The sequence below is a fragment of the Boleophthalmus pectinirostris genome, unplaced genomic scaffold (assembly GCF_026225935.1).
Source record: "Boleophthalmus pectinirostris isolate CB_2022bp ecotype Guang Dong unplaced genomic scaffold, ASM2622593v1 HiC_scaffold_17, whole genome shotgun sequence".
Classification (NCBI taxonomy): domain Eukaryota; kingdom Metazoa; phylum Chordata; class Actinopteri; order Gobiiformes; family Gobiidae; genus Boleophthalmus; species Boleophthalmus pectinirostris.
In genome coordinates, this window is record NW_026571115.1 from 21,304,023 (window position 1) to 21,442,903 (window position 138,881).

General features: G+C 38.6%; 5 protein-coding genes and 1 long non-coding RNA gene across 6 annotated transcripts in view; 4 read left to right on the forward strand and 2 right to left on the reverse strand.

The window, feature by feature from the left end:
- The first annotated feature begins 20,740 nt into the window (after positions 1 to 20,740).
- On the forward strand, positions 20,741 to 34,643 carry nsfa (N-ethylmaleimide-sensitive factor a). Its single transcript, XM_020936920.2, has 20 exons — positions 20,741 to 20,801; positions 21,883 to 21,991; positions 22,832 to 22,931; positions 23,010 to 23,049; positions 23,264 to 23,430; positions 23,516 to 23,626; positions 23,991 to 24,066; positions 24,399 to 24,554; positions 25,382 to 25,581; positions 25,655 to 25,820; positions 26,640 to 26,714; positions 27,461 to 27,648; positions 28,999 to 29,094; positions 29,172 to 29,328; positions 29,806 to 29,939; positions 30,051 to 30,197; positions 31,144 to 31,278; positions 31,370 to 31,483; positions 31,857 to 31,912; positions 34,494 to 34,643. The coding sequence occupies exons 1-20, from the start codon at positions 20,741 to 20,743 to the stop codon at positions 34,513 to 34,515; spliced, it is 2,310 nt and encodes a 769-aa protein (XP_020792579.2). The 3' UTR covers positions 34,516 to 34,643.
- A 2,278-nt stretch (positions 34,644 to 36,921) lies between these two features.
- LOC110171234 (thyroid hormone receptor alpha-like) lies at positions 36,922 to 102,250 on the forward strand. Its single transcript, XM_055153034.1, has 12 exons — positions 36,922 to 37,093; positions 37,168 to 37,253; positions 46,998 to 47,086; positions 57,998 to 58,884; positions 78,183 to 78,411; positions 89,016 to 89,077; positions 90,562 to 90,662; positions 94,363 to 94,510; positions 95,418 to 95,620; positions 98,184 to 98,330; positions 99,970 to 100,228; positions 101,654 to 102,250. The coding sequence occupies exons 5-12, from the start codon at positions 78,365 to 78,367 to the stop codon at positions 101,902 to 101,904; spliced, it is 1,218 nt and encodes a 405-aa protein (XP_055009009.1). The 5' UTR covers positions 36,922 to 37,093; positions 37,168 to 37,253; positions 46,998 to 47,086; positions 57,998 to 58,884; positions 78,183 to 78,364; the 3' UTR covers positions 101,905 to 102,250.
- A 12,024-nt stretch (positions 102,251 to 114,274) lies between these two features.
- Positions 114,275 to 116,739, reverse strand: LOC110171247 (dual specificity protein phosphatase 3-like). Its single transcript, XM_020936939.1, has 3 exons — positions 116,621 to 116,739; positions 114,922 to 115,154; positions 114,275 to 114,483 (listed from the first exon to the last, which is right to left on the reverse strand). The coding sequence occupies exons 1-3, from the start codon at positions 116,737 to 116,739 to the stop codon at positions 114,275 to 114,277; spliced, it is 561 nt and encodes a 186-aa protein (XP_020792598.1).
- Positions 116,740 to 119,012: 2,273 nt separating this feature from the next.
- On the reverse strand, positions 119,013 to 121,642 carry prl (prolactin). Its single transcript, XM_020937499.2, has 5 exons — positions 121,596 to 121,642; positions 120,642 to 120,754; positions 120,105 to 120,212; positions 119,377 to 119,559; positions 119,013 to 119,289 (listed from the first exon to the last, which is right to left on the reverse strand). Exons 1-5 carry the CDS (start codon positions 121,630 to 121,632, stop codon positions 119,098 to 119,100), a joined length of 633 nt encoding a protein of 210 aa, XP_020793158.1. The 5' UTR covers positions 121,633 to 121,642; the 3' UTR covers positions 119,013 to 119,097.
- A 1,784-nt stretch (positions 121,643 to 123,426) lies between these two features.
- On the forward strand, positions 123,427 to 130,441 carry LOC110171736 (uncharacterized). The gene is made up of 4 exons (XR_002319102.2): positions 123,427 to 123,552; positions 124,953 to 125,096; positions 129,865 to 129,975; positions 130,149 to 130,441. It is a non-coding gene; the product is annotated as an uncharacterized LOC110171736 (long non-coding RNA).
- A 3,582-nt stretch (positions 130,442 to 134,023) lies between these two features.
- Positions 134,024 to 138,881, forward strand: part of cpt1a2b (carnitine palmitoyltransferase 1A2b) — a 16,926-nt gene continuing 12,068 nt past the window's right edge. The window contains 6 exon segments of the mRNA XM_055153076.1: positions 134,024 to 134,360; positions 135,051 to 135,145; positions 137,133 to 137,218; positions 137,375 to 137,515; positions 137,660 to 137,776; positions 138,808 to 138,841. Coding sequence (XP_055009051.1) covers positions 134,273 to 134,360; positions 135,051 to 135,145; positions 137,133 to 137,218; positions 137,375 to 137,515; positions 137,660 to 137,776; positions 138,808 to 138,841 — 561 coding nt within the window. The 5' untranslated portion in view covers positions 134,024 to 134,272.

The following is a 138,881-nucleotide window of genomic DNA, read 5'->3' on the forward strand; positions in this document are numbered from 1 at the left end:
ATTCAAGTCAATAAATATAGGCATCCTTTATCAAAGCATTCTTGTAAACACCACAGATATGTATACCTGCTTCCTGCTCATCTCTATCTATCAGGTTTTGGTTTCATGTTTTGCTTTGTTTTTCTGGAAATGAACTCAGATAATGTGCAGTGTATACAAAGGGTCACAACATGCTAGCAGGCTACTGGAGTGTTCATTGAGATTATATAAGAAACCAGCTAAGGCCATGGAGACACTAAAGAGATGTGTGCAAGCATCCATCTTAGCTTCAAAATGGAAGCCTTGAAAACACCCCTCCACACCGCTCCATGAGGCTGAAGGATCTTATGTGGACAGCTTATGATCTTATTCTGCAAAGAACCTTACCAATGAGAAGACATGAGGGTTTTTACTGGTATTTTACCAATTTCAAGGCCATTACACTATAAAAGAGGGCAAGAACTCTATGTTGACATAAGTGTTTAAATTAACTGCAAGTACACACAGTACATATTCTTGTATTGGCCAGGATACTATATTAAATTAATTAAGATTCGATTTGTTGTCTTACCGTGTAGCTATCAACCTCTTCTTGTTGACGCCATGAATCACACCTTCACCCCCACCCGTTGCTGCGGAGATGGGGTGGCAATGCGACGGCTTCTCTTCCTTAACCGGCCCAGAAAAGCCCACTGCCCCCCTAAAAACCTTACGGGTTATAGCTGGCACACAGGATGCCCGCTTTGATAGATACCGTGCGGGTGAGCACGCTTATCTGATGTCACTGGGTCGTCGTTAAAAACGAAAATAATACAAAGCAAACGAGAAATATGTTCCTCTCCTTCGGTCGCCTCGAGAGGGAAGATGTCTTCCATTGAGAAAAATCAAAGCGGTCTCTGTTACGAATCCTCACTGCCAAAGGTTGAAACCCTAAAAGCATTAACTTCAGAAACAGGTCAAGGAGGAAAATAAAAGCTTCGCAAAAACGATAAAAAATGGCGACTTCAGCTTCCAAAAATAGATAGCAGCTTATGCCCTCCTCTGTGAGAGGGCTTTGATGCGGGCATCTGCAGTTATTCGGGTTGGATGTTGGAGGAAAATGCTGGCCTGTGATTGGCTGCTGCAGAGATGCTCGCACTCCTGTGGTCTGTGCTGTCGGTGCTGTTCAATACAGGGACGGAGGCCATTGGCAGCCGCGCGCGCACCGCAGCCAATGAGAGAGGAGCTGTCCGTGGTGCTGAAGCTAACAGCGGCAGATGTGGACCGGACCGGAGCGACCGCGAGAACAACAACGTAAAAGACACTTTGCACTCTGTGTTCTGAGAGTTCACCCGCTTCTAACACGTAACATTGAAAGAGACCCTATAGTTTTTCCTACGAAGTAATGTCTGGCAACGAGATGGTGTTCTTGCTAAAGGAGTAGATACTTTAGTTATATTGGTATAATTAAGCTATTGGACATTTTATTTGCCTCCCTTTTCAAATTATAACATGGTGTTTGTTTAGGATAGCCTACTCTCTTAGTTTAGTTTTAAATGTTTTTAATGTTTTTAATGTAACAACAGCTGGTGTGAAATTGCTGGTGTGATTAAAAAATGTAAACCTGGTGTTGTCGCCACGGGGGGGCGTTGCTGATGTCCAAAGCTCATTTGAACAGAACTCATTCACAGTAAAAGTGCCTCCACCACAAATCTGGATCATCATGCCGAACTGAGAGCCCTCACTGACCTGTAATGTTACAGCTGTCACAAATGTGTTTTGATGAAACCGTATTATTTTAGTCTACTTGAAGAAAGTACTACTAGAAGAAAGTTCTGTTGTGTAAAAAAAAAAAAAGTATCTCTCTTGATGATAAATAATTAAATAATAAATAATCCATTTGCGGAGTCCGACGATTTTTTAATGTATTTAAGTGTATTTTATTTATTTATTTACTTACTTATTTTAAGGTTGTTTAACAAACGGATGTGTTAGATGTGTCGCCCTCCCATACAAATCATTATGTGTTTAGCCACTTGGATGCAGCACAAAATTTATTGTTTAATTATTTATTTATTTTTAATTTGACAACAGTGAATGTTTCCAGGTCTATATATATATATATATATATATATATATATATATATATATATATATATATATATATATATATATATATATATATATATATATATATATATATATATAAGGAAGAATGGAGAGATGGAAATAAAGGCATAGTGGTGCCTGTGGTATCGGAGCACTCGGGGCTGTAACCCCCAAACATCTCAATATATATATATATAATAAAAAAAATACCATTCAGACTGAAGTAGATTTGCTTATGCATGTTTATGTTTGCTTCTTTTAGATTGGCTGATTGCTGGCCTAATCAGAAGTCAGAATGAGGCCTAGTGCTCTCGCCTACAATTAGTCCTATAGTCACCTAGGTCGCGTGCGTAAGCATCTTGATGCAAACTAGCAGCCCTTGCTATAATGTTTTTGTGTGCTATCCAAGCACTTTCGCTGTCCGTGCTGCTACCGTGCCCTGTGTGCTCAATTAGCATATGAGAGCAGTCCGCAGCCTCACGTCATTCATTGAACACCGTGAGCACGTGGCCACGTGAGTCTTTCTATCGCTGGAGCTTCACAGTAGTGGGGTGAGCCCATAGGGTGAGCCTCTGCAGCGAACTCCACGCTCAGCCTCTGCCTACCGCACGTTTCCGCTCGGAGCAGCCAATCAGAGTCCGATGCGCCGCAGCTTATAAAGCCGACTGCAGGCGAGCCTTTCCGCTGTCCTCACTGTCCTGAGAATCACTGAGCCCATCTGCATCGACGAGCTCCCAACCGTGAAGATGGCGACCCGGGTAAGGAATATACTCTCCTCTGTTGACTACTGTCATGGCTTATGTGTTTCTGTAAAGCGTTGGAAGAAACACAGAGCCTCGACGCAAAATGTCGGGCGATATGTTTCAAGAGAATAGTAGCAAGCATTGGTGATCGCGTCTCCGCCTGAATGTCACAACAGCTACACTAAACAAGCTGTTTATGCACCGTATGCGTGCTCTAAGCTTGGCATATAAGATATTTCATTACCAATAGGATGGCATAGTCGTAGCAGCCCCCTGACTGGGTCTACAGGACTGCTCGACGGCTGCCTGTGGCTCTTAATCCTGGGCTCAGCTTGTCCTTGAGCCGCTGCGATGCACCCGCGGAAAATAACGGTCAAGAACGAACGTGTCAGTCCATATCTATGCCACAGTGTGGTCAACATGCTCTGCACAGCTCCAGACTACAATGTTCTGCTTATATGAGCAGCCTGGTGCGCGCTTGTGGATACTGGTGAGATGTAATGTAGCTGTCCGGAGGTGGACAACACCTGCTCCTCTTGTGGAGAGAGGGTAGGGCTGAGTTCAGCAAACACATTGACCTACCTCATCCCAGTGTCCCATGGTTATGAATTCATTTGCAATATCGTCCCTGTGTATAAACATGTATTTTGTTCTGAAAAGTAAGTGTAGGTAAATAATAAACATTACACAGCTTACAGTTGTTTGCAATTTTCTGTCTATTCAAAGTTAATTAGTCCTTAGAAATAACAACTTTTTACACTGATTGTTCATATCATCCAGGCTGCAAGCAGGTACTCGCAAACCTACTTTTAGAAACCTAAATTATAAGATGCTAGACAGGAGAGGGTAGAAGCCACAATAATTCATTTAAGAGGCTATATTCAGTAGTGTTTTCAGAACATATGCATTTTTGTGAATTTTATTTATTTATTTAATTATTTTTTAATCGAAGGGCATTTTGAATTCGAGCACAGTTTTGGTGTTATGATCCATGTTTTGGTTCGTAATCTGATGTTGGCAGACTGCTATTTTTTCTCAGCCATACACAGCCATTTGAACAGCTTTAATCCAGTGCAGTGGGCGGAGTTGATCTTACGAAATCAAATTATGAATTTATAAACAGGGACCCCAGGTGATACCACCTATCTCTGAGTAACCTGCCGAGTCATGGTGCTGAGTGCTGGAGCATTACTCAGCACAGCCTTTCAGTCCAGTCTGCTGCAGCACCTCTGTTGTGATTTGGTGACAGTAAAGCTGATGAATATCCTCTGAGTTGTATCAGATCGGCCAGGAGTGTTTATCACCGCAGAAAGCTAGCACATTAAGGCTGGAGAGTGTAGTTTAGAAAAAAAAAAAGAGGCATTCAGATATATATTTCTGAGGGAAATGTGAAGCCACTCTGTCATCGTATAGTTATTGTGCTGTGGACATTATACTTCACCCCCCTTGCCTGTAGTGAGGCTGTTATTGGTGTAGGTCATAAACACAGAACATAGCCACGAATCAGACAGGCAAGACCTGGAATACCTAATAAAAGAGTTATTAATAAAACTTAAATCTGTAAAACAGGGTTCTGAAAGCACATTTACATGGCCATTAGACATTAGAGATAATAGACATCATATTTGAAGCCTTAATGTTTGCCCAAACTCAGATGAGTTGTAATTGATTTCCTAATGCTTATGCTATCTGGTATTTCGATATGGAAAAGTTAAATAATCTTCAAGGCATTATGCAAACTCTATTTATCACCGTTTTGCTGTGAAACTGTTTGCTAAATGTGAGGTCTGCAAAGTTGACATCAATTAGTCTAGCAATTTTATACCTCTCTTCGCATAACATCGCCATGACAACAGCAGTAGCCATTGTATCCTCTACAAAATGCCACTCTTTAGCAAATTAAACCATTTTCTAATCGGTGGCAGGCAGCCACACAATAATATCTACCACAGCATGCAAAAGAGACAGCAGTTGTAGTCTCCTTGCACCAATAAACAGGTGCTGTAAAATAATAAAGGTTGCTGTGATATTTGCATTTCATTTTGAATGTATTGTATTCAATGAAACGCCTAAACCTAAGCAGAGGCCTGTGCTGCACTGAGGCCTGTGCAGCTGTTCAAATGATTTGTGCAAGAGAGAAGCCATGGAGCAATTGTAGTAACACAAATGACTTTGAGCATCTGTATCAGGGTTATATCAAAGAGAGGCTTCAGGGTTGTTAGAAGGCAAGGCACAGGGCTGCAAATGTGCTGAAAGAAGAGACTGGTATATAAGTGCATTTTGTGACACAGTCTGAGCCTGAGGTAAATGTACATTTCTCCTTTATTGGTAGACTGGCCAATTGCCTTTTGTTGTTGTTAAAATCCTAGATCATTCACCCCATGAATTTTCTTTCAATTTGGTGTCCTCGGTTAAAGTTTTCAGTCAAATTGTTTTGTAAGGTTTGCATCATCCAAGTGACAGATGGCAGATACTGTATGATTTCTTCACTGACGCATAAGATGTCTTAAAAATGTTTTATCTTTACTATTTCATAAAAACTGAGACAGAAAATAACAATGTAGCAAACAAGACTGTAGCTTGATATCTGCTACCTGTACCATCTTGTGTTGAACATGAACCAAAATCTTTAATATCTTGATTGTTTATTAAAGAGCTAGAGCATATTAGGCTATTTTCTGATCTATGTTGTTGTCTCCTCATCAAAAACATACCTGGAGTTGTGTTTTGTTTCTTTCACACATATTTAACACATAAACAAAGCATATTTAAACTGTATTCTTCTCTCAAATGGAAAACTCTTTGTTCCACCTTGTGATGCCATGTGATAATAGAGGAAGTACTTCAGTGTGTTTTTAAGATCCATACCCACACTAGAATAATTTGGATCAGCCCTGGAATTGCTCATTTCTACTGAACAAATGGTAAAAGGTAGTGGTTAACTTGAAAACTACCACTTCACAACATCATAAGGTGGAACAGACCATTTTGAGTTTTGGAAATTAGTTTTGGACAGACTAATAATAAAGGATAACTCAAACTTTTGAATGAAACAAAACACAACTCGAAGTATGTTTTTTGAGGAGGTAATAGCATTGTAACATGGCTTAAGGCTAATATATCACAATAAATTCAAAATCACAATTATGGCTGCTGTTATTTTGATATGACCTTTGCAAAAAACTAAGTATCCTGATTTTGTATAGGAAAATCCTATCCTGTAGTTTACAAACTTTACAAACATGTTCATATTTCAGTCTAGTCTCAAATGTCAGTACTCCTGGAGTTGTTTACAATGTACACTTTGAACAGAATCCTTCTTTTTAAACATACATTTTTAATCTAATTGCAGTCACAGTACTTCCTCATGATCAAAGTTTTTGGAGAAACTTGACCTGTGCTTAAGGAGAAAGTGAGATTGTGTTTCCCATCTGTTTCCTCCAGTGGTTTCCAGTCAGACATCTGTTGTGTTCACTCCTAGTTCACAAATGTAGCATATCTATCCACTACAATTGTGTATTAGCTGTGCGTGACATTGCATCCCTCGAGACAATGATATTTCCATTTAAATTTAACATGGTGAAGATGAAAAGAATGAAGGACTCTAATCAGTTCCCTGTGTGGGCGTAGTGTGGTTTCAGAAAGGCTGTGACCTTATAGATGGGTTTGACTTTGTAATAGAACAGATGATTTGCACAGAGCAAGTCCCCTTGTACAGGTCACAGTGATGACTCAGTCATGTCCAGTAGCGCACTCCCTGTGTGACATTTACCCAGCACACTGCTTCTGTTGCTGGGCATACTCAGGGTGTCCACTGGTTAAACAGATCATGGATGTTCCATTTAACTGATTTTGTCCAGCGACTTTTGTATTTGCTCTAAGTATTATGTGCTGATGTTCTGTCATATTACTAGGCTAAAAGCTTAGTGTTGTGTACTGTCTCATAGCAAAGGCAAACAAGACTACACACTTTTCCTGTGGTTTACAAAGGCATGTAAATCCCAAAGAGGATTTTATTCATGATTTGTCAGACTAACTGTCACATACCATACAAGTCTATAATTGTACCTTAAATTAATTAGAACTTAAACATTATAACAATTTGTAAAAAGGCATAATAACTTGAGCAATAATCTAAACAATAGACTTTTGACCATCCATATTCTATTCTTTTCTGCAAACATTTAAATTAATCTTGCTTAAATTGATCCACAAGTAAAATTGATATGACAAAGTAATATGATAAATATTAAATAAATGCACCTATCTGTAAATTCAAAGGTTCTCCAAATATGAAAACTATAGAGTTCTAAAATGCAGAATAACAAGGATTGATTTCTGTTGTTTTATTTATTGTATATTGGTTGTGTGTCTTGAGTCAAAGATTTAAGGAATGCCTATATTTCAACCCATATGTTGTAACGAAGCTACATTTGCATAATCTAAATTACTGTACTCTACGTAGGCGTTGTGTGTACCCTGAGGCAGATGACAGTGTTTCTTGAGGAAGAAATAGACCCCTTAAGTGTAAGATTACTTGAAAGCCTCCATCACTGTTTGTCTTCATGTAAAAAGCAGCAAATCCTTATATTTAAAATAATATAGCAAAAAACATTATGTAACATCTACTTTAGCTTTAGTCAAGAGAAACACATGAAATGATTCCAGGCATTTTGGCTTTTTTTCCTTTTTCTGATTAAATTACAGCTGACAATTTCTCCCTCCAGGCGAGATGGTCGTAGCCTGTCAGGGTTATTAATACATTTTTCATGAATTGTGACGACCCTGTGAGTGCAACATGGAGATGGGAGATGTCTGCTTATATTTACATGTATTACAGACAGCTGATGTGGTAGCTATGACTTGGATGCACTGAGGAATGCTTGTTCCTGTGCAGTTTGAAAGATGTGTTTTATGTGGTGAAGACAATTAGAAAACCAACATACCACAGGGAACGGAGTGTTTCAAAAATGGGGCGTTTAAGGGACTATTAATATTTCATTAAAACACTCTCTGTTATTGCTGATGTCCACAACAATTAGAGATGGACAGATACAAAACTAGAATCGAACATTGGTGCCAATATTGAAAAATTAGATTGGACATCGGCTTTCAAATACTGGTTCAGACGATATCCGTATTGTACATATACTGTTGAAGTAATAAGATTATTTATTGGTCATAGTTGGCCCAGAAACTTTCATTAAATTTTAACTTTTATTTATCCAAAGTTCTGTAGTTAAATAACAGCTACATAACACTACATAACACATTTTGGCCAGTTTTGTTTTAAGGAAATAAATACTGTTCAGTCTCTGCACTGGCATTCTTTTTGGGTTGCTTTTATCTGCCACAAACTTCTTCTCCATTTTTAGGTCTGCACAAGGAGTCTTCATGTTGACACTTTTGGCTGTGTCTCTAGCTTAGCGTTAATTAGAGTTCCTGAGAGACCCCGTGTTAGCCATGGCCAATTCCAGTGTCACTTATGTTTCCCTCATTGCACACTTCCACTTCCACCTTTGATTTTAAGCTTGCAGAATTTTTTACTTTAATTATCATGTAAAATACATCATGGCCTATACTATTTGCTCGGTAGAATCCCTTTTTCTGATAAAGATGTTTAAAGGTCCTGTATTAACTGAAACTGACTCTTGTGCCATGTTCTCCCAAGTTAGCCTGCCTTTCCCTGTGCACATAGTCGCTCATTCGCGCTGTGTTTTACATCAAGTGACTGGTGGAGGTGTGGAACGCTGTGGGTCAGTGAGACTTTTGTCCAGGCCCCACACTGTCAGAGGGTGACCTGTTAACCTGTGTGTGCGCTGGGCCATCTGGACCTCTGATAAACCCTGGATTAGTGCTACCAACTCACCTGCAGTCCATAATAAAGCAGGAGTAAACAAATCAAACTTTGTTTTGCAGTTTTAAGGGTTTACTACCTGCTTGTCGCCATGGAGATGTTATTAGTTTGCCTGGAATGTTCCACTGTACAGCATTAACATTATTATTTTATGTTTATTGCATTTATTGAATTGAGGATGATACTGCAATGTGTACTGTGTGTGGGCTCTTGTCTCCACAGAGATTACAGTAATAACTTTATTGTGATATTATAAAACATTCCAGGCAAAGAGATACCACCTTTATAAAGACATGCAAGTAGAAAAGTTACATATTACTCCTTTAATTTGCTCTGAGATCCCACAAGCTCAGAATACTACTCTGTTTATTTGTGCAGAAATATACTGAAAATCAAATCATGTGTGTTTTAATGCACCCAGCTGAAGGCTAAAGATTTGTACCTCATCAAAAACATACCTGGAGTTGTGTTTTGTTTCATTCTCACATGTTTGAGTAATCCTTTATTTTTAGTCTGTCTGCATTTCCAAAGCTCAAAATGCTCTGTCATGTAGCAATAATTTTTAAGTGAACAGATTCCTTTTACCTTTGGTTCAGTAGAAATGGGGCAAATCCAGGACTGAAATTATCCAAATAATTTTAGTGAAGGTGTATGGAATTTAAAAACATAATGGAGCACTTCCTGAATTATCACATGACATCACAAGGTGGAACAGTGTTTTCTGTCTGAGAGAAAAACTCAACCTAAATATGGAGGAGTTGTGTGTTAATGAAGCAAAATACAATCCCTGGTATGTTTGTGATGAGGAAACAACATAATAACAGATCAGAAAATAATATGGGACCTTTAATAATTGATGACTTGATGGGTTTCTTTATTCTATACTTACTTAATGTATTGCACTAGAATCCATTTATTCGTTATTGCTCAGTAGCAGCCAGCAGGACGAAGGATCATCTCATTTCTCAGGAGAAGTGTCCCATTTTAACTTGAGTTATTGACATCACTGCATATCCAACGGTTTCTTTTCATTACGGGATTTTGTTACATGCTAATTGGACATAGCACAGTAGCAGCCCAAAGCAGTACTTCCCTGTGTGTTGTGGGAGAACTGAGTGGGCTTGTTGTCAAAGATGGCACCTCTCCTACTTCTTATGCTTCTTCTAGATCTTGTTTTCTTCCAGTGCAGCAGCTCTATGTGTGTCATGTTCCTCTCAGATGTACTTGCACGCAATTTTACAAGTCTGTCTGGGCCACAGTGTCTAAATGTAAATGGGCTCACGGAGGCAGTAGTATTTCATTAGTGTTTTGTGTTTGAAATACCTGCAATGCTATTTGAATAGAGACAACGAGGTCTGAATTCCTTGTGCAGAATGCTCTCAGTGATGCATTGGAAATGGGCAAACTGGTCTTCTATCATTTTGAACAGATTAAAAGTAGTTCACAGTGTTTCTAAGTCATTGTTTATCTGGTCTTTTATTTGCAGGAATGACTGTGTATACATCATAACTAGTGCCTGTGTTGCCTGTTGTGTCGTGTGGCACAACATTGCGTGTGTAGAGAATGTTGGAAGCTTTAGCACATAATGCTAATGGCATAATGTGTTTGCCCTAGGCCATCTGTCCTCATGAACAATGACAGTGGATCAAGATTTATATTTGAATTAGATTGTCGGGCAATGGACTGAATGTTTTGTAGATAAGTATTTGATATTATTAAAATCTAATTAAATTCATACTATTATGGTTACCAGGAACCAGTCACTAACAAAGAGGATCTTTCAGTTAGGATATTTATTTTAGGGATGCGCCAATCCAGCGTTTTACTTCCAGTACTGATATTAATACTAGCATAATGTTGTAAAGACTTTCGGATCAAATGAGGCAAAAAAACAAAAAGTCAAAAAATTTACAGGATCTATTAATAACAAAAATGTGCAGGTTGCTGGGAGCTGGGTCAGAGGCTGGGGTGAGAGTCCAAGGAGGCAGAGTGCAAATCTAAGAACTGGGAAACTTGAGAGACAAAAACTAGAGCCAAAAGGTGTACTGCGTGGGATAAGATGTTGATCTGGCGAGTTGTGGATGCTTGAACAGGTCTTAAATACTGCAGAGGAGTAGGTTGATTGGCGAATGAGCTGCAAGTGAATGGTAGGTGGAACCAGAGGTGAAGGTGATGCTGGATTCTCCGTCCAGCTCCAGACACACAAGACACAAAGGGGAGAGGAAGACAGAACAAGGAGGAAAAAACAGGAATCCTGACACATAAGGACTGAAAAAATAACATGGTTAACTAACTACAAAACTGGTCCAATTGTATTATCCAGCAAGTAACTGTTGAACAGCTTTATATGAGTAAAAGTTAATAGATTTTGAAGCATTCTAGGCCAACAGTTGCTGTCTTGTTGCATCCAATAAATGCCACAACCGGAATATCAGCTGAACCAATATCAGCAGAACTGATATCATGGAAGCGATACCTGATCTAGCAAAATTTCCTGATATTCAATACTAATATCAGTACTGGTGCATCCCTTTCATTTATGTGTTCTTAAATAATGTTGAAATTGTGTAGAAATGTCTGATGTCACAGTGGGCTTCTTCTAGGTCAGGGGTGTCAAACTCATTTTGGTCCGGGGGCCATATCCAACCTACTTTGATCCCAAAGGGGCCGGATCAGAAAACTCATGGATTATATACCTCAAAAATAACAATAAGTTCAAATATTTGTGCAGAGGAACGCAAATCTATTACAGAAATCTTTTTAAATTGATGAACTCTTTCTTTTACAAAATATATTTATTATTATTTATTATGAAGAACCTGAAACTTTAAGAAAAATGTAATTTCAACACAATATTTTAACATGAACTTGTATGCAAATAGGAATAAGTACATTTTTCTTGGAAAATCCTGCACTTGGCATCCACTTTTCTCATTTTTGACATTTTTCTGATGAGGGTGTCATGGTCAACAGTCAAAACGATCGTCCTTTAAGAGCATTTGGAAAGAGACAAGTCTTCATTTGTGCTGCTCTGGTGGGAGGGGCCACGTACAGAGGCGCTGGAGACGCTGCTGTGATAAACACCTCAGAAAATTACCAATATTTAAATTGAAATATTTAAGTTGAAAATCACCCAAGGGCCAGATTAAAGGTCCTGGAGGGCCGGATCTGGCCCCTGGGCCTTATGTTTGACACCTGTGTTCTAGATGAACTTCTGTGTCATGTTGTCGCCAGTTTTAGTTGTCTTGTCTGCTTGTCTGATTTAACCAAGCTAAATGTGATTGTACTTTGCCTAACTAGCCCATTAGCTTCCATTTGCACACACTCTCTGTTTGAATGAAACCGTGTAATGTGATTCTCCAATATCATGATGAACTCCGGGGAGATCGAAGAGCAGTAGTGGCTGTATGTACCTTCTTCCTCCGTGTGCCCTGATGAAGCTAAATATAGACATGAAGTGTGTGCTATGGGCTCTCCCAAACAACACTGCCGTCAGAGCTGAGAAACGGATGCTGGTTTACAAGGCACAACAGAAAAGCAGAGAAGTTATAGTTTAAGATATAGTTGTAAACAACACTGAAATGAACATAATTGGAATTCATATGGTCAAGATGGTCAAGAAGACTGAAACTACATGTCTGAGAAGGATAGAGCGTGTGAAAACAGGGAGGAGATTCAGTATGTCTAACACAGGAGAAGTTTATTTTAAGTATACACCAATACTGATTGAATATCTGCGCTGATAATGAAAAAACGAGCTGGACCAGGTATCGGTTCCACAGTATCGGTTGAGCTATGATGTGAAGGTTAACAGTTACATAACACAATTGATGATCTCTTGTGCATTAACTGTGTTTTAAGGAAATAAGTGCCATTTTCTGTCCCCACACTGGTATTGATTAATATTAGTAGATGCTTAAAGTCAAAGTATCGGTATCAGTATCCCGACTGAAAAAGCTGGAACGGTGCATCCCTAGTTTATTTATCATCAGTATAAGAGACTTAGAGACATGAACACTTGAAACATTCTGGTGGTATTGTACACTCAACTCTGGTCTTGCTTCTGTTGTAAGGAGTATTATACCTCTGATAGGTCCTGTAGGTACCTGTGTAGGTCAGATGAAGCTACTAGAAAGAAAATATCAACAAAGACCAAGCTGGTGGTGTCCTTGGTACAGCAGTGTAAGTTTCCCATCACAAAGATACTTATCACTTGTAGTTTCAATTGACTTACTGACTTATTGTTTTGATCCTATCCATCCGTAGCGTCATGTATCATGTTTGACTTTAAAGATGTGCTGCTGTTTGCTCTTCTCACCTTTGCTAAACAAGGTCATTACATCTCTATTGATGGGAAAGCCCTCACAAACCTGTGTAAACCTGTGTTCCATCACAGCATGACAGCTCAGGCCTGGCATATCACTACATAGTATTCTGTTTAATGTCTTATCGTGTAGCTTGTTAGCATGTATCCTAGGGAGCTTTTCAGTATAGGCTACATGTATAATCGTCATTTTGTATAGGCTACCATTGTTTCCCAAAGACTGGGTCGCAAGAGATTTTTTGGGGGGTCATCTTTTCATGATCTGTATGTAGGTTGAAATGTTAAGACATGTTTTGTATAATTTCTAATCTTTTTGTGATTATTTTATTGACTAGTTTGTTCCAATATTGCTGGTTCAATTGAATGTTGAAAAGAAAAAGGGCTGCATTTAATTTCCAAATACGCGACTTATGGATCCTTTTATTGCTGGTTCAGTTACTGTTTTTCATTGTTAAAAAACTTGAGTAATACTAATTATTCAGAGAGACACAATCACTCAGTCAACAATAAAATGTCCTCATTAATGTTCAATAGTCATCAAATCCACCTTTATCCTGTGATTTACAAATAATGTCTGTTTATTTGGGTCTCGAAGGTTTGTGACTTTTAAAATATGGGTCCCCAGAAAAAACTTTCTTAAACACTGGACTAGACAATAGGTTATGTCTTTCTTCTGTTGGCAGCTATAAAAATGGCATCGGGACAACTTGGACTGAATGACTGATATAAAATTGGGACAAAGCAATGGTTTTGGATACATCCACTGAGCTCAAAAGTGGGACTGTCTGATCACCCTATTCTTAAGACAGACATTCTCTCTGAAGCAATCCATCTTGGCTTCTCTACATTTTCGCTACGAGCCCATGAAAGTGGTTTACAATTTGCACTTCCCTCACAGTAACTGATTGTCACTGTATTTGCCCTGAAAGCTTTATGATTCAATTCTGAAGATCTATGCCCAAATGGGAGTTTTAGTTGGTTGGTTGATTGAGTCCAGGAAATCATAACAGGGAGAAGTTGTAAACAAATGTCTTTTATCCGTTTCTGATGTGCTGATGTTATGAATCAAAGTAATTTTAATATCATTTTGTGAGAATGCTCAAGGATGTTAGCCTGTGGGGTTTGATAATGTCGCAGTCATTGAAGGCAGGCTCCAGTGGGCACAAATAGAATTAGAAAACATAACCAATTGAGTTGACATTCATTCTATGAAGAGAAAGATAAATAACAGTTTTTATGTGTTCTGTCTGCAGCAACAAAACTCTTCATACAATTTTACACAGCTAGATATATCCAGCATGTGTACAGTTTCAATTAATCAATTCATTATATGTGCAAATGCTAATATAGAAGCTCTCCTTTATCTCGACATGACATGTTCGCATTAGTCTATGTTATTATTTCTATTTATTATTTTATGTGTTTCCTTATTTATTTTGGACAAGTAAACATTTTGTGTTTTACAGTGGAACATAGCATCATCCAGTTAAACACAACAGACTGCAGGCACTCCAAAAAAGTAAAAATCGCACGAGGAAAAATATAGTTAAAAGGCCTTTATTTAAATGGCCAATGACCAAAATGTTTCAACCAAACTGGTCTTCATCAGAGCTCAGTAGCATCATCCATATTGACATCAGTGCAATCATACCAACAGAAACAAGAACAACAACAAAAATTGCCCAAAATGGAGTGGTAAGAAGAACCCCCCCCCATATTATGAGCTTTCTTGTGCATTCTTTGCAACATTTTACATCAAACCATGTGGACTATTTCTACGTGAGGACAATGTGTAACTGTTATATCGTGGTAATTTAAGTATCATCATCAAGTAGTAGTCTATATATAGCCTGCTGTGTGCGTCCTGTCAGTGATGGTTTGGTGGAGCGTGACTGTCTCTGCTGACACAGGTGAAGCGGGGGTGTGATATAGGAGCACTTTGAGAGCACCCTACCGTGTACGCCCTGTTTTCAGCAGTGCCTGGAGCCTTCACCATCGATCGTCAGTGCAGACTTTTGGGTGCACAAACCTCTGTGCTACTGCCCAATGAATAATTAAACAACATGCCTGGAATAGAAGAATATCACTGCAGCCAGAGACGAGGTAACCACTTTATGATCCAGGCGAGAGCGGCTGGCTTTAGTGATACGATGGAGACAAATATAGATCTTCACAATTTTATATTAACTGCACCTTAATAGTTTACTAAGAGTGATACAGGCTTAGTAATTGTCTGTCAGTCTGTCACCTGCTTGTCTTCGTGTAGATTTTACTGATTAAACCTATCTATCTTAAGGGAGACAACTATAGGCTACATTACGGGTCACATCTCAGGAGCGGGAACTCTATTCACAGAGAGAATTACTGTATTTTTGAGCAGTAGAATCACCTGTAATTAATAAATGAACAAATGCTAGATAAATAAATTTACTGTCATACCATGGAACATTACAGGCAAAGCAATGACTTCTCCATGGAGACAGGCAGGTGACGGACCCTTCACTAGAAAAGTTGCACAATCCACCTTTAAAGTGGAACAAAACACTAATTCCACCTTTATCCACTACTTAACTGTGTTATCCTGTGATCCTAGACATTTTTTGGCAACTTTAGTGAAAACTAGGTCAATTGGGTGGTTTCTGTTCAAAAATGCCTAAATCTTGGTGTAGTTATAATGCTCTCGATTTATGCGAGTTCATGTAAAGGAAAACTTTTTTGAAAACGATGCTGTGTACGTGGTGTTATTTGGAAAATGGGGGGAGGGAAATATTTCTTTCTCAACATACCCGGCTATGTGTAAATGTAGCCTATGACAAACATCTGGCTGCATGGGCGGAGTTTGAAGTGTGGATTTCTGTTAGACCAATCACGCTGTTACTTACACCTGTAGACCCCGCCCCTTCCTCTCATTCACTCTCCCCTATAGTCCTCCAGGTAGTGCCCAGTTTAGCAGCTCTATTTGAAATGTGGTTGTGGGCGGAGTTTATGTTTTGCCATGTGGTATTTTTATAGAAAATTGTTCTGTTGAGGTGCTGTTCTTGCTAGCAAACTATGGATGGATACATATGTTACACTCTGCCGGAAATAGTGTGAAGTGAAGCTTGTTGAGTGGCCAGTTATAGCAGCATAGTGATAAGTTTTGTAATCATCAAAACAAATCCCTGTTTATTATTCCAATTCACCATAAAGAATCAAACAAACAGAACCATGTTATGTATTGTATATAGGAGGAGGGTCAAGTGCTTGATCCTCTCCACTGGGATCACTGCTTATTGAAACTGAAATAAATTACCCATCATCTTTCAAAATAGCATCATCTAATGTGTATCTCATATTTTCTTAGAATGTGATGCACCTAGGCCTTCTCTGTTTACTGTTTTTATATGAATGTGTTGTAACAGGGCTCAGAAGGGATTATAATTTGAACATTTGAATTTAATTAGAATATGGGGTTATTATTTTGTTATACATGTAAACTATCAGGGTGCTTCAAGGGCTGTTTTTGCTCCATTTAATGTTGTATGCCAAAATTAAAGCAATAATAGTCAGTCAGTGAGTTTATCGTAGTTTCTACTTCAAAAATTTAACCTGCATTATCACTATGAGCAATTTTATTTCAATATTTGTTTATTTATGTGGATAATTTTTTCACATTGATTAAAATTGCATTCTGCTCCATATTTGTGATCCATATTTGCTTTACATTACATCAGTGCTGCAACATAATGAAGTAAAAGTAGTACTTAAGTACACATTTTAGATGTCTGTACTTTACTTAAGTACATTTTAAACTGGATATATTTACTTTACTTCACCACATTTGAGTGCAGGTATCTGTACTTTCTACACCACTGCATTTCTGAACAGGAGTGCAGAGTAAAAGTATTTTTATAATTGTCTGAAACCCGATAAAAAGGTTGAGAGTTTATTTAACATGCTTATAAAAATACAAATACAAATAAAAACATCTGGGGGGGATATTAATTATTACACATTTGAAGCTTTATAAGACTTCAAAACTGTGCAAAATACTTTAAGTAAACTTACTCTTTAAGTAAACCTTTAAACAGGTAGGCCTACTTTAATACTATTACTTTTTCATGTGTTACATTTACTTGAATATTGCTTTGCTCCTGTACTTTTACATAAGTAACAAAATTGCGTACTTGTCCCACCACTGTATTACATTGTTAGTTTTGCGCATGCTTTCTAAAACTATTGTTTGTTATTCTACCATGTTAAGCATGACTGTACCACACTCCCTGGAGAAAAACAATGGATTTAAGTGTATTATCACTACCGTGTAATAATGCATGATTTTGGATTTACCAGATTTGTTCCCATTGACAAAGTTCTTATAACCTAACACTGGCTTGCATGATGTAATTTCCCTCAGTTTCACGTTTCATTGTCTTGCGCTCATCTGCATGCTCGTATGTTTGAAAGTTATCCATGCATCCATTTCACAGCCACTCGTCTCAAATACTATGTTCTGTATCTCCTCTGCTTTCTGGCATCAAGAAGGTGGTTATATTTTTCAAGGTATGTATGGCTCTAGTGAAAATGAATGCATGTTATTTGAAGGAACTGTATACATCCTGCACTCTTACTGTTTTAAGAAGGGAAGTACAGTCACAGCTGAAAGGAGGCTGCCAGTGCCTTAACCTGCTTATTCACAGACAACTTTGTCTCATTCTCAGTATATGGACAGGCCATGCTTCATGTGAAAGCACAGAACGTAAAGAATTCACTCACTGAGCTGAAGAGGCTGCACTAGCACTGATTTGTGATTGGCTGTTGGAGCTATGATTGTGAGGACTCAGATCAGAGTGAGTACTTTTAGATTTAAACCAAAGGATTTCAGCACTGAAACCCAAAGGAGAGGCTCATCCTGCTTTCTGATTGGATAATCATCTAGAGAACCAAAACACTAAATTATAACATACATAATTTAGCCACAATTTTCAATGTTTTTTTTTTTTTAATTAAGAATAAATCAGCATTTCAATTATTTCAATTATCAGTAAAAGCTATATTTGATTGATGTCTCTTCATATCAGGGACATAGTTATTTTATTTGTATGTAATTTTGAATCATGTGGTTCTTTTAACGTGACATTGGTGCTAGGTTGCTTGGGAAACAGCGCTGGCAGGTGTGTACAGAGTTTGGTGAAGGAGCTGTGGGCGAGTTGCAGATCAATAGCTAAGCTGCAGTGTCAGGCCGAGAGTCGTGTTGATTAATGAAATGTTTTTGGCATCAGCATGAATCACCTTCTCTGTCGCAGCACAATCTTTCTCAGTGCACACTCAGGACTAATAGATCGGTGCTACTGGAGTCCCATAGTTCAGTGTGGACAGATTCTTGCCGGGAATTTTTATGATTTCATGAATCCTGATGTTTTCAGCATAATCTGCATAAACTGTTTTTGTGGGGGGGGGTTCGCTTCTCCACAGATCTCATCTCACCTAGATATGTGGAACATTCCGGATAAAGTCTGACATCTCTGTGGTACATTTCAGGTGGTGCCATAATGCAGAATTTGTATATTTGTGTCAGCAATTTTTTGATGAAGAAGTGAATATTTCAGTTTTTGTCTGTTTATTTCTCAGTCCAATCAGCAGTAGTGAGCATTTTTTCCCCTAGGGGGGCCCCACCCCCCAGGCAGACCGTCAGTTGCTCACAAGGAATGCTTTCAAAAGCTTTCCAAACATACTCAGCACAGACACTTAATTTCAGTAAACGGTCAATTATTTAAATCTAAAAAGCAGAAGGCATACAGCACGCAGTTTTTAGTTAGTAGAACATCTGGATTCCACATAAACAATACATTTTCTAGGTTAGATTTTCAGGACCATCTCATTATTTCTTCACTAATTACTCCCCTTTGAGACATGGATTGCTCTGATCAATCACACGGATTTTCTGCTACATTCTTCACCCTCCAATGCAATTTCCCACCTCTTAATAAGACAATTATTTTTGTTGTTCTAAATGTGCTAATTTAACAGCTGCTTTATTGCATGGCTGCTGGGCACAATATGGCTGTACCCAATAGACTTTAAGTAATTATTAGGAATGGAATGAAATATTAGACACAGACAGCAGATGCTAGCAGTGAAGATGTGCTGGTGTATCTCTAGCTCAGCCTTTCTGGACACCTGCAGAGTCATTCAATTTAGTTTGTTTGGCTTACACAACAACGCAATAAAAATATGCATTTTAATGTGATTGAAAAACTGAAGCTTGAAAGTGTCATGATCCTTTCTAAGGAGTTTACAGTTTAATTTGATTGAAGAACAGAATTAATAGCACTTTTTTCCAGTTTTGTTTTTATCCTTTATCCTTTATACAGATATTTCTTTTTTGATGAACATTTAGCATAGATAGAAAGAAACTTCTTACTTATGATTATGAAACATTTTCTCTCAAAGACTAAATTGGCTTGGATTTTCTGTTGTTACTGTTGATGCCAAAAGTAGAACAATATTACCCAGCTCTTTTGAAATGTGAAAGCATTGCATAATTAGTTTTGCCAGAGCACATACTTTTGCTATATCAGATTGTGCTTGTCCTTTTATTGCCTAAAGTGCTGACAACAGTGATGATTTTGACTGCTCTGTGTCTGGTGATTCTTCTAACAGGCCGGTCTAAGCCTGTACTGCAGTGCTCTAGTTTTCTATCTCGCCACAACAGTGTCTGCAAGAATCCTCTCATCTGTTATTCTTTGATGTAGCATCTTTCTAGCTATAAATAGAAATCCAGGTTATACATAAACAGTAACACATCTATTAAACAAATTTGGAGAGGTTTTTTTCATTACTGGCATGATTCAATGGAAAAAGAAAGTTAAAGCCATCAGGACATTCTCCACCGAGATAGATATGTTTTATGTCACACTGGAAGATTGGAATTAAAGGAACAAAATGTTCATGGAAACAAGCAGGAGGAGGCCCTCCTCCTGGCTAAGTAAGGGTCAGGTTTGTGGCGATGCAAGCCCACTCACTGTTTGCACACATCTTTTTTTTTTAAAGTTTTCCAGTGCAATAACCGAAATGAGAAAAATAAAATAATTATTTGTGTCTTTGTTTATGGCTAAAAAGTTACATTTTGGGGATCTAAATGAGAGTTCCATTGCTTTAAGTCCAATCAGTGCTAGGAAAGAAGTCATATAAAGTAATCTTTTAAAATATAAAAAAAAAATTTCCCCCATAACTATTTTTGGAATCCTGGTGAAATACAGTTGTTGTGTTCACTGCCACCTGCTGTTGATAAATTGAATTGAACTGAATTATCCTTATACAGAATTCACAGAGATGAATATGTTGCACTCAGATAATAATGAATAGTCTTTGTATTGTATGTACTATAAATGTTTATTTATTTATTATTTAAATATCTGACTTGGGACATTTTAGGGTTGAACTTATTCAACATTCATACGGGCCTATCTGCTGTTCTCTGAAATAGAGAATAACAGCACACTCTCTGTATTGAACATCTACACATGTTTGCATTAGAATTATTTTATAAACTCTTTGCCTATAGGGGATTTTTGGCCAGATTACTGATTACGGCCCATTATATAAAATGTGCAGAGACAAGATTTAATATTGATATTGACGTCTATTTCTGTAATCAACAACTTAATCCACAAACACATAACTCACTTTGAACAGTGTATCAGTTCTTTGTGGTATGTGATATATTTTACATGCGATCCAAGTTGCTGTAACTGCTGTTTAGTTGCCATGACTACCACTCCTCAGCCTGATGTGATGGAATTTATCTTTTGTACCTTCGCTCTCATTGGTTTGTGCAGCAAATGCTTTAGTCGTGTGTAATGGGAGCAGTGTAATTCTCTGTCAGTGAGTGCATTTGGTTTAGAGAATTCCAGGTAGTAGTAATTATGTGTAAATCTGCAACAAATGAAAAGTACACTCTGAAATTAATTAGAAATAATCCCTTTCGTGAAATAGATATGCAGATAAATATACGCAGAAGTCTAGGCCTATTCATTTGTGTGCATATAGAATTTCTGTAAGACTATATGAATAGTTTCCCTATTTAGTTTCACTGACTAAAGCAAAAACACAGAGATTTACTTTTTCATATTTGCAGTACAATACAGTGCAATTTACAAATGCAAACAGCTGAAATTTTTGTTAGTTATGAGATACAGATTGATCAAATTCACAGATTGCTCAAAGCTAAACTCTTTGTTTGGCAGTATAGATTTAATAGACACTACCAGTGAAAAGTTTGGACACACCATCTCATTCATTGTTTTTTTTTTCCTAATTTTTTTGTATTTTCCACATTTTATATGCACATTTCAAATTATATAGCAAAGGAAAAGGGTAAATGATGGTCATTTTTAAAAGTATTTTATATTAAAATCCTCAAAGTAGCCACACTTTACTTTGTCGAAAAACATCTATTTCACTTCACTTTTCACTTTTCACTTAATCATTCCATATATCTTGCTTTATATATTGCTTCATGATGTCATTCATATGTATCTAAAATGAAGAAAGTATTAAAAATAAAGAAAAAATAGACATTGAACAAGATGGCGCATCCAAACTTTTGACGAGTAGTGTATATTTTGATTGACTGAAGGAAGAATACAATGTAATGCTGCTGATACTATGGGTTGTTATTATTTATTGTGGCTGTTGTTGTTTTATTGTGGTTGTCTAAAAAGGTTGATGTTGACTTTACTCTGTTGACTGCATCAAATACTATTATATTATAATAATTGCAATACTAATAGATGTGTCAGATCTATATGGTTTGAACAACACTTAAAAAAGTAAGAACGATAATAAAATAAGCCTCAATAACCCTTGCCATTTGTTGGTGTGTCTTGACAAATGAACTGTATGCTAAGCTTTCCTTCATGTCTCTGTGCAGACGATGCAAGCGGCGCGCTGCCCCACAGACGAACTGTCACTGACCAACTGTGCCGTGGTCAGTGAGAAGGACCTACAGTCTGGACAGTGAGTGCTCATCATTAGACTTGGACTTAGATAAACTTTATTTATTCATAAGGGAAATTATTTGGATACAGTAACTCACATGTCACAGTATTATAATAATAAAGATTAAAAATATAAATGGTAATAATAATAATAATAATAATAATTAAAAGTATGAACTCATCTATTTATTTACTAATACATTCTGGCTTTATTTATTCCAATCCAGAAACACAATAATAACAGTAATAGTAGTAATAGTTACTGTAATAGTTAGTTAGTCATAAGTGGTCTGTGCTCTATTAAAATACTAATGAAAAAAATGGGGTTTACATAAAGGGAAAGCGCCATCAATAAGATTATTATGATGCTAAATGCAGTGTTATGAGATCAACCATCGTCCAGGTCTAATGAAAGTAAAGAGGCCGTTCCAAAAATAATAGCACAATCTCAGTTATCTACCACTCTGACTGCCATGGCAACGACTGCTTATCTCCACCAGACAGACCCGGGCATTTGGAGCAGTGTACTCAGGCAGCCATGATTGTGTACTGTTGTGTACTCAGTGTGCGTAATTGTTGAACATCTTTCAGGTTAGACAAAATAAAATATGACATTCTCACAATAATAAATATGAAATGTTAAACATTAAGTCAAACAGGCTATTGGTTTAGTTCAGAAATGCAGTGTATCAGTTTAATGTATTATCCATATATTAATTGTTAATTCTCTCTTATTCATTTATATAAAAACAGAGGTCAGCTATTTTATATATTTCAACATATATTGCACAACATGATCTTCTTTGCATCCAAAATATCTCATTTAGAACTGACACTTTATGTTCTTCTCTCTTGGCAGACATGTGACAGTGAAGACCACACCTAACCACAAGTATGTGTTCACTGTCAAAACTCACCACACAGTGGCGCCAGGGAGCATTGCCTTCAGCTTGCCGCAGGTACCGTACATGTCCATAACATGAACCTGAAATTTGTTATTACTGCTCAGCTCTAAAGGTTTGTGCTGTGTTTTGCAGAGAAAATGGGCTGGTCTGTCCATCGGTCAGGAGGTGGAAGGTATACAAAGCTTATCACTAATAGTGAACATTGTGCATTTTGTCAAATTTTAATCTGAAATAATTACCATTTCTGTGATAACATATTTTTACTTAAAAAAATTGATTAATTTTGATTTCTGGTCATAATGTTGCAAAACTTTCTAAAACAAACAGTGTACTTCTGTGAAAACTCCCATTCATATGACACTTTTTCTGCTGTTTTGTGTTGTCAGTGTCCAACTACAACTTTGACAAGTCCAAGCAGTGCATTGGTGCTTTGACCATTGAGATCGACTTCCTGCAGAAGAAGAGCACTGACTCTTCTCCATACGATTCTGACAAGATGGCTGCTGAGTTCATCCAGCAGTTCAACAGCCAGGCCTTCTCCGTCACCCAACAGGTACAGAGGCTCACATTAGGATATAAACATATAAACATAACATGATGCAAGATGGACCTAACGGTGTTTCTTTCTTTCTTCTCAGCTTGTGTTCAGTTTCTGTGATAAACTGTTTGGTTTGATGGTAAAGGACATTGAGGCCATGGACGCCAGTATCCTGAAGGGAGAGCCAGCCACAGGAAAAAAGCAGCAGAAGGTTGTATAGTAAACAAACGCTAACAATGTAATGATAGCCAAACTCTATGGTATCATCAAATTTCAGAAGAGTAAGATGTTGACTGGACTAGACAGATTTTTTTATATATATAGATAAAAAAGAACATATCCAGCATATTTCCTATTATCCCCTCATGTCTTGTCTCTTTATGCAGCCTATTGATTGTGCCTGCATTAGTTTTCCGTTGACTTGTTTGTACTTGACCTGGAAGTCACACACATAAGTACATTAACTGGGAAAAACATGTTCATGTATTCTTTTCATGTCTATACTCAAATATAATTCCTCCTCTTTTATGTGGACATTAGAAGATGCAATAGTGATTAAATTTTTTTTCTCCCAGATTGATGTGGGACTGATGGTGGGCAACAGTCAAGTGGTCTTTGAGAAGGCAGAAAACTCATCTCTAACGCTAGTTGGTATGTTTTACTAAAATTGTGCTGTAATTGTAAATAAATACTTAAATACATTGCAATATTTATAGCACATATTTCCATGAGTTCATACAATAGTCAAAGTCATTTTCATTATCAGTTTGTGTTTTCAAAATCCACATGGCTATCCAGATTCCATATAATGTGCCTCCACTAGATGGCAGTATCATAACATCGATGAGTTTCCATAAGACTTTCCAGGACTGTTCAGAATCTAGTACATTGCATCACCTGTGTGATCTGTTTAAATTTTAAGCAATTATTCTTGTAAATAATATAATTTTATTTTTTAACCACCATTATATTATGTTTTACAGGAAAGGCCAAGACTAAAGAGGCCCGACAGACAATCATTAACCCCGACTGGAACTTTGAGAAGATGGGCATTGGTGGTCTGGATAAGGAATTTTCCGATATTTTCCGCAGAGCATTTGCATCTCGAGTTTTCCCTCCCGACATTGTTGAACAAATGGGTATGGCTTTATTGTACTCACTTTTCCATATCTTTTTTCAAACTTGAGCTAATATTATTCCCACATCATTCAGTCATCTATTAGACATTTTAAGTAAAAGGACTCAAGATGTAATTTTATGTACCTACTATGCCACTCTTACAACAGAATTCAGAACCACTGATGTTACAAGAGATTGAGCAAATATGTATATTGCCTGAACAAATACAGAAAAATACACAATGCATGCTTTTCTGATGTTTGCAGTACTTTTTCATGACTATACAGTAGAGTTGGGAATCACAAGGTTCCTCACAATTTGATATAATACACGATACATGGTTCACAATACAATATTATCACGCCAGTGATATGTGCGTTAATCGATATATCATGATATTCTGTGATATATTGCTATTTTTCAAGAACCAAATACATCTTGTCAACAATATTTCTTTCACTACTACTACTGCAGAGCTATGAAATACATAAATTTTAATAATGAACACAGTGAATATGTCAAGTGTATTGTATAAACAAGTTTCCTTACATCAAATAAGCAACAAAGGTCACAAACAGCTGGCTGAAAGATACAATAAATACTCTTGGTGATACAGCAGCTCATGGTAACGATACTGCATCACTAAATTTAGTTTCACAATATGTTTATATTTTTGTGCACCCCTGCTACAGAAAGACTTAGTTTGGTCCCCGCTGACTGATTGACGACCAATTTGGAGCTCAATACATTAATAAAGTTCCATTCTGCACCATATTGAACACTTGCTCAAACAGACAGTGCCATTGTCTGTCTGAATGCATTATTGACCCTCTCTTGTGTGTTGCAGGCTGTAAGCATGTGAAGGGTATCTTGCTTTTTGGTCCTCCTGGTTGTGGTAAAACTCTGATGGCCAGGCAGATCGGTAAGATGCTCAATGCCAGAGAACCCAAAGTGGTCAATGGTCCTGAAATCCTCAACAAGTATGTGGGAGAGTCTGAGGCCAATATCCGCAAACTGTTCGCTGATGCTGAGGAGGAACAGAAGAGGGTGAGAGCACTGTCCCCTCTCTGCAAGGTAATGGAAGGCAATATTAGAGAATAATGTTTGGTCTTGTCTGCAGCTGGGAGCCAACAGCGGTCTTCATATCATTATCTTTGACGAGTTGGATGCCATCTGTAAACAGAGAGGCACTGGGGCAAGCAGTACAGGCGTCCATGACACTGTGGTCAACCAGCTGCTGTCCAAAATTGACGGAGTGGAGCAGCTCAACAACATCCTGGTCATTGGTCAGTGAGACATAAGTCTTACATTAACAACATCATCTCTATCATCCTAAAGTATATGCAATATATGTGCAGTGCCATGGTCATAATAAAAATGCTTAGTAACTATCTTTATAAAGTGCTGAAACACAATTCCAACTTACATTAATCTCTCTCACACTCTCCCTCTCTATCTTCTCTCTCACACACACACACACACACACACACACACACACACACACACACACACACACACACACACACACACACACACACACTCAGCCCCCTAATGCATCCACTAAGCAGGTTGGATGAAGTATCTTGTCTAAGAAAACATTAGTAGTATGAACTAACTAGAGTGGAATTGAAACTGCCACCCTCCCTATTATATGATCAAACCTCCTTGTCAAGCCCTGAACTCCTCTGATCTTGGAGGCATTTTTAGTACTTGGATGGGAGGCTGCTGAGAATATTACCTGTATTAATACCTGTCCTTAGGCAACACAGTTCACTCACCTTGCCTCATACAGTATGTAGTATGTGTTTGCTGCTTGTCAGTCTATTCTAGGTCAGCTGTGGTTACAATAGTATGCTCACCACTACTGAGTATGGAAACTGAGTTTGAGCATCTAGAAAAATGCTATACAAATAGCACATTAAACCACTCAAGAATGCATTTACTATAAATATTTTCCCCAGGTACTAAATAACTGAGTCCTGCAGAAAGTATGACTTTAGTGGAAAGGGCCTATAAGAATTTATAACTTATATCTTAAAAGGTTTGAATGTACCTATACTTATACTTGTTCACTTCTCTAATGTTTGTGTGTTTGTGGTACACAGGCATGACCAACAGACCGGACCTGATTGATGACGCTCTGATGAGGCCTGGCAGGTTTGAAGTCAAAATGGAAATTGGTAAGCCTCACAAAAAGTTTTCTCAGAACATGTGCTTTAAATTCAAACCGTACATCCATTGCATTATCATCTGAAAAACAAACTAGAACAGCCAAGAACACAATAACCAAATGCAAACATAAGTCCATGCTGACATTTCAGCGGATTAACCAAATGTCAGCTTGCATTTATTAGATCCAGCCTTTATTAACTTTCACATCATATTTTCCTGGTCGGTCGCCAATAGAGATCATCCCTGCCTTCCTGTATGAATATTCTGCCATAACATAATTCCCTTGCACTATCCATGTGTTTCTTATCACGATAGAGTCAAAACAGCCAGTGCAGACAGGGGAGACAAAACACGGCACAGAGAAATTACTTCCACCTCAGAGTTGAACTGATTATAGTTAGGAAAGTGCTGTGTTTTGCTGAGCAGAGTTTTCCCAGGACTGCCTACTCAAGCAATCTCAATATTAAGCTGCAGACTTCCCCGAAAGTCACCTTGGAAAATGAATACAGCACATCATTTACAGCTCCGCACCTAAATGAAAATAGGGTCTATGCATAGGGAATGAGCAAGATCTACGATCGGAAAAAGATTGCGCAACGCAGTGGAAGAAACATGTATGAATATAACTCACTATTTGGAATTTCAATTAAGCTGCAGGAAATTACACAGGTTGAATTTGGGTTTATAGTCTTACTCTTACTTACTCTTGCTAACACTATATAGAAGCTGATGTTAAAGTTATATTATTCCTTAGGTCTGCCTGATGAGAAGGGCCGTGTTCAGATCTTGACCATTCACACAAATAAGATGAGAAGCTTTAACCTGCTGGCCCCAGATGTGGAGGTCAAGGAGCTGGCAGCAGAGACCAAGAATTACAGTGGTGCTGAACTTGAGGGCCTGGTCCGAGCAGCCCAGTCCACTGCAATGAACCGTCATATCAAGGTCTGTATGCCATCCCCTGACATCAGCACCTCTGATGAAATCTATATGGTACTGTATGGAATTATATGGTACTAGAAGGTACTAGAAGGTATTAAAAGGTACTATATGGTACGAGAAGGTAGCGTGTGTTGTTGTTCAGGAGATTTACTGCATCTAAAACCAAATTAGCTTAAGCAGATCTCAGGTTCATGAGAATCGGAGGCAATTTAAATTAATAATGGGCGATAATAGTGATTTCATTCTAATACCAAGTGATACTATGGCAAATATTATATTGATTTGCACCCCAGCTTGAGCTAATCTAAAAAACAAATGTATGTGAAGATGAAATAAAATATAAATAATGTATGTAAAGAAAGATATATTATTTGAGACATTTCAAGTATTCTAAGTATAATTTTTATTGGGATGAATCTATAACTCGTTCCAAAAATTGTATTTTTCTTGAACTCAGAGTTTAGTACAAGAATACAGAATTACACTGAATAAACTGTTGTTGTGATATTATGTGTTTATTTCAGTCAGTCAATCACATTTATTCATAAAGCACATTTAATAACAACCTTCTGACCCAAATGCTTCACAGGTTTAGTTTAACAAAATACAGTAAACAATAAAAATACAACAAAGCCTTAAGGCTCCAACATAGATCATGGTATCTGCTCAAACAGCATCAAATGCCAATAACTAAAAATAAGTCTAGTAAAGTTTTAAAATGTCCAAAAGATAGTGCAGCTCAGATGTGGAGAGGGAGACAGTTCCTCGTTTGGGAGCTCAAACTAAGAATCCTCTGTGCCCTCTGTTCACAAGCAGCTGGTCAGCAGACCTCAGGGCTCTGGCACAGTGGGGCAGTGCCATTTAGACTTTTAAACACAATCATTAAAATCTAAAAAAAAATTGCCAATGAAAAACAATAAAGAGCAGCTAAAAGAGCACATTTCCTGCTGAATTATTAAAATTTAATAAACTATTACGCTTTAATACAGTGGTATAGTTAGTATTACTAGTGCAACCTAACTGTGAGGACTGGTGAGTCTGTATGTAGGATTTAGAGACGAATAACTACTTAACTTAATCCCCCTTTAACCTCAGTGGGGGATGTAGCATTAGTGACCCTGCTCAAGTAACTCAATAAAATAAATAGCCTTGTAATGGTACCTGCATTTTAAGAGGAACACAAAAGGTCAATTATTCATAGTGATCACTTAAGCATGCATCCCACTTAGTATACAGATGCACAATAACTAAGAGATTATAAAGTTGTGCTATATTAATTAAAATTCTGAATGTTGTAATGTCATTTGCATAATTTCTGTTTTTGTTTCTAATTTTGTCTTGTGTTCTTATCAGGCTACATCCACAGTAGAAGTGGACATGGAGAGGGCAGAGAAGCTGCAGGTTACGAGAGCCGACTTCTTTGGATCACTCAACAATGACATCAAACCTGTATGAGCATTTTTTGAGATTATCTTCTGTAATAACCACACACAACAAGCCAGTGATATTTACGTTGGTGGTTTTAGGCCTTTGGAACCAACCAAGAGGACTACTCAAGCTACATCATGAACGGCATCATCAAATGGGGCGACCCAGTCACTCACGTGCTGGATGATGGGGAGCTCCTGGTGCAGCAGACCAAGAACAGTGACCGCACGCCCCTGGTCGCTGTGCTCTTGGAGGGTGAGTATCACTAATGCCCATACATCACAAGTCTCTCTGAAATTGCAAAATTTGTTTAAACTTCACCACACTGTGTTAAAGTTAACTTTTTTATTTAGAAATTTCAGTGCATATGCTCTAAAACTGCTTCTACTATGGCTTCCTGCAATTACACATACAGCCTACTAGCTACTATCATGACTGCAATTATATTGCTCTATCATTACTTCATTTATACTAAAAAAAAGACTTGCTACTCCAGCAACAGAATCTTCAATAATTATTGTATAATTAGCCATGTTCCAGTGGAGCTCATGAGAGGCTATATGTTTTCACACCATTACATAAATACAAAACATCAATCAAGTGACAAGTCTGTTTTAGTCTGTGCATTGACAGTTTACATTGATGTTCCAATTTCATTGACTTGCTACACCTATAGAATCAACACTTGATGACACTAATTAATGCCTTTTCTGTTGACACACACATTACCAGGTCCACCACACAGCGGCAAAACAGCTTTGGCGGCTAAGATTGCAGAGGACTCCCAGTTCCCCTTCATTAAGATCTGCTCTCCAGACAAGATGATTGGACACTCTGAGATTTCCAAGTGCCAGGCAATCAAAAAGGTTAGTCTGGCTGAACAACCCATTCGCATTCAGAGCACTTTGTCCCATACTGGTTTGATGTTTTTAATTGCATGTATTTTCTCTTTGCTCGTAACTCACTGCTGTACACAGGTCTTTGATGATGCCTATAAGTCACAGCTCAGTTGTGTGGTGGTGGATGACATTGAGCGTCTCCTTGACTACGTCCCCATCGGCCCGCGCTTCTCCAACCTGGTGCTCCAGGCTCTGCTGGTGCTGCTCAAGAAGCCCCCGCCCAAGGCAAGAACACACAGTCCAGTCAGCGCGCATTGCAATTAAGAAATATCAAGAAGATTTAAATACTTCACACAAACACACCATAAATTAATATAGATTTGATCAAGTATAAAAAACATAAACACCACTGATAGTCTGATAGTAACTCAATGCACAGTACATACAGTTATGTGGTCAGCTGATGAAGCTTATAAACAACACTCTTTCAGCACTGACACAAATCTCCTCTTATCTTGAGTTATCTTGAGTATATTTACATGAATAAAACTATGACTGACAGTTGTACAACATTATAGTAGCCAGTTAATGCACATCACAATTCTTATTTAAGTGACCACTAAAATTACCATCTTTGATATGTTAAAAATCCATTAAATACATTTGTTCTGTATGAGAGCAAGTGCGATCATTTATGCATAAACCCTGCACCTGTAGAGAACCCAAAGATGGCAGATTGGCAGATTAAAGTGTATTCTAAATCTGACTTTACACTAAGCCATATTGGATCCCTTTGGAAGTTGCTGCACCGTCAGCAGCTTTACAGGCCTTTCGTTTTACTGTGCAGTCCACTGGGAAATTCTCTCTGGGTTTTGCGCATTTTTATTTTAGGGGGTGGGATTGAAAAGGGAGGAGCAAGTGTTTATTGAACTGATACACAATATCAAAGGTCAAAAGTTTTTTTACTCATACTTTGCATTGTTCTCACCATTATAAGTATATCTTGCACTGGCCTATACTGCAGGCAAGACTCAACAAGGTTCAGATTAGTTTAAAACATTTTTGCATGTCACTTACTATATTTTTTGAGACTGTTTTTACTATGAACTGTTTGTCTAACCTGATCCTGTGATTTCATAACATCACATGTCATAGCGTTCTATAGATTTCTGAGAGTTCACAGGGGTAGTTAAGGATATATTCTAAAAGGTGATTTTTTTTGTGAGCACAGGGGCGGAAGCTGCTCATTATTGGCACCACCAGCAGAAAGGACGTGCTACAGGAGATGGAGATGTTAGATGCCTTCAGCACCACTATCCACATCCCCAACATCTCTACAGGGGAGCAGCTGGTGGATGCTCTCGAGGTACCCCCACAGCTTTACCTAGACCTCACTCATGTCTGATGAAAAACATGTCATAAATGTCCATCTGTGTGTCTTGATGTTGTTGCTGTAGTTGCTTGGAAGCTTCTCGGACAAGGAGAGAGCCAGCATTGCTCATCAGCTCAAAGGAAAGAGGGTCTGGATTGGAATCAAGAAACTTCTCGTCTTCATTGAGATGTCCCTACAGGTATGCATCACAGAAGCCATTTAAGATACCCCCGAATAGATTTACATTATATTTGTGGGTTAAAACATCAAAACCTTACTTTTACACTGGAGAGTTGATGGAGATTATGTCCCAAATCAGGTCAGTTCAGCATGCAACATTTGTTAGTTCGCTTATACTCAGTATTATTCTTTTTATGTTTACTTATAGAGATCTGTCAAACTAATCCTACTGTTTTCTGTTGACCTAGTAAGCTTAGGCTTTTGCAAAATTATGTAGAAATGAATGTACAGAAGTAACAGCTTTTAATAAAATATTCTAAAAAAAACAACAACACACACACATTCTAATTTGCCTTTTGTACAGAAATATAAACCTTCTCTTCTGTTTTTAGATGGAACCTGATTACAGAGTTACCAAGTTCCTGTCTTTGCTGCGAGACGAGGGAGCGTGAGTATTCCATTTGTTATTACACTAGTATTGCATACAACCTACTATGCTATCATTTATCATCACTTCAGTTATAAGTTTTGCCATTGCCATTTTTCATTGTTCAAAATGCTATGCTACATTATTGACAGCATATGTATTTCTGAGATACATATTGAGCTGTTTACATATGATGTATGTTGTAATTACCAGGTTAAATGATGGCGATCAGATCCGTATTTAAGCAGCAATTGTTCGGGTAAGGTCAACTATAGGAGGAAGACTAGAGGAAGGCTAATAGTAGTACAATAGATAATCTTTTTTGAATAGTGTGTGTGTGTGTGTTTGTTTTGTGTCGTGCTTCAGATTTTTAGTATTGAACTTCACATCCCATGATCATTAGTTGTAAGGGAACATTTCTCTTGCTAAAGGGACTGTCCGGACTTTTGGACATAGGACCTAATTTCTTAGTTAGTCGGAGTGTTGGAAACGTGTGGAGACACTTTTTAAAATATTCCATCCAGTCCTTGTATTTGCGGAGGTCGCTGGTGCTAGGCTAGTGCATGTCAATGGCCATAGTTAGCCTGCCACTAAAAACAGTCTTACCCACTCCACAAAACACCTGAAGCAAAACAATTATAACGCCAGACTGTTAATGTGAATGTCTATGTCAATAGAACAATTTCAGAAGTAAAACCAACCTTGCATTTGAAGGATTTATGTCTGAGCATCAGCAGCAGCGAGTTGTACTCCCTGATAGAAAGCTTGACAGTGGCCACATAGCACCTACTTTACTGGTAAAGTAAAATTCTGCTGCTGCTGAGAAAATAGTCCCTCAACATGCGACGATTCATGCAATGCGAGGTTAGTTTTATTTCAAACATTATTCTATCAACGCAGACATTCACATCGACAGTCTGGCGTAATAATAATTTTGCTTCAGGTGTTTTGTGGAGTGGGTAAGACTGTTTTTTTGTGGCAGGCTAACTATGGCCAATGGCATGCACTAGCCTAGCACCAGCGATCTCTGCAAATACAAGGACTAGATGGAATATTTTAAAAAGTGTTTCCACACATCTCCAACACTCTGGCTCACTAGGAAATGAGATCCTATGTCCAAAATTCCAGACTATTAAATATATAATATTAAATAGCCTACACACACAAACACACAGGGATTGAACATGACCCATTCACATAAGTATAATTTGCAAGCATTTAGAGACAGTTCAGTTGTATTAACATTCAATTTAACCACATCTTTATACCTAACATGGGTTAACTGCTTTGCTATTCTTTGCTATGGGTTCAGATGAGAGCACAAACAATTGATCTTGTAGCCTCTATAGCCTCAAGTAGTAAAGGAACAAGGCTAAGAGCAGACCTTCTTGTCTTCTTTTAGAATTGTCTCCTAAATGAAATATGTGCCTCCTACAGCCCTTGTCTGCAATCCCCCAGTGGTTCGTGACCCTCAGCTGTTCTCATTTTCTACACGACCAAAACAATCTCAAACTTTTCTCTGCGCAAGTTGGCTCCACAGAACAACATTATAGGCTATTTTTATAGTTCTATTTTACTCTGAATAAGCCCGGAGCACATCCCCTTAGTAGCTCTGCAGGTGAGTTAATAGCTTAGAGAGAGAAAAAAGTCTTCTTTGTTATTGTAGCTCTATGATTTTACCTCACAAATGTATGAAAAGGCTTTGATTGTCATAATAGGGTTCATCGTCAGACACAAAAGGACTGAGCAGACAGAGAGGGAGCAGGGCCTGTTGCTAGTGTCATTTTGGCAGTCACAAGAGATGCGGATTTTCCCATGAAGCATTGCCTGCTCTCTATCGCACATGCTTTATAGTAAAATATCCTGTAGTTAGGTCATTATTTTGACTTGCATGTCAAAATTATTCAGTTAATCAGTAATCATTTATCAGGGGAAAAAAAAACAATAATAGTGATCATTTTAAAGGTACATTGTGAAACTTTTCAGGTGGAAGGTCCACCATCTGTTTTTCTCTATGTAGATGTTATTACTTTGTCTGAAATGTTTCACCATATGGCATTAAACCTTTTTATCATCATGGAGACCACACCAGGCCAAGTTACTCATTAGATCTGCGGAGAGGTGACCCAGTTTTTCAGTTGTTCTAGGTATTTTTAAGTAATAAAACCACCTGTAATTGAATACATGTAACTTAGATTTGTTTAATGTCATATTGTGGAACACTCGAAGCAGAGCAAAAACATGTTCATAGAAACAAGAAGGTGTGTAGTCCAAACAACTAAACAAAGACATAATGTGCTTTTTAATTGGCTGCCACATGACCTTAAATTATATTTCATAAAGTTGATCACAGCAGTGGTATTGTATTAGCCAATGGGAATGAAGAAAAATTAAGAATTTTATTGTTGTTTTGTAATGATCTATACAATTGTGAATATTGTGAATACTCGACATCCTTAGTTACATTGAAATGGATATATTTTCATATTTGTACCACAAGAAATTGGTTATTGTGGATAGCATGCGGTCTCTTGTCCCTTCCAGCTGTCATCCTGCCAGTGGAAATATCATCTCTTTTCTTTTGCTTCTGCTTGTTTTGTAGTGATAGAAGCTTCTATGAGTAAAACATATCACTGTCACCACAAGTCCAAGAAAATGCCATGAAGAAGGAGGAGATGAAGGAGGAGTGGAGCCGTTCTTCCTACCCCCAGTGCTCCACACTGAGGACTACTTAGCATGTTTTAGTACTCTATCACGTCATTGGTCCATGCTACTGACATATCTCAGCAAAACCACTGGAAGTTGTACTGTTAAAAAGACAAATAAGTGATTGTATAAAGTGCTGTTTTGTGCATCGTGTGTGGAAAACAGGTGTATTTGTAGTTGTAGTATTTGTTACCGTCTAGTTAGTTAGGTCAAATATGTATCCACACAAAACAGTATAAAGAAATACACAAATCTCTATATAGGTGAGACTGTGAGAGGATGAAATATAGTGAGTGTAAAAATAGGTAAACGTGTAAATGTGGACCCTTTAATTTTGTAAATAATATATATATGGACAAGTATAACAAAACTAAAATATGTTTACTATTTTGTTCACTAATAGTAAGACTTATGCTTATGGATATGTTGGTAATTTAGTGGAAGTTAATGTCAGATTGGTGACCTGTCTGTCTACAGTACAGTTCAGTCTAGTTAGTGTAGCCATGGCAATGTCAGTGTTTCAGAAAATATTCAGCACTTTTGAATTTTACATTTTAGTATTTCTTTGGGAGGTAGACGCTGCATGTGTCCAGTGTGTGGGTTTCTTGTATGGCTGTGTGGTCAATCAAAATATGTGTGACATGATGTGAGGATGGTTTACTTGTCATTTTTTCCTCATGTCCTGTGTTATGTGCTTCTTGTCTCAAGTTCTTGTTTTGTTCGAAGCATTGATGTGTGTGTAAATATAAATTAACACGCAGATGTATTATTGCAATAAAAACGACTGATGCAAAGAAGAAACACATGATTTGTTGTCTTATGATTATGAATATTTTATATATTCTGTTTTACTTATTACTTATATTTTACATGTTGGCCTGTTGTTTTCCAATGTTAACATGTCTGACAAGTGACAAACAATGCCATGCATCTTTATCCAGTATTAACATTATATTACTGCATGCATGTCTTTGCAGCAAGAACATTTATTTGAAGACTAAAAACAAAATCGGTGCACTAATATTATGAAAACGCATTTTTCACATATATTTTTTATCAAGAGTTATATAATTAGGCATAGACAATGCAGAGGGCTAGACTTATGGTCAGTAGTGAATCATTCAGATAGCTGCTTATAATAGAGGTTTGACTGAGCTACTAGAGGTTTATTCAAGTTTTGAAGCTTTACTTCATGTCTGTCTCACACAAAAATGTTTATTGAATATGTATATGAAGTTGTATATGAGCTGTGTATGGTAGAAAATTTTACAAAATGTGGTTAAAACTACTACACCTACTCATCAGGAAGCCCAAGGGCCAATAAAAATTCGTCTGCAGGCCATGTAAAATTATTATTGCTAAGGAGAAACTCACTGGTGTAAAACTGGACAAATTCATTGACGATGTTTCGCAGTTGTCCAGCTGACAGCTCAAACATTTTGCACTTTTGACATAAACATAGTTGACCATGCAAAAGATTGTTAGCCTGTCTGTGCCACCATTAGTTCTTTGTACATTAGGATGTCAGTGACATGCAAAGCAATTGTACCTATGTAAGCCTATATCCTCCATATAGGCTGAGCTCCAACTACACACTCATCATACATCATAATAAAGCAGTTAATTCAAAGTATAGTAGTTGTAAATTATTTTTATTTATCTAATTTTGCAAGAGCTAGTTTCTTTAAAATACAACATCAAAAGGTGGCCCGATGACACTAGCCAATCATGTGTGTTTAACAATAAACTATAACCTAGTCTTTATATAGCCTAGTCTGATAGAATGACTGCAGAATATATATATATATATATATATATATATATATATATATATATATATATATATATATATATAAACTAAGTCAAATATTCTCCACCAATTTTAATTTCAAAGTTAAGCCAAATAGATATTGTTGAACATTTGTGTAGGTTACAGGCTTTACAGGCTTTATTTGCAACAAATTTGTATAAACCAGCCGTAGCTTCTAACAGTTGTTGACATTTTGTGTCCCATAAATAGCAGGGCTATAGCAGGTGTGGGCAGATGTTAATTCTCCATTGCTTGATAATAATATTCTCTTGAGTTAGTGTGTCACGAGCTCAGAACTATAAGTCACGACGACACACTTGAGTGCACGCGCCGTGCAGCATCCTATCCCACATTAATTACCACGTGCGCAGCGTTGGTCCGCCACTAGAGCGTGCTGTGGAAGCTCCTCTCCGGAGTGAGGAAACCTCTCCTCCGGCGTCAGCAGCAGAAGCAGCCCGCTCCTCCTGCTCTGCTCCTGACCCGCATTCACCCATACTGTACAGGCAGGGGGAGGACCGAGCGAGCGAGCACAGGAAGCTAATAACCTCTGTACAGTTTGCCTGCACACCGTGGCCATGGCCTTGGAAGTCCCAGGCAGACGCTGCGCTCTCGTCTTTGCTCAACCCACAGCGAATGTTTAAAGGGGCTAACGCGGAAAGAAAAAGAACGCAGTTTGGACTCGGAGGGTAAGCTAGCCTTTATTTCTTTGCATTTCTATTTGATTCTGCTCTGCACGTGTTATCGCGTCTATGTGTTTTAGGTTTCCCGGCTTGAGGCAGAACGTAGAAAGTGTCATTTTACGGCAGTGAACGCAGCGGGACAGCTTTATGGGGACGGCGGTGCAAGGTGAGTTGCTGTCCTCACGTCAACCCGGCCACTGTACCTATAGGTTCATGTAAAGCAGCCTGTCAATTAGCTCTAGCACAGCCAGCTGAGCCTGTAAGAAAAGTATCATTCCACTTGAGAGGCACATCCAATACAGGCGCCAAAAGCTCGCTCAGGTAGGGCCATCAAAATATAGGTGAGTAGTCATATAGCCAAATAAATATGCATTACTTGCTCATTTCAGTTTGTATTGAAACTGAAAACCCATTTGAGTGCTTTGTATGAAACGGAGTGTGATGCCACATAGATAAGGTAGAGGGCAAACTGCCTGGCACTGTGGTTGTTTGCTGCATGCATTTCTATATGGTTCTATATGTGATTTGCTAGTGTGGCCATAGTCCACATTCCTATGTTGTGACATGTTCCGAGTTAGTCTGCATTTGCACAAACTGCTTTTATTTGAGCCGGCTATGTGTTGCAAGATGGCATGACATGTAGAGTGTGGGTTTGGTAAATGTAGGGTTAGGAGGAGACCGATGTGGGAAGGACACAGTGTACAGAGTGAGAGCAACATTCAGATCTGAAGGCTTTAGCTTTGTTGATCTACAAGTAATGCCATGGAAGCACTGGGGGTGGCACTTGTTATTAATAGTGCATCTGTTGCTTTTAATATCGTTGAGGTATTAATTTAATATAAAGAGACTACCTAAATATCCCGGCAGTAAATAGGACGCTTTATCACTCCTTTGAACACAGTTAATGACCTAAACCATGTGTATTTAAAGTGGTGGTTATAAGATTATACATGTCCCCTCCTGCCTGCTTTTATTATGTGTACATTGAGAAACGACATGCCGAGAAAAGCAGTGATAATATCTACGTCGGGTACTTGATGACAGGCACATATATGCATAACATGGCAGTTAAACCGAAAGGCAGAAAACCTGTTCTGAATATTCACCACAGCACTGCTATGAGTTACAATCTATTTACCTACTTCTAATCTACTTCTAATAATAGGTACTCTAAGTATGCAAATAGATTTAATGCATTTCTAAATAGCTGCCAAACTAAATGCCTATCGATAACATGTGTTACATTATTTAAAAAAAAAACAAAACTAAATGCCAACCACTACCTTATTGTTTATTACTAATTACAATACAGTTGCCTATAGATTCTGGACAAATTAACTACAGCAACAACAACAACCTGAAAACAAGATTTGCAGATCAATGTGGAGTTGGCTGGCTTTTGGAATTCTTAAGTACTCCTTAAGACATAATAAATTGTTGCCAACTGTGTAGGTGAATTTATACACGAGATAAACAAACGAACAAACAAAAAGAAACCAGTAATTGAGACCTAGAATTAAATAAATAGAACCAAAACAATGTGATATTGCCATCATATTGTTGACTGTAAAATAAACAAATACATCAAATCATTATTAGCATTTATAATTCTGTAGGTAATCCATAGTTATATCCACTTATTGTACAAATACTATAATTTACTCAAGTCACTTTACCTGCTGTTTATTCCTGTCTATATGCTTCACTGTTCAGTAAGAAAACACTTTGTCAAAGTTTTGTAGCTTACAGCTTTACTCTGCCGACACAGTTCTGTGTTTGTTTGTCTATTGTAAATCTTTTTATCTTGATTTTGACTTTGATTGCATGTTCCTGTTTTCCTGTCGTTCCTGACCTATACATTGCAACACTGTAATTTCACCATTGTCGGACAAATAAAAGTTTATCTTATCTTAATTGTGGTTATATATTTGGATAACTGTGGGGGTTGTTTGAGCAGCTTGGAATTGAAAAAAATAAAGTTTGGGGAAAAAGACCACCACCAAGATTTTAGTCACACTGGCTTTGTTTTTTTTTTGTTTTTTTATGGTTCAGAGAATATTGCACAAATAGTCATTTGCATCAGGATGTTGAATTTTCTGGTTGATTCAGACTTTGCTAAATAATAGTTACTTTGCGGTTCACCAGGTAGAATACAGATGTTATGGAACAAGTAGCATCTCCATAGCCCCTCTCCTCTTTTTGACTTTGTTTGCTCAGAGTGAGATACACTATTTCCATCATTCTCTAGTGCTCTATGCTCACCCTCATGTACAGTACAGGGGCGTACATGGCTATTCATATCATAAGAAGGATTATTTCCTAGTTCACCTGCCACCTGGTTGAAATAAGTTCGCCCAACTGTTGTTTTCCCCCTATAGCATATATAGGAATTAGTCTACATCATCAGGTTTCCCTACTCTCTTGTTTTTTTTTTGTTTTTTTTTAAAGAGAAAAGGGAAATTTGGATTGGGTTGAGATGCTTGGCTTCTTATTGGATGGGCTGAAATGAAAAATGTGACTGGCATAAATTAGTAGCACAGGGAAAAAAGTGAGTATGTTGTGTACATTGACTATAAGCACTAATCTTGTATGCCAGCAGCCAGACGTGACCTCTTTTGACGTCCGCCGCAGCGCTCGCCCCCTCCTCTTTTTATTCCAGCGTACTGGTTTTTTCCAAGGCTTAATGTATAGAGGGAGGAGGGGAGGGAGCGTGGAGGGGCAAAGGAAACATGCCTACCCCTCGTCTCTTCCCAGCTCCCCCTGCCTCCGTCTGAGAGAGGCTGTTACATAACCAGGCTCCTGAGGCAGCTGTTAGCCCCCGTCCCCAGAGGACCACAGCCTGCTGCCGATGATGTCACGGGATGTAAAGGAGGGTGGGGCTAAAGGAAAGGGGGAGGAGTCAGCACTGAACTCGCGCAGGTTCATGTGTTTACCTCAGAATGCGGGAATGTGAGCTGCCCAAGGTGAAAAGGGAGCTCACAGCACGATCCAGGCATGTTTGTCTTTAATTCTTATTGTTACAACCTGTTCTGTGCATTAATAATAACTGAGGAAGCTATAGAATTATGCCAACAGACCGATTTAGACTAGAGAGAATAAGGTTCATGTTCCTTATATTTAAAGTTGGGCCATATAGATCTGAGTTAGTAGCAAATAAATAATCGGCAGCTTACATATTTCAATCACTGTATTTTACATTTTGTTTTATTCTGGACCAAACAAATTTTTTATATGTTGACAATTGACATATTGTTAAAATTGTCATAACCTTGACCATGTAATACTCTATACTCTCACGTTTTTTAATGAAATGTGTTTTTGGTTCAGGCCATAACCAGTAGTCTTAGTATAGTTTTGTTGTAGTTGTTAACATCACAGCTGTAATCTTTCACAAAATGGTCACAACTGCAGGTGTTCAATGTAATAGTGACACTAATGCTTTTAGCTTGTGTTTTGAGTTTAGACATGAACAGAATATGATACTCCCATGTTTATTATCCCTTATTAATGCTATCTACAAGCAAATACAGCACACTAATATTTTTAATACCTGCGAATTGTAATCATGTTATGGTGTACACAGTTTTGTCCTTTTAATATTTTGTGTTTTTTTGGGGTATGCACCTGTAAGAAGAACACACGGCTAAAACCAAGCTTAATCCACCATTTACTCGCATGCTATTTGTGGATTGCTGAACAAAATGTTCATTTTTAATTTCATTTACGTCAGTCCCCAATGCATGCAGTTTAAATTGCTGACCATCTCTTATGGCACTTATCTTAAAAGAAGAAAACATGCTTGTGATTGCATTCAAATGTTAATTCAGTCCTTAAAGCGAGCTCAGCAGTGGGGAACATTCTCAAACACTCCACTAATCTGCCATGTTGAAACTGCTCGGAAGTAAACAGCGCTAATTGGCCTGGTGTGACGGCTTGTGCTGATTAATAAGATGCTCAGCTCAAAGTCATTTGCCGACAGCTCTGGGTCTGTGGAGCTGGCAACAGTAACAGTACAGGTGGGCCAGGAGACACGCTAACTACAGCAGCCCTGTGCATCAGTAGTTATTGTTTACTTGGCTAAATTCATACTAAACTTGTATGTCTATATAATCATATTGAGATTAGGGTTGTTGTTGTCTTTTTGCGTAGATAATAATACACATAGTACAATGGCATTTGTACTGAACACAGAAAGAATTCTTAAAGTTGGACAGAACTAGGCCTGTCACAATAATTACTACCCAACTTATTGTTCAGTATATGTTAGATGGAACAATACATTTTGAGGGTCAGTATTTATCATGGGGACCTTTTCTTTGCGCTAGCAAGGAACTTGTTAGTTTTTATCTGCACTACGATTAAATCTGAGGTATGGAGAGCTGAATAAATAACTTCTATGGCTCATTATAGATACAAACTAACTACTAAAGTGATTTATTCTGCTATTTATTTAGACAGAACTATATTGTACATTTAGAATTTAGTTTTTGGGGATAACCCTGTAGGGTTTTTTGTGTCAGTGACATAGATTTGTTGCAGTATTATTATTTATTGTCTATATTTTCTTCAACAATATATCATACTTCGAAATGTGTTATTGTTAAAGGCCTAGAAACAACACAGATCAGTACTGTAACCTGTACTACACTGGTTTCATACTATATTACTGTTGAGCAGCAGCTTGTGAGAATGTGAAGACAAACAGTGTGAAGATGTTTTTTTTCTTTTTGCGGAGTGCCCATTATCTCCTGGTGTGTGTATACATTTAGCTGTAAAACCGGCCTGACTGCTGTATGTAAAAGCCTTAAGGCCTTGGATCTAACTGCTTTCTGCAGAATGTTCTGTTCTTTGCTCTGAAACCAGGATGATGCTTTTCCTTGGCACCTAATCATGTCTTCTCAAACACTAGACATCTAGCAGCATGGGAGAAATGTGCACTGATCAGGCAAACTGTCTGTCAGCCCAGAAGAACACCGGCCCCTCCTCTGACAGGATATTACACAAAAGGATCTAAATGGGTTACAAAGCACTAGCTCTGTGACTGTGCCAGAAAGCTCTGATCACATTTCTTTGGTCTCAGTGTAATTAGTTGGAGTGCATATGAGGGATATGTAAGAATATGTCCTGTACACAGCAGAAAAGGAAACTGTAGTTTTGATGAATATTATGAAACTTTTTATACAGCAGTAGTTTCAAAACTAGTCAGACAGTTTTATCTGTAGACACTAGACCAGGGGTGGGCAATTATTTTTTCCATGGGGCCACTTGTGGAGGGCCGGGCCAAAATGCTTATCTCAATTCTGCATAATATTAACTGTGTTTCCTTATAAAAAGCACTAAATATCATTATTTTGACGAGCTGGTAAGACTGGTAAGAGTTATGTTATGACTAAACAATGAAAAAAGGAGGTACACAAAATGTCACTTAGAAAAACACAGCTTTGCAGCACTGCAGCTTTAGTCCATGCATAAGGTAAAATTATAAAATATGTTTATTTATAATAATATTTTTTATTTAATTCCAAATTGGCGTAAAGAGGCCGGTCAGAGTCAACCAAAGGGCCAGATGTGGCCCGGGAGCTGTACAATACCCAGGTCTGCACTAGAAAATACTTTTTACTTTATATTTTTAATGTAAACACATTCACTGACATTCAATGATAATTTGACAACAGCAGTTACAGGACCAGAATACCAAACTTTGAGTTGCATTAGAAGTTCAATCTCTCTGGTCTCAGCAATAATTGAAGCTAATTATTATAACTGCATCAGTGCCACGCTGTGTCTGCAATGTCAAACATCACAAATGAGTTCTAAGACAGACACCAGGGAACTGTGCATTCCTGAGGGGCAGAGACTTCAGAAGTGATGAATGAGGATGGACACAGCAATGTTCTTAATCACATGTACCACAATAACATCGTTAGTTTTAAGGAAGTCCTGGTGGGCAATAATCATTTACAACTTTTGGAGAGCAAGTTAGGAATGGCATTAAAATACTGTTGTGAACCTAATAAAACTACAGCTGTTATTTGATCACTCCCTATCCATAAATGCTCTTTCACCAATGTTCTAATATTTCAATGTTTAAACAGTAAACATAATTTAGAACCAAATTTAGACTGAATTCACAGTGTTTGACTGTAAATGATGTCCCTGTGAAGTCATTTCTGTAATAGTCAATTACATGGTTTAGAGTTTAAAAGTTCAGTGATTGAATAGGTTAAATTAGGGTTTAAGTTAAAGGTAAGGCAAGTAGTAACTAGTGACTATCACTCTATGAATGCAAGTTAAACTAATGTCCAAAGGATGGAAAGTGTGCATGTGTGTATGTGTGTATGCGCGTGTGTGTTTTCGCGTGTGTGTGTGTGTGTGTGTGTGAGAGAGCGTTATCAGGGGGTCCATCATGCCAAATGCATGTGCCTGGACAGTCCAGACTGCACAGATCAGATTTGGAGGAGCCTGTTAGCAGCCACACCCTGCAGTGCTTCTGATTGGCTGATGCGGTTGGCACACTTACGGTGGCAGATGCAGTTTTCGCGCTGACATTTCTTCTCCCTCCATCTGCGCCTCAGGCTGTGTACAATCCCTTCTTATGAGCAAGTCCTGGGGGGTGGTGCTGCTGGGGCTATTGTTTTGGTTCTTGAGGATGAAAAGCACTTTGTTAAAGCAGTTACACCATGTACCATGTTGATGCATTATAAAGTTGCACTTGTTTGTACAATCCACTGTTCACAATATGAACATGTTAGATTGTTCAGTGTGGGTATTCTAAATGTGACAGTCTTTGTCAAAATCGGAAGTATTCATTCGCCTGTAACATATAGGCCCTTGTTTATGACATGTAAATTTTCCTGTGTTAGCATGTCACGTGCAACACTTCATGTATGAGAAACCACATGTATGTTCTGTTCAATACTTCCTGTGTCAGTTGACAGATGGCCATCAGATTCCAAAGAGCTGCAGTAGTAAAACACACTTGCACATACAAATGAAGACTACAGAATATGTTTATAGAAACTGATAAATCTGATGAAATTCTTAAACTAACTAACTTTAAACTAAATTCTATATAAGAAATGTTATTATTGTTATTCAAATCATTAGTTCATTTTATTATTAGAACTATTGATATATAATTAATCGACATATTGTATCTGTCTACGTTTGCTCTTTTGTTCATTTACAAGGCAATATATGGAAAACCTTCCTTGTGTCTATCTTCACATCTAAATATTTGTACAAATGGTCAAACTTGAGTAGGGAAATTGCAGGAAATTGTTATGCTCCCAGTAGTGAATGAACAAACTCCTTTAAATTGGGTCAATTGGTCTCAAAGGAATCATTCACATTTTTGTAAAACTTGAATATATTTTCTGAACAGGGCACTCTTGTTTAGAATAAACCAAATAAACGGCAAGTGATAATAGTTATTCCACAGTAATTTGGTAGTTACTTTTCCTGACAGAACCCACTTCAGTTATCCTGTTTTGTGACTTGAAGGTGAGGTAAACTAGTTTGTGCTGTGTACTCCTCAGATTTTCTTGAAACTGTATTGAGTCTAATATTTAATGGATCAAACACTGTTGTGATAGAAAGCAGGATGAGGAGCTCTCCCCCGTGAGAGTACAAACACCACTGGACTCTTACAGCTTGTGTAGCACTCAGACTGCTCACAGATCCTCGTCCTCTGTGAGAAGGAACAAAGCTGGCGTCTGCAGTAGCCACAACAGGAAGTGCTGCTGCCCTTACATTAATGCACGGCTGAAGTAGAGTGGAGCTTTCCCCTTCGTCTCAGCTTGTACAGCCAAACTCCTGCCGAGGAGAATATTTTCCTGGCTCTTACTATCCAGAGGGAGAGGTAATGGAGTCTAGTACTGTGCGGAGAACCCAGAGCCAGATCAACAGAATGCTGAAGGGAACTGGGAAAGGTCATGACCCAGACGGGGATCCAGCAGCAGTGCAAGCATTTGGCATGGCTTCTCCCTCTGCTGGAGCTATAGCCAGCCCCTGTATGTCTAATGGATTGATTCAGACCACAATAAAAGTGCTGTGCATTTTCTCTTGGTCCTGCTTATCAGATAACCTCTTAAACATGAATGTTACATTAGGAGCTCTCTCAGGAGGGCATTGTAAACAAACAGGGCTAGCAAGTGTAATGGTGCAGCTTGATGGGGTCATTTTCTGTTTAAAGGTTAAACATGATGTGTTCCTAGCCTGAAACATTCAAATATTTACTACTTTCACACTTCTAGTGGTAGGTACATCAAAACATAAATTTAAAGCCACAAGTGGAGATAAAGGACCTTGCCCTTTTTACTCGCTGTTTTTCCATTTCTTTCCATTTCTCCAACAGCAAAATTATTCAAGGCACAGTTTGCTCTTTGATAGTGTATAATTCATGTTTGCCCTTGAATTATACACCATTAATGGGTCTTTTCATGGTTAGGTTTTAGGTAAATAAATATTCTGATCGGACATTGGTGGATTTTTAACTGAAATACTATATAGTTGTGTTTTGCTCCAAACTAAAACTTCATTGTTATAGCTAAAACAACCAGTCTTTACCATTTCACTTTATAGTAGTTTAGCTGCTTTGAAAAATGGTATATCTAATCTAATGTTTGTGTAACTGCTGGGCAGAATCCATAGGCAGTGTTGTGCGGGACATTATGTGTGAGGAAATGGAGGCCTAAGGCAGTGACATACAGTAAATAGGAGAGTCCGCTTCAACGGCAGACGCTCCACTCAGTAAATGGAGCAGACAAACACAAGGTCAGGAAGGGGTCGTGAGATGTTTGTTTTGTAATTAAGTCTTTTGGGTGAGGTTTGTCTCGGGTGAAGCCATGCTGGTCTGTGCCCTCTCCCTTTTAGAGGCACACTGAGCTGCCGATGCAGTGTTAAAGTCCAGCGCTCTGCACAATTGTGAAACTCAGGCCGGTATCAGAGCCATGTGATTAGAGTTAAGGCACGAGCTGACCCTCTTAGAAAATAAAGAGTCTGAACATTCAGATCACTTTTTATTTAAACTAAATCAGCTTAGCAATTTAACAAAGGCCTCCACACACAGTGCAGCTGCTGCCACATATATTCTGCACATCACATGATTTCTAAAAGACCAATTCACAGCTGAAAGAGCAGAGTGATAGAGTGATAACACCCATCACTTCACCCAGCACATCTAGGGACTGCAGTGGCTCAAGAGGTTAGAGCTGTTTCCCACCACCAGAGCGTCGTCTGTATAGTGTATGAGGAATGAGTAAGTGAGTGAGTGGTGTTGGTCTGAGGCAAATGTGGCTACAGAAGTAGCTTTCCACCACTGAGTGAATGAGTGAATGAATGTATTGTAGTTCTTTGAGAGGCTTTGACAAGGCTGTAATGAACAATGCAAGTGCATAATTATTCCACTCACTTTGTGTCACCTGTTTCAAGTCAGTGGGACCATTTTAACTTCACTAACTCCTGCATGATTGCGTTTTCTTGCAGCTATTATCGCCAACGGTGTGCAGTGTTTTACATTAGATTTTCTATCAAGGATCCTATTTCCTGAAGCTAGTGTAGAGCTCAGTACACCTTATAATGGAACCAGTTCTTCCACTTGGCTGTCAGTGAGACCCAAGATTTTCTATTTTCTGTCAGATCAAACACACCACTGTGACCCTCCCCTTAACTGTGAGCTTCACCAACTTAACCATTATCACAGTATACAATGTCCATATTACAAACCTGTTGTGCCAGCCAGAATATTAAATACTATGTATTATATGACTTTAAATGTACTTCTTTTTGTCCAATTCTGTTTTTACGTGGTTGGAAATATAATTTTGTATTTCTTTTAATCAAAAGTATTTTTCTGCATTTTTTGTTTGACACATTTGTCAAACTAAACGTTTTATTTTCCCTTTTCCAGACTTTCCATACCAGGAATTCATTAACCAGGATACTCAGCAAACCCATGTTGAACTCAGCCAAGACAGGCCTTCATCTTCTCATAACCCGGTGGGTACTCAATTCACAGTGAAATATCAGGTTTTCAAAATGTTTAAATTGTTGTCTGTGGAAGCTTGGAATGCCTTTCTATATTTGTTATTTTCTTGTTTTTTTTAATCTTGGAAATCATGTTCATTCTAGTCCTCTCTTCCCTCTTGCTTCTCAAAAAGTGTTCCCTCAGAAGCGCCACTCGGCCTCAGCTCTGACACAATGACTTGTGACATATTGTGACATAATGGAAGTTGTAGCGTAATATGATTCAATATCTTCTGTCCACTTATTTTCATACACACATGATTCACTTCACATTGTCCATGTTTTCCTTGCATCGATTACAGGTTTATGGACTTTTAACACTATGTAATAGCAATTACATATTGTTTTAAAATTCAGCTGTGGTGGAAAGTGACAAATTAAAGTAGTAAGTACTGTACCGTACTGTAGTATAAATTTTAGGTATCTGTACTTTACTTAAGCAGATTTTAAAGTTGATACTTTTTACTTAGAATTGACTACATTTTAGAGCAGGTATACTTTCTGCATTGCATTTTTGAACATTACAGAAAAGTAAAAGTATTTTTAATCATAGTTTTAGCCCTGCTGAAAAAATGAGAGGTTAATTTGAATATGTTCATAGTTTGAGTGAACACAAATATACACAAATAAAAATGGCTGGAAAAATATCAATTCAGTTGTTTCTGTTGAACAAAATTCAGCACAAATCTTTATCAAAATCTCTGTATTTTAAGCTTTATAAGACCTCAAAATCTGCACAAAATACTTTTTGCTCTAAGTACATTTTTAAATGGGTACTTAAATACTTTTACTGAAGTAGATTTTTTGTCTAGAGTGGGTTAAAAATAAATACGTTTTACTTCTTTTTCCACTCCATTTCGAGCAACAATCTTCATTTGTATGAGTTGTATGAATCACACTCAAATAGTACAGATTGCATTAATCTCTGTACCACTTTCTATTTGTTCTGCTGTGACATAGCTGAAAATAAAGAAATCATCATCAGAAATCATTTGATACTTTTACTGGAGTATTTTATTGCTCAATTATCTGTACTTTTACCTATGTAACAAAATTGAGTACTTTCAGAATGTACTTTCAGTATGTCACCCTCATTTTCCCCATTTCACGCCATAGCAGCTCTCTGTCCAATAAAGCCTTCGGATCCAAATAAGTGACGGGTCCTTGTCAGTCCTTCTTTAAATTCACAAATTAAACCTGAACTCTTCCACAACCCATTAACAAATAACTTATGTAAACACAAACAAGGACTAAATCAGAGGGAAAAGAAATGGGTTTCTTGGTTTTAATTAGGTGCTAGAAGTGAAGGCATGCTCCCTGACCTTTTATCGCTGAAGCAGCTCAAGATAAGCCAACAGCCACACACATACATTATTTCACTAATGACTTCGATATAGTTGCTAATTAACACCTATCTAAACTGATAAGCAAATTTTCATAATTCAAAGCAAAATTACCACAATGCAATATTTTATACATGAAGATTTCCATAACTTCACTTCACTAAATATTTGAGATACTGAACTCTCCCCAACCTTCAAGTCCCTTAAATATTGCATTCATGAATTTGGGTTTTGAGCTTGACACGAACATACAAGCACATGACAGCCACAAAAGAAAAAAAAAATACATTGACCTACATAAGATGGGCACAGAGAGAATGGCGGTGCAACACTCGCTCTGAATTAGTGCAGAATGAAGACTGTTTTACCACTGAGTGCCAAGGATGTTTGCACATAGTAAAGAACACTGCAAATATCCAACATTAATGGCTAAGGGAGACCCTCAGTTAGAGGTGGGCCATATATCAAATTATCAATAATATTTTGAATGTTATTTCAAAGATGTATCAAAATGCTACAAATGTGAGAGGACACATTTTACAGTCCTTTCACATTTCTTTGATACTTAAACCTAAAACTATTTAATTTAATGACACATTTTAAATGTCCCATCAGACTCTCTTCTACATTAATTTTCAAAAATTGAGCAAAAATACTAGCACATGGGCACAGAGAGTGACACTTCCATAGACTTTTGGACCACCAGACTGTACTGTAATTGGCTGTTCTAATTTTTATATCTAGTTGGGAATGTGATTACATATTTGAATGCATGAGCATTTACACAAATAGAGCCAAAGGTAAAATATTAAAACAAAAGACCCACCAACTATCATGTGTATTTTTATGGCTTAATGGCTTAATTTTGGGAGTAATCGTGATGCCTTTACACTCCTCTTTAAATCTTTGAATAAAATGACAGGCTTGCTGCTCTGCTGGGGATCAGTCAAATGAGCCATGATTCATCTAAATAATCCCCAGACATTTGGTCCATCCAGAGAAAAAGGCCGGTGCAGGAGTGAGGATCTATATGCTCTCATTCACACCACAGCAAAGCACTAAGAACCTCCAACCCCAAGGGCAATATAATCGTTTGTTATGCACAGTTTCCCTCTGTGATATCATGAATGTGTCATTCTAGCCGTGCATCCCAATAACCAATGTTAACAACAGGAAATAAGGCTCTTCTCTCAGCATGCCTGAGTAATTTGTACTGGCAACATGGGAATTATCAAAGATGAGAAGAACCAGGTGCTTCAAAAATACTGCAGTTATCAGAGCACACAGCACCTGCGTGTCAAAAAGGAAATACTCTAAACAGGATTTTCCATCACTAGGGATGTAATTGCAAAGATCTGCAGATTATTGATTGCAAAACAGATGTGGAATATGTTTAGTGTGTAGTTTGACTGAACAATGCATCTCTAAACAACAATGGTCAGATATGATGACTGACTAAAGGATTTCTACCTAGAGAAACCCTCATTGCTCATAAAACTGGAATCAGCCGCCAAACACCACAACACTGCGACACATCTGGCACTCATCCCAGAGATTTACAGTCAGAGGATGCTGCAGAACAGAGGAAGAGAAATGTTGCTGTTGGAGAATATCAGAGTGCTGTGCTTTGATGGAATTGACATGCGGCCTTTTGATATGCCCATCTGTGAGGCTTCTCTCTCCCAGTCGATACCTCAAACTCTGGCAGCCTCCTCTCTAATCTGTATTTAAGTCGATACATTGGATTACTTTTTTCAGATTTTGCCAAGAAGGGTCAGGAAACCACCAGCAAATCAAGTTTTCTATCCGTTGCCTAGCGCCGTTTTAGATTCTCTCAGAGATCTTTCTTTGTCTTACTGCTCAGTCTTAAGGTATCAGCACCAAGTGATTTAAGAAGCAAACCAGTTCTCTCTCATCTCACTGTTTTGACCTTTAGTGCACCATTAACACAGAATTGCACTTAGCCCTGTACATACTGTGTGGTGGATAGGGCCAGGTATCATACCAAAAAGATACTCTTGGCAATATGTTGATACAACAGCCTACGATATTTATACTGTATCATTAAATTAAACAATACTATATCGATATTTCAATATTCCTGCACACCCCTGGTGATGAATTTTATTCAGCATATCTACTTGTAATATAAACAGTATAAAGATTGAAGGAATTATTTGTATGCAAGAGATTTCTTTTGTTTTTTATGTATAACAGCGTTTCTTACAATGATTTCCTATCATCAGGGTGTCCCTGCCAAAACAAATATAGAATATTTTTACCGCTACTCTTTCCAACACAAGGAAATATGCTGATGAGTGGATTTATAGGATAGGATATATCTAATTATTAATGACTCATGGTGATGGGCATAAAAACAGAGAAATATTGATGTGCTACAAACATAGTTTATACGTTGCTAAAAAGATGTGAGCCAGGCGATAGTGGATACTGCCATTATTGGTTTTGTAATGTAAGAGTTACTTTAAATGGTGCTTAGTAAGGCTACTTTCATCATCACACAATAATGCAAAAGTAACCAAAACTAATAACCACAAACTATAAACTTGTATTAGTGCCATAATTACAACCCCATAATTAATGTTCTTTAAATTCAAGATTATTTTTGTACTAAGTAGCAGATTTGTCAATGAAATGTTTTAGTTCATCAACCACCACAAATTCTGTAACTTTAGAAAGTGACTGTTGTGTTATTACTCATTGGCAAGTATAAGAGCTGTCTGTAAACAGCAATATTAGTGTTTTTATTTTGTGGCCACATTAAAATGCATGAGACAGAACATATATATCGGTTGTGTGCAGAACAATTCAAAATATGTCATCCTGGAAGGGTGTATTACATTAATGTTTACATAAAAAAAACAAAAAACTTTGAGTTCTGGCATAGAACACAATGTTCTTTTCTGTTAAACAACCTTAAGAAACTAAGCCTTCAGTGATAGTGCTCCAGCATATACTGTCTGATGGACCACATTCCCCAGTAGTTATTTGACCTTAACCTTTGTGTTCTTGTTTTATGTCTTTTGGGAACAGCCTCTGTGATGCTCAGCCTAGTATATTAAAACTGAATCCACCCTAGAGATTTGCAATGTATTTCCAGCACTTGATGTGTATATTGTGTGCACATGCATTTGTAATGTGGGCCACAGTGCATTGTGTACTGCTGGGTAAATCAAAGCTCAGCGGGGTCTCACCTCTGTGCTGTTTACCCACACACGATATTATCACAAGCCTGTATGTATTTGTGCATGTGCTGATGATGATGGCGAGAGCTCTTCCTTTGTGTTCTCTGTTTATTTGTGTGAATCCCATTTTGAGCACCTCATCATATCATCAGTGGCTTTCTTCTTATGAGGAGACGTGATTAGGGCTTTGACAGCACAACAAACACAGCAGATTAAAATATGAAGGATTAATGAAGCTGTTGACTAAAGCTGCTCAGATCACTCTTTGGTCATCTGCTATTACGTTCTATGGCTCATTTACAAAATGCAAACGTCGTGTCGCTCTATAGGTCTGGATAATCTGATGTGAGGCCCTGATAATTCTGTCCGACTGCGAGACAAGTGAAGCCTTGTTTGTGTGGGCAAAAGCCCCAGCAACAACCCGTAAGGCGGTGTGTGCGCTCTCTCTTTCTCCTAATGTTGCATGATTGATTTAAATGGTAAGATTGCAACAGACAGCTGACCGCCGCGTGAACTCTTCGTCAGGTTAGGGTCAGGGGGGCATCCTATAGTGGAACAGCATTTGTGTGATGACCTAATTTAACACTGAGCATATCTCAGGGGCATTAAGTGGTTGACATAGTGTTTTGGTATAGATATTCTACGGCTGGGTGTGTAGACCTGCCTTTTGGCTCTTAAATATCTCTTTGTGTGTACGGTTTTCAAAACGATTTTAAAAAGCACATGTACTGGAGTTTGGTCCTTGTGATCGTCAGGCTGACTGTTGCCACAGGGCTTCTGTATGTCTCAGTGCAATTAAACAAATTGCTCCATAGTTGTAAAACGCTTGAATAAACCCCAATTTACTTTAACTGAAGTCACATTTATGAGAACACTAAATGAAGTGTGAGGCTTCTGTTTAAAATGGTGTGCTACAAGTATTATTTCTCAACTCTGGTGGGTCCCTGGCATGAACACATGAATGTACAGCTGCTCAGACCTGTGAATTGTCTATGGAGCCGATCAGCTGGTGATCGAAGGATTAGGCAATCATCAGTATTTTGCGCTGAGTAGTAGAGCAGCAGTTATGAAAACTTAATGAGACAGTGACTGGTCATACTTCAGAAAAAGTGCTAAGAATGACAGATCGCAGATATCATGTGATTAGTGCTGTTAACTGGCACCTACTGCATGCTAGTGTCTTCTTCATTCTGGAGCTCTGCCATAGAGAACAGTGTGACAGTAATTCTAGTGCCAGTTTAGCAGGGCCATATTAGCCACACAGCATGGAGTGCTATTCACACAGAAAGAATACGTTTCATCACAATTACAGATATAGTGCATTTCGGAGCGCTATAGTTGAATCATTTCCAGTTGGGTGGAGTTGCTGAGCTGAACGATTTTTTCTGTTTTGGATTTTCAAACTTTCATACGGTTGCTATGCAACCTAAGCAGATGGCTCCATCTAATCCACAGATTTTCACAGTCTGCTCCCTTTGTTTGCTCTGCCTCTCATCTTCCTCCTCTGACATGGCTGTGTGGACCCTGGGCTTCATCTTGACCTATTGCCCCTGTGAACTGTGACTGTGCTTTTACAGGCTCATATCAGCACAGTTCAGTGGGGCTGTCCCAACGCGGGGCTCTTATACAAACATGTCTGACGTCATTCAGTATACGTTTAGCCAACTGCATTCATGGAAAGAGTACACACCTAATCAATCAATAAAAAGGTAGTCCATTAAGACATCACTGACCAATTAGCCAACTAGGCAAAGATGATCAATAAGCACATGTACTATTACAGGCACATGTTTCATACTGCGGATTACAGACTGACTTGCTGAATCCTCTGTCGTGTGGTGGGTCCGTGGTCATCCCATGGCCTCTGTAAACCCTCTGCTTGTGAGTGCAACCTAGGCCTTTCAGTGCGACAGGCTCAGCTCTGTTTGTGTTTGCTAGAGGGGAACATAATGCAAAGAATGTAGGCTCTGTTTATTCTGGAGTGCTGTATACACACATACATCCACTTGTGAATCAAAGCGCCACTCTTATGGGCGCTTAATAGTGTTCTTTGTCTTGTTTTTATGCGTGACTCCACACACATGCACTGTGCATGTCCTCTGATGACCTGCTTTCACAATGGCCCCTCAGGTCATATAGGCGCTGGTCATATAGAGTCTGTGTGAAGCATGCAGCCGTCATGGACGTCTCGCCACTCTCTCACCAAGTAAATATTGACACAGGGTCATTTTACACATGTTCAGGGACAGGACATTACAGTGAGGGGCTGCTCTATATTATACCAAATAGGGATGAGATATACCGGTTCCAGTATTGGAACTGGCTGACATTTAAAGATTTTTTTTTTTTGCTTTTAGATTATTCTTTTAGATTATTCTTTCATGTTATGCCCTGATGACAGTTTTCTAGTCAAAACGTGTTAGCGTAGAGTTTTTAATAAATTCAAGCATTACCAGGCATGCATCAGACAATTTTTCTTTATTGGAAGAATTCTTTCAGCCCTGCTCCAGTCTGTGAGTGCCCATGTGTCAATCCCAGTATCTCCTCCTCCTCTGTTATTATATATTTTATTATTTTATTTATATTTTAATTATTTTATTTGTGCATTTTATTTCAACTTAAGGTAATTTGTGGACCTTGTTATGGATTTTAAAAGCTAATTACAGTATTGGTATACGAAAATCAGCCACTGTAGCAGGCAAATTTCAGATATTGGTGTTGGCTGAAAAAATCCATTACTGCCCATCCCTAATATCAAAATAGTAAATGGATAACTGAACATTTTCTAGGTCATGTTCAATTATTGTATCTGCCTATTCATCCAAGTTTGTGTAATGGATTTGAGTCAGTAACTTTAGAGGGGCTCTATTGTGATACTGTGCTATGATAAGAAGGTCTCCAGAGCAAATGTCAACAGTATACCACACCAGACACAAAGCAGTGTGACTATTTAAGAGATTGTATGTCAATGTGTATTATTCAAATTAGGACAGATGAAGAACATGTTGTTTTTTTGTTTTTTTATCCCGAATCTGTATCAGACCAACCCTAGCCTCTATCATTGCTCTCACCTCACTTCACCAAGCTCTTGTCCAGGTCCTTCCCCTCAGACTTTGTTGTCTACTGTGTACAACTTGTACTACTTTCACCATTATTCTGACATTATCACATTATCCTGCTGGTATCACGTCGCACTCCAGTGACACTGAGTGGCTTTTAATGAGCCCACAGATAGTGGCGGGGGGCTTTGACACTTTGACATTAATGGAAAATTAAGTCAGTGACTACAGTGTACAGTTGTACAGCCCACCAGCTTGACTTCTCGTGGGGTTTGCTATGGTTGAGGGGCACATTTAGATACAATTTCTCTGCAGCTCTTCTACTGTTGATGTTTCATAACAGATTAATGTAAAGATTTTGGATATAGTAGTGTTTGGATATAGATTTAGAAATATTAAAATATTGAAATTCTTGTTTTAGAGAAAAGTCAAATACATCAATTTTTTGGTGTGATACTTGAACTTCCTCAAGACAAGCTGATACACATATGCTCTGAATTGTATATTATAAAAACAACATTACTGAATCAACAGTGTTATTTTATATTCAATGATTCACCAGTGCCACATAGATAGACTTCAGTAATATCAAAAAGGTCACTACAAAGGTCAAATAAACTTTCAAAACTCGCATCTTGCATACAAGTGACCTATTCTTTGATTATTTTCAAGACTTGGTTACAACCGATAGTAAAAGCCACCATCTTACCACAACATGATAAGACATGAAAACTTATATGAGCACCAATATTGAATATCATTAATCTTCTTGACAACATATCTTATGTACATGCTCAAATTGTATTTTTACATGTGTCCTAATCATGGGATTTCTCTTGAGGCTGTTTGGAAACCGCATGTGCCTGATGATAAGTCATATTTTCTTAATGATATGTGCTAAGTTTTATTTATTTGTCTGGACAGTTTGTCTTTCAACTACAGTCTGTAGGCCCAGTTTGTGGAATAGATTCTCTGCACAGTGTGTTCTGTTACTAATAGACATATCACTTCAACTCTTTGGCTAACAAGCATATAACCCCAATTTCACTTACCATCGTCTGACTAAATTAAAACATGCAAATGGCGCCAGTATGCATGTTCTTATCTTGATTTTTGTACTTTACTGCTGCTTCTAGGAAATTAAAACAGATATTGCAAAATTTGACTTTGGGGGTCTTATGCAACCTGGTTCCAGTTTAATATAATACAATGTATAGTTTGCTGCAATCAAATCAAAATTTCAGTGGTCACAATGGTCAAAACTTAATATCCTGCTTTATTATGAAAACTGTAGATTAGATCTCTACAAACATGCTCTGAAATGCATGGGGTTCTTGTTTAAGTTTGGCTATCTTCTCTCAAATGTTAATGCTCTTGGACATGTTTAAAATGTGAATACAACTTTGAACGCAATTCAACTATGAAAAATGTTTTGCAAATCTAATTGCACCATTCTCAGAAAAAAAAAATGCAATTCAAAATCATTCAGCAGAAATGCATTGCATAAAATTATACGTAATGTATTTTGGGTAAGAGGGTGAAACACTGACCTTTTGGACATATTTTTTTTATTTTTTTTACTGTACATAGCTGACTGATTGAGGGTAAGTGACTCTTTATTGGCTGTTAATCGGACTGTGCAGATTTCTTTACACTGTGACATTTCCTGCTAAATGGCTGACACATGGCTGACTAACAGCTTGCAGTGAGTGTGTTTGTCAGTGCAGCCACTGTGGCTTGGTAAAAGTCCTTTTTCTTATTACAGAAGGTACAAATTGTTCCAAATGCATGTTGCCTCTGGACCATGCTGTCTCTCCATGAGATTAATTGTGATCTCTTATTCATTTGGCATTTCCTGGCCTTGTTAATTAGCCTTTCCAGAGCGCTCCCGCTTGTGTTGTGAGGAAGGATACGCACTTTTTGTTATTGTATCTTGGGAACATAGTGCAGGGGAAGTATGGAGCTTATAGTGGAGCTTTTGAGTCTGTTTGCGTGTGTGGGCGGGAGTGTGCCTCTGGTGCATGTAATTGAATAGGAGAGTGAAGTAGTGTATTTATCTGCTGAAGTTTTCACGGGTAAAGTGCCAATAAGTGCCATGACAACTTTAAGAGAGCAATGCAGAAATGCGAACAAACAGGGACTTCACAAGGAAAGTGAATTGTGATTTATGCAAATGTTGTTGAAGGAAATGTTCCAAAGCAATATTGAAAGTGTAAACAATAAGCATTATAGTGGCACCAAGTTTGTGCGTGTGTGTGTGTTTGAGAGAGAGAGAGACCCAGCCCAAGAGCAGCATGCACAGATGGAACTAGATTAACAGGGAATCTGTGTCTGTACATTGTGTTCATTCAAATGTGGGTTGCCAACAGCCGCCCTGCACTTTGCATACAGGGCAAATGCTGTATGTTGCTGGCCATAACATGTGCGACTGTGGCTTTGTGTGCTTTTGACCTGCAAGAGTGTGTGCTTGTTGCCTCATTTCTAAACATGAGTCACTACAAACTTAGTACAAGTAGTGGGTGGATTACTTATTTGATATATACTGGACTATACTGGAATCAAAAGCAATTTCATAGGTGGAGAGAATAATTGGAATGGTGAAAGTGAAACTTGTTCTTTAAACTAGTCCTACATACAGGCCTGGCATAACAAATTTTGAAGCACAATATATTATAGTATACTGCGATAAACAGTTATATTGAAACTACTTTATGCCACTGATACAAAAACAGTTCATTAAATAGTTTCATTTATTAAAGCATTTATAGTTTGTAGTCTGTAGTTTGTAGTGTCATCAACCTTTGAATTTGTTTGACATATATTTTTCTTTGATGCTCTTTTTTGTTGACCGACATGTGTTAGTTAGTGTTACAGAGCATACTGCTGTGGGGCAGGTGCTCTGTATGTGTGATGTGGTCTCTGTGTGGATAAGTCATCTCAAACAACAGTGTTAAATACATTTGCCTCGCTTCTTTTGTCTTTAGTTTGTTCATGTTCATGTAAGCAACCTGGGACACAAAGATAGTTTTTATCTTCACACAATATTCATCTGAGCATCTTTGGAGAGCTGCAGTACAGTTTACCCAATTTTCACTGTATGTAGACTTTTTACTGACTCAAAAACACCACACGTTATACTATATGCACATTTTGGCATGTGATAGTGGCAGAAATAGCCATCCATTTTGAGTTCTGTATGATGTATGAAGAGCAGAATGAAACTATTTACTTCTGCTACCCTGACTCTAACCCTCTTGTTTGTTTTGTCTTCTACAGGTGCTTCTAAAGACAAAGACCTCCCACATGTGAATAGGCAGAGCTCACACCTTCTCTGATGGACACTGGACAAGCACCAGCATTTTCATTTAAGAGATCCCCGAGTGAAGACAACACAAAGATTGATACAACAGCAGTACCTCACAGTCAACCTCTCACCTTTCTCAGATCCAGTCAGAGCCCTCTACTCGACTTTCTACCTCCCAGAGAAAGAAAAAAAACACAATAGGGAATTTATTTTCTGCTATCGGATCTCTCAGTCTCTTACTTTATTGTGCAACATACTATCCCTATACCTCAGGGAAAGTGTCCCACTGCCTACCTCTTCCACCGACAGCCAACCTACTGGAAACAAGTCCACAACTCTGACCTCTCAGTGCTGGAAGCGTGACAGAACCGCGATTGCCTCTCAAACTCACAACACCACAACTGTGACCACCACCCACGACCTTTGACCTACCTGCCGGCTCTACGATAAAAACACACATGAACCTCAAGAAAGCATAGCTACCACCCACCGGCAGCTACGCACTTGCCGTAACCTCATCCTCTGGTTGTAATGATAACAATATTCCTGGCAGGCTATTACAATATACCTCAAGACACAGAAGGGAACAGTGACTTGTTCGGTGCATTACTTCTCTACACCTCAGTATCTGCCCATTTGCCTTAGAGGCAGAGGTATAGCAACAGTAGCCAAGGAGGCCTCCCGGAGAACAAGCTACAGCACTCAGGAGTAGAACCAGCCGGAAGCTTCACAGCAGTCGCCCTGTAGCATTCATCAACACATGTCCATATTCACTCAACTCAGGGGAAGACACAACTACACCAGACCCATACCTTCAGACGAACAAGCCAGTATTTGAAGTGAAGAGAAGAATGCAATGGTAAGTCTTTTTCCCCTCATTTCCTACAAGTGTTTATGACCTGACATTTACTTCCTGCTGTGGAGCTCTTGCAACAGAAAAAGCCAGGCCGTATATAAAAGTAATATAGTGTGGATAAGGGTATTCTCTGTACTCTTTCCTGTTATTACAGAAAGATCAGGTCTGCGGTTTTAATAATTCCAATGCTATCTTTTCATTTCTTTATATCAATAACTGACATTCAAATGGCATTTCTGCCTTATTAGATCATAGGCAGTAGGATATAGTTGGACAGAGATTCAGAGGAGGATGGAGAAATGCTTAGCTGTAAAGACGTGCACTGTACTTGAACAATAATATATGATTTTGTGTTCAAAGAATGATAATTAGAAACACATTTGCATTTAGAGTCTAGTTTAAACAAATATATTTCAGGAAGAGAATTTCCACTTTTTACAATTATACTACAGGGGCAGTGTTTGGAAGTTTTGGATAGTTAGCTAGGGCATTTAAGACTAGTTAATATTTCATCAAAATCATGAACTATCTGTGGCCCCATGTATCAGACAATATTTGTGGGGTGGGCATTCCTAATACTTTGAGATGCTCTGTGTAAGTGTCATGTTGCTAATAGCAGTACTAGCATGCAGACAGTTTAACATGCTTCACATCCCAGTGTTTACTCTATCTCATGAGCATCACCCATAAGATATTTTCCCTCTATTTAACAATTCAAAACAAAAGTGATAAAATATGATACATTATCAAAGAGTGGTTGAAAGTTAAAGTCATGGAAAAGACACGACAGAGGAAATCTATGGGACATTTGATCTTTTGGATTTATTCCATGTTCCAGATGGTGAAACATTGCAGAAGCTAAAGGTATAGCTGTGGACTTGTCGCTGTGGCCATAAGGTCACATGTTTAACATTTGTTATGACCTTCATCACAGACTAGTCTGTCTTAGATTCGTGCTGTGTGTTTACATTCTCTGGCCTCTAGATACAATGGTCAGTTTAAAGGGGTAGTGAGGGGAGCTAACTTTAGCTAATGGAATTCAAACAGTTATTTTTGTATGTACACTCTGTCATTGGCAGCAGGACAAGACATCATATAGTCACAAGGGGCTTGTGGATATAAAAAGTGAGTGAAGCGACATTATAAAAATGGTATTAAAATGTAATGTACTTACGCAGTTTGAATTTGGCCAAGTAGTGACAAATTTTGTGCATTTGGCTACGTGACTGTGAAATGCCCATGAAAATGAAAGCTGAAAGAGTGTGGCTCCTTTATTAAGCCTGCCAAGTCTGAAAGTGCATTAGTGCATTGCCTTGGCAAAACTATAGGAACTATAGTGGGTAAGGCGTGGTTTCCACCGATTTCTCTTGCTTTTAATTTGATGGATGTGTTGGAGATTCTTTGTCATATAAGTGCAGAGTAGGATCTAATAATAGACTAATGGAGTTTGAATCTATACAGGTGTGAGACTGTATCTTCTGCTGTCTTTGTCTGCTGAAGGTGATACTGATTCTTACCCCATGATGTAGCACAGTCCCCCTGCTGTGCATCACAGAGATTGTGGGTTCAGTTTCTGAGTATCTCTCCTTGGCCAATAGTAAAATGTACTTTCTCCTTGTAGATGTGAGAGCGATTGGTTCTTTCTCACTGTACACTTGTATCCCTCCTCAGCAGCTAGATTATCAGCGCATGCACATGCCATCTGCTATATGAATGAAGGGGTGAGAATGAATACATTATGTTATCGGAAGTACTTTATGTTCCCCCAAGGAGTTATCAATATTGATAATGTAAAACATGAATAAATATCACTATCAAGTACAACAGAACTGAAATGCCTATAGTGAGTGTAACACCATCTTTTAGCAAAAACAGTACTGATGATTATAGTAATACAGTAGCAAAATCTGAAGCACATCCAAAATGAGGTTGAAGAGTTAAAGAAACAAGAACAAAGTGTTCCACATTTCTTTGCAGTGAACTCTGCTTGAGAATCATTACAACACGGGTGGCCTACTTTTCTAAACTCATCTTATCATTATGTTCTCTGTCCGTTGTTTAAGTTTTAAAATGCAGTTTGCACAGCATCCTCTAATCTAACTTTGTCTCATTTATCATGAGAGCAGATTGTCTGGGCTTTGTGCACAGTATGGCCGAGCGGAGCTGTGCAGAGAATGAAACATGTGAATGTAGTGGAGGATGAACAAGGACATGCGTTACCTCAGACAGCCCCGGGCCCCTCCCTCCTCCCACTCTCCCCCACCCGTCTATACCATCCCATGATCATTGTTAGTCTCCTCACATCTCTGCGCCACTACGCCCCCTGCAGCTTGTTACCACAGCAGCACGCAGCCTTCCTCTGCCACCTGTAGCAAAGAATGCATCGTCCATCCCAGCCAATCACATGGCAGCTCTGTGCGCCACGCACATCCACACCAACTCCTGTATCTAGGCCAGTGGCGGGGCTTGTATGAGTGCGTACGGGGTCATATGTGTTGCTTAGTTTCATGTGCCTTAAAGAGCACATAGGGGCAGACTGAATGTGCTTTGTGTGCAGGGAGTATGGAATGGTAGCATAAATGAGTCATAGCCTGGCTTTCGCCCGCTCTGTGGCTCCAGATATAGGTACATCAAATTGGAACATTGCATGAGTCATCCCCGGGCTCTCAGAGAATATGAGCAAGATGTGTGTCCTGTGTGTGCTCAATGTACTGGTGCATCCCACATACTGAGGAACATACTCTAGCACATTAGTGAGGGCAAACAACCACACACACACACATACACACATATAAGAGGAAAGGATGTCAGCATTAAGACATCTGAAAATGAGCAGTAGTTCTAGTGTAAAAATCACAATTTGCAGTACAGTTGCAAAACGCTACATTAGGTTTTAGCACATGTGCAGAGACAACATGCTCTCTTGTTCATTTAAAGCTGTTAAGTCTTTTCTATAGAGTGAGACTGTATTCAACTATTTTATTCTAGTGCAGAAAGGGACATTCTTCTTAGGATCAGAACTACGGCTAAAAAGTCAAGACTAAACCAGCCCTTTATTTTCATTCCAGCTGTTAAGTATCGTATGAACCTCAGATGGAGATATTTGAAACACCACTGCTCTGTTGATAATCTAATGTACTAACAATAATGGTCTTTATTGTCATTTAGGGTTGCCATAAGTATCAAATATCAGATACTAATCAATTCTGAAACTAGATACTCATATGATCAGGTATCGATACAAAAAAGTCACATTCACAGAACAGAAATGAACCTTTCCTGAATATCTTTAGAATGTGTCTGAACAAGTAGCACATAGACTAGTATACGCCCATGGAGCATTATGGCACATATACCTTCATGTCTGCAGGATTACACAGATAAAAGGCCACGTGGTAATATAAAAGAAAGTACTATGATTTTATCATTTGTCTTTTCTTCTATTGTGTTTGTGTTTTTTATTTTCAGCGCGGTATCCAAATGGCATTGAGTATTGAGTCTATTCCTTAGTGTTGAAATTGAGTTTTTATACTGTGACAACACACTATTGTTATCTTAGATAAATGAATTAGTGTAGTGGGACACCAAATATAGTGTTTGTAACTGCTGAGCAGTAACATGCAATGCTTTCGCAAATACCAAAGTTTTATGTAAATGACAAAATGCTATTGACTTAAATAAGACTAATTGTAAAAATATGTATAATTTTTGACGTTTAGAAGAATCAAGAATGTTTTATGAAGGTATGCTCAGAAAGAGGGAAAGAGAGTTGGTGTGGATATTGCGTGAGTGCATATAGGGTTCAGTGAGAATGTTTCCACCTGAAAAATCACAGTGATAGGAACCACAAGTCTGGAACAGGACTGAATCCGCTCAGTGTAAAGGGGAATACTCTGGGGTTTACACAGCGAAATATGGAACAGGGAAACCACACTTATTTATGGAGAAAAGTGTCTCTTCAGATTTTCTGCACCAGTGTCCAGTCTGCTAACATGACAAAAGGAAGAAGTGTTGCTAATCTGGACGAGCCCAAGTATCCCCTTCTCAGCCAATATGTCTTCAGTGCTGTAGTGTTATCAGCAGAGGAGGCTAGTCGTCCACACGCCTGTGACCATGTGATCAGCAGACACATGGACCTTCTACACTTCTGCCCTCTAATTGGTTTCAAAAGTTGAACAAACGTATTGAGACAATTTTCTTTTCCTTTTTTTAATGTATGATATCTAATGTCAAGTCTGCCTGACTCAATCACTGGTCTCACTAAGGAAACTTTTGTAGTTGTAGAACACTGCAGTATCGGCCCATGTTTTGTGCGCTAATACCTGTACTGCATTCTCCAGCCAGTATTTTACTTCTTTAATAAACTTCATTTATTTAGTGCTGCTATTCTCACAGTGCGGACTTTTTAACTAACTATCCCCGGGTTCCCTTTTTGATCCGGACTTCCTCCTGTTGACCACAAGTCTGTTCACATGCTGTTAAAACATGTATGATATGGCACATCGTGACTCTGTGAAGTAGGTCAGGCCGCACACAGCACTTTTGGCTGCAGATATATGTTTATGCAGAGACCATCGCAAACAACAGCTGGCTTTGTCAACATCTGTTGGTGTATTTCACTGTGCTTTGACCTCACCGTACAAATGTGCTTTCTTTTACGCTGCGCTATAGCACAGACACAATGAAACAAGCACCCATGCACGCCTGCCATACATTATTTATTTAAAGCTGTGTGGATGTAATGGTCCTTTGCATCTATACCCTGGAGAATAGTTCCAAGGAAAATTACACCGCTCACATGTTTAGTACACATTTCACACACTAACATACTAGTCAGTTTTATTGGGCATAAAACAAATTGAAATTTAGCAATGAAGGAAACAATCTTGTTTCAGGTAAGTCCTTACACGTCTTATGTTAATTGGATATTTGCATGCTTTTCTGTCTCTACACAAGATATTAGAATGGAAAATGACAACAAAGTCATTTCCTAAAAAACCCTACTACTTGGGGAAATTCCATCTTACCCACATAGGGCTATCTGACTTACTGTACTGTCAGTGATCAGTTTGGTGTCACTATTTTGATGTCAGTTTGCATTTGTTCTATTCATGAAGTATGTGACGATAGAAAATATGTTCATAACAAAAGCATTAGCCTTAAACATTGCATTGAGCACCAAACAAAAATGGTTTGAAAATAATCCTGTGCCTAAACAACATTAAACTCCTGACCTTTCTGTTTGCCAGTATGGCTTTAATATGATTTAGGCTAAAATCAACAACTGCAGGTACATACTCCATTCTACTACAGAACATTATTGTGACAAAGAAAGTTTAAAATAGGGCTGCTTGGTTAACTTGTGGAAGCTTCTCTGGTCTTAAAAATGTGCTCTATGATTTTTATGAGAAAAGGCTGTTGAACCTAAATGACACAATGTGCAGATTGTGCTTTTTGGCCCCATCAGCAGAAAGCCCTCATACGTCTAAAATATTAAGGGCTGAGCACGAGGGGGCGGGGGAGTGTGCTCAGCATTCTTTAAATCAGAAGCACTGTACATGAGACACTATCACATATACGGGCCCACTGCAGTGCACTGTTCAAGATGTATATGGCCCAGTGAAGTCATGAAGAGACTGCTTTATGAAAGAAGAGCAGCAAGTCCTTGTGGCTGCTTCATCTTAATAGTGAAATTTGCATAATTATCCTTTTGGTTGAAAAGTTAAGGAGCTGATTTGGTGAATTTGCTCTTTAAAGTACTCACACTAATTATAAGGGTAGGATTTTTAGTCTACCCTGCTTAGACTGCTGCCCCCATGAACTGGCCCTGGATAAGCGGAAAAAAATGGATGGATTTTTAATTAATACACATCTTCAGTTCAGAGCCCGCATACATGAATTCATCCAACCCTACATACTGTAGCTCAGTTAATAGATACTCAACTTTTTCACCTATTACTTGGCAGTATATGCATTACATAAAAAAAAAAAGTGCTGTTTACTTTCCTTTTATAAAGTAGGAACTTGTCATAATCTATGGGAGAACATCAAAGTTCTGTTGAATACACCTGCTCATCTGAATGACTACGGTTAGGGGTCGGTGGTCAAAATATTGGTCACATTTTATTATATTTTTTTTTCCAAAAGGTTTCTGTTATCATATTGGCTCTTTTGTTCCGTTACTTTACTTCATTTGGCGGCAGTAGCTCAGTTGGTAAGAGTGTCTGTCCACTGATGCGGAGGTTGACCTGTGGGTCAGATCCACTGACCCACAGGTTGACTGTTTGATTCTAGCTCGCACAAGGGAATGCTATCATTATGTCCTTGGGCAAGACACTTAACCCACTTAACCCACTGCGCCCCTAGTGTGTGTATACACTGGTGTATGAATGTGTGTGTGAATGGGGGATTGGTTCCTTGTTGTGAAGTGCTTTGATTGCCTTGTAGGTGGAACAGAGCTATATAAAAATGTGACCATTTTACCATTTAGTCTTTATCTCAGACACAAACAAAAGACACAAAAAAAAAACACTAAAAAAAGACAGCCATTTGCTCAAAAATGTACTAATTAATAGAGTGTTATGCTTTGTCACACAGAGCTGTACCAGGGTCATTATAACTGCATTTTCAGACTCCTCCAGGCGCTGCATGAATTTGTGAATTAAAGATGTCTTAGCAGTGCCTCGCAGGAAGTGAGCGTCCACAAAGGGCTGACTGGCACTGTGCCACCTGGGCACCTAAAGGCGTCATTATAGTCCACATTATAGGCCACTGTGAGTGTGCACAGGTCCCACATACATACCACATACACTTCACTTGACACAGAGGCTGTGTGCAGTGTGTAGTACGTTGTCTCGTCACCAGATTTGCCTGGGCATAGGCTTTATAGTACTACTTGTCCATGCCTCACATGGCGTCATCACACCAGTCATCTGTTACACATTGACCAATGTATTTGGTCTCTTTTTACTGAGTACAAGTGGCTGCCCACATAACATAACAGGAGAGTTTATCTTCTTTACTCTTAATCATCATGTTACTCTTTGTGGGGTTATATTTGATATTTGCCTGTATCCCACACTCTTCATCACTTTTCATTAGAGCCCGACCGATATGGATTTTGCTGTGGCCGATATGAAACCATTATAATGGGAGTTGGAGCTGCCGATAGCCGATATAATCACCGATATATTTAGTGATGTAAAAATTCACTGTAAATGTTGAATTGTTTAAAAAACTTAGGTTTGGCTCTGGTGGATTTTAAATTGGGTTTATTTAGGCAACATTTATTGTTATTTTGCCTCTTTACATCATATTTACAGACAGTAGGTTGGCTTAATGGCATTTTTGCATCACATTCTAGACCCTAGTGATGGGTATTCCAGTTCTTTTTAGAGAACCGGCTCTTTTGGCTTGGCTCACTAAAAGCTGCTGGTTCTTTTGGCTCCCAAGCGACTCTTCAGATTGTTTTGTTGCAAGCAGGTCTAAAGCACGTCTAAAGCAGGACTGAATCAGGACTGAACCAGGTCTAAACCAGGACTGAAAAAGGACTAAACCAGGACTAAAACAGATCTAGACCATGTGTAAAACAGGACTAAACCAAAACTGAACCAGGACTGAACAGGAGTGTCGGGACTTGGTCTCTATCTCGTGCCCAAGATTAGTCCTGGTTTATTTATTTTATGCTAAACTACAGCCAAATATGCTCGTTTTTTTTGTTTGTTTTTTTTTTAATCCTGTGTACACGCAAATTTCTCAAAGTTTCGTTTTCAGCCGCTGCCGCTGTCAAACTGCCACGAGTCTGCATGCGGCGTGAAGAGAAAAAAAGTGAGAGAAAGAGAAAACACGGCTCCCGCTTCAAAGAGCCGGCTCTAAGAGCCATTTCGTTCGCGACCGACCCATAACTAGTAAAGAAACTAGCGCTATTAGCCTTTAGCCGTAAATACGTGCGCGCCGCGGTAATTAATTATATGCGCAAATGTCATAATTCACACGTCTATTCACACCTCATTTACATATCAGTGCAGGTCCAGTAACAAATATACGGCCAATATAGTCACTTTACAATAGGCAAAAAGAAAACAGTCTGTTTATGTGCAGGAGCTACAGCAGCTAACCCATAACAAATGACCAAAACTAACTTCAGAGTCGACATATTTCCAACACTCACCGCTCATACAGGCTCCTCCTCACATCACAAGTCTGCACTAATAAATGTCCTTTTAATCCAGACTCAAACCGATTGTCTGTAAAAAGAATATAATCTCAATGTTTGGATCTATGTCTGCAGGTGTAAACAAACACACGTGAGTGACGCGACTCTGTGGTGTGTTCAGGGACAGTAAGAATACACACAGACAAATGACACCGCAGGTAAATACTGATGTGGAGCCACATATTTGGACATTTATCTGTCTGTAAATTGGATTAAATGAACAGAATGTAGAGAGTTCATGATTTTTAACGACGTATCACATGCCCACGTGAAATATATAATATATATTTATGTTCTATATATTACTGTCCGAATAAATATTCATTCATTCAAATATTGATTCATATCGGCCCCTATCAGCAAGCATATAGGCCGATAGCCGATATGCCCCCAGGTGCCCATATCGGCCAACCGATATATCGGTCGGGCTCTACTTTTCATCACTCTGCATCCCAGCACTGTAAGGGTTAATCATCTCAAAATCATCTGCATCCATGAGGTGATTAATAACCCTGGTTCCAAAGACGGAGCCGGTTTTACAGCTATTTAACCCAGTAGTCAGTGCATCAGTATTTACATTCAACACAAATGGTGAGAGACTCCTGCCTTGTCAGACACCATTACTAATATCAAACGTCTCTTATGGCGTTGTATTATTTTACTCTCATTCATTTATTAGTATTCCAAAAACAGAGAAAAGATTTGCAGTGATTGTATTACAATATTGCTGCTTATGCTTTTGTGTGTTGGCTCACTGTGAGTTTCAGGATCAATTTTAAAGTTCTTTTACTGGTTTTTAAATGTCTTAATGGTCTTGGGCCTTCTTATCTTTCAGAACTGCTTTTATCCTACAAACCCTCAGAGACCCTGCGCTCCTCCGGCAGCAGGCTCCTGGTCATTCCCAAAGGCAGGACACACACTCACAGAGAGGGGTCTTTCCAGTACTATGGCCCTCGTCTATGGAACAGTCTGCCGGAGGACCTCAGGGCTGCAGAGAACGTTCATGTTTTTAAGAGCAGACTCAAGAACCACCTGTTTAGTTTAGCTTTTGATTGAATTTTTATACTTTTATACTGCGGCTGCCGGAGACTGTCCTGTGGGTTCTTGGTAGAGGTATGGTGCTTGGGCCTCATCTCTCCCCTGGACCCTGTGGTGGTTCCTGGTGGCGGTGGACGGCTCTCTGTTCCTGGTGTAGACGGCTACTCTGGTGGTACTTTCTCAACTGGTTCGCCTGTATTCAGCCTCATGTTTTACTATGTGTAGTTTTACGTATTTTAGCATGTTAGTGTGTGTGAGTGCGTGTGAGTGCGTTGGTGACTGGGTGGGTGGAAGCAAATGTGGGATTGTGTTTAATCACTGTAAAGCACTTTGTGTTACATTTTTTGTATGAAAAGCACTTTATAAATAAAGTCTGATTGACTGGTTGATTTGTAGAAGTAGAGCAAAGTGGTTATTAAATCCATTTTGCAGCATACACATAGAGAACACATTGTACACGACTCTACTAACTCAGAGGAAGGTCTTTCCTCTTCTTTAGATATCAGCACCTCAGTTGAGAATGATCTATTTTCAGCCTGTGTGCCAGTCATCGGGTTCACACAACAAAGTACATGTCTGCACATAGAGTATTAGTTAATGATACATTCCTGTACTGTTCCTGGTGTCTCATCTGTGCATTTAAAACTCTTCTAACACAAAGCGCTGTGTGAATGCCAGCCAATTACTCTATTGAGCACAGCACTGATGAAATAACAATGTGCAACATTCTGAGTTGGACTCAATTTATGGAACAAATGTACTTTCTAGCAAGTCCTCTTTGACATGGTCTTCAAGGGACTTTAGACAGTGAAAAGAAGCTTCATGTGTTATTTATATTATATATTTTTTTTATTATTCTTTGTCTTGGAAAATTTACTGGACACATTTTGTTCACATCATGTTGCTTCTTTTTAGTCATGTTGTTGAGAAAATAGCCAAAATTTAACCATACAGTGGATGGTCTACATTATTGCTTTACAGCGCAGCCCTATTTGAGCATTACTATTTCTACAGTCACTTTTTTCCTTTCATCTATTCAAGTGTTAGTCCACCTGGCTCCACAGCCCATAAGTGGCAGAAAAAACATTCCTTATTGAGACTGACACCTCAGTCCATGTATCATTCTATACATGGGCACAATGCAGGCAGATTAATGCGCTTTGAGCCTGTATGCTCAACACTTTTCCAAAGGACAGAGAGTCTGAAACTAGGTTGTCTAAATAAACTTCTAGTTTTGTGCTGTCTCCACCAAACATAGAGTCCTTGTGGTGGACAGTGAGTGGGCTACAGCTGACTGACAGTGAGTGCTTTTACCCTCCTGTGAAGGGCACTCTGGAAGGAGGGGCTCATCCAGCAGGGCTGGATGTTGGGATTTGTCCAGATTTCACAGCTCCACAGATGTCTGTAATTTATGATGTATTTTCAGGAAGCCCAACTTATGTGAGGACAAGCAATGGTGATGAATAGTGAGGAATGTGGTGGTGGTGGTGTGCCTCTGTGTGACTTTATTGATGAAATAGTGGATACAAATGAAACCGATCACAAAGTAAGATTGTTTGGGTGATCGTTATGGCATCGGCACAAAAATGTTATTATTATTATTAATGTGTACATCTTAAGTTCTCTTAAAGGGCACTATACTAAGATGATATGCTCTCTTTTATAATTGAGGCTAATTGGTTTAGTATTTTAGTACATTACACTTTTACATTATGCTCATTTTAGAGAATTCGTATTTTTGATCTACCCCAGGTAGTATCTTACTTTTTTGTTGGATCCAGTTATGTTCTGAAACCGTGTCTGTAAGTTATGTAGACTATTTCTAATTTCCAATTAAACACACTTGAAATTAATAAGAACTAAAAGAGTCAAATCTACCATCATTTTCAGCTATATTGCCTGGGCAGAAAACCAAAGCCAAATGAAAGCTCAGACTGTGCTTGCTCCTCCACATGTTCTGCTGGGGTCAGTTATGCAGTGCAACTGGGGATGAGGCCGTCTGAATAACAGCGAGTGGTACAGAAGACGAAGGGTCATTCTAACACGTCCACACAAACATGGAGGAGAGGCGAAGGGAAGGTCAAGCGTAGCTGGCTCACATTCTTGGCAGCCTTCACTCTGTGGTCATTAGGCAGAGCAGCAGCAGGAATGAGCAGATCAGCCCAGGATCAAGCTCTCTATAGGCGCAGACTAGTGTGTGCTGTAATATCATTTAGTCTGTCCAGTCGAAGTGCAGGCGTCTCCACACTGTCAAGTTTCTGTGTAGAATGCTGAGTTTTAATTTGTTCAGAAGGAGTAATTTGCACCTTAAGTAGTGCTGGGGAGTTCATTACATTTTAATCAAGACTGAGATTCAGTCATATCTAATTGTCAATTATATGCTTGGGTCTTTTGAAACAAGCAGTCTGCCACCAGTCATCGGTCAGTAAAACCATGCGGTGTGAGGCAGACTTCAGAATTAACTGACTATTCTTTGTCTTGTTTATGCTCTAGAAATCAATATAAACAATTTATATTTTGTTTTTGAAAAGAATGAATACAACTTGAATAAAAAATATAAAATATATATTTTTAAATCTATCTTTTATCTATCTTTAATCTATTTTTTATAAAATAAAAGATAGATCATTATCAGGAAAAAGTTTTGGGGTTTTTTTGTTATTTCCCCGAGCCCTAAGGATTAATATTATATAAGGATATTTAAACATGTATGAAATCTATTTGGCATTGTATGGGAGCTTCAAATGTAAAGCATGTGGACAGTATGAGTCCTGTTTGTGTTAATGTAAATGTGACAGGATCAATCACAGATGTACTGTATGTATGTTTGAACTTGACTCAGGACACACTGTGTACTTTTATTGAAAATAGGAGGGGCTGCTGTTTGAGCTGCAGACGAGCTCAACCTTTCAATTCTGAACAAGCAGTGAATCCACTGTATAACCATGTTTATTAGACCTATAGTAATAATATTCATGGTCATGCACATTATGTGTATTGATTTTTGAATAACTTTTTCTTTCATGTTGTAGAACATTTCTACGTCTCAGCCATGGCCATTGTATTGTATTGAAATGTAAAGCAATGTGACTTCTGATTTAATGTATTATTCATGCTTTTTGAAGCATTGTTATTTCACATTTTCCTGCTTAAATGTGTAATGTACATTGTTTGGAAAACAAGTCCAGAACCGTATTTCTGAGCATGCAAAATACCTCACTTGTCAGCAGAGGGTGCACAAACATGCTTTCTGGTGCTACACTTATGACTGAAGCAGTCTAAATCAGGCTAAAAGAAGAGCTGTTTATATAATGTTATTGACAGAGTGTTGCCTTAATTAGCATTTTGTAAACATATACAACTCCAAGTGTGTTTGTGATGTTTGAGTGTATGAGTGTAATGCTGTGTAATTTACCGATTTTAAAGAAGATTTATATTTTGTTATCCTTTCTACAGCCAATTCTCTGTCTGTATTTTGGAGCAGAGCTCACATTCTTGAGGAATAAATTTGACTATTTTGTGTTCATTTGGAATGATTAAAAGTCTGTATTGTTTATGTTTGGGAAATTGATATTTAAAGAAATGCTTATTTGTTTTTAATTACAAAGTAATGACAAAGTAATCACTCATTTTTATCATTATTATTATTATTTTTTATTAATATTATTATATTGTCCAGCCCTAGTGTGAACTTTTTACCTACCTTCATTTCTAAGCCAGTCCTCTAGAGCTGCATTTACATCTTATTAATTTCACATTCCTCTTAGTAAATTCTGCATTATTCATCCACAACCTGAAAACTATCTATGATTCAGAGGTGCTTTGTCTCCTGTGTATTTTACAGCCAGAAAAGTTTTCATACATCGCATATCACTAGTAAACATCAATGGCTCCACATCTGTCAGTGGTCTCAGTGTGATGAATGCTCATCAGTGCATATAGTTGTTTGCCTGGATACACCCACAGAGAGAAAGTCACAGAATGCTCTGTGACACAGTTATGGAGTTGGAGAGAGAGAGAGAGAGAGAACAGGAGAAAGAGGGGAAAGATGGAGAGATAAAGAGGGAGGGAGAGAAGGTGTGTGAGCATGGATGTGTGTGGATATGTGTGTCTGTGTGTGTGTGTGGGTGTGTGGGTGAGTGTGTGTGAGAGAGAAAGAGAGAGAACCAGGCTGGTCGCTGTGTAATTGTGGTGGCTGGCATACATAGTCAATGAGAGCGGGGGAAAACAATGGACTCACACAACAGATGATGGAGTAAATAAAAGAATGAATAAGCAGAGAGGGCTGCTGACTTACAACAGCGATTAGGACAGAGTTGCAACACAAAGATTAAGAAATGATCATATATATAGAGAAAGGCTCTGTTTCAGAAATATGTTCTTATGTTTCTTATTTGCTTGTTCTTGTCTCAGGTAAAATGAACAGCTCCCCAAAGGAATACATTTTCATGCTTACAACATGTACTATTATAACAATATCCAAGACGAGCATAATAATAAGTCACCTCTGAATCATTTTATTGAAGTACTAAGGATGTCCCAATACAAAGATTCATATCAGGCAAAGTTAGACCATGTTTTTACCATGTTATAAGGTGCCTCCTGATCATTAAATCATTAGAAGTTGAACTATGATGCATGTTTGAGGAATATTTATTATCCTACATTCAAGGTACAGCTGCAGTGTAAATCCTTATAGTCATCTAGGGTGCCTATATTTTTCAAGTCTAATCTAAAGATCATTTGGACAGCCCTGCTCACAAAAGCATGCCTCGTTTGTTTAGACCGTGCTCTGGCTTGGTCTTGGCTGCGTCTGTTGTTTGTCCCTCTGTTTGGTCAGATTTGAGCTGGAGATAGCATACGATGTGCTCCTTGATGACATCTTCGATATTCATCAGTGGAATGTATACAGCTCTCTTCCGGGGACAGCCATGTTTGGCATGAACCCAGTGAACTGCGAGCAGCTGCCACATGAGCTGCCATACTGTTCTGCATCATTTGTGCTCTTTGATGTCTCACACTTCTCATGGCTAGTGCTTGTGCTTCTAAATGTTTCTAAATGTGTAGCATGATTTGTATGTAGACTACGCCAGTATCTCATTATCTGCTATAAGGCTTTGTTACCCAGTAGAAAAGCGCATGAGGTGCTGGGTTCAATCCTCGTGGTGCAGTGATTGTTTATGTATTTTGAAATGATGATCAATGAATCCAAATATATCAGTCATATGTACGCACTACAGAGTCTGAACCAACCGCATGACATTTTGCAGCGTTTTCAATAGTCACGATTTGACCTTTTCCAAACAGTTTAGGAAAAAAGCAATATACTTTATCATTAAATTGTATTAGTCAGGAGATGGGTACAATATGTGATTTTCTCTTTATTTGTCCAGATAGTCCAATATATGTGCCACTTCCTTCAAAATCTATTTTAGAAACAATGCTGGAGCTAGTCTATTTTGGTGGGCAAAATGGACAAAATATCTCATTGCATTAAAGCTGGTCTATTGGTAACAGAATTGACTCTGGTTTGGAAACTATTTGAAGGGTGGGGATAAAAAACAGACAAAACATAAATATTGTGTCTACTGTAATGCCAACCAAGTATATTTTTGTGTGAAACTTTGACTAAGTCCCCCCCCCAAAAAAACAAAAACAAAAAAACAAAACAAATTTACTAGGATTTATTTCACTTTTTTATTTATGTCGGCTGCAAGAACAACTCTAATCCATTTCTCAGCCCCCTTCATTGGAGTTTGTGTAGGTCAAACAAGAAAGGGACATTCTCTTGACATTGCAGGTGTGTCTATCTTTGCAGTTGTTCAGGAAAGGGAAGAGGAAATAATAGGACCAATAGTGCTCTGTTGTGTCTGTTTCTTCCAGAACAAAATGAAACCCAGTGCATCTTTGTTGGCCCCAAATTATGCATCCCATTATCTATATCCTCCAAATCCATAGTAACATGAGGTCATTGAGACAACTTGGCAAAAACAAGACGTGCTATGGTATTTCCTCAGTACAAAATGTTCTCAGTGTCAAAATGTTTACACTTAACTAACTTGGCTTTTCTTGCTCTTGTCAAAATGTTGCTTTAAAGTTGCACTATGTATTTTTGAATGTTTCACGGTACGCTACATAAATTAACTACAGGTGTTTAATTGCTTAGAAATAGCCCGAAAAATATGAATTCTTTCTGAGTGGTGTCACATCTTAACAGATCTGACTAAATAATTTCAGTGAATGCCTTACTGTGGGATATTTGAGGCAAAGCAATAGCAAAGCATCTCTATGGAGACAAGCACGCGTCTACCTTTAAATCTTTCACTTGTGCCTTAACTTTAACTTTGAAATGACCTTGTATACTTGGAAGTAAAACAATGAATAGATTATTTCCCATACACATAATTGTCATTTTGAGCGAGTTTTGCACCGACGTTGCTGGTGATCTACTGCCTATAGATCCAAGGGCAAAATGTTAGTGAATACAATCAAGAGAAAAAAGGCGATGATTTGGAGCAGACAGGAGGAGAGCGAGAGAAGCAGGTCATCTTTGATTGCACTGGGGCTCTAATCAGCTTGGATGGCAGCCAGCAGAAGCGCCTGACCACACAGTGAGCCCAGTGTACATTCAGAGACGCTAATCAGCCAATCACTGTCTGCTCACATAGACAGTGCCAGCAGCCTCACCTCCGCGCTACACGAGCTTTAGTGCAGCTTGTCACATACAAACTTTGTCTATCTTGTTTTCTCATTAGCAGTCTGATGCAAAGCCGCTGTTTGAAGTGTGTGTTTTAGTGCAGTGTGCAGACTGGGTGCACAGTGAGGGGAACATAGCCGGGCGTGTCTCGTACTCTGATGCCATCTATCGACTGATCTGGAGAAGTGGAGAGGAAAACACAGTAAAGGAATTATACAGTGATAGCACCCAGAGTAGTATCCAGATTATTGGTTCAAGAAAACTGAGAGAAAAAACATGAATACCTTTTCCAAATCATCAAAGAAAAGTCATGCATTAAATGATCATATTAAATGAACACTACATAGACTTGCATTGTAACAATGCCTGTAATAACTGACTGTACACTTTAACACATTAATGCCCAGTAACATAAAGGGAATAATGTCATAACTATACATTTTAAAGTGGATAACAAAATGCACTACCAATGGATGGATAATACATAATAAATAGTAGACATAATAGTATATTTTTAAGAGACTACACTACACTGAACACATTACTGATAAGTTATTGCAATTTTATATTAGTTAAATAATTTTCTTTGAACATTTAATATTAACAACACTTTTGATATTAGCAGAAATGTGCCAAAACATGTCTTTAAATGTGCTAGTGGAGGTTTAAATATCAGGCATGTGAAATCTGATTTTACAGTCAGATTAAAGTGCTGAAATGTGACTTTATACTGTTATTTAGAAGTTTACAAGTTTGTAATTTTTAATCATCTTCTTTTGTTGCATTTTAAACAATATACTCAATATTCAAATTTGGCCCCAACATTCAGAATATTCTTGATATTTATATAATCTGTCCACCTCTTCCTACAAATTCAAACCCATAAAAATTGCGCTGATAAATCCACATGATGATAGTTTCAAGATAAAAAGTGGCCTCCTTCCATAAAGTTTGAACCATGTGTAAAAATGTTGTAATCCTTACCTGTCTGCAGTATATTTATTCCCTGGGGTGTGTACTTGGACTCCTCGGACTCTTCCCGGGTGGTAAACATTAAGGTGAGGACAGTCTATTAAAGCCTCATCAGGTCGGCTCAGGTCATGCCTCCATGCTCTACATGAGTCTTACAGTAGACTCTCCAGTGCCCCCCGCTGGCCCACCGCCCTCACCACAGGCCATAACCAGTCCACAAACTAGGCCAAACAAGTCTTATTCATGCATTGTTCAGATTAGGCCAAGTTTGTAAATAGGTTTAATGAGAGGGTGAGTGTAAGTTATCCTCCTCCTGCCCCCTGCTGTGTGACAGCCACATGTGACACACACGTTGTTTTCATCATTTATAAACACATGTTTACTATGGCTTCACACTGTTCACATCTTGTTCACAGACTTGTTTTTGTGTCTTGTTACTGTACCAGGGGGAAAAAAATCTAACAATTCAGTTATTTCAAATGTTTAAAAACAGATCAAATACACTGTCATCATGGCATAGTTGCTAGTATGTAAGTATCATATGTGCTAGAGAAAAAGGCAAGGCAAGGCAAGTTTATTCGTACACAAAGTAATTCAAAGTGCTTTACAGAATAAGAAATACATTAAAATCATAATAAAAACAAATCAAAACATAAATAATCATGAAGATTAAAATTAAAAAAGAGAGAAGAGTGCGGAATGAAAACCTTTCAGTTATATGCACAGTTAAACAGAAATGTTTTGAGTCTGGATTTAAACAGCATCACAGAAGAGTCTGTCTCACATGTTCAGGAAGACTGTTCAGGTTTTAGCTGCATGAACCTGAAACGCTGACTCCCCTTGTTTAGTTCTGACTCTGGGCACCAGCAGGAGGCCGGTCCCTGAGGTCCTCAGAGTGCGAGATGGTTCATATGACACTAACATGTCACAGATGTAGGCCATCTTGGTTGATTATAGTATACATTATATTATTTACACTTTATTGCCCCAGTCAGGACTTTTTATACTACAGCATCATCCTAACTTGATTTGTTTCTAGTAACTATAATCGTGTTAATTTATATGTCATCTCTATTGTAAAATGACATTGTTTTATTATTTTAATGCACTTTTAGTTTCACTTCACTTACAGTTCAGCCAGTGAATGGACAATTTTCTATTGTGGTCAGTTTGCCATTACCTCTATTAGCGGAAGCAGTCTATTGCCAAATCTAATTTACTCTAAGCTCCTTACAGTGCCCGTGTGCAGTTTAGACAAAGGGTGCTGCTGCTTTTATTTGTGTTGCTATGTCATGTAACTTTCTGGAGGTGGCATGTCACGGGCAGGATTCCATGGAAATAGAAAGTTAACACCATAAACAGAATAATAATAATAAAAAAACAACAACATGCTTTTATTTTATATGCTTTTATACACACACGCACGCGCGCACACACACATACACACAGATGCTTAAAATAGGTGATTGATTTACTTAAAAAACATGGTCAACTGGTCGAAGATAGTCCAAAGATAGATTAGTGTGACTCCCTCAAAGGTTTTAATGATTTCTAAAGAAAACCAACAGCCGATGGCATCAGGTCTATAAAGGGCAATGCGCCTCCAATCTATTATGCAAATGTGTAAAAATGCATTTACATTAACATGAGACAGTTTGGCAATACAGGAATGTTGGCTACCACAGCATAAATCATTACAAATGAAATCCTACTGAGCTATCTAATCTTTTTATGAAAAAATACTGTAATGCTCTCCTGTGTTTCAGTGGCGTGTTTTGAGTTTTACAGTTTGGTCCGTCACATACCCCACTGTTTATAAATGTCTTATTACACTGCAGCTAGTGGTGTAGCAGTGTAGCAGTGTAGCTCCTGTAAACACCTGCGCTCAGCGCCAGAGTCATACAAAGCAGTCCATGTTTAGGACACAGAAATGGCTACACATTTACACCTGGGAGAAAGTTAAAGTTTGTGTTAAAGAAACTTTGACTGTAAGAAGCAGAAGGTTGCAAAGTTTAGCGCTGTTGTTTAGAATCACAGTATGTTTTATTAGCATTTTTTGTAAACAAAATTAACAAACAAGTTGCTTTAGTGTTGCAAATACAGAATATACAAATAGATAATATATAAATGCATTATGGCAGGACAACTTGTTGTAGCATTGCTTACAAGCTCATATGATTTCCTTCTTCAGTCTGCACTGGCTTAGAATAAGATGGATTTTAAGAAAGGAAACTTATAACAGACCTAAGAAAAATGCACAAACACTGATTAAGTTTGACTTAATTTTAAAATTTTAATTCTGCTTTATGCATTGATGTAATATTTCCAAATGTGTTTGACTGAAATTGCTGATGTATTTTGCTTCTCCTCTTTTTGCAGTTTGTATTTTCTTCCTACAATGTCCCGCCCTCCGTGCTTCACTCAACCAGTCTCTGTTGAGATTCTCCGTTGGCTCTCTATTGAAGGGGCCGCCAGCGAATGCTAAAGAGGCTGGCGAAGTGGGAGTCCACCCTGTTGTCCTGTGATTGGCCGCTGGACCAGACCAAGGCCGTGTAGAGCCAATGTCCAACAAGCAGGATAGCAACTCATCAGAGGGAGAGGAGAAAGGGTAAGAGAAGCTCTGACACTCTGATGTTAACATGAAAGGGAAGCACAGTTTAGACTTTGGACGTGACACAACTGTGAGATAAAAGATGTCTGTAAGGATGGAGGACAAAAGCTCCTGACAATCAAAATCATCACATCCGTTACTTTGTGTGGAGACAAGGATGTTCTACAGACAGAAGGATGAGTCTATAGCGCTGCACAATATACATTGCCTGGGATCCAGAATACACACTTTTTCAATACTTTACAAAGATGTGAGTCTGGTCACAGGTGAATCTCCCTGTGTTTAGATGGGGCTGATTGACAGGTAGATTAGCCAATTGAAGTCAATAAAAAATATGAAAAATCACAGGGGACTAAAAAACATCATGAATTTCTACAGAATAAATGAGCGAAGCACTAAAATCTGTTAATCTGAGGTGAGAGAAATTAGATTTTATTTGTAAATCATGTGACCAATGAGCCCCTTCATTTCACATATGTCACTGAAAAAACTAAAATGATTGCATGTTCACGTTTGGTCGGTCTTGAGATGCTACATAGGGTGTAGGGACTTGACTGATATCAATTTGTATAAAAAGTACAGAGAGATATCATTCTGGATTTGTCAGGCAATAATGTATGGCAAAATCACCAATAATCATGGGTTATTGTTTAACATCATATTCATATCGCAAGAAAAATGTAGGTTCTAGATTTGACAAATATTTGCTGTTTTGGTGAAAAAAGTCATATTTTAGTCATAATTTTCTGTTTTTATGTCTTGTTTTTTTCGTGGTTTAGTAAATTACTTGGTGTAAGAAGGTTTTTATGTAATTTCACTTAACAGACCATATAACTAGAGCTATTTTTTAAATTCAAGTCAAGAGATTTGTTGGGCCATCGTATCATGTCATTCATTTCATTCTTAACTGTCTCTATGAGATTTTATGGCAGCAGGTTTATGAACAGACCCAATTCTGGATTACACACTTAGCAGTATAGTACAGTTTTTGCTTTTCAATGTCTTTCTTTTTCACTGCCTTTTCCTCATGCATGATTTTTTGTGTTTCTTGTGTTTTTCTGGTGAAAATCAGTCAGCAAAACTTTTTTTAAAGTTTAGGGCAACTGTGTCTGATTGTTGCTTTTGGATTGTTGCTTGATCAGAAACACCTGCAGATGTTCATACATGCTTGCTTATACTCTGGGATTCACAATCGACCCCTCACTCATTCAGATGAAATATTTATTAAATTTGTATGTATATGAGCACTAGGCCAGTATATGTGTTGGTTAGTGTCAAGTTGCTTTTAACAAAGCTGTACACTTTCCATTGTGCTATAATAACAACCGCCTTGAAGGTCCATTTCATTTAACACTGATGCAAATAGAAAATAAACATTCAAAACAGTCTGAATAATATGGAAATGTTTAAAGGCATCATAATGCAAATGCAAAAGCTCACTTAAGCCACAGCCTACAACTGATGTACAACAATAAATAAATAGTGGATTTTTCAATGTGAGCAAAAGGTCTGACATGATTACAAGTAGTAGAGGACTTTAGGGGGCATGTATTGAATGTGCTTGTACACACCATTACCCTCTGAGGATGGCACTTTTAGGGTTACACAGAGAGGGGCACATGCATTATTAATGTGTTATACACTCAGGAAGCATGAATTCTAATTGTCATGGAAAGGACAATTTTAAGAAATATCTTCATATTTTAGTTTTAGTTTTCAATTTTCTAAATTAAATTAAACCTGAGACCAAATTAATATTATTATTATTATTTTTACTATTATTTTTTTTTACTACATAGATACAGTAAGGTATTGACTAACTAGCCTATTAATAGTTAGAGTAGTCAAATATTGCACTACTCTGGTCGGTGTTGTAAGTTTCCATGGAAACAAGGTAGATGCAGTGTCTTTTTGCTGCTGCTGAAGAGGTTTACTAAAACAAAACAGAAGATTTGTAGAATATATGTAGTTAGTACTCAATTTAAGAGATTGTCAAATACAATAAACTAAACTAATTTAACGTTTTTGTGCCCATGTTTCTTTCTCATCACAAGCACGTGTCCTGCCCAGTGCTGCTTCATGCCTGTGACCCCTCCCCCTCTGTTCTCTGAATCACAGCTAACACACAATGTATTTTGGTGCTCCAAATCCAGCTTTAGGCTACAGACATTTCTGCACCAATTTCCTCATGTGCCAGAATGAAGTGCAGCGTGAAGCCTTCCATTCCCTCCAGTAATTGTACTGGAGAAACTAGTGGCTTTCAGCAGTACACTTTAATACACATTGTACAGTCAGCTGTCTGAGTGAGGGCTCAGTTAGGATTCATGACTTATTCTTCATAAACGTGCCCAGAAAATGGAAAAATAATATAAATCAGGACATCTTAAGTCACATATTAATATGATTTGCTGCCTCCTTTCCTTGTATTTTCATGGAAAAGAAGTGCTTGTTCTATGTGTGGACCTCAATCTTTCCTTTTATATTTTTCAAAACGGATTTCAGCGATATGCAGTTTTCAGGATAGAATAAAACGCATATAAGTCAAGAAAACTCCTGTTAAAAAATATAGTTTTTGTAAATTGTATAGCCCATTAGGTTCAGACATATGCCATCCCTCTCAATATTGGTATGGAGCACCAAAAGGTGATATGAGAGGGGCCCTTCTTGAGACTTGACCTCTACCAACCTCCAGCTTTATGAGCTCAACATTTTATGATCAAAGGCTAAAGAAGAGCTGTGCAAAGATGTGTTGTAATAATACAAGACAAATAAAAATCAAGCCATTATGATAAGCTTCTCAGCAGAAGCATATTGTAGATATACATGCATAAGATGCTGTTTGCCACTTCATGAAAACATCCTTTCAGTTGTAAAGGAGGGGAGTAGTCAGAATATCAGAATTAAAGGTTTTACTAAATTTTGTGAAAAGATAAAATGTGGATGTGTAAAGAAAAGTGTAAAAATGTTTTAGAGATACGAATATGTAAACAGTATGATCTGGCAGAGAAAACCAGTTGTGTATAGTAACAGACATCTATGTTGTCCACAATGGCTTATCTTCTAAAACAATATGTTAGAGTATGTAAACGTATTTTGAAATTCAGGACCACTGTTATTGTAAGTGCTCTCTGACCCCCACAGTGAAAGTGAGTGGCCCATGTGACCTCAGCCTGATCACTGCAGTGCTCCATGCATCATGTGACTGTAGCATGTCATGTAGCACACAACTATTCTCTTTATATAACATGGTTTAATTCAATCCAGAGTCATATGAACAGTTTTAAAATGTAAAAAAAAAAAAAAAATATATATATATATATATATATATATATATATATATATATATATATATATATATATATATATATATATATATATATATATATATATATATATATATATTATTTTTTTTTTTTTTTTTTTTTTTTCCTAATCTGCAAAACTTATTATTGTTCTTATTTACATTAGAGCAGTGAGTGAATGGTCCTGGTCACCTGAGTCACAATAAACCTGCAGCATCTACACACCTCTAAATATAATGTAAATGCAATGCTGTTTATTGTGGCCTATGCATTTTTGACCCTTGATCTACCCGGGACATCCACTTTTACAAATTAGCACGTCCAGAATCTCACAATGGGGTCTTGCCAGCAGTTCAACAGTTGTCGGTTTGATCCACAGCGGCAACATCTTAAATCTTAGGTCAGACGTAAAATGATCTGCGTGGACAGGGGCAGAGGCTGGTCCAGCTCTCCTCCCTCTGCTGCAGTAAGTCCCAGCAGGTGGGGGATTAAACCAACACCCCCATTAACACAGAGCCAGGGAGAAGGCCGTCCCTTTTAAGTCCTTCAACCTGTCACTATGTCTGCTCACAGGAAGTGTGGCTTTGGGTTTGAAGCCAGCTCAGGAAGTCTCACAACTGTGGAAATATTAATACCAAAACCAATATATAAAGTTTTGATGTCATTGTTTCCAGCTGTCCTATAGAATAAATATACAGCCTGTAGGTCCTGTTACTATGACAACTATTGGCAAACTGTAAAACTGCACAGCTTAAGTACTGAGAATGAATAATACTGTACTACTTAAAGCAGCGCTGCATAAGATTTCTGGTGGTAGACATGCCACCTGCATGACTCCATGGAGACTGAAACTTAAAGCCAAAATTCAGAACCTTTTCCATAGAGGTAGATCAGCCTCATACCATTCTGAGGAATCTCCCCGGTAAAATAGTAATATCTCCATGAAGATTCGTAGTAACCTTTATATCTGATGAATAAGATTTCAGGCTCTGAACTAGCTAAAACATTGTGACACCTGAGGGCAGATTCTACAAGTAACTGGGATACAAAGATACAAAGAGTTGGGTTTCATGTTCCCCATCAGTGATTACTTCACTTTACAGTCACTGTTTTTGATCAGAAATGAACAATTAGCTAATTTGTTAAATGTCTTAATTTTACTCATTAAAGTGAGTGCGTACAATACTGTTTTTTACACCTTGTATTTAAACTTTGAAACTTGTTCCTTTACAATTATCATGGCCACGGTAATAATAAATAAATGACTATGGTATGTGAGATTGGGCCTGTTATAGCTTATCTTCAAATCAAACTTTATAAAGCACTTTTCATACAAAAATGTAAAATAAAATGCTTTACAGTTATTAAAAAACAATTCCACATGCCTACACTATCCCTATTCCCACTGTACCCCCACAAAAGTACCAACTGTAAACATTATTAATCCGTTTAATGGGACTGAACATATTGAATATCCAAACAGAAAGACATTTAGGGGACTTTGGCCCTTTATTTTGATATAGCTTAACTAAATGGTTTGAAATGAATCCATTCACAGTTTGAATGCTAATTGGATTACGTGCACAGAATGAGTTTATTACAGAGTAAATTTCTCATGCATTTGTTGCAGTCTTTGTAAGTAATTTATCTGAAAATGTAATAATGTGTAACATTTATAGACCAAAGAATTTAGGGAATCTTCCTTTTTAAACCAGTGCTGTAGTAAATGAAGTCATTGTGTTTCTCAATGTTGGCTTTGATCCATACACAAATCTGAATACTTCAAGTCGAGTGACTCTCATTACCTTTAATGTTCTATTCTTACTATTGAATCTAATAGTTCCTCTGTTACCACAGTTTTATGGAACAAATATAATCGAGTTTGTACAGGACTTAAGCCAGAGGGTGAAGGGGAAGCATTATATGTTCTATGGATGCTTGTGTAGACTTTTTTTTAATATGGATCAAGCTAGATTTATATGTAGCACTCTGAATTGAGTTCTAAATATCAATTTGGGAATACCCGAAGAATCAAACTTTGATGAAATCCAGTTGAGAGTAAAGCACAGACAACTTCCCTGTCCACAAATGCACAAAGTCCGTCTGCATGTTTTTCACGAACAAAATAGCGTTTTCACTAATATAGGCTAAATTACTTCTCTGTTACCATCACCATGGTTGTTTTGGTTTGTTTAGGCTCTTCACCTTTGACTTCAGCACAAACCTCAATGCTGCTCTGTGAGTGGTTTGCCCTCCCACTTATTCTTACAGTACAGTCTCTTAAAATGGATTCTTGTGAGTTTGTGAACTCACAAATATTGCTGTGCAAGGTTAGACTTCATTATAGTTATCTGCTAAAAACAATTATGAGAAGCAAGTGTGAGAGTTATAGTTGACAGTGCTTTCCAGTGGGAAACGTTTTATACATACACAGAGAGATAGACTGGGACTGAATAATAAATGCTTTCATTTTTGATGAGTGCATGGCATCAGAAATATACTTTTGTATATTCTAATGCAAAATAGACATGTCTCCTGGTGGACCAAGCTGAATTATTTTTGTGAAACTTGTAAACAGTAGAAACCTAAATGTTGATGAACAACTCCTGAAGTAAGCTCTTTTTTTTCAGCACTGGCAATGTGATGTGTGAAAAATGATTGCGTTCTAACAGTGTGCTTCCTGTTACAAAAAGCAAATCTTTCCTAGAACCACATTTTCAAAATCACTTAATGAGCTGAATCAAAAACGTGTTGGGCAATGTAAAGAGTGCATATTATTCACTGACCTCAACAAAGTCAAGAATGTCTGTGTAATTCTGCAGTCACCCAGGAAAGTACCATTGCACAAGAAAATTTAATTTTGTGTGAATACATTTTGTCTCTCATCTAAGTAGTTTCTTTAACTTGGCAGAACCCTTTTGACAGGGCTCTAACTACACTGAAACTAATACACCCTTTCTTACATAAGAATTATCTGTTATTAGAACTTCCCTAAGGTGTGAAATGTCACCTGAGTTATATTTTGCATAATCGTTCATTCCCAAATGAGGCGTCTAGCTCCTGTCAGTATACTCTGATTAGCCCCTTTCTTGTTCTTTGTTTTGGTCTGAGGATTGGGTTGTAAATGGGTGACTAGTTGAATCTTAAGCCCCAATATCTGTTCAAAGAAGGATTGTCTCTCTTGACCCCTCAAGGATCAGACTAAATTGATGAGGTATCGTCACTGGGCCGCACTGGAGAGACTGCCTCAGCTCATCTTATGTAATCAAGTTGGCATTAAAGCTTAAGTGACTTTGGATTGAAGGCAGTCAGTGCTATTTTTTACTCTTAGTTTTGATACTGGTGTACACCCAATGAGATGCTCGGTTTATAAAGCATGGCAAATCAGAAGACACCAGCACAGATAGTTACTGACATCAAGGACAGAAGTGCTGTTAAAAAAAAAAACATGTGAAATTGACTGAAGTAGAAAGGACTGTTGGAGGCTTTTAATAAGGTGTATTGTGATGATGAAGACTCCATAACACTGGGCTACACAGAGAGGGGGCGGGGCTAAAGGAAGGGGGTGGCCTCTCAGAGGCAGGCAGAGTGTGAAAGGGAGAGAAGGCAGAGGAGCGTAGTCTGCAAGCTTCAGAGCCTCAAAGCAAACCAGAGAGCAGAGCTGTTACCTCCTCCTCAACCATCACCAATGACTTAGACTCTTTCCTCTGTTTTTTACCATCGTCAGACCAACAAGGATTACTTCTGCAAATGGGATGGCTCTGTCTAACATGTGAGAGTGAGAGTTGAAAGGTTTCTTTATTTTCTCTCTTTTTTCTTTTTTTTTTTTACCACATTTCTGGTGACAGCAAAGGATCACCATGCATATCCTACAGCCGTATTGCATCAACAGGTTGGTGTGCTCATTTCTCTGTAACTCTTTGGTTTTGGTACAAAGTGGTCTAAATGTCACCCTCTGCTGCACATGTACCTCAGAGAGACTCAAGGTTCCCCTCATCTGCATCTTTGCTCATGCTTTTCCTAAACAAGACAGTGCAGAAGACTTGTTGGTGAACAGATGTAGAGGATATCTTAAATGGACTCACATGTTTGTTTTCTCATTTATGACCAAACTCAGAGACTGTGGGGCTGATAAATGGCTATAGAGTAAAGAAAATGTCCTTTGATCAGCTGATGTTCTGAGTGGCCTTGGGGCTTCCCATAAAAAGGCAGTAATTTCATGAACATGGGCCAATAACAAAACACATGATGACCAATAGTATAATTTATGCTAACATTAGCAACATTACCTTAATATCAGTGTTTTAGTCCTGAAGACACAAACATTTCCACTGTTATTTACATTTTTCCTGGTATCCCACAATGTGTGTATACTTTGGTTAATAACCTGATGCTTACACAGTTAAAACAGGACTCAGGTTAGTTGAATAGTTCATGCCTGGAATATTTTTCCTTGAAACATTCCATTAGTTGAGAAGCCAGAAGCTGAGGAATTGTTATTGTTTATTTACAGCTTTTGTAGGATGTAGAAGACCACACTACACCACTGACAACAGCATATGTGTGTATGTGTATGCTTAATAACGTTAGGAGTAAAATTAATATTAATGCTCCACTCTATTTTTTTTTACTCTTTTTACAATCTATCTTTATCATTTTACATCTCAAAATATGAAACACACAGCAACAATGACTGCAGTGAATTGCACATTTGCTAAACTTGCCTTTATTTAACTGAAATGACATTAACCTCTAGTATGCCACTTCTCTATAGAGACAGAGTGTACACCACATGTATTAGATCAGGACTGTCTTCAGAGTGGAGGCATGGACTTTTTAACTGTAAGACTGGGGCAGAGGCCACAGGTAGAGCCATCAGATCCATGACTGGAGCCTAATGGAAGGATTGCTTACCAAGTGAGCAGCTACCGAACCAAATGGGCTAAAGGATGTGTACTCAGCAATGCCTCTAGTGGTTAGGACATGCATTGCGGGCAGAGGAAAGTGTCAATTCCAAAGACATGGCTAGATAAGGAATCACTGAGGGGCTGGAGAGGGATGTAGAAGAATGGAAAATCACACATCCAGCCCAGAAAAGATTATGATGAGTAGGCATTAAACCAGTCTTTCACTTCACATTACGGAAGCTGTAGCCAAAGAGTGAAATACCAGTCCCAAATATAGTCTCAAAAATGATAAAATATTGTTTTGTTTTTTACTCGATTGCTCCTCTTGTGTTTTCCCATTGCCATACAGCCCAGCCATGTGCGCTGCGATGTAATTTTATACATCTTCTGAACCATGAAAACAAGCATGTAGAGCACAGAATGAGATGTCAGAGAAATTTTTTTTGTTGTGGCAAAGAGCAGCCGAGTGGATTTGACAGCCCAAACTGTGAGGGGGAGACAGAGAGAGAGGGGGAGGGGGGGTAATAAGGGAGAATAGGGAAGCCCATTATCTAACAGTATTACTGGAAGTTTGGATTGGGCAGCACACCAGTTAGCCTGTCCACTATAATTGCTATCTCGACATTGCTAGATCTTTTTGCCTTATGTTTTATTTAAGATATAGTTATATACATTTGGAAGTGGATATAAGTCTGACAGTAGAAGCAAACCAGGATGTAAATCTTGGGGTGACAGTGGAAGAACCATGAGTGAAAGAATTAGCTATATCTTGTGTGTACTGTATGTGTGTGTACTGTATGTGTGTGTATGCACGTGTGTGTGCGTACTAAGCTCTGTTGCAAATGTGATTCAAAAAAAGCAACAAAAAAAAAGCACATATCACGGTTTGTTTCAATTCGGCAAACTGGTTCAGTATTTCATTTCAAAATTTGCCTTCCTATAAATACCATTATAGCACAAATTCACTGTACACAAAAGAAAAAACACTCAAGATTTAGTTTTATAACCGAACAGCCTTCCTGCTAAGTCACTGGATGAATGGAAAGAGCCTGTGCCCAGTATGTTCTGATAGTGTAATAGTGTTATAGCTCACATCACATCCACAGGGAGAGCCAAGAGTCCAGGACATCTACCACATGCTCTCATAGGCAACCCTTTTGGCCGCTGCTGTATTTCTCATCACATGATACTAAAGATGTAACTGAATACAGGCTCAACTGAGTGCCAAAAGTGCACGTGTGCCAGGAAGATAAGTCAGTGCTTCAAAATAAAATCACAATCACAAGACTCTAAACTTCAATTTAGAGCGAGAATTGATTTGTTATTATTAAAAAAAGTATTTTGGATATTTCTTCGGATTATTTGTAAACATTGCTTTTGTTTGTGTGTGTTTCATGACAGGCAATAATATATCAGTTTAGATAGTTATATAAATAGATGCTTTATTAATCCCCAATGCAGAAACTAAAATGCCATGGACTCTCATACAAACTAAATGTATACTGTACTGCTTTGTTGTGACTGTTGTTTTGAAATATGCAAAAAGATTTGGTATATCATTTATAACTCAAATATCAAAGTACTGTATGAAGAGCAGCTTAATATTTTTTGTGTTTAAATGTTATTGTTATAATTTTATATTAATTTCATTCAAATTTGTCTGACACTTTCTTGAGGTTGTATTGTATTAAGATATTTTTGTCAGTATTACCCACCTTTAGCTTGTAGAATGTATCTGTCAACACATGTAAATTTATGGTGTGCTGAAGATTTGTAGTTTTTAATGCACATTGTAATTTTTAATGAGGAGTTTATGCCACTTGAAAGCTGTGGCATCAACTCTCTGTCTCATGCTGAGACACTTCTTCCTGTCCTAAAGCACACACAGAGTAATTGACTGTGGTGGCCTCAGATGGCAACCAAGTAGTTCATCACCACTCCAGTGGTTCTAGTAGATCTAGTAGATTTATTCCTATTTCAGTCCTCCCTTAAGCTATGACATGGTCTAGTCTTTTTAGTGTTTAGAAATGTAATACACAATATGAAAGTGCGATAGTCTCTAGTCCATTGTTGTCTGACAGACTTTGAGATGAGATGTCTTTGTTCATTCAGTTCAGAAAGTACCCAGCCTGTATATGTCTGTTAATAATGTTACTATTTGTTTTCATATATTTCATTTAAAATATGAAATATGCTTTTAGTGTTTAGGTTGTACATTTTGTGCAAACTTTTACAATAAATCTCATCTAACATATAATATTTTTGTTATTCAAAGATTATCCAAATGAATCTCATCATGGTGCAACCTTATGAAAAGGTGAAATTGAATTTGTGTTATTCGGTGATAATAATTCTTCTTCATCCAGCTCCTTCTCTGCTCTTGTGTCTGCAGGTGGCCCGATGTCCCCAAGAGAAAGAGGAAGAACAGCCAGTGTTCTGTGAAGAGCATGTCTGGTAAGGACTTGCTTGTCCCTCATTCAGCTCTGCCTTTATGTTGCTTTGTCTCCACCTGAGTCCATTGAAATGAGCTCGACCAGTCGGTCATAGAGTATATGAGGGATTAGGCCCCTACGGCCGCTCCCCACAGCTCCCAATGATGTCGCTGCTGTCATTACTGTGATAATCTCAGTCATCTCTCCTTCTTCTGTTCAGGCTTAGTGAAATATGAAAGGCCACATGTATCAGAGCAGATCTTTGCAGACACAAAGCAACACAATTAGCCATTTTGATATTCATGTTAATTCTAGAGATACATGAGGCATTTGGACACAGCGTGGATTTGTAACTGAAGAAATACATGGAAAAATGAAATGAAAATGTCAATTATGAGCATGTGGAAGCAATTAGGGCTTGTTTAAGATGATAAATAATGTGACACAATAAATCTATTGAAGAACCATTTAAAACCAGCCCCTGATCTTTATGCAAAATGACCTTAACTTACTCCCCAGACTGCATCCCAAGGGGAATTTTAAAGCATGTGATGGCACAAGACCCGAACAAACCTTTAAAACTGACATTTGATTCACTGGAAACAAATTATGCACATTAGGCAATTAAAATACATTTAAAATTATATTTTTATGTAATGTATACTCTGTATAGTCAGTTATAGACGACGTGTGTTATAGAGATTGTTGTAATAATGGTTGAATAGTTTAAGCTCTTTGGGTTTCACATCCATTAAATCTTTGGGCTATGCTATTGTCACGACTGTCCAGTAAACATCAGAGAAAGTCCTAACTTCTGATTGGTCATTGTAATACCAGATTGTACGATGGCTTCACTGTAATTTCAGTAATAACAGCAGTGAATGGAGGCCCGGTGGAGAAAAAAGCCACTTCCCTTACCCTGCTCATGCTAGATCACATACAGCCTGATCTTGAACTAGACTGAAGACTCTCCTCTAAGTCACTCGCTAGTGTTATTGCAGTTATTGATGGAAATATGTGGGAGATAGACACCAGAATAGGTTGTAGGCATCTGTTGGCACATAAAAATGACCCTCTGGCACACTAAACACTGAAAAAAGGCTGGAACACTTTTTTGACATTTGAAAATGTACTATTATATTATTTGTGAATAGTTTTGTTGTTACTATATATTTTAAAGGATATCTGCAACATATTGAATTCATAAAAATATCGACAAAAGTATTTAAGTATATAGTATGCGAAGTGTATGTGGTACAGTGAAGGTATCCTGAAATCAGGGTATTAAATACATTCCGACTATGCCCCCCCTCTGTTGCCTTCACATGAGCAGTATGGACACAGTGTATAAGTCATATGTCACAGTCACAGTGTTTGGGGCTCCACTTTGATAACTGAGCTCCTCTCCCTCCTGTGCCTTCATCCCCTCGGTTCTGCTTCTGCACACTCGCCCCTCTGTCCTTCCTCATCCTCCTGCTCCTATAGCTCTTAGTGTCTCTGTTGCAGGGTACATCCCCAGCTACCTGGAAAAGGACGAGCCCTGTGTTGTGTGCGGGGACAAAGCCACTGGATATCACTACCGCTGTATCACCTGTGAAGGCTGCAAGGTACACTGGGAACTGCAAGGAGAAGTTATTCTGTTCATTTATTGGCTATACTGTAAGGCTGGACAAAATAAGATACAAATTTTTCTCTTCTATTCATCAATCACAGTTTTTCATTCTGATATTACATTGTCTTATTGAAAACAAATAAAAATGTCTTCAGTATTAATCTCCTGAGCATAATACATAATAGAGAGTTTTAATCATTGCAAATTAATCACAGAGATAGTGAAATTTCTTACACTGAAAAAAAGCCCAAGCATGTCCTTGACAATTAGAAATGACTGAATCTCGATCTCACTTAAAATCTGTTAAATCCTATTATAGCCCTTCTATATTGTTTTCTAATAATTTGTTAACAATTCAATAGCAAAGCCAACCATACCTACTGCATAATAATGTATACTTTATCTCCATTTATTTGGGTCCGAAAACCTCCTCTAGTAACACATAGCATGATAGTTTAATTTATATTTTATAGGTGAATATCAATTGATTATTATTATTGATTTTTCTGATTTGGGTCCCAGATGGAAAAAGAGGTGTATTCCTCATGGGCTGGAGTGTGGTAGTACTGTATTATACTCATATAAAGTATCCTAAGATGAAGAAGTCTTTACAGAGTTAGTCCATTTTATTTTATTTTATTTTTCACATGCTGAGCCAGAAGCTCAGTTTAACAACAACAACAACATATATAGCAATACACAACAAATAATTCTAAAACACTACACTTGTTATATGTGGTCATGGTAGAATATACCAATAACAGATGTAGTGATGACTTTCAGAGGGATGCCCATTATCTGGAAATGAAGTCCATCTCACACTAAATGTACCACAAGTTGGTTAATTCAGTCTGGAGAAACCAAACTCTGTGCTGCTGCTGCTGCTGCTGCTGATGATGATGATGATGATGATGATGATGTTGTTGTCATCAAAAATGAGAATTGAGAGCCTCATACTACTAGACATTCTACACTTGACCATAACGCAAATGTAATTCATTTTGTATACATTTTTCCCCCTATATTTCTTTAGATAAGTTACAAAGGCATTAAACCAGGGGTCTCAGACTCGCGGCCCGGGGGCCAACTGCGGCCCTCGGAAGGATTTTTTACGGCCCTCCACTTAATTCCAAAGAATAATGTCAGTGCGGCCCGCGGTAGATGTACGCACAATCCCACCCCCCTACCGCGGGCCGCACTGACAGATGAAGCTGCAATCGGTGCCCATGCAGATTCACAACAGATTATTAACGCAGCTTACATCCCAAAACTCAACTTACAGCAGCTGTGAAGCAGCGAGTCTAAGTGGATCTGTTAATACGAGTACACGTGCACATACGGCGTCACCGAAGAACCAAAACAAACCACACATGGTCGTACACGTGTGCGCACTTCACTTTACGCTCCTATAACCACAGTATAAGAAATAAAAAGACATTGACAGTCTGTTTACCTGCTCAACACTCGGTGCGTAACTTGCTGACAACCCGATGACCAAGCTCCACATATGTGTCTCCGAAATCCACGCGCACTCAGCGGCAAACACAGTTGTCCCATCAATATGCAAGCAACAAAACTGCAGTGATCTATTCCAGAGGCTTGGCGACATGTTAGCAAAAAGTACGAGGCAAAAACAAGCGTCTTCCATCCATGTTTGACATACGAGAAGCAGATACACTCCAGTGTGGTGCTTTCACACCGGCAAACGAACCAAAACTGGTCCGATTAACGAGCCTCTGTATCCCGGTAGAACAGTGATATCTCCAGTAACCAATACTGATGTTCCCTGTTAATACCGCGGGCCGTCCTCATCTTATTACCATGAACTCATAAAACAGCAACGTAGAACTTTCTACAAACTCACCGCATCAGCCCAGAGTTCGGGTAACAGCAGCAGCCAACAGCGTTCACAGTAGCGCGCAGCTCCTCACGACAGCGCTGGGGTCTGGTCCTTGGTTTTCTGTCGTCCTACAAGCGCGTTGATCAGATGGTCCGGAGGCTCTGTCCTCCATGTGCTGGTTCCAGACGGTGGTGAGCAAGACCAGTGCGCAATGACTGGGTCTGAGCGGGAATGTTCCGCCGTCTGCGCACTGGTTCCGTGTGGGGAAAGTGAGAATGCGCTGTGGACTACCTACAGGTCTGTGTGGGCTGCTCCAGTCCTTCGCGCTCAAGAACCGCGGCTGGTTCCGAGGTGGTGCAAAGCATCCGGACAGAAGCGTGAATCCAGTTTAGTTGGTGTCCGTCCTCCACGCATTTGGTTCTTCCTGGGAAAAGCGCTTTTCACTCCCCACTCCACGTCATCTGAGCCCGGACAGAACCGGAGCTGCCCCTGCTGGTTCGGGACTGGTTTGGATCTAGTCCGACTGTATTTCTCACACTAGGCTAAAAGCAGGACATTTTTTAAAGGTGAATCAATTGAATGGGTAATTGCCTATTGCCATAAAATTATTTGGTTAATTAAAGCCTAAAATAACAAATGCTGGTTCCTACATGATCATGGGGAACACCAGGACCTCTGTGCAGGTCCTGAACAGAAGTACACACCTCCATTTTTGACTCACTCTGGAGCCACACGTTCGCACGTTCTTGCTCTGATCTTCGTGTGTTACATTCTCTGTATTGGCCATTGTTGGTAAAATAATTCAAAAATGAATTGCGGCTGCGTCTGGACAACAACCTGTTACTGCGCTGGAATCGTACAGCGCGTCATTACAGGCAAAGGAGACGCGTTTCTCCCATGATGCATTTCGAATAGTTCGTTTGGACCTGCTGTTTATGGTTTGGACCCGGGTTCGCGTTCACACCAGAGGAACCGCACCAAAGTTGGTCATTTGGGTGCGGATTCAAGCGAACCGAGACCACCTCTTTTTTGAGGTCTCGGTCCGCTTGAGTTGGTCCGGGTCACAGTCCGATTGGCACTTTCACACCAACGCAAACAAACCGAACTAACCACTTTTGGTTTGAATGGACCGTTTGGTGCGCACCAAATACTGTCGGTGTGAAAGCACCTAATACAGGTCAAGGCTCACTGATGAGCATCTTCAATCTATCCTGAGGATCTCATGTGCTTCCTCCTGCAAGCCAAATATCTCTCAGCTGTGCAAGATGAAGCGTAGCCAGGTTTCAACCAGCAAGGAGTAGGCAAAAGAAGAAGAGTAGACATATTGGTTTAAACTTACGTTCTGAATACATTTTCATGTTCTGAACTGTTATTAAAGATTAAGAAAGTGTGTTGCATGTTGTTCTTTCTCTCTCTTTTTTTCCGTGCAACCACTATTTATCGAATACTCAATGCGGCCCAGCCTCACTCAGACTTTATCTAATGTAGCCCCCAGGTAATTTGAGTTTGAGACCCCTGCATTAAACACAACAGAATCCAGGCACAAGAAGTCCAAAGAAGTAAAAATCACACGAGGAAAAATACAGTTAAAAGGCTTTTATTTAGATGGCCAAAGCCAATATGTTTCAACGACAGTTACAGACACAATTTGATCCAACTCAATGTACAGCAAGGATGACTGGTATTTTATCTAACCATTCTTGACATTAATGACCAGTTAATTTGTTTTAAGATAATTAAAGAGCATTTACTTGTTCAGTCTATTCAACAATATTCTCTAGTCTATCTAATATTTTCAACATGTTTTTTCTGTTTGCACCACGGCTCAAGGTTCCTTCTTTATTCTGTGTGTCAGGGTTTCTTTCGCAGGACTATTCAGAAGAATCTTCACCCTTCCTACTCGTGTAAATATGAAGGCTGCTGCATCATTGACAAGATCACTCGAAACCAGTGCCAGCTGTGCCGCTTCAAGAAGTGTATCTCTGTGGGCATGGCCATGGACTGTGAGTCACGCACACTCTCACAGTGCAGTCTGATACTTTTAAAATGTTTTAATTCTGAAAATAAGGCAGCGTTCTGACAATATCACCGAACACAACCACATAAGAAGAAAGAAGTGAAAAAATTATGTTTTCGCAATGGCTTCAGAAAGTGGTTATTATTCAGGCCGAAAAACAGGATTGTTTTAAATTGAAAGGACTGCAAGACAGCATTATTACTTACTCCACAAAAATTATTATTTTTGTGGAGCATTCCTCCAGCATCTCTTACGGGGTTATATAGGCCCCTGTCCTCCATCTGAAGTTATGACATCATTAAACTGCAATCAGCAACAAATCCTAATGAAGTATTTTCATTGTTGCAGGGCAGATTCAAAAGTCTAATCCCTCTTTGGCATTTTCTATATTGCTGATTCCCTGGACTCAAATACTGTAGACAGTAACGCAGTCACATACATTACATTCTGTCTGTCACATGATGGGTTTTCACACTGTAGGAACCTTTTTGCAGTTCCGACACATGTTCACACAGAATAGGAGCTGGGGACACTTTTGGGGGACATTTTTTTTAGCTACAGATCCAGGGACGATACTTTTCAGTCCTTCTTTTTTTGGGATTTATATATCCATTCATTTATTTTCATATTTTTAACAAATCAGCTAAACAAATCAACACAACAAAACATAATGATCTAAAAAACTAAAACAATTGTAAACATGTAAAAAAAAATAAAAATTCTCTAGCATCCCCTCACACACATTCTCCACCATCCCTTCCTTTCTTTCTTTACTCTAATGCACAGTTTGTGGATCATGTCTGCTTCTGTTTCCATAGCTAAATAACCCATCAGCTAAAGAACACACCATGTCCCTGCTCTGTATAATGGTATTTTTCACATGATGTTTTCAGTGGTGCTCGACGACTCGAAGCGTGTGGCCAAACGGCGGTTGATAGAGCAGAACCGTGAGAAGAGGAAGAAGGAGGAGATGGTGCGGCTGCAGTTGAGGCCGGAGCCCGACAGCTCAGAGTGGGAGCTCATCAGGATGGTCACCGAAGCCCACAAGAACACCAACGCACAGGGCTCCAGCTGGAAACAGAAACGCAAATTCATGGTACGGGTTCATCATCCACATGAAACACCACAACCAAATAGAGAATGCACACAATATATGATACGATGCTCTCTACTCAGAATGGCACTCAAACACAGAAGGTTTATATAAGCCTGTCATGATAAACACTATAATGTTCTACAGATGAGAGCTAGAGCAATATATTTTTGAGGTCAATATTTATCATGTGGACATTTTCTTTGCACTACTGGGAAATTTGTGATTATTTCTTTGACTATATGATAAGATTTAAGATGTACAAGATTGAATCAATAACTTCTATGACTGATTACAGATGCAAACTTTATTCTGCTATTTATTTATTGCAGCTCATGATATTTCCATAATATTGTGCATTTAGAATAGTTTTTGTGGTTTAAATCTGCTCTTGGCTTATTGTGTCAGGGGCATAAATTAGCTGCAATATTATTGTTTATCATGTATTTTTACATCTGCAATATATTGATCGTCATAATTATTCATGTTAACGTCATAATTATTATAACTGTAAGAACTACAACATAATATTCATACACCAAAAACCTGAATGTTAAGTGTTTTTTTTTTTTTTTTTGTTTTTTTTTTTAAATCTGGTTATACTTTACATTTTGACTGAGAAAGTTTGATCTTGTAAAGCTGGTCACATATTCAGAATGCTAATATGAATGAATCGGCTGCAACTCGTATTGGAGCTGTTGTATAAATCCTGTCAATCGCACTTGGAAAAATGACTGTCTGAGAAAGTAATATATAACGCTTTTTTTGAGGAGCAAAAAAAGCTAAATTTTGTCATTAACTTTTCATGATGATTTCCATGACAACTTAACCACCAAGCAGAAAAACATGTTTGAGACTCACCATGTACTTTTATAACAACTGATATTTTGTGAGAGGAGAATAGACTTTTTAATCTGAATAACTGAATGAAAAAATGTGGCCTTCAAAATATTCTTTGTTCAAGGAGAACAAATTGTGTGCTTTAACACATTGTTCAGAAAATGTAAGATGGAAACCTCATTTACACTTAAACTCGGCTTTGTGACCAAGTGGTTAAGGTTAAAGTAAACTTTATTAATTCTTTGTGAGGGAAGTTCATTGTCAGCATTTGTCCCATCCAACAACCAGTTCTGTTGGGTCAGCCTGTCAGCTAGGCTGGAGGATTTTACCTGGACTGTTGATGGACCCGATTGTATATCAGAAGTCAAGCATATATAGGCTGTGGATGGAAAGCTCTCTAGATCTTGTATTTTGGTGATTTTAATTGTATAAACCTAAAAGTCACCTCCTGGACATGAAAATATGTACAGTTCTCCCTTTGGATAGTTATTCAGTGCTCAGCAATGTTATGTGGCCTAAAGAAAGAGCTCAGTTGAATACCAGAGATGATCTGATTTTGAATAGAAAAAAAAAATTAATGAAATCAAATGAAACTAATTTTTCTTCCATATAACTGTAGAATTATGACCTGTGCAAAGTTTAAAAGTGTGTTCAAAGCCAGGCTATGAAAGCATCCTCATCAACCGGTGATGCAATATTTAAGCACAAAGACAACCAATCAAAGCTTTCTTCTACTCATCCTCACATTAATTCTGTGTGAAATGTCTTTCAAGTAACTCGTTACTCTGAAATAATGCCCAAGGTTCCTGCTGCTTCACATTCTTAAGCACATAAAAGCCAGTTCCTACTTTCTGTTTTGCATAGCAGCCGTTGCCATGTAGTTGTACACACGTGTACTCTTTACCTTGGTATTAAGGTCAGGTGACTGTTTCCCAGCAACTTATTCACAAAGGGAAAGAATGTGTTACAGTACATTTGAAGTGCTGTTGAAAATGTGCTTATGGGAAGGACACCCCTGAGAAAAGACAGTGTTTCGGGAACATGTGACCGAGCTGACAGAGCCAATCACAGCGCAGCACCGGGATGGCTTTAATGTTGCAGTCTTTTGATGAACCTCATTTTTCCCTTGGGCGATCGAATGAAGCACCTCTGTTGATGTTTGGCCCCAAGCTGTTTCCTGCCTGTCACAGGAAAAGTTCATTTCATCATAACCACTTTGAGATGTGCCACAAATAAGAACCACCTTTGCCAGATCTGTCAAGTCACCATTGTAAACCACAGCCCAAGCAAAAATCATCCCATTTTTCCCACAACCAACTGTTCATGTCGCAGTGGTTTCAAATTGGTTCCAGGCTGTTAGCTCCTACTTCATGTTAGATGGTATTTTTAGAAAACTGTGAACTGCGTGAGACATCAAGCTTTAGTTCCCCACAATCTCAGTGCATGAAGTGCTTTTTCAACACCAACATTTTCTCTTCATATTTTCTGCAAAGTTGAGTTAGTTCAGAAATAAATCAAGCAAAACGAGAAAGGTTCGTGGCCAAGGCTGAAAAAGAGTCAAATGTAGTGCAGCCTCGGCATCAAAAGATCAAAATTTGCTGAATGTCCTCCCCACCCCCATTACTGTTCTGAGATTTTTACTTATTTCTAACTTTAGTGCTCTTGAATTTATGTCTCCCTAATCACATGAAATATGTTATTAACCACTGTACATTGTTGTCTGCAGCCGGACGACATTGGCCAGGGGTCCATGGTGCCCACATCTGATGGGGATAAAGTGGACCTGGAAGCCTTCAGTGAATTCACTAAGATCATGACGCCGGCAATCACCCGTGTGGTCGACTTCGCCAAGAAGCTCCCAATGTTTTCTGAGGTAGGTTTGTCTGCTCCTCTCATCACACTGTGAGGGAAAATTAATGACTTGTGTAATTATTTCTATAAATTTGACTCTCACAGTGAACAGTGGCTACATTTACATTACAGTGAAGTCTGATAACTGGAGATCTGATTATTAGCTCACTTCACATCCACATTAGAAACATATTTTATGTATTAGAAAGTAATAAGATCACGTCAGATTTCACACCTCAGATTGTATCTTTACGTGCCACTGTGCACTTTGTATGTATATATGCTCTTAAAAAATGTCTAATTCTTCATCTTCAGGCTTCTTTGAGCTCTAAATCCTGAAAATTGGGGGGAAATAAATATAAGAATAACTAGTATATCACAGTATTGCCAGCCAGTAGTAACCATAATGACGTTATGCTCTTAGCCTCACTTCATTGAACTCCATTAACCTGCCAAGTCTTGTGCTAACTCACTAACAAGCACTGCTCACTGGGTTCTTCCTGTTTCTGCAGCCGACATTACATCAAACAGTCATTAGACCGATCCCGCTCGACTTCTCCCTCGTTAGCATGTCTCTCACTTGCAGCTAATCCACCGTCAGCGCCTCTCTCCTTAGCGCAGAAGTGTGCGTTGTATTGCCATGTATTTTGCAGAGGCTTGCCGGTTACATAAAGCATGTCAAGAGACCAGGATCAGAGAGGATGGGATCTTGAGTCCTCTCTGATTGCCAGTGAAAATGATGAAACACTAGCTGAACCTTGAGGGAAAGAAGGGCCACGTGCTGCACATCTCAACCTTCATTATTCTGTCATGTTTTATGTATAAGTATTGACTGCAGGGTATAATATTTAGAGCTGTCAAATCAATGAGTTTAAAATATTTTTTTAGCAAAGTTTGTTTAGTCTTTTTCTTGAACTTTATTTAACTAGTTAGTTGAGCGTTGGCTAATTCACTCTTAAAGTAACACTGTGTAACTTTCTAGAGGTGGCACGTTACTTTTATAGAAATATAAAGTTAAAACCATACTTCTGAACATTATCCATAGAGATAGATGACTTTTATGCCATACTGTGGAATATTATAGCCAAAAGGACAACATCTTCAGTCAGTTTTATGGAGACGCAAGCTTGCCCAGAGTAAGGACACGTGTTTTTCTGCATTTTTATTGCAATAAAAATACCTAAAATGAAAAAAAAAAGACATATTTTTTAGTTAAAAAGTTACATGGATTAAAAGTTTCTAGCTAGAACTATACATTGATTTAAAATTCTCAAATTCCCCAATAGTTGGTGTTGTAATACTACACCTATGCATTGTTAATTCATGGCATCTATAAATGTTTAATATGAAAATAATAAGTATGTATGGAAAACTTTCTCTCTACTGGCAAAAAGTTACAAATAAAAGTTGCATATACAACACATATGGAAAAGTTGACTTGAAAATTGCCATTTTAAGTCTAAATAGGCCACTGTCTAATGCTCTAGGCTGCTATAAATGCAGTACAATGTGTTGGATTCAGCATCATAAAATCAACGTCTTCAACAGTTTGCTACATGCCTCCCATTTCACACGTATTGTTCTGGCCATTACATGCGACATTTCTAAAAAAAAAAATCAGTTTAATCAATTTAATTAATCTCTCTGTGTTTATGTTGTAGTTACCGTGTGAGGACCAGATCATCCTCCTGAAGGGCTGCTGTATGGAGATTATGTCCCTCCGGGCCGCCGTACGCTATGACCCAGAGAGTGAGACACTCACACTCAGTGGAGAGATGGCCGTGAAGAGGGAACAGCTGAAGAACGGTGGGCTGGGAGTGGTGTCGGATGCCATCTTTGATTTGGGCAAAAGCTTAGCCCAGTTCAACTTGGATGACACAGAGGTGGCGCTGATGCAGGCTGTGCTGCTCATGAGTTCAGGTCTGTAATTAAAAATGAACTGTTTCTCAGAGAAATGGAACTTCAAAAACATTTTAAGGTGGTTTAATGTTAGTGGAGATTTTATATGGGTCTTAGAACTTTAACACAAATTCCCCTTCAGTGCCACACATTTCAGGAGGGACAGCATCAGTATCAAGGTTGAATCTTGAACTCATTGTTGATCTTTTTGACCTTGCACTGTATTTAAAACTTACACTCCAACATATTATTCCTCTCACCTCAATATTGTGTGATCTGCACCGGTATACTATTTTAACTACAATATTATATATTTACATACAAAGCACATCCCTTTGTATCTTTCTGTGCTGAGATGTCCAAGGGTGTCATCTAGGTGTATAAGCCAAGAATTAAGGATCCAGGCAAATACATAGTGAAATATTTAATAACACATAAATAATGCAATGTGGAGGCTGCTGGGTCTTATGCTGCAACTACTTTACTCACTGCACAACTGTAGTCACATCATGGACCAACTTCAACATCATATGATTCAACACTGACAGTGTTATTCCACCATGTATGAAAACCCCATGTACTGTTTTACTGTCTCAGTGTTTAACCATGTAGAGAAAAGAATCATTTTAAAAGCAGGAAAATTATTTTAATAAAGTTTGTCACATGCAATAGGAACAGAATGGTCACATTTTGTGACCATTCTGTAAAATCACTGTTCCTACTTATAATTGTTTAACAGTACAATTTTTACACATTTATCCCTTTTTGCAAAAAACATAGTATTACTATCACTATTCGGGAGCATATCTGTGTTCCTATGACTCTGTTTTCAGCCCTCTTTTCTCACTTTAAAAGATATTTTTGAAAGTAAATCCAGCCCTACCCTCACCATTTCTAACCTTGAAGATGAGTAAAGGTCCTTAATGTTGTTTCCTCATCATAAACAAGTTGTTTTATGTTTCATTCACATGTTTGAGTAATCCTGTATTTTTACTCCAAAGTTTAAAATGCTCTGTTCCACTTTGTGATGTCATGTAGTGCTACCTTTCATCTCAGCAGCTACCTTTTACCTTTTGTTTAGTAGAATTTGGCGATTCTTGAGATGAAATTATGGAAATGGTTCTAGTAAAGGCATATGGAGTTGAAACACAGTGGAGTACTTCTTTCATAAGCACATGACATCACAAGGTGGTACAGAATGTTTTCCCATTTTCCAAAGAATTGTGAATGAAACAACACAACTACGGGTAGGTTTTGATGAGGAAACAACATACTGTAGATCAGAGAGCCATCCAATATGGGCCCTATGAGCAGAATCTCAAAACCAGAGCCTAATCTTGAAGAGGGAAAATCGCTTCCTCCCACTATTTAATACCACATCACATTGACAGTACCAGTACAAAAGAGCCTCATAATGATACTGATGCTGACTTGACTCTGTTGTAGATCGCTCGGGGCTAACCAGCGTGGACAAGATCGAGCAGTGTCAGGAGTCCTTCTTGCTGGCGTTCGAGCACTACATCAACTATAGAAAGCACAACATTCCCCACTTCTGGCCCAAACTGCTGATGAAGGTTACGGACCTACGCATGATAGGAGCATGCCACGCCAGCCGCTTCCTCCACATGAAGGTGGAGTGTCCCAACGAACTCTTCCCACCGCTCTTCCTCGAGGTGTTTGAGGACCAGGAAGTCTAACTATAAAACACAGGCCATGACTTAAGACACAACATGACAATACAGCCACCATCACCAAAAAAAAAAGTACACTGCAAAAAAGAAAATTGTACAAGCGTTACAATAACTTCAGTGCTACAATAATTTGAGTGGTTTAACTAGTTTATTTGACTAGTTCATTCAGTTTTTTTGCCTGGTTTCAGGATATTGAGTTTTCTACCATTGGGATAAGGAAATTTTACTTGGAATTGTACAATGAAAAACAAAACAAAAATTTTATAGCCATTAACAGAAAGGTTTGATTAATCATGATGAATATTTTCATTTAGTTTTAATTAAGTTCAGTTGAATTCATTGTTGTTGTTTTTTTTTTTTTTTTTTTTTTTTTTGCATTGTACTTTTAGTAATATAAGTCCGGACCATTCACACTGCCATAATTTCAATATGCAAACCACACACTGACCTAAGAGTGTGGACTCTCGTCTTTACTAATGCAAACTCAAGGCTGGCCTATATCTCCAACACCCAGCAGCTCTCACTGAAAAGTACGGCCCGTCTCTGTGGGAGCCTGATCTCCAGACACAGCTGCATGTACTCGTCTCTGTGTGCAGTCCTACCTCCTCTGTTCCATCACATGTGTTTGTGTATTTGTTATCATACAGGCTCCAGTCGTTTATAAGGAATGCATAGCGTTTACAAAGAATATTTTACAATTACTTAAAAATGTTGCAACATACAATAATAATTAACATAACAACAAAAATATTAAATGAGATATGTTAAAAAAGCAGTGTTGCGGCACTGGAAAAAAAAATTAAAACAAGTATATTTTACATAGCCTTTTAATTGACAATCATCTGTCTAAATGAGGCTCTAAATAAGATAAACAGATCTATGGTTTTATTTTAAATTTTAAATATGTGTAGGATAAACTCAAACAAATGAATCAAACAATACAGGTGCAATATCATAAGCAAAAGTAGATCCCGCTAGAATACCTCTGTTCACTCCACCTGATTACCTCACTCACGTGTCTCCTTTTGTTTTCATTCATTTGGATGTATTACCTCAGTTCTCCTGCTAAGAAACACCATGGGCTGCACCACCCTCTGTCCTCATTTGTGTGTCCTTTTGTTAGCCCCGCCTCTTAACCTCCCTGCTGTCCCCTGATTGGCTGAGTCTGGGATGATGGTGGAGGTCTGAGTGGTGTTTGGCAGGATGCAATCCCTCTCTGTGTCCCTATCCCACCTAAAGCTACAGTCTACCTCACCAGTCCACATCAGTGCAGTGCATGTAAGCTCCAGATCCCCACAGACCAGCCTTCTGGTGGGCCACAACACGACCACAAGGGACCAACTACACCCTCTTCTGTTTATCTGACACTTATCCACAAGGCCAGCGAGTCAGCAGTAATGTTGCATTGTGCCGATTGAACATAAGGCTATGACAAGACATGGACAACTGGAATCTGGGTCTCCAGTGGAAGCCATTTTGGTCTAAAAATCTTAGGCCAATCAACTGTAGTGGTGACTTGGAAGAACTCAACAGGAAACTGCTTCATCCTTGTAGAGGAAAGAAACTTTTTCAGAAAGAGTCATTTTAGTTTTTCAACAATGAAACAGAAATGGACATGAAATCAATGATTAATGCTCCGAGTGTCACCCTATCCCATTAAAGTACAACCTGAATTCAACACTGCTGAACACCAACCATATCTGATATGCCATCCACTACAAGGAACAATCAGGTTTTTCTGTTGCACTAAAACCACAATGTCTGTATCCCTCTCCCTCCCCTCTCACATCGTCCCTGGCCCTACCTGTCTCCGCAGTCTTAAGTGTGGCTCTTCTCTGGACAAGCTGTGATCTCCTCACTCAGTGTTAGCATTTCTGTTGCAGGGTTAGCACAGGGATCCACAGCTACACAGCAGTACTCAGCAATAGGATGATGAAGCGGTGCAGCCGGCATGTGTCTGGACTGCACTCTATCACTGTGAATGAGAGCCATGCTGCGCAGGTCATGGCTCAGGGAACTGCTGGCTTAGTAATGTGCCTCTCAGAGGTCTATAGTTCACTACAGATATATATTATACAGGATAAAGAAGCTTATATTTATTCTCCTAATATATACAGCAAATATAGACTTATATATGGCATTACACCTCATTAGTACAATGCTGTCAGCTCAAATCAGATGTGACAGATCATCTAAATGCCAGGTGTCAATGTGCATTATGACGTTTGTTTGCCTTATAACCATTATTCACCAGAGTTAGCCATTAGCAAATTTCAAATGAACAAATATATAAGTGCTACATGGAACATTCAGGAAGTATTACTATTGGTGTTTGAAGGACAGTAATGGAGAACTTTATCATTAGGACCTAGGTTAGCTTGAATGGCTTTGAAGTATCACCACATTACTACAACATTGCAAGTACTATTATATGTAGTTTAGTTGACTTTTTTTTTTTTCTATCAGACAAGTTATTTACAAAAGTGACAGGCTTCTGTCTTACTTATCAAGTATCAAGTACTGTATAGTTAACTTTTAGCCTGGAGAATGATATAGAAGGTTTATGGTCAGATTAATACAGCATTTGGGATGTTCCATGCAAAGCTTTTGAAACAAACTGGTTTGAGCTGGCAGCACACTCCGTCTGTTTGTCTCCTTCAGCCAAATGATCACCTTAAATAATCCACACCAGCAGCTCAGAGCGCACTGCCTTCAGCCATGATTAGCAGCACCAGCAGAAAGACAGACCAAAAGTCATGCCCTCCCCCTTACCACACACCCTTCACATAGTGGATAACACATACTCCTGGTCGTCTATAATATACACCTTCTATAAATGACTTGATGGTTTGTCTGTTCATCTTCACAGCTATGGTAACATTCATGGAAGATTTCAGATTTTCTTACTCTTAAAATATTCCATCCATTCATCACCTTTCAAACACTTTGTTTAAGAATCAACTTTCAATGTCAACGTTTACAACAAACCCAAATGTGAAGTCGCTTCAACATGGCACAGAAGTCCAAACTACACTGAGCAGTTAATTCCTGCAAATTCAATACCCAGGGAAACATGTGCAGGTCCTGTCCCCTCCCTTACCCTCCTAGTCTACACCCCAGCCAGCTCCATTCTCACCTAATTCTAGAGCTCACTCTCCACTCTATCCCATTTCCATACAACCGTACATAAAGCACTCTTAGGTGAAGAAAGATGACAATCCCTGCAGGAATCTATCCATAAGAGGAATGTAAAATACGCAAATTGTATGATCAAAGACATGGCGTGGCGTCCTACACTCATGTTAATTTTGATGTTGTTGATAATGCTTTTTTTGTGAACCAAGTCCTTTGTCGTTCTGCTTATTCTTGGGACAGATGATTTGGTTGATGGGATTATATTCCGTCTGTAAGACAGACTGCTACTGAGGATATCTTTTTCAATGTTTCTAAAACAAATGTGTGAAAAGGACTGATAACTTTGAAGCGATGTAAAGCACTAGAAGTGTAAAAAAAACAACTTTTTTTATGATTAGTCTTTTATGTCGTTCTAAATTTGCATCTGAGTTTCTTGGTAAGTGAATGTCTGTCTATCTGTGTCAATGCTTTACTGTGAGAAAATGGCTGTATATGCACTTTCAGACCATCATCGGTGCAGTGGTGACTAGTTCAATTGTCCATTGAGGGTTGTGATTCAGTTCACTTTCAGTTCAGCTCACTCAAGGACTAATACACACCAGGGCCACTGCAGTTAGCCCTAAAATACTCCCTTTCAGAAGAAAACAACAAGGCAGGAAGCAATACAGGCATTGAAGGTCAGAGTACAGGACACTCAACTCCTCTCCTTTATGTCAACAGTACAATATAGGAATATATATAGGAAATAGCAGAGACATCATGATTTATATGAACCTGAGAATAAAATGTTTTTAGTATATGGGATGCTGTATTGGGACCATTTAAACTATAGTGATTAGCAGGTGGTGGACAATCATTTTAAGTCTTTTCACAGCCCATTATGGGTGATAATATTGCATAGACTATAATAACTGACCTGAAAGTGAACAAAGTGCACCCTTTTCCACAGTTGCTTGGGCTGTATCACTTGCTACGCTGGGTATTACCTTTCTCTCAATGAGGCCGATTAAGAAGCAATACTCTCGGCCCAGTTATACTCTGTAACTGACTCAAATATTATATCTCATCTTGCAATGTATAAACTTCCATTTTCTTAATGTTGTGACAATAATATTGATGGGAAAATGCCACACAATACTACAAATATTCAAAAAAAAAGAGTTATAAAAATATATATACAACTGTTCATACCTCATAAAACTGTTTTGTGCCAGAGTTGAGGAAGTGGTCCGTCTCAAGCAAGGAATCCAGGAGTAGCGCATCGAAGGGGTCAATGAACGCACCACTTACTTCAATATTTCGGTGCCAAGTTGCCAGACGACTGAAAACTCTTGCAATGTGAGATAGATTATGAATTTGGTGCATGCGTGTCTAACTGAGAGTCATCATTGTAACCGAACTGTGACTCTGTAACTGTTTCAATACTCACTGCACTTGATTCATGTCTATAGAGAAATACTAGCATGAAATCAAACGCCACACTTGTATCATCAGCAGGCAAAATGTATAATACTACTCTGTGTATTCTGCTCCGGCAAACAAGAGAGGACTTCTTATAAAAAAACAACACAACTGACAGACTTCAAAGAAAAGTATGTTTTAAAGTACAATTAGTGCTTCCAAAACAGATCTTGCAAAAGTATTGTTGTAATCATGGTCCTCTCTTGTCTGCTTCCCACTGCTTCCCTCCACAGTGACTTTCTTGCAGTGGCACATAAACCGGCCCGAATTAGCCAATGGGAGAGAGGTGCAATGCAAGGCCCCGTACAAGTAGTGAAGCCACTTCCTGTTTTGAAGCAGCCATGTTTTTGGCACAGCACAGTGTTGAATGTAGAGTTGAGTGATGTGTGCGTTGGTCGAGGGGCTGGTTTCTAATGGGCACGGTTGTTGTATGTCTTTGTTTTTCTCTGTGACAAATCATTCATGGCACAATCAGAAGAATGGCATCTTGGCTCAAAGCTGTTTGTGTTTGTGGCAATGTGACATTCATTTTCAACATTAAAGATATTTGATATGAGTATGTGCCCTGTGTTTAACTGCACCCACACATTCACTACTGCACACTTCAGAACGGTCACACTATTCACTTTAAGTAAGCTTGTGAATTTAAAGGGCCCATTATATGTTCTTTTCTGATCTACGTTATAATGTTTCCTCATCAAAAACATATCTGAAGTTGTTTTGTTTCATTCGCACATGTTTAACACATAAACCCTGCAAATTTAGGCAGAGTTCTTCAAACAGATGTCCTATGGTAATACAGGAAGTGCTCCACTGTGTTTTTAAGCTAAACCTTTATTATAATCATTTGAATTTGGATTTTAGCCCTGGAATTGCCATTCTGCTAAACAAAAAGTTAAAGATGGGTGTTCATCACAAGGTGGAACAGACCATTTTAAGTTTTGAAGATGCAGACAGATGACAGTAATAATTAGGCCCGAGTGCCAGAAGCTTGCAAAAGGCCCATTAGTATGGCAAAGTTGATGTGACGTGAAGTGAGGTGCCCAAAGCGACCACGGACCCTCGCCATGACAGAGGAATACATCAGAGCTTTCCAAAAATGTATAGGTTGTTAGCTAAAAAAAAAAGAAAAGCGGAACAATGTTCTCATATCAGAATATTACTCGTTCATTCTTTTCTGCTTTTCTTCTTTTAAATTTTTTTTTTCCTAACCAACTCATCCGTTTTTCACCCATTGAACGATGCTGAAAACTCACAAAACTGTTAAAACTTGCCCTTCTCTAACTTTTGGCTATTTTCATTTTCTGAAAATAAATAAAATGGCATGTCAGTGGCCCCAAACAACTCAAAAATGCCTTAGGGCAGTGGTCCCCAATCTTTTTTTTGCACCATGGACTGGGGGGGTTGCGAGTGTAAAAAAAAATTGAGGACCAGGTGGTGGGTCGGCAGGGTAAAAAAAATTGGCAGGTAGAATCAACATTTGACACAGAAGTAGATCATGACGAGACAAATAAAAAATACTATTACACCGATGCCGTCTACTGCACCAGGGGGCAGCAATATTGAATTAAAGTTTGCTAATCTTTTACGAACTCCTTCAAGGGCGTTCACCCAAACAGGCTCAAATTTGGTCCACATTATCTCAAGAGGTGGAATATGAAAAGTTATCCAAATTTTTCACACATGTCATACGGTCTGTGAGCAGTGAAGCAACAAAAAATGCACACAATTTTGGAGATTTTAGATATTTACAAATTGCTCCGATTTGCACAAATGAACTCCGATTTCAGTGAAATTTAAATCTGTTCTTAAACTCTCTGTTGAATGTTGAAAAATTTTATTTGGCCCCCCATTGAAAAAAAAATTGAATATGGGGGAAAAATATGGGGCAAAAATTTCAGAAAAAAAAATGCACAAAATTCTATTTTGCCATCCTGATCCAAAAAGTCAATGCCATATTTTTTACGGCATCATCATAACATTGTCGTGGATATACAAAATTTGGTAGGCACATATGCCACATGGTCTTGATCAAAAAACTCAGTGATGCCCACACCCCATTTACATTGTATGGCCATGGCAACAAGCCAAAAATCTGTCTTTGCCAATGGGATGTCCTTCCACAAACTTTAGCGTAGCCAAACCAAATTTGGTAGATGCAGATGCATCATTATAATAGGAACAAAAAAATATTATTGTGACCATGCCCCTTTACAAACCGAAAGTCCGACATCTTGGATTTTAAAAAAGATCAACATGCGCAAAAATGTAGAAAAATGGCAGATAGGTTAGGAGTTCAGGTTAGGATAAGGGTTGGGGCTATGGTTAGAGTTACGACTAAGGTTAGGTTTAAGCTTTAGGGTTACGTTTAGAGCTAGGCCCAGCATTAGGGTTAGGTCTAGCGTTAGAGTCATGGTTGGGGTTTAAAGTTATTAGGGTTAGTGTGGGGCGCAGCGTTTGCGGGGTGTGACATTTGTGGGGTGTGGTGTAGGCGAGTGCGAGGGCCGATATTGTTACTTTAAATTGGGATGAGCATAGCTGCTGTGTAAAAGTGGGTTTGCCTGATGACACACTATTGATCCCAAATGTCACTTTTGTCTGATGTAACAGAGCTGATGTTTGAAGCTCAGGACGTGTCACTCACCATCCCCTAAAACTCATGACCCATTCACTGTGTCCACTGTTGTTCTTGTGACAGTTTGAAAGTGCATACCCCCAGGACACATCAGGACACTGCACTCCACAAGTTTTTTTTTTTTTTTTTTTTGCTTTTTCAACTATGTGTTGTTAAATTCAAACATAGGCTGCACCTCATATATTTCCTTTACATTTGTGTTTTTTTTTTTTTTTAGGTCTATTATTTCAGTATCAATCTGGCTAAGCCTTAATTTCATATAATTAGTTAGATTAAGTTTCATTTTGAATGGTAATCTTGAATGTTTGAATAAAAAAAAACAACAACACTTGATTATGTCAAGAAAGGCTGTTGTGTACATATGTATTTTAGTTTTATATATATATATATATATATTAGAGCCAGACCGATATATCGGTTGGCCGATATTATCGGCTGATATTTTTATTTATTTATTTATTTGAGATATGGGCACCTGGAGGCATATATCTGCCTGCTTGCTGATAGGGGCCGATATTTCACGTGGGCATGTGATACATCGTTAAAAATCTTAGACTCTCTACATTCTGTTCATTTAATCCAATTTACAGACAGATAAATGTCCTAATATGTGGCTCCACATCAGTATTTATCTACGGAGTCATTTGTCTGTGTGTGTTCTTACTGTCCCTGAACACACCACAGAGTCGCGTCACTCACGTGTGTTTGTTTACACCTGCAGACACAGATCCAAACATTGAGATTATATTCTTTTTACGGACAATCGGTTTGAATCTGGATTAAAAGGACATTTATTAGTGCAGACTTGTGATGTGAGAGGAGCCTGTATGAGCGGTGAGTGTTGGAAATATGTCGACTTTGAAGCTAGTTTTGGTCATTTGTTATGGGTTAGCTGCTGTAGCTCCCGCACATAAACAGGCTGTTTTCTATTGGTCTATTGTAAAGTGACTATATTGGCCGTATATTTGTTACTGGACCTGCACTGATATGTAAATGAGCTGTGAATAGACGTGTGAATTATGACATTTGCGCATATAATTAATTACGGCGGCATGCACGTATTTACGGCTAAAGGCTAATAGCAATTGTTTATTTACTAGTTATGGGTCGGTCGCGAACGAAATGACTCTTAGAGACCGGCTCTTTGAAGCGAACGACGGGGGCCTGATCCTTATTGGGAGCCGTGTTTTCTCTTTCTCTCACTTTTTTTCTCTTCACGCCGCGTGCAGACTCGTAGTTTGACAGCGGCAGCGGCTGAAAACGAAACTTTGAGAAATTTGCGTGTACATAGGATAAAAAAAAAAACGAGCATATTTGACTGTAGTTTAGCATAAAATAAATAAGTCCCGGTTTAGTCCTTTTTCAGTCCTGGTTTAGTCCTGATTCAGTCCTGATTCAGTCCTGCTTTAGACGTGCTTTAGACCTGCTTGCAACAAAACAATCTGAAGAGCCGCTTGGGAGCCAAAAGAACCAGCAGCTTTTAGTGAGCCAAGCTAAAAGAGCCGGTTCTCTAAAAAGAACTGGAATACCCATCACTAGTGTCTAGAATGTGATGTAAAAATGCCATTAAGCCAACCTACTGTCTGTAAATATGATGTAAAGAGGCAGAATAACAATAAATGTTGCCTAAATAAACCCAATTTAAAATCCACCAGAGCCAAACCTATGTTTTTTAAACAATTCAACATTTACAGTGAATTTTTACATCACTAAATATATCGGTGATTATATCGGCTATCGGCAGCTCCAATATATATATAAAGTATAAGTATTACTATCAATAAAGGGCTGATGTCTCATAAACACAGCACATATATGGATGAAACGCACTGTTCCAATTCTGACAGTTGTTCTCACACATGCGTCTGGCTTTCTGCTAAATTTGGACATAGACTTTTACATTATTGAGGCTCTGGGCTCATGTGCCAGCTGTTGTCAGATTTGTTTTAGTTTGTTGTGGAGGAGATGATGTAACAATGAGCAGCTTTTGGCTCCACCAACCACCTACTCCATACAGGCCAGCCCTCACCCCCCTCGCCCAAAAACTCACACACAAGGGCACAGCTGGCCGGCACCACTGGCATTTACCCTGGATCTGCCCACAAACTGAATGACAGGGAGGGACATGCATTACAGATTTTTCCCTCAGCTCATAAAGTGCTCATAGTCAGGGTTTAAAAATAGCTCTGTGTTTTGCACACCTTTCATCATACTATAGCACTGCAACAGCTCCTCTGTGTTTGTTATTCTGATTAGATACTGTCCACTGAAAGGTAAAGGAGGAGTTCCAAGGTCAAGTACTTTTCAAAGGAGGGGGTTGGGTGCCAGATTCTGACAATCCGCTTTTACAAGTTGTAAACAGTCAAAGAGTGATCGTAATGATGTTGCACTTTTTCACTATGGCAAATTGATTACATTTGCCCATTTACCAATGACCTTTGAGGCCATGTATAGAAATGCAGTGCTTCCAATAAACTGCTGTTTTTGCTAAAAACCCTCCATCCACCTCTTCTCACTCTATCAGAATCTTCATCTCTTCCCTTTCACCTCCACTAGGTGCCTAGCGCAAGGGAGGAGATATTTAACATCATGCACTATTCTCAATAGACAAAATAAACCATGAACTCACTAGTCTCATTTATACAGTGCCAATTATACGCCAATCTTCTGTCACTAGTTGGGTTGTGGACTCTGCTTAACCCTAACAGAGAAGAAATGATCCCACATCTGGAATGTGAAGAAGCAGTAGTTTGCATTCTCTTCCAGCATCTAATGTCTCTCTCCTTAGAGCACAGGCACTCTACTGAGATCCTCCAGTTGGACCTTTTTGTGACGACCTGGAACTCATCACCATGAGGTAGGCCACTGTTTGAACAATAACTTGAGCTTTTGGGGTTTGCGACTCACCTCCACATCAGTCAATCAACCAATCAGATCAGTCAATCAGAATGAGTACAGAAGACGCTGCACTCACCCCCCGGTCAAACTGCAGGCTCTGTCCTGTCTTTCTGCTCCTCCAGAATACATCTTATAACCATGTTTACTCTACAACGTCTATGTTTAAAGGCATACTCAGCATTTTGCAACATGATTTTCCGTTAGTCGAAATATCTTATAGGCTAAATTTGTCATCTTACACTGGTTTCAGGTAATACCCACGCACCAACCAATAATGTTTCTCATCTTGTGCCAGCGCCATGCGCCAGTGTTGTTTACACACTTTAAAGGTTCTATTAATAAAAAGAAAATTCTAAATCATTTTATTGAGCGCGTCCCTGAAAACACTCACTGAGCTGTCACAGGACCCCTCCCCCGTAGGCTCATTCATGCAGACCGTGTTACGTAACGAATTTCGCCCAGTCATAGCAGACACGTCCTCGGATACACTCTGCAGCCCAGGCCGGCCCGGGACAGGAGAATGGGACAGGAGGCAGACCGGAGAGGGGGTCAGAGGGCACGGGTACAGCCTGAAGAGAGCAGTAGGCGAACACACGCCTCTTCTCTTACATTAGACCTGCGGCTGATCTGCCACACATGGCGAGGAGCCCTCTAGTGGAGGAAATAGGAATAACGTGGCTATGCACTGCTGGTATGGCTCTATTACGAGAGCTGCAGGCTTAGAAGATAAGGAAAGTACGACCCCTAGTGGTCATTTTTGGGACGAACGCGCATCTGAATAACTGTAACCTCAGTGTTGTGAAAAATGTAGGTTTTAAATCAGTCGTATATAAAGGCTCACAACAACCTAAAAAAAAATCATAAACTATTATAATTTAAAAAGTCATAAACTATACAACTGTTAACTAAGTAGAATAAGTTGAAAGTTGAACCCTGACTTAAGAAATATTAATGGCATCACTTAAAAGTCAATGTATGTTTTATTGAATGTATGAAAAAGCAATGACAATCATTGTGTCTTTAAATAAAGTGCACTTCACTTATGACACAGTTTACAATATAATACATCAATGCTACACAACAAGACACATAGTAATGCACATAGTGACTATTTAAGATGTACACACAATGTACAGGATAGTAACACCACTGTGGTTGACATGGACACACGCAGCAGTACAAAACTACAAATGTGCAAAATGTGTACACTGAAAAGTACATTAGAAAAATACTTACAATAACATATACTGTCAAAATGTAGCCCTCCTTTCTAAATACAATAGCAACTTTATGTTACAAAAATACAATACTTTCACTACGAGTTACATTATTTTAATTAAATGTCACCTATTATGTAATTCAGTCTATGAAAGTTTGATTGCAATTGCCACATTTTTATCCAAATTGAGTAGGATTCCCTTAATGCTACAAATAAGGCATATGACCTCTTAACTGAGTTTGTGTATAATTATATCTTGCAGAAACAGACTTTCATGACATTTTACTTTCTATTACCCTGAACATTTATATAAGTACAAATATAGTCACAGTTTGGCAGTGTTGGCAGGACTGAGGTCAGGATCAAAAACAAGATACACTTACAGTTCAGAAACATCATTTTCCATAATGGTCTTTAGTACAGTGTGGTAATGATCTTATGGTGCCACTTTTCACATGATCTACATTAAGCATGTGAGCAACACAGGACCAAAGCATGGTGTATTTTAGATTACATCCCAATATTAATACTGTACATTTGAGACAGTCTTGTACTCAAAAGCTGTGTGTACAGGTGGGTTCCAAATTCAGCTTTAGATTATTTTTTTCACCCAGTGCAAAATGTGCATTTATACAGACTGGACAAAAACACAACTTGCATATGCTACTAAAGACTATTCTTAACAGTCACAACAATCTTATTATTTGATGCTCAAGCTTATTGTTTGATGACAGAAAATACTGGAAATGTGATTGTGTCAAACTGACTCCTTTACCACTCCAGCTCATAAAGCAATAATATACAACTTACAAGTAAGCTTTGAACAAGGATCACGCAGCACACCTTAAATGGAATGTCACACTGACAAAGTTGTGAACACTCTCCTCTGTTCCTCTGTATCTGATCAGCGGAATCACGATAGTACATTCAGACATGTACCTGCTTCTCTTCATACTCTTCTGCGGAGCAGCTTAAAGCTGTAGACAGAGTGAGCAAAGTGCACTGGCCTCATATCTCTGTCCCTCAGTTCACTGGTTGCAGAGGCGCCCCTCAGACACCAGTCGCTGGTTCAGGACACATAGCTGGCGCAGAAATCCATCGTTGGGGCCGATCTCTCGTTTGTGGCGCACCATGGCCAGAGCTGTGTGCACGTCCAGGTTCTGCCGCAGCATCAGGTAGGCGATCACCAGGGTGGGTGAGCGGCTGTAGCCTTCACGACAGTGCACATACACTTTTCCTACACACACAGAGAGAAAGTGAAAGACATTAGTCTGAACCAACAAGGCACTTTAAACTCCACCCTCAAGTCTATGCCTGACCGAGCCTCTTATCAGGGCAGAGATGTGTGATGTCTCTTCAAATGCATTGGTAATGTTTAACCGTAGATTGCGGTACAGATTGTCTTTACTGTTTTAGACCACAAACTGCAAACTAATCTAGTTAACACTAAAATAAAAATAATAATTAGAAGTAGTAGAGCATGTTACCAAAACACATTGTGTTATGGGCACTGCCCCACTTTAATATAGCCCACATGTTAGCATCATGGGAGTAATAGCAGCACTAAACAGCAGAACTAAATAGTACATTTTGCAACATCCAGATCCCAGGGGTGAAAGACACTTTGATAATTCTGCTAATTCTGCTAAAGTTAATTCTGTTTCTACTTACTGACCTTTCCCATTTTTATAGGCCAGTGCTTTAGCGATGAAGTCTGCGGCCTCCTCAAAGAAGACACTGAGATCGAAGTGGTCAGTGTCGTTGGCCGGGATGCCGTGGTACGTGATGCCAGAGCCGCTGTAGAACTGTGCGTTAGTGTTGACATGCATGAAGGAGTTTCCCTCGGCCGCATTCAGGATGTGTGTGATGCCCAGACGCTTCAGACGCAGCACGTTAGTCGCCACAAACCTGCATCCACAGCCAATCCAAAAATCAATCATGGTTCAATCCAGTTTTCCAATTGTTAAATTAGTATAAAATTTAATTTATCTGAAGACAAGACGCAATAAAAACAATAAATAATTAGATAGATAATGCATAAAGCTATACTGTTGAACATTCCTTAAGCAATAACTTCTCCATGGAGGTGGCAGATTTCACCTTTAATTAGGCTGTGTAAATGTAGTCTTATGGTTTAACTCTTTGAAAATAAACAGGAGGCAACGTACATTATTAAAGCTAAATTTAATGAGACTGAAAGCTGCAGTGATTGTGTGGGACCGATGTTCCCAAATCTGCACTAGAACTCATGTCTGTGATGTTGGTGCTTATCCATGTTTATTCTGCTCACGTATCAGCATTCTTTTGTCCGTATTCATTACAGTGTTTATCCTTATGTTTTTTTCCTGACAGATACATTTAATATTTACTATCTAAATCAAAAGAGAAGAGCAGTGATTTTGGTCAAAAGAGAATATTTCCACTGTGAAAAGTATGCTGCACCACTTGGCATGTCCTAATTTTAGGAGCTAAAAATAGCCGCTGCATCCACCTTCCTGCCTACAAAATAGAACCAGGACACAGATCTAAAACACTGTCAGTGTGCACTCTGCACATCACTGTCAGTCTGACTGTTATCTTAAACACCCTAAAAAGTAAGAACAAAGACACTGGCTAACTCAAAGTCATAGGTTATAATACATCATTAGTACACAGTAGCTAGTAGACTACTGAAATATGAATTCAGTATTAATCAGACTGGTGCTGCATTTTTATTAAATAATATACAATTAAAATCTAACCTAAAGCCAAGTGATGTTTTTTTCAACACACAAGGTTATATTTTACCTAGAAAGAGAGTCACATGTTGACTCAAATAAACCACACTGTGGCAAAAACAAGGCTTATTTCATGTTATAATAATATACTTAAAGACTGGGATCATAGCCTATGGCGAGCCTGTGAGCCGGACCAGAAAGCAATAATATATTGCTATTCTGTATTCTAGATAGTTTGAAAAATAAGTCCACATATCTTATTAACTTAACCATTTTGTTGTCGGTGCTAGTTGCTTAGACCTGAAATAGCCTGTAAAACAAAGCTATAGACGGCAGCGAGCTTCACTTGTCGCCGTGGCTTTGCCTTCTGCACGAGCGCATCCAGATTGTTCCACAGTCACGCACCTGAGGGATGTTTGATAACAGAGCGTGACGCACGGAGCCTGCACGCGCGCTCTATCTTCATTTTTAAGTTAATAGTCAATTTTTTCCCCCTTATTTGCATTGTGCAAAGGCAAAATCGCAATTTAAGACGTAGTCCATAATGTTTGATGACTGTGATAACAAAATGCAAATAAGACGCTGCATCGCATTTGGGCCTCACGTTTCTTGTTTAACTTAATTGTTAAGAAAAGACAGAGAGTTTTAATTACTCACGCGTTGCCCACGTAGATCCGCGGGTAGACTTCGTGGTAGTGCTTGGTGGGCCAGCTGTACAGACCACTCTCGTCTGTTAACAGGTCGTTCAGCTGCTGGAGACTGACTTCAAAGCTCATGCCTGGTGCTTTCTTCGGCGATTGCTTCGTCTGTAAGTTCTTTTTGTTTTTCATATCCTGTATAAAAGCTCTGAGAAGACGGGATATGAGCCGCTGAACGTGGCAGACAGGTGTCGGTTTACCGCGCACTCGGACGTCCATGAGCGCCACAGATGCAGCTGCTTGTGCTCGGTCTGCCGCTTCAGACGGTGAGGAAAAACACCCGCTGCAGGGGCGGACCAGCGAGACCGGGGGGCGCACTTATAATGGGTACGGGCACCATTTCTTTAATCAAAATGGTTTAGAATGTAATATATTCAGTTATTTAGTTAGCTAGATGCAATCTGTTTGATTTATAGGCCTATAGTTTACTGACGCGCCATAAAAGTTACATAGACTAGTGCAATTTTAAAGGTCATTATTACACAAAATTGACTCTTGACTCTTTAATAGGGTGACCAGACGTTCCTATTTACCCTGGAAAGTCCCAGTTTTAAGCCCTGTGTCTCCTGTTCCAGCAGATTTATCCAAAACGATTGATTTGTCTCAGTTTTATACAAGAAATGTACCAGATGTCCCTATTTTTTACTATTTTTTATCCCTGACAACAGTAAAGAGAGGCATAAATTGACATTTGTTTAAGTAAAATGCAAAAAAGCTGCTTAAAATGGACCAAAACAGAGAAAATGGGACTATATTGACTCATGAATGAATCAAGTGCAGAACTATTTTCCTTAATTACGCACTCGTTTTGAAATTTTTCCAGCTTTGTTTTTGAAAATCTGGTCATGTTACCATGTTACCTTGTCTAAAACGCCTCAAATTGTGTTTTCTTTCATTCACACATGTTTGAGTAACCCTTTATTATTAGTCTGGCTACATGTCCAAAGCTACTTTTTATTTTTTGTTCAGTAGAGATTGGAAACTCCAGTGTTGAAATTATTCCAGTGAAGGTGAATGGAGTTTACCACATGACAAGGCAAGGAACAGAGTATTTTCTATTTGAGAGAAGAACTAAATGTGCAGGGTTTGTGTGTTAGACATCAGACTTCAGGTGTGTTTGTAATAAGGAAACAACATTATAACATAGATTAGAAAACAGTGTATTATGTGTCCTTTAAAGTAGGCTAACATTTTACCAAATTTATATTTTGTATTAAATAAAATGCTAGTTATATCAAGATTGTTATAAAATGTATCAAGTAGTCCACTAAAAAGGAGAATTAGACTCAAGAGCTCAAACTGAAATTGGCTTTGCTCACATGCATACCAAAATCTTGTTATAATCTATATATATAATCTCTGGACCTTTAAGATTATTTAAATGATTTGTAAATCACAACATCTGATGTGAGTAATCAGAGAGATCATGACTCGAAAGAAATAAGATGGATATGCTGTTTCATTTTAGTAGTCTTATAACTCAGAAAAATCTGCTATTAATTTGATTTTGATCTTGGAAGTAACCACAGTGTGTGTCTTTGTCCTTTATTTGCTGGTGTGTGCAGTATGGTGATGCTCACAGAAGAGTTGCCCCTTCTGTCAGATATGATAAGTACAATTAGCTCATTTTTCGTCTGCTTCTTGTGAGTTCTAACATGACTCATAATGTGGATTATAGGGCAGTGATTATTTGATAATAATCTAAAAGAATCTGACTGACAGATCCCCATCTGACTGAGGTATAGAAGAGACTATCAAACAATCAGTCTTCTACATGTCTATCCAAATTGAATTGTTTTTAGAAATTATATAAACAAACTATTAAACAATTATACTGTTCATATTAATCTCAAATTTCTGTAATTAAGTACACAGTACAGACATCCTTTTGTTATGCAACACATTTTATTAGTCTTAAAGCAAATTCGAAATAACAAAATCTTAAGAGTTTACAGGAAAAAAAGTGTAAAGTGCAAATTTTGCTGGTAGCCACTGTTCAAGCATCTTCAACCTGTGAAATGCTGTAAAATGACAACATTTAAGGTTTGGCCATAGGAAGTACTACAAGAAACATCAATAACAATGCATTAGTCACTTTTCACTGCACTTTCAATTTAGTGCATTTTTCATTCACTCCGCTCTCAAACTCGTTGTCATTATGCCTTCATGGCTCATGTGACCACACTAACGTTCATATATAGACAAGGTGGGAAAAGTGTCTTGGCCAAGGACACAAGGGCACATCACTGTCACCAAGGTAGAAGCCAAATTAAAAATCAATATCAAGGCTTTTCTTTATATGTTTGTATTTCAAAATAAATTTAAATCCACTGTTGCCTTCTGTTGTTGATAATTCCCAGGATAAAAATACTTGACAGACGGCAGTAAACAGACACTATTGACTGGCAGGACATTGAAGCATTGTTGAAAGGCCCTTCAACACATCTCAGGCCGTATTTGGGCTGATCGACAGCGCAATACTTTGAGGAAGCTGTCAATCTTGTGAGAATCTCGACGGAAGCAGGACAACAGGAATTGGAAGTTCATGAGTTTGGAGACCTTGTCTGAGCCAAAGTCAGTGGTCCCAGTATAAGGTAAAATGGAGATGACCTGAGCAGCTGGGCCCATCTAGAGGAGAGACAACAGAGAAATGTCACGTTTCTGGTCCTCAAGTATGAATGTTTCAGTGACTAAAGTTTGTGTTCAATCCCTTACCCTGCCTGACACAATATCCAGGCCGTTCCCCAGACTCTTGGAGTTCTCCAGGAGTTCTTGGATCTTGCTGGCGATGCTGGTCTGGGATGGGTGAGGCAGCGTGTTAGCATTAGCAGACAGCAGCACCAGAGGGTCTGCCCAGGATTGTAGCAGGGACCGCACCAGGGACATCAGGTTGTGCTCCTGGAAAATACACACTGTTACTAAAACTGAAGCATCACGCGTAGAGCATAAATCAAATTTTAAATGTTCAGAGATGTAGTTAAATAAACTTTTTTTTTTATTGATGCCTTTTTTTTTTTGCTTTTTTCTATGCCTGCATCGCCCATTAATGAACGGTGCTTGGAGTTTACACTAAAAAATGTGGGTCCTGTATGTTGAAGAGGCTTAAAATAGGTTTTTGACCATGGCCAAACAAGCCTGGAGGATATTTCCCACTTCAACCAGTTGTTTCAGTCCTGTAAGGTGCTGTCACCTCATGTTTGAGATGTGTGATCACATGACCTCTACACACTCAGTCACATGACACAGAATGTTGCCAAAACATGTGGAATGGAAGTGAAACTATGCATCTTGAAACAATCCACTTGTTACAACCAAAACATCACAACATTGTGAAGGACCCTGGGTATTTTGCGTGTAAGCACTTTTGGAAACCGCTGAACCCTTGGACTGGATTTATTGTAACAATAATCTTAAGTCATAAGAAAGAGGCGAGCATCACTCACAGACACTTGGAGAGCCTGGTCTTTGTCAGTGGGACCTTGCAGAGTGGACGTGTGGCACGTGGAGGGGCGGGGCATCAATATTCGGCCAAGGGGAGGAAAATGTGTCTCCTGAAACAAAAATAGAGACATGAAAGGAAAGTCATTATGTAAATGTTCTTAATGTAAATTAGGGCCGAAGAATTTGGGGAGGAGGAAATCATCAGTTGTAATTATTTTCAACTAATATTTAGATTATATTTGTGTTTCGGCTATTAAACACACATAAGAGTAACAGTAGAGTGTTAAATATGAGCTAAAATAACACATTTAGTCAATTCAGAACATTCATGTAGATGTCTAAACTAGAGGTTTAGCAGGCTTTCAACGTAATATTTTTTTGTTTGTAGAGAAAATTGCATCATAAATTTATTGCGCTTTATCTTGCATTTCTATTGTAAACTTGAAACACAGTGATCACCTACTATCCTCGTGACAGATCCTAGTCCTGACATGAGCGTGTGTGTGTGTGTGTGTGTGTGTGTCTGTGTAGAGACCCACCAGCTCCTGAGCGAGCATGGTGCTGAGGGAGTGCAGCTTGTCGGAGCGCTGAGAGGCCCGGTCCAGCAGGTCTCCGATGGGAATGGCCCCGCACACCGCCACCATACACACCACTGAGGACAGCACACAGCAGGTATTTAGGCAACTGATCACCTACTCTACATCTAAACAGACGAAACAAGGGCCGATCGAAGACAGCAGACTGATATTCAATATTATTCAGTACATTTCAAATATCTCTATTCAGCTCAGGTTAGACTAGGCCTCTTGACCTTTATTCAGGCTTAGAACCTCAGTAGGGCACACTCATGTATTTGATAATGGGCTATTAAACGTGAAGTAAAAACATAAATATAAAGTATGGTTTATGATCTTTTTAGCCAATTCTCTAGAGCTTGAGGGCCAAGATAAAAGGCCTGAGGGCCACATTTGGCCCTTGGGTCATAATTTGGACATGGTGGCATGTCCATAAATATGTACATGAATATGTGTTTAGTTTACATGTTGATGTTTATGGCAGTTTAAAAACAGTCAATTCAAAAATATGCTGTTACAAAAATTTGGTTTGAAAAAAAAAAAAAGTGTTACAAATTTTGAAGTGTCTAAAGATTTTGTGCAGCTGCACTCAGGAGGTGGGTTGAAAATTTATTATTGGAAGAAAAGTTACAAAGTACTAAGTATGTATAATAATTGTAATACATGAGTTAAATATGGTTTATGCACTCAGTTATATGGTAGTAAATGTAACTAACTGATGAAAAGTGGAAAAAAAAAAGTTAGAAATTGTATTTTAAGTATCACCAAAATTGAGAGTTACAACTTTCTTAAAACTTTATCTTTTTCACCACCTCTGGCATCTGCATCATAGTTGCTTTTTCTTTTTTTTACCTTCATCCTATGTACTTTTTGAGCTGCATGTACATCAAAATAAGAAACCCAAGTATTTTTTCTTACCTGTGATGAAGAATTGGCAGCCCTTGGTTCTGTCCATGTTGGTTAGCACTTTCTGCACCTGTCTTGCTTAGAGGCCTGTGACTGGTCTTCAAGTCTTGTCTTCTGGAAGTCTATGTTGCCTCCAATTTATAGTAGCTTGGTGCGTTTGTTTATGCAGCAATGAGGTGAGAATGCTCTAGCTTGGAACTCGTTTGGTCCAGTTAGTAATGAGAAACATAGTCAAGGAGATTTGAATGAATGCAAGAGACTACAAACAGGATGATGTGTGTGTCATGACCTAAAGGTGTCAGAGAGGTGGAAAAAGATCTTAATTGAATGAATGAATAAAACAGGGCTTTAGCTAATGTTTCTAATAACGCCCAAATCCCAGTCTGACCACACAAAATCATACGACTTTTGGATCAGGCATCAAGAGACCTTCTATAATAGACAAAAAATGTGAATCCACTGCCTATGTTATGTATATCTAAAGTTTTATAAACTAATTATTGTCAGCACTTGAAAGGCATTTAATACAATAGAGACATCTAGTGGACAGGTGTTAAATTACATGACCTGTACAATAAACCATACAACATAATAATGTATAACACAATAAATAGCATGTATGTAAGAGCTTTATATTGTAATAGTTTTGATTTGAAAGTTACTTAAATAAGTTTTAATTGTATTGGCATATAGTACAGCATCATTTCAGAGATGTTTTGTGTGCAGCTTAAGTAGTGTTGGATGCTCATATGCTTGGTGGTGCTTTTGGAGGTGATCTTGGGACATTTGAGCATAAAGAATACTGTTAATTTTTGCTTGTTGCTTGTTTTGTTGAACTCACACCTTATGTGCCATAAATGGAAAAATAAAGATTTTGACTGTGAATGCACATTAGATTTTATACAAACAGATTAAACCATTAAAATAAATGAGCTAATTAATGCATGTTTTTGAATTTTTTGGGGGGTTTATTAAAGTTACATTAAATAGTACCTGTTTCTAATTACACTTAATAGTAAAAAATAAGACTAAGTCAATATTGTCTCAAGTTGTAATGTGTAAGGTTGGATTTGTTGTTATGAAGTTATTGGTAGGTATTGGTTCAGACTATAACTGAAGCTTGTTAATTTCATGTGTCCTTGGTCCCATATGAGGACGCTGTCATCCACAGTGAGTGAGTGTGCCCCCCTGGCCATGTGCCAGCACACACACGTCTGTGTCATGTCATGTGTGTGTGATGTATATCTGCAGAGTGCACATGCGCCGCTCAGCTCCATGTCTGACCTACACAGTGACTTTGAAGCCTCCTCTCTCTGTCCCCTCTCTTTGTGCCTTTACTAATGGCAACATCCTGAGACAAAAATGCACTTTTGCTCTCATATCGGAAACTTCTTGTTTTGCTCAAAACACCTGTGAGATGCAGGCTGTGCCTTGGTCAACTAAAACAAAGAGGGGGGTGTATGTTGTGTTTTGGTGACTGGATGTGCCTCACCTTGACCCAGAGAGGGCCTCTGATTCTAACAGAGTCCTGATCAGATGCATGTAGAGGAGAAGAGTTAGAAAGGTTTAGCAAAGCATACATGCAGGAGGCTGAGTCATCCTTGTGCAGCATTAAAGAGACAGGCTCCATACATGACACATGTGTGTGAGCCCCACCCCCTCTCTTCTCTCTACTGCTGTGACCTGCCACAGATTCTTAAAGAGCAGCCTTTTTAGGTTGTTGCTTGCTCGTCTTTCACTCTTTTTTTTCTTTCCTCCTCCTCCTCTTTGAGCACCGGCTCTGCCCCTGCTGCGGTGCCTTCTTAATGTACACACATGCACAGCACACACATGACCATAAGGCATTGCAACACACCCCCTCTCTCATTCACCGCAGAGCACCAGCACCAGAACCCCTTGGCACTGTCTGCCTTCACTTCTGCACTTAAAGCGCTTCAACTCGGGAGTGGGATATCCTGTCTGCAGATAGGTGAGCGCTCACTGTTTTGTCTTGTATTTTTTGTGTAGGACGAGGTTGTATGGGGGGGGGGTGTTTCTTTAAGTACACCGTGTTCTCTGTCCATGTGCTCATATAGACATTTACGGGTTTCCCCCAAGGAGCCCATTTTAACTCTCTACACACTCCAGCTCAGCCCACTTCAAAAGTTTTGCATCAACTAACAGCATACAAATACACTAGTACTTTATTTGTTAACTTAATTGTTCTTTCTTATGTTTTTCCTCTATGCCGGTGTTGTCTATGAGTGCACAATTATGTAAGAGCAGGCCTTTTCCATTCCCTTATTAAACTGACATTTGATGCTAATGTAATTTAGCCACATGTCTTTTTCAATATTAATTAGTTTTTACTGAAAAACATTTAAGACTTGAATCATATGAAATAGTTTCAAACAAATTGCAGAAATGTTGTTCAAGAAAACCTCAAACCTCAAAACCTCAAAGTCCTATTCAGTTTTTAATGTCTTCACTATAGTTTGCCTCCCTTGGTCAATGCTCTTACTGTATGTTAACAGCATCCTTATCTTATCTGACAAGTGAATGGGACATTGCTCATAATAAAGATCAAAAGTGTCACCCGCTTACAAATGTATAATCTATATCTCCACCTAATCCCATGTCTCCTTCTGGGATTTCTGTTAGTGAATTAAGTAGTCACTATCAGTATAGAGGTACAGCCCTTACATATGACCCCGAGTCTTCTCTTTTAAATTAAAGGAAAACAGACATCAGATGCTTCTTCTTAACAACTTATATATCCTGAATTTAAGTGACTGTCTAAACCGTTTTCAACTGAAAAACCTGCAGGTGTCATTTTGTATCTTGCAATGGACTGCAGCCTTGTGGTCCTTAGTTTGACCTCTGATGTGCAGCATGGCTGCCTTGACGTATATATATATATATATATGGTTTTGCCTGCATTGAGATGTCTTCTAACGTTCCACCACTAGATGGCCCAAGACAACAGTTTAAAGTGAGAAAGGGTCTTCAGAAACAGCACATGTTGAGTCAGTGTTTTATACTGAGTAGGAGGCAGATGTGTTAATCTGCTTTATTAGTTTATCAATATGAGATGAACTACTTTGCTTTTGATTATAATATATGCTGTAGTTACATGGTCTAATCTCCCTTTAAATCATTATTTTTGTTAGCCAACATATCAAGTTGTCACCCAGATCATTCCTAGCTACTATTTCTAAACTCCTTGCTCCACCTGTGGGTCAGTGAACCTTCACCCCTATGGCCTAGCCCTTCCCCCTGCCTGCTGTGTACACACGTGTGCTGGCCCTCTCACATGTTTGTCCCCTCCCACTTCATGTACGCCCCTCCCCTCTGCACCGGCATGCCTTCATTTGCACTCTGTCTCTATAGGAGTTGGGAAGACATCCACTGGACAGGCCAGGACACAGACTAACCTCACATCTTAGACATGTCAGACTCCGAGAGCGCTGCTGCCCCCGCCGAGGCCCCTGTACCTGCTGCTTGTGCTGCTGTGAAGGCCGACCTGGATAAATGGTAAGTGCCTGAGTCCAAACTGTGTTACTCAAACTCCAAATGCATGTTGACTATGCAAAGTCCATGCATTTCTTCTCATAATTATACATGCATACACTGTTCAAGATTGTAGAGGTGAGTATTGTTAATCCTATTATGGATGCACTCTGGTTACATGTTTTTTAAAGGATGCCAGTTCTTGCACACACTCTAAGAATTCCTCTGTTATTTTAATGCATAATGTAAGTATACATGATGCCAAGATTACCAAATGATATTTTCAGAGATCTGTGATGTATTACAACAGTATTTCATAAACAAACAAGATAATTAAAGGAAAATTATTGCATCCACATGAAAGAAATTCAAACAAATTTTTTGATGACCGCAAATATAGCCATTCTAATAACACCAAAATGGAGTCTTTTCATGATCGCAGAGGGCAGCGGTCCAAGACAAACTAAAGCTAAATTGCGACAAACACAGTTGGACGCTTGGGTAAAGCCTATTAAAATTATAAGTTTCTCATTGTATTGGCATCAGATATAATTAAGTATGAAATGGAGTGATGTTTGACTCTCATCCTCATGCCTGGTTGAAGGTTTGGAATCTGCTTGCGTCACTTTTTTTCCCAGAGTGCCTTGCGTTAGCTTTGCTGCGTCAATGGAGTGCAATAGGCAAGGAATACCACTCTGCAGGAGATTTATAGTATGTATTTGTAGCATGCATGTTGATCAGTGATTAGTCATACAGCCTTTTTCTGCAAACCTAGCTCTGGTCTGGCAAAGTCCTTTGGAACATGCTGCTTTGACAGATCACTGTCACTTATGCAGCTGGGACTGTCAGGTCAAAACGGATAACCTCCTTTATTTGAACATTTTGGGTCCATTGGCTTTATTAGACAGTACAGTACGCAGCTTGAAATGAGGCCAAAGAGCAGGAAGAGACATTTAGCAGTCAATCACACAATGAGACACAAAGCATAGCATAAGTTCTGCAACCAAACCCCTAGGCCAGAAAAGCAGCTCAGGTAACCTACACTGAATAGTGCTTGAATGACAATTCTGTTGTATTGTAAGTTACACATATAGTGTTATTTGTGCCATCTTGGCCAAGTGGAGTTACTACATCAGACTGTTGGGGCATGATAAAGTGGGAGGGAGTGTATGAAGTTTTTTGATAAGAGGCCAGCAGAAATGCAAAATAAATGGGCAGGACTCAGGCCTTTGCTTCCTCCCAGAGTGGACAAGTTCCTGTGTGCTCTTTAAGACGTTTAAGCTCATAACCTGTAACAGGATTATGATTAAAGCAATACTTTGACTCTTTTTAGCACTGCTTCTACTTTGTGTTAGAGATTGTATTTTTTATTTAATATTGAGTTCTCCTTTGTAGGTTGCTTTCATATATCTGGTATCTATAGGGTCTTTCAGAAGAGAGTACAAAAGGGTGAAGATGATAAGACAAGCTCTTATATAACTTTGCACTGAAAAAGTCAGCAAAACCATGAACTGTGACCTTGAGAGGTTGAAAGCCGCGTGGCAACCACCTCTGAAAATGCATGTTAAGCTGGCATGTGATAATCTGTTGGGTCAAGTGTAGAAGGCAAGGGGATGTTTAACCTTCTGCAAGACCAAATCACTCAGAAGGATTGTTAACTAGTCCCATCAGTGGTTATTCTAGTTTCATTTGAGTTTAAACTGACCACTGGTTTGATTATCTGCTAAACCAGGTGGTCCTGAAGTCAAACATTTACACTCTGACGTTTGGCTAAAGTCATTGCTTCTACTCACATGTCAAAGGATAACCTTAACTTTCAAGTTTGTTAAATATACTGCATGCTCCTATATTTGGCTGAGAATTTTTAGATTCTCGTGTTTGTGTGTGAATTATTGTTGAGAGTGTGTGGTCAGATTTCCATGCCTCAGCACCCTCTTAACCCATGCCTTTGCTCAGAGGGCGGTCATTTGAAGATGACAATAGCAACTGCTAACAGCGATGAGCATTGGTACTGGGAACATAAAAGTCTAGACCTTACTCCTAATTGCATTCTACTGCTAACCTAAAAGATGACTGCCTGTAATGTACACCATAACCCGTGTGTATTTATAGCTGGACTCTTTTAAAAGTCATGGACAGTAGGAGAGTGGTTGTATGTAACATGTTCCCTCCTGTGGCTCACATTACAGCTCCACCTGACACCTGCTGCTTGACCAGCACGGCAAAAAAAGAGTTAAGGGGGTGGCCATGCTGGCTCAAGTCTTTCATATCATTGTAAGAACAGCCTAATTAAACTTGCTCTAATAGACTGTGTCTATAACACTCAATATACAAGTTAATTCATTACTTTTTTTGTTTGACAGTAGCAAGTATAGTAGTAGTGACCTTGTCAAGGTCAAATGTTCAAAGTCACCTCTCGTAGATAAGACACAGAGCACATGCCAGTGTAAATATACTGCCTCTGTGTCCTTTGAGTACTACACACATGTATCTACACCAAATATACAATGTTTTGCATTAGACTTACTTTTATAGTCCACACACTGACATAAAAAAGATACACTATGTAGACATTAAAACTTTTTTGAGTTTTCCATGTGGATGTTTGTCGGTATTTATTTTAGAACTTCAAAGAATTTAAACAAATTTTGCTTTGGGAATATTTAATAATACAACAACTTAATTGTAATTTCAGTACATGTGCTATCTCATCTTTAGGGTTTATATTTCACATACACCTTTGTAGTGAAAAAATTACTCAATGGCTAATATTTACCTGCCCATTCCTCCTAAAGCAGTCTTATTTACCACTGAGTGCACTTTGAGACTTGCCTACACACTGCATGGGATGGAACTCTCAGTTACTCATTGCTGCAGTTGTACGTTGCAGACAGGCCTTTACATTCTTGCCAGTGAAAGTCGTGCTGGTTTTCACTGAAGAATCCAGTGACTCGACAGAAGGCAGTAACAGGAGTGGATCCTGAAGCTACATGTGTCACCCAGGCATTAACAGCACTGGCGGAGACAAAATCAAATGGACAGTCCATAGGGTTAATGACATAATGTCTAGCTCATTTTGTGATTCCCTTTTACAGCAGCACCTGCTAATTAATCTATTATGTATGATGCAGGCACCAGCTAGCCCAGCCTCAACTGAACGGTCACTTCCTGTATGTGTCTCAGATGTAGTATGATGTCATCCCGCTCGCTAACATGCTCAAACATGTGCAGTTGCCACAACAACCAGTTTTGCTCTTTGACCCTGTAACATGACCTCAAAGGAGATGATGCCACCATTTGAAGATAGGACCTCTCTGTTTTCATCAAGTATAAAGCTGCGCTATTCACTTGAAAACTTGAACATGTGTTGTCTTTTAGTCTGACCATTAATGTACTATGATTATTATTTCCTTGCATTTCCTTGGAGACTTTCATGTTTTGCACATAGACCTATGGGTCGAGTAGTGACAGAAAGAATTCCATAGACTCCCATTGTGACACACCCTTTGCCAGCACTAAGCAGAGTGCTCTTCATCCCCTCTGGCACTGAGTGATAATCTGCTGGAGCCAGCTGTCTGTTGCATCACAAACCAGTGTCATGTCACTGGTACCGCTGACCATAGAGGCCTTTCTTATTCTTAGACCGTGTTTACAAGAGTCAGAACTTGATGCCACTATACATATGTCCATATGTATCAACTGATCTATACGTCCTTATTTGTTATTTGTGATATGCTTGTATTTACCCTTCACTCACTGATTGTTGATGGTTGATGGTCTAATGATATAAGTAGTAGGGCTGAACATTGCATTGCAAATTGACAAAAATAATTAAATATTAACTTAACAAACTAATACAATAATCATATTTCAGAACATGTCTATACAGATCTAGGGTTAGCATTTTTATGGTGAATAAGACATAATCATTTGTTGTTTGTGGAGAAAATTATGGCACTAAAAATCACCATCTTTGTAATTTGTGTTTCAGGCCTATCTGCCTTCTTACATTTAAGACATTTGTCAGTTCTCATTTACTGCTGCTGAAAGGAAAGATGGAAACTTCAACAGAAATGCAAACAATAAGGCAGGGGGCCATCTAGGTAGTTGTCCTGCCAAGTCCAATCACAATAGAGACAAGATTGTGATTACTCAATGTCCTGACTGGGTTCAGAGGGACCAGAGGAGCAGTGCAGAGAGATGCTTACACGTAATTAATAGTTTAAGTGCGTTCTTATAATTGTAGAGGCTGTGGGATCGCGCTAGTACCTCCGTGTCCCGTCATGTCAACACTGTCACACCACCTCAGCCCTGGTCGCTCTATCAGGACTCACCAAACAGATGGGTACTGCCCCCTCCTCCTCCGCTGCCCTTCCGCTCCATCACTCTAATGCACCACGGCACTGTGTTCACTGCTGCGGAGGCCTGACATAATCTAGGCTCTATTCTCTCCACCAATTCCCCACTCACTCACTCTCATTTTCTTTCTTAGTTTAAATATAGATCCCTATGGTGCTTCTTCGGCCCGTAGGGTGTTTATTGTTATGAACACTCAGTACATTCGTGTTATTGTACTTAGTTTATTTCAATAGAAAACATGAGTAGTAGTCCTGGGTAAAAATTTGAGTTTGATGTTTTTACCATATGTTTTTGTAAGGGAATTTGTAGTGAATCCTGGAAGGTGTTGACATTTCTCTCAGCAGTTAGCTTAATCTCTTTGTTTTTTTCAGTCTGACTACTTTTATGTTGACTATACTTTTACCTGAATCTGAATTGTTTTTTTATTTTGCAGTGTTGCTGAGAAGGGAGCTGAGGGCTGTAAAGATCTTATTGAGGCCTTTGCTGCTTGTGTAAAGAGTGCAGCTGAGGGGACGTCATGAGGAGGCACCCTCCCAACTCAAATGTGAGTCCTCAAGTGTTCTCAGTTTTTAATAGAAAATAAAATGTCAAATAAAATCTTCTATGTGGATGTTCTTAATACTATACAAACAAAGTTCTAATTGATTTTTTTACTTGAATAACTTTGAGACAATGCACAGGATTATTACGTGACATTATTTTGTTTGTGTCTTTCAGGTCCACTGCACTGAGTCCTGTAAGTTCCCAGCATTCCCTCCTGCACAACAGCTCTGGACTGACTGAGACCATCATGGCGGAACACTGTGTTGATTCAAGTTTTGGGATGTGGCCGCAGTACCATCTCCCCCCTCCTTCTGTCTTACGCCTTCCTCCCTTTCCCTCTATGGCCCATTTATAATACATCCACTTAGACGATTCCATGGAGCTGATGGGCTGTAATGTCGACTGTGACTTGAGATAAATACTTATAAATGGAAATAAAGGTATCAAATACTTGATAGAAAAAACAATCTAGGCTCTTTGTGCTTTTGTTAAATTGCATAGATAATTAATTAAATATAAGTATGCTATTCACTACCCCAGTTAATTCACATTAAACCACATAATGGATCGTATCTGGATGCATTCACAGTTGACCTGGTTTGGTCTTGTTTTGTTCTGATGGAATTGTGGTTTAGCCTCTTTTTAGTCTGTATTTAGTATTGATATGTGTATGCGTGTGAAAATGTGAATGCACTCTAATCAAGCATACAAAGTGAAATTATCTATAACAAATCTCTAAGATGGAACCCTTTGACAGACCAACTTGACTGACTCTCAGGGTTCCAGCTGAATTGGTTTATTTTGCCCTAAAGTGTAACTAAACCCAAAAATATTTTTAGCTGATTAAATGTTTGAGGGCACATAACACATGCACACACTCTGGTCATACTATAGGCATTTTAGAGTAGTCTGATTTTACTCTTCATTCAAACTTCATTACTTCAAACACATGTTCTAAACCTCTGCTAATTTACCTATTTTACTTATTCATTATATGTGTCCCATTTTAATTATTCACTGTAGGCCTTCATGTTGTCAGGTGAAGTCTTAGGATCAAACCAATAACTTCCTTAGTCCTTCCCCTGTGGTAGTATAGTTATTAGTCGTTGTTTTCCAGGAGGAGGAGACAGCTTAGAGGTAATGCATAGTATCAATGGGGGCCCTGTGTAACGTGTGTGATGTGTAAATACTATGTCAGACATGTTTAAACACCATATGGTTACCATGGTGACAGGAATGTGAAAGGACATACTGTGCAGCCCTCTCACACGTGTGTAACTGGAGCCTGCATCTCAAAGTACTACCGGTTTCCCATTTAGCAATAGCCTGATAAATGCACAATATTGAAGATGTGTTGTCCAGAGATGCACTGCAGATAGTCCAGCAGCACCCCAGGGTGTCAAATGCCACAAACTCCTACTCTGTGGGTGGGGACAATTTCTGCCTTATTTCTCACAGACAAATCAACAGGCCACAGGCTTTGTGTCATGATGTGTAGAGACGTGCCCGATATATATTACAGCTAAATGACTCCTTTCCAGTGTAAATCATGTGCAGTTAGATCTTTTACCCATTTGACAAGTACACAAAAGAATGGTCATGTGACAATTTTGAGCCAATCAAATGTTTTCCGATAGAAGGTCGACTACAGGAAATTCTTACTGGCTGTTGCTGTACTGCTGGTGTTCTTGATCTAATACTGGATTTGGAGAATTGTGCAACGTTATCTAAAAATATTTGATTTGCACTTGAAGATAATGAAAAACATTTTAGTTAGACTAAGAAATGCTCAGGGGTAATTTTTGAAGCCAGTGATTAAACAGCTCAGTGAGTTCCTACAGTTCTACATTTAAGTATTTATTCAGGGCATTCATTTGTCATTCAGGAGGTGGAAATTCCCAGAAAGTTGAAGAATTTCCTCTGAGCCTGGGGGTTCAAAGCCAGTTCCACTGTTTTCACTTAAAACATTTTCGACAACAGAACTCTGTACCTGTTATTGTCTCAGAGCTCATCTAAAGGTTTGTGCTTGTTTTTGTCTCCCTGTTTGTACATGTACATACAGATTAGACTAATTAGTTACATTCATACAGATTTGTAATTGTGGCCCCTTTTGGCCCACCACATCATCATTATTTCAAAAACAGATTTAAATGAAACCTGCTCACACTATTTTGGCCTAGATATAAATAGTAGGCTAAAACATAGGCCTATTGCTGAAAACAACGGAATAATAAGACATAATAAGACATTTACTGATTATGGCTCATTGACTGTTAATAAATTGTAGCAAAATAGCGCCCTCGTGTGGTTAATCTAGGTAAATACATTGACATTTTTACAGAAACATTTCAGTACTAACATTGCACAGAGAAAAATTGATTATAAAGATTTTAAACACACTGTATAATCATGACTCTATTATGAAACCATGTCACCTAATGATAATATAAATTTATAACCGCATCTGTCTTTTGTTATTTGTTAGTTTATGTTGTGCGCACCGCGGGATAATCTGAGATCCAACAATAGATTACAGGAGATTAAACATCCTGCGCACGGAACAGTGAGGACCCTCTCCGCGTGCAGGGTTTGGACTGGTGCACTCATATCACCCCCTAAAGATGTTTATAGGCCTACACCACCAAATGATCAACTATAAAGACTCTCTCTCTCTCTCTCTCTCTCTCTCTCTCTCTCTCTCTCTCTCTCTCTCTCTCTATATATATATATATATATATATCCTATTGTAAACTGGATAGATTAATATTATTCATGTTTTGTAGGACTGCTTCGACCTTGGAAATAGATCTAATTTAAATCATAGATCCGTATTTTAAAAACATAAAATATTGGTATTATGCAAGTAAACTATGTGGTTTTAAGTTTTATGTTATAAAAATAATCAAACTGAATTGTTAATTGTTGGTTGTAAAAAGGTTTTATCAGTAATATGAAGTCGTTATTCAAGTTATTAACCTGCATTGTTGATATAAATATACCATATGTACAGTTTTATTGGCTAATATTTCAAAAACTTGGTCAAGACATGCAGCGTGGTATGCTATTTATAACACAATTTACAAAGTTTGCGTTATAATCTCTTAGATCTTATTATTATGCATGTTTTCCGCAAAGAAGTTAGCTCTTGTCTCGTCTACTGTGCGTGTGTGATGATGATCTGTTCTGTGCATGTAGCCCCATGATGTAGCCTGGACCATGTGCTACTTCCAGATCTTTCCTCCAATCACATCCCGCCTGTTTTTTGTGCGGTCGAAAAAAGGGTGGGTGCTTTGCAGGGGAGGGATGGATGCTTGGGAGGGTGGAGTGGTACCCGGATGCTGACTACTGGACAGCAGCAGGACGGTGGGAGAGTGGTGTGAAGGAAAAAACATCTCGACCAGGGGAGAGAGACGGGATATTTACGGGACATGGGCACTTCGGAGCTGTCTTTACGTTGCGCGTAAAGCAGACGGTGGGGGGTGTAGCAGGGGAGGGGACGCAGTGATATCATGAGCACATCCGGCCTCGGGGAGAGAGCCACAGAAGGACGAGGGGACCTGAGGATGCCAGTTTCTGGAGTAAGCCGCATATTTGACCTCTTTTGTCGCATAAACGGAAGGTGCGTTTTGGTTGCTGTTTGCTAAAAAGCTCTACCCCTCATCTTCTATTTCCTGATGCGAGGCCAGGGAGGGGGTGAGCCAAAGAAGTGTGCACCGGATATTGGAAAACCCATTCTTCTGGTTGATACTGTTGTTATTATAGATAATAATCTGGACAACGCGTCGCCTGCTCACAATTTGAACACATGAAGGAGTATGAAAGGTAAATGTTAAGTATATTATGCGTGCTTGCTTTAGGGGTGAAGAAACGAAGGGGGTCCCTGACATCGACCAGGCCATTCTGACTTGGGATATTTGAGACTGTGCTCTTACAGAAATCAATGTGTGGTAAATGTAGCCTTCCTGTCCATCCTGGAATAACATCTCGGACTTGCTCCATTGAAAGGACGCTCAAACGACAGCCCTTCTTTTATGTGGACACCTCTATTCTTGTAGTTTTTGTGTGAGGATGCTACTTTCTGGATTGGACTAAGACACACCTCAACTGCATGACAAGCAAGTGCAAGGGAGTAGCCTGCAGGGCCCGGCTTCCCATCACGACCAGCTCCTCTCCACGCCGCCTGTGATCGCCTGTGATGTGCGTTACGGCGTTACGCACGCAGCACGACTCATTCCTATAGTTTGATCTTGCCTTACAAATATATCACGGTGACGGACGTAAAAGGTTGGTGGAGAAGGATGAGCAGCAAGGAGCTGACGGTGGGCCAGTCCAGTCAGTACGTGGGGCCCTACCGGTTGGAGAAGACCCTTGGAAAGGGACAGACAGGTAAGAGAAGAGGAAATATAGATTATAAATTGTATTTCATCCAAAGCTTCTATAGGAGGAAGTACAGTTATAGTTTTCATGTTTGATGTTGTCAGATTTAAAGTGATATAGGCAAATCTCCAAATCCTGTCCCCTATTTCATTTAGGTATTGCTCCGACTAGAAATTCATCCAACTGTTTTCTTAGAAAGTTTCTGTTAGTGGTGCTTTGCTGAGGACCTGACAGGCCAGATGGACTGTTACACTGGCTGTAGCAGAAATCGTCTACATAGTGCTGCAGAAACATAACTGAATGAAGATGAGCTACCATTACTGACAATAATCTAACCTTCAACAGATGAACACCTTGTCACATTGCCATGAACAATTACAACTACAGAATGATATTGCACAAAATAATAAACTAGAAATATTAGTAGAACTATTTTGTCATGTATTATAAATGACAGGAGGTTGTGTCTTAAAAGTTGAAAATTAGATGAAAATTAAAGACTGGGAAGAATGTAACAAACTGATCAGCTTTGTTTTAATTAAGATTTCAGTTAATTAGTAACTCTAGACTAACAAATCAATACTAAAAGGACACCAGCTATGGCCTTAAGTCTCCTTTGACCTTTTAAATGTCACGCCAGGATTTGTTTTTGTCCAGAAACAACTTTTCCTCTCAATGATGTGTGTGTTTGTGTTCCAGGGCTGGTAAAACTGGGGGTCCACTGTATAACGGGACAGAAGGTGGCCATAAAGATTGTGAACAGAGAAAAGCTCTCAGAATCTGTGTTGATGAAGGTACAGTATCCATCGTTATCGTGCACACCCTTAAGTCTGCTGCAATGGTCTGTGTTCTTCTGTGCTCCAAACGGCAGAAAATAGCATCACAAATGGAGAGTTTTTTTATGTCTGTCAGGGAAAGCCACTGGTGTGTTGGAAGTTGGAAGTGTGGAGTGTGTGGGTAGTGCTTCTGTAAACCCAACAATAGAGATGATTTGGCTGCACTAATTGAGGGCTCAAATATAGCAGCCATAGCTAAGCGGCTGTACTCAAATGCATACGGCATGACTTATTCTGCGGGTGGTATGTTTAGTTGTTGATATTCATCTGTTTGAGAGAATAGCCAAGTGGTGTTGTGGAGGTACAGTGTCAATGTCACTCAACCTAACCTATACAACCAAACAACCCAAAATGATATATATATATATATATAACAAACTTCAACTGTTAGAAATAAAATAACACAAGTTTTGTTAACTTTACATTATTAGTTAGTCTTCATGTATATATTCTGTCCCATCTCCACACAGAATGAGCACAGTGAATATATTTAAGACTATTTAAGGTGATTATGTAACTTTTCTGTTGGGGAGGTTTCCCACATTGTATTTGCAGAGGTCGCTGATACTAGGCTAGTGCATGTCAATGGCCATAGTTAGCCTGCCACTAAAAACAGTCTTACCCACTCCACAAAACACCCGAAGCAAATCTATTATATTGCGAAACTGTTGATGTGAATGTCTGTGTTGATAGACTAATTTTAGAAGTAAAACCAACCTTGCATTTGAAGGATTTATGTTTGAGCAGCAGCAGTGAGTTGTACTTCTTGATAGAAAGCTTGGCAGCGGCGGACTGATATATGAGAAAATAGTCCCTCAACATGAGACGATTCATACGATGCTAGGTTAGTTTTATTTCAAACATTATTCTATCAACACAGACATTTACATCGACAGTCTAGTGTAATAATTTATTTGCTTCAGGTGTTTTGTGGAGTGGGTAAGACTGTTTTTAGTGACAGGCTAACTATGGCCATTGACATGCACTAGCCTAGCAACAGTGACCTCTGCAAATACAAGAACTAGATGGAATTTTTAAAAAAGTGTCTCCACACATCTCCAACACTCTGGCTCACTAGGAAATGAGGCCCTGTGTCCAAAATTCTGAACTGTCCCTTTAATGCTTTGCCTTGAATGCCCCACAGTATGGCATTAAATATATCCTTCTTATGTTTAGTACATTAAGTGTGTTTTTATTGCTCAAAAGTACCTGGAAAAGACATTCTTAGTTTGAGTGAGCTTACCTCTCCAGAGATCTGACCAGTAAATCACCCTGGTCTCACTACCTGCTTTCTCCATGGAGATTAATGCCCTCCTGTGGAACATTCCAGGCAGTCTTCAAGGAAACAAGCAGCTGGCAAGTTGCACTGAGAAGTTACACAGTGCACCTTTAATGATAAGAGAGCAAAAACAATATTACAGTGTCATGTTCAGGTCAAAAAATGTTATTAACCTGCATCAAATATTAAATATACATAATGGTGGTAAACATTCACTAATGCTGTTGAGGAAATACAAATTAGACAAAATATTGGAAAGTCTCTGCATCAAATTTTGTAATGTTTTTAATTTTTCTATGCATTTTTTCATTTGCTGGGTAATATAATCTGTTGTGTATATTGTGAAGTTATAGTAATAGATTTTTTGGGCTGTTATACTTGAACATTTGCAGGTTGAAAACACAAAACCATTAAAGTTATCTTCAGTATCAAAATTCTACTATCTTGCTTGCATTATCTGTTATCTAACTGCTTATATGCTCCCCATACTTGCTATTGGTTTTCCACTCATCCAAATTAACATGGTGTAATTACTGTTTACTATTTAAATTACTTATTTACTGTTAATTCCTTACTGTTTTACCATCCTCTTCACATTTCCACAACTTCAGCACTCCCCTTTCTCTTAACTTCTCCCCGCCTCTCCTCTCCCTTCTATCTTTCCAGGTGGAGAGGGAAATAGCTATTCTTAAACTAATCGAGCACCCTCACGTCCTCAAGCTGCATGATGTGTATGAGAATAACAAATATCTGTGAGTATCTAATCTCTGCTCTCCTCACTGAAGCTTCTATCTCCATCATCTTTGGGACTGGACATCTGCCAGCTCAAATACAACTTGAGTTTAAGACAAAGCATGGCGAGGTTGGCAAACATTAAAGTTGACAGTGATTTTGTTATGGTTTTGCAGGTATTTGGTGCTGGAGCATGTGTCTGGGGGAGAATTATTCGACTACCTAGTGAAGAAGGGTAGACTGACCCCCAAGGAAGCAAGGAAGTTTTTCAGACAAATCATTTCAGCCCTCGACTTCTGCCACAGTCATTCTATATGGTTAGTGGCTATATTATATTCTTAGAGATAGATTGATTAATTAATGTGGAACAATTTTCTTAAAAAGTTTTAAATATAGTCTTATTATCTTAGAACATTTTCCCTGGTTTGTGTTGACGCTAACTAAGCATTTGATTGGTGCAGTCATAGAGACCTGAAACCAGAAAACCTCCTCCTGGATGAGAAGAACAACATCAGGATAGCAGACTTTGGCATGGCCTCATTGCAAGTGGGCGACAGTTTGTTAGAAACAAGCTGTGGGTCAGTATCAAACAAGAATTTATGTTTATGTTTATTTGTCAAATATGGGACTTGTGTTAGTACAGCAGGTAAATGTGCCATAGTTAGCCATGTAGGCAGATTTTCATATGTAGTGATAACAAGACAAAAAACAGCATATAGGCACAGTAACATTTAGGGAGACATTAAGATCAGTGAATATTAACTATAGTGACCTTAGTAAAAGTAGAACATGCAAAAAGCACACACAGTACACAGATTAAAGACAACAGACACAAATCACAATCACACAACAAGAAGGAAACATTTGCTATGTGATGTCAAAACACACAGATATTAATCATTGTTGTGTTCACATTATAAATGAGCAGGCTCTTATTGAATACAGACATTTGAATATGAAAAACCATAGGTCTTAAAATATATAAAGAACTAAAATAAATAAAAAATCCACTCAAAAAGATAAAGCTTTTTTTTTTTTTATACATACACTGTGCCAATTGAGTTTCTTTTTTTATTTTCAATAACGAAAAGTTTTATCAGAAAAAAAAAAAAATCTAAACGCACATTTGTTGCTTTTATCACTTAAGTCAGTATTCACTAATGTAGTGACATTGTTTTGTTATGTATGATGACTTAGTTGCCATCACTTAGTCAAGATAAATGAAAGACAAAACAAATACTATTTTTCGTGTGTACCTTTTCTTTGCACTAACTTTCAGATATTTTTCAGTACTGTGGTTAGATTTGAGCTGTAGAGGGTTGAAAAAAATAACTACTATGACTCATTATTGATACAAACTAAATACTACAGTGTTTCATTCTGCTATTTTTAATAGTTAAGTTATTTTTTTTTAGATAATCCTGCTTTAGAGTTGTTGCGTCAGTGGCATAAATTCATTTCAATATTATAGTTTATATCTTTTTTTTTTTTAATAATCAAGGAAATAAGCACTTCGAAATGTGTTAATGTGACCAACCTACTTGTCCCTTTTTCTTTATGAATGTGTTTTATTTCTTAATTATTTATATTATTTACACTTTTGTTTTAGATCTCCACATTATGCCTGTCCAGAAGTCATACGGGTAAGCAGTAACATATTTAAATTACTTACTAAATGTACAG

What these genes read in the sequence shown, in the direction of transcription:
- prl (XM_020937499.2), bottom strand. Translation starts at nt 121,632, where the DNA reads ATGGACAGAACCAAGGGCTGCCAATTCTTCATCACAG. An exon ending in CTGCCAATTCTTCATCACAG is followed by an intron (nt 120,755 to 121,595) that starts GTAAGAAAAAAT and finishes TGCTGTCCTCAG; the next exon opens with TGGTGTGTATGGTGGCGGTG. An exon ending in CCATGCTCGCTCAGGAGCTG is followed by an intron (nt 120,213 to 120,641) that starts GTGGGTCTCTAC and finishes TTTTTGTTTCAG; the next exon opens with GAGACACATTTTCCTCCCCT.
- LOC110171234 (XM_055153034.1), top strand. Translation starts at nt 78,365, where the DNA reads ATGTCCAACAAGCAGGATAGCAACTCATCAGAGGGAGAGGAGAAAGG. An exon ending in TTCTGTGAAGAGCATGTCTG is followed by an intron (nt 89,078 to 90,561) that starts GTAAGGACTTGC and finishes TCTCTGTTGCAG; the next exon opens with GGTACATCCCCAGCTACCTG. An exon ending in TGTGCTGCTCATGAGTTCAG is followed by an intron (nt 100,229 to 101,653) that starts GTCTGTAATTAA and finishes ACTCTGTTGTAG; the next exon opens with ATCGCTCGGGGCTAACCAGC.
- nsfa (XM_020936920.2), top strand. Translation starts at nt 20,741, where the DNA reads ATGACTACCACTCCTCAGCCTGATGTGATGGAATTTATCTTTTGTACC. An exon ending in TTGTACCTTCGCTCTCATTG is followed by an intron (nt 20,802 to 21,882) that starts GTTTGTGCAGCA and finishes CTGTATGCTAAG; the next exon opens with CTTTCCTTCATGTCTCTGTG. An exon ending in CTGAGGAGGAACAGAAGAGG is followed by an intron (nt 25,582 to 25,654) that starts GTGAGAGCACTG and finishes TCTTGTCTGCAG; the next exon opens with CTGGGAGCCAACAGCGGTCT.
- LOC110171247 (XM_020936939.1), bottom strand. Translation starts at nt 116,739, where the DNA reads ATGAGCTTTGAAGTCAGTCTCCAGCAGCTGAACGACCTGTTAACAGAC. An exon ending in CGGATCTACGTGGGCAACGC is followed by an intron (nt 115,155 to 116,620) that starts GTGAGTAATTAA and finishes CTGTGGATGCAG; the next exon opens with GTTTGTGGCGACTAACGTGC. An exon ending in GGCCTATAAAAATGGGAAAG is followed by an intron (nt 114,484 to 114,921) that starts GTCAGTAAGTAG and finishes CTGTGTGTGTAG; the next exon opens with GAAAAGTGTATGTGCACTGT.